The sequence below is a fragment of the Parasteatoda tepidariorum genome, chromosome 2 (assembly GCF_982258835.1).
Source record: "Parasteatoda tepidariorum strain Cologne lab strain chromosome 2, Ptep-v5.0, whole genome shotgun sequence".
NCBI classification, from domain to species: Eukaryota; Metazoa; Arthropoda; class Arachnida; order Araneae; family Theridiidae; genus Parasteatoda; species Parasteatoda tepidariorum.
In genome coordinates, this window is record NC_141756.1 from 72,611,641 (window position 1) to 72,755,819 (window position 144,179).

Sequence of the window (144,179 nt, forward strand, 5' to 3'; positions counted from 1 at the left end):
CTATCTCTTTTTAAACTAATTGACTTTTTTTTCTTCTTTTTCGTGCAAATTTAATGAAAATATATGCCTTAAAATATCCTTTTGCAATATTTTCCATTCTACTACGTCAATTTTTTTCAAGTACAATATTCTTCCATGACTTTTATTTTACTTGTTCCAAAATATCAGTAATTAAAATATAAAGAATGAAAAAGAATAACTACTAAAAACCAAAAATTGTGATCGCATTATTGTATTTAGAAGTCATCCGTTGGGATAATGGGTCAGCTAAAGCAATCCTTATTTCATAATTGAGGTATTGTGACAAGATTATTGACCAGAATACCATTTTTTATTGAAATGGAAATGCCACAGAGCTTCCTCGTACAGTTTACAATAGAACTAATTTCAGTCCAGCTTGGTTTATCAGTTTGTTTGTAAGGCTTTAAATACTCCCGTCTACGTTCTTTGGCTTCCACCTTTACTGCTTCGGTATGTTTAGGCTTCTGTTTTAATTTAGACGTCTGAAGGTATCTTCACCATTTAACGGCACATTGCATCCTTAATTGAAAGAGAATATAGCTCTGTCTCTTTATCTCGTGCAATGGAAAATGAATTTAATTTAAAATTATATTAAGTTAGTTTTTACTATTCTTTTGAAATTTTAATATCATTTATTTATATATTTCTATTTTAGAGCAATTAAGACGCCAGGAAGTAGACGCCTGTATTACGTCACATTGGATTAATGTATCATATGCAATAGATTTTTAAAGAACTTATTTGCGATATTGAGCAATTGGATCTCTAGGGTTACATCCTTCAAAATTTTTCATCATATGCTAAGTGCTTTTCCTAAATCACTCTTTAACTAGTACTAATTTATTCTTCATAAAACTGTACTTTATCGATTATTGTATAAAGGTTTGAGTTTTTATCTCTGTATCCAACGTTTGGCCATTACATTTCCATGTAAATTATTTTTCTTTCATTCATTTTTTAAAAATTCAAAACATACTTCAAATGAATGCCTTTTACGAATATTATTGTGATTATTAATATTATTCTATCAGAAAACAGGCTTTTTAAGGTAATTTCATATTGACAAAATCATGTGTATCATAATTATTTTAATAGTTTTCTATCATTCATAGAGGTACTTTCACTTCAGGTAAAAATAACAAAATTATTGCTGAGAAAACAGCGTTTATGTAATCATGAGTCATTTTTTTTAAAAGATCAAATATATTTCGCTTAATTAACATATCAACTCAAACTTTTATCCAATACACTACCCATGCTATTCATTTTCATTTTTCTAATTTATTATTATTAAAAACATACTTAAATTATAACATTTTACGTGCATTATTGGGATCATTGTTATTATCATATTAGAAAACAATTGCGAGGTAACTAAATATATTGTAAGGTAATTTTGTATTAAGGAAATGATATGTATTTCGATCAATAATTATTTTAACAGTTCTCAGTGATACTTTCACTTCAGATACACGTAACAAGAGTGTTGTTGCACAAATAAAATTGCGTAATTCACTATTTATTAGAGATCAGAAATATTTCGCCGAAAAGACAGATCATTTCGAAAAATATGGCATCTGTGGAAAAAACAAATTTCTGTGAAAAGATGTGAATTCTTGGTGCATATGTCATGTTGCATTTCTTTAACCCGCAATGGTGAAAAAACGTTTTCTATTTTTAAAATTGTAGTTTTCTTTAAACTGGCTTGTATGGTAAGATTTTTTTCTTGATGCTTAAGTTTCTCAGAATAAATTTGTCTGAAAAATCTGTCCCAAATAGATTTTGAGTTTCACTCAACTTTTAAAATACGCCATAAAATAAACTATCCCCAAAGGTATTGATACATGTTATTTACACGGCATTTTAGGAGTTTGTAATAGTAGAAATATAGAAATAAAATAATTTTGAAAATGCAATTTTTAAAAAATAATTTCTAATGTTAATTTTTAAATGTTTATTAATTAAGAAATACGTAGGAGGAATAAAAAACCTGCTTAGAATTTTATTATCAAAACGATCCCTGCAACGGTCCGTAGGGGCTTAGATGCTCTAGAAAGTTACGGATAGACAAGTTTGTGAGTCATGGCATAATTGTGGCAATGTAGTAAGCCTTGCACACAAGGAGCCTATTATTTCATGACAAGCTGGTACCTATCGATATGAAACTGAATAAGCTTCCAGTCGCAATCAAGGTTCAAGCACCAGTTGTTTACTATGACCGTTCAGTGACTAAAATCCCTTAACCACAGTGGTTCACAAATTTTTATTAAGCTGATACTAAATGTGAGAAAGCATTGAATTTTGTCCATATTTTAAAAGAATTTGGATTCCTTTCAACACACACTCACAAAAAACAAAATTATAATTTAAAGTATCATTACCATATGTCATGTTGCAAATATATTACTCGTTACATTATATTACTCGTTTTGGAGGAGATGGTCTTTTGAGAGTATAACCTAACTCCAATAGAGAGCAAAACGGAAACGACAAAAAAAGTAAAAGATCTTGTTAGTGTTGAAAAAAGTCATAAACGCCTTCCACCCTCTTTCTATTGCAATGGGGTAAGATCTGTAGTTATGAGAGCGAATGATTGAAAAGGTGTGACTGATCAAATGCAAACCACGTATGGAAAAATATAATATGTTGATTCACTAAGTGTGTTTGTTATACCCCGAATAATAATTTGAGGTTTAAATTCCCACAATAACAGCCTAATATCATTATTTATTCTAAGATGGTGGTTTTGTTTAATTGCAATTAATGCTTTTGTAAAATTGTATCTGTCAAAAATATACATATATAAGTAGTTTTTAAAATAAAATGTCTGCTATTGTTGTTCAATAAAAAGAGCTATGATTAACCTGAGTTGCATTTATTTACAAATATCATACACAATTTTAGGAAAAATATAATTAAAATAGTTTGAAATATAATTCCCATGTGATATTTTATTAATAAATCAAAACTTAAGATTCTCTCAATCTTTATTAGATTTTGTTTGACGTGATGACCAAAGGTTTAAGGTATTATCTGAAGGTCAGAAAATATTTATAATGAATTATGAAACATTGTTTTTAAGATCATAATTATAGGACTTAAAATTAAGATGAGTTTACTAGCAGTTTTTATGAGAAATCATTAAACTGAACGAAATATTTTTATCTTTAGTTTGACATCGACTGGAAATGTCATTGACATTATAATTAAATTCTTACTTTTATTATGCATTATGCATAGTTACTCAGTCATTTTTTTCGTAATTCTACTACAATTATTACCTTTTAATTTGCATAATTTAAGAAATTTTTTCTCACGCTGAAAACAGGCGTATTAATTGGTTAAATTTAAATTACAACAATGGAATAAGATAAAAAAAATATCGTAAATTCCTGCAGAATCTTTCATTAAAAATAAAGAAAATTGAAACAAATTGAAAAAATGTCCCTTTTAAAGGTTATCTTTTAAATTAAAGTTTTAAAATGTAATTACTATTTCTCACACGCATAACTCGCGATGTGGAGAAATTCTGAAACACGCCTGATGAATTATTAATCATGCTATTGCAGAATAAGTCGTGTCGTTTTCAATTCATGTCAAATGAGTAAGCGAACATATTTTTAATCGAAAATGTAAATGTGAATCTATTTACGCCTTTTTCGTATATATAAAAAAAAAAAAATAACTAGTTAAACTGCTATTAGAAAGTATTATACTATTTATTTTTATTGCACTATTTATTTTTATTTAGAGTTTTAAATTTACATGGAGCTGAAAGTTTATTCCATCTATCTGTTGTGTTTTTAGGGCTTTCATTAATAACATCAAATATTTCTTTGCTGGAGTAGTTAAGATAAAAATGTTCATGAAGCTGAATTTACAGATTTTAGTTCACCATTCGAAAGAAAGGAATACTCATTTTAAATACACCGTTATGAATTCATTTGAAAAAAATATTAAATAACAATTATTTAAATGTCATTTTACCAAATTCAACCAAAGTCACATGACCATATAAGATGGTATTCAAACCGTTAACTGTGGCAAAAAAACTCTTTATTCACTACTTTCACCTAATACAAACATAAAGAAGCACAATTTTATCACATCAACTAGGCTCACCTAATGAAGCCGCTTAGATCTTTGCATGTAAGAATCTATCTAGAGGGCTAATCTGTCAATCTCATTATGGTAAGAACAGGGTTTCAAACTCCGTTGTTGACACCACAATATTGCTTCCATCCCCTTCAGCACAAGAAGAATTACTAGTGTCCTGCACTCTCCAGTGTATGACCCTGGACTATTGGAATATGATACTCTCATTCACGAATTGATGACAACCCCACAAAGCTGTTTAACACAAAAACCCAGTATTTTCCTTCTCTTATGATAGATGAAACTACCAGATAAACTAATTAATCAACATATGCCTCTTTTCATTTAATAAAATACAACTCAACTACAATCTATCGCCAATGTTATCTAACAAAGCGCCTAGGTGCAATGTTCAGTTATATTTCTTTTTTTTTACGGTTTTGAAACAATGCTAGTAGTAAATGGTTATGAACCGCATAGTAGTGTATTAACAGTTTCTTAACCATAATATTTGTAACGGTTTCAAAACCGAAATAGTAAAAAACGTTCTTCACCGTAAACTTTACGGTTGACTGCATGGACAGACTGCAGCCGGATATTTTACCGTAATTTCAGCATGAAAATTCTAACAGTGTATTGCCCCTAAAGCTTTATAATAAGCGTGTTTGTGAATTGTGCTGGATTAAGTATGTAAATTAAAATTAGGTACGGGACATTTGGATTTGAGTTATTAATCTCAAGCTGTTCTTTTTATATAAATTCACAATTTTACTGTTTTACTGTTACAACGTTGCATACTATTTAAGCGGTAAATAAATTATACTTACCTTAATAAATTTTATGTTACTCTGTGTTTAATAAACATGATTGGAAATTGTGTCAAAAAGTTAAAATTATTGGAAAAAACATCTATTTTAAATTGTAAAAAAATATTCAAATTAAATATTTGCATTATTACCCTATAATTGCTTTTAAAAAAATTTCTGTCTGGTTTTTAAGTAAACTAAATTAAATATATATTTAAAAGACAAGTTTTTGAATGAAATTGTTATGATAACATTGTTATGTTAAAATTTTTTGCCCCAATGGAATGGAGATCGTAATTTGTGAAGCCAAATGGAGGAAAAGTATGGTCCAACTTTACAGAATATGGTAAGGCTGGGTCTATAGAAAAAGAAATAGCTCAATATCTTTTACCGAAGCGGTCTGGTAATGAGTTTTGTAAAATTAACAATAAAATATCGTTTTTATATGTCATACAATTTGGTAAATGCGGTAATATTTTACCATTATGCTATAGAGCATGGCATAAAAACCCTGACATTTATTTGGTTAAATTTATTTTTAGTATTCGTATTTTTTTACTCAATATGTAGTCATAAGAACTGTAAGTTTGAAAACCAGAATTTCCGATAAACTGTTACCATATTAACTATCAAATAAAAGGTTGCAATATATTTTAATTTTATTAATCAGAATTATTTTAATTTAAGACAAACATCATTACTATGCAGAGTTTACCGGAATTTTTTTCTCTATGTGCCTTTATTGAAAGTATTCACATTTTTTTGGCATTTAAACTCTAATTGGTTGCATCTGATTTTAAAAAAAAATTTAAGAAATTATAGAGTTTATTCTTGATTACGTTCTCCCGAATGAAATTAAGTCACGGAATGTTTTGCCTAAAAGTTACAAAGTCAGTTAATTAATGTGAATTTAAGCTCGCAGATGTATATTTTCTCGCAAACATGTTAGCTTTTTTCGAATTTCTTTTTTCCTCTTTCACTGAAGGAGTACAGGCTTTGCACCATTAAAAAAATATTTTTATCTACTTCTTACGCACCCATTACTCTAATTTTGCAAAAATAAAGTTACAAATTGCAGGATAAATTTATTTTATAAATAAATTTTGCAAGAAAATTTCACGAATTTGAAATAAAAAGGAGACATTTAAAAGTTGAGTGGCCATGCATCCATCTTAGAATTCTCATAAAGACTTTTTTAAGAGGGGCGAGAGAGTAAGAAAAAACAAAAGTAGAAAAAAATAGCCAAGAATAAATCAAACTTATATTCTTGTAACTCTAAAGACACGATTGCATTTAAACACAATAATAATATAATAATCATTTAATGTCATATCAGAAATATTTGAGGTATTTCTTTTTATTAAAATATAAAGTAGTTTATTAGCTATCAAATGGAATACTTTACTTATGGTATTCTTTGGAGAACTTCGTTACCCTGACCTTCTTTTAATGCAAGATGAAAATTGCAGAAAAAACATAGTTTTGAAGAATTGTTTTTATGAACTTTTTTCCATGCATTCACCCAAAAATGCGCAATTGTCTTTTACATTTAATAAATAATATAAAAGAAAATATAAAGTATCACTTTGTAATCACGATTTGTAATACACAGAAAATACTTTATATAATAGAATATAAAGTGTTTTTTTTAAATCCTTTAATTTAAATAACTCATTCTCAGAATTTAGGAAAATTGTGCATACTAATTCAATGTTACTAAATTGAGAATTTCTTTTGTATATTGTAAATATCGCAAGAAAGTTATTATATTTTATTTACATGTTATAGAATCTTTAAAATTTTCTTCTTCAAACCATGTTAGAGTAAACTACAATTTTTTTTAAAATATTTAATAAAACATAGCCTCGGCAACTTTGCTCACTATTTTATTGTGAGTATTTTTAAATTTAATAAAAAATCCTTTTGAAAATTTATTTCGAGGTTAATAATTTTTCTCACTGGCAGTTCAGCAAATTGGCAAAGTAGGGACAATTTCTTTCCTTATAACTATATTTCCCATCTATCAACATGGAAAAACCGATTTTTGTTATGAGGAGAAGACTGCAGGTTAAGATACGACTTTTTGCGTGCAGAACCGTCAGTGGGTTAAAGGAGAATTCGCATATTTGTACAGTAAGTATAGATAAATTATATTACTAAGCATATTTTTCTTGTTACATTACCTCAATAATTATTTTTTCTAGCCATTATTCAAAACCTAACTCCGTATACCTCCATTAAGTAGAAGAATTTGCCCTCGAAGTTACTGACCTGCAAAAAGAATCACCTAAAATGAACGATTTTAAAGCAGCTGATAGGTTAGTTTTTGCCCATCGACAAAATTACGGAGTAAAACCATAATATTAACATTTTTTCTTTTTTTTTGAATAACAAGTTTTTTTCCGTAATAATTACAACAAAAAATTCGTAATCAGACTTTTTTTAACAGTAACAATGAAAAAATTAGTAACAGTTAGTAACAGTAAATTTAGTATCGAATAACAGTGAAAATTATTATATGAATTTCTCGCACCAGTTGTGAATATTTTATGTATCCAGATTTTACATAGATCGGTCATCGAAGATTACAGATTCATAGGAAGCACGTGCTCTGTCCCCTGATCCACTGCTGTTCAAGTATTTTATTATGAAGAAATCGTGATAGTGAGAATTTTACTTCAATATTGCATCGTTTTGAAAATAAGGTTAAATCGTAACTTTATGTATGCGATGTTCATAAATATAAAGTAAATGCTGAAAAGTTAACAGCAAGCTGTTAAAATAATACTGCATATCACAAACTAGAATTTCTAATCACGTTTTTAATAAGATTTTTGATTAGAGTGAAAAATTGAGAAAATTCGTTTAATAACAAAACGAATTTATACCATTAAGCATACAAAGAAATTTAAAGAAAATGGTATTTTTTCAGCCTGTTAGTATTATACAAATTAGTTCAGCAGTAAAAAAATTATAAATTATAATTTTAGTAAATTTTTTTCTGTAAGCATTGTTATGACACCATATTAAATATTTCAAAGCGAGAAAAAACTATCAGTAAAATAATATTCTTTTCATTTCACAGCTAGCAGATTCTACTATAAAATGCACCTTGATTCTACCTTCAAACTTAATTTAAACACTTTTAATTTGAAAACAATTACGATCTCAGTTATTACGTGCGTCACTCAAGTCAGTAATGAAACCCCTTAAAAATTCAAATTTAAAATAATTATTTTTTTTGTAGTCAATTATTCCAAAAGAAGGATTTTATTTTATGCGCATTGCATAGTCGTGGGAATATTCTTTTAATTTCATTAAATTTAAATAAATATCTTTTTTTAAACTTTTTTAATGCCTAAGTCATTGTTCAGTAAGTCATTATTCATTTATTTTTTATATCTTTCCTTTAAAAAATAGTTGATATCTGAGTTACTTTAAGTATCTTACTAGTGCTATAATATAATAAGTATTTAAGTTAGTTATTGTTCATTTAAAAATGTTTCAATAACAAGAATTTTCTTTTATGGTCATAAAATACTTAAAAAATACTGTTATTAAAGATTTTTTCCATTTCACCATATCTAAATGAATCCATTATTTAAATTCTTGTAATATCTGAGTCCCAGCTTAATCTTCATATTTATTTCCACCTTCTCTTCTTGGAAAACATTTGCTACCTCAGTCATTTCGAACACCTTACTAAAGATTAATAATCACTCAACATTGTTTCGAAACTGATTACTGTCAACAAGAGTTAAAAGATAAATATTCTCCGCTTTCGCTGAAGGTGATCTTTGAACTTCAATTTTCATTAAGAGTTATGCGAGCAATATTCTTCAATATTTACTCAGATGAAGACTCAATTTTCTTTCCTTAATCTAAAGAGAATATGGCTCTGTCTCTATATCTCACGCAATGGAAAATTAATTTAATTTAAAATTATATTCCTTTCGTTTATTATTCTTTTGAAATTTTAATATTATTTATTTATATGTTTCCATTTCCTAGAGCAAATCTGTTTCAAGCATTTACCAAATATTGTTATATAAATTAATAATATAATTTCCAGTTTTATTTTAGTTATTTGAGTTAAGTTATTTTGAGAGAAATGATTAATGCAATGCTGTATTTTAAAATAAAGTCGCAAAGTGCGAAAATACAAATGATTATTCCAAATGAACATTAAAAAAACTTGGTGATATAAATAAAGGAATTTAATTCATTTGAATGCCATAAGCTTTATTTAATTGATGTCAAATGAGAAAAAAATTATATTTTCGTGTAAATAAATTGCACATATTTTTTTTTTCAAACATGAATTGCATATTATATTTTTATTATTTTATTAAGTAAATATATTCCTACTTTAAAAGCAGTAAATTGTCATCTATTTCTTAAATGTACCAGTGATTGAGAAAACTGTATAGTTAAATATATGGTTTTAAAAATACTAAGAAAAATAGTAGAAAAAGTATTTGCCTTATAAAAATGTTTCACACTAGCGTAATGCATAAAAAAATAGTTATAACCAATAAGAGATAGATTAAATAAGTACAATTATTATTGCCGAGACTCAATTTACTATTTGTCTTATGTTATTTGCATATAATACTGAAACGCATATCCCAAATGTGCTTTTGTTTTTAAATGGTTAATCTTGACTTTCTTCCAATTCAATACGGCTTTTATAACATAAATCATACACTAGAAAAACTTCTTATCAAAACAAAAGTATGCTATATAATACTAAGAAAGGTACGCTTAGGAGAAAATTCGTTGCAGTAGAATTAAGCATCATGCTCCTAAAATGCTATTATAGATGCTCTGACGTGAATTTTTCACATGGTTAGAGATCAAATCTTAAAGAATATAAATATTATTATATTGTATTGTTGCTATAGTTTAGGAAATAGTTTAGTTTAACTTCTACAAATCTCAAATATTCATGTCGATTCCACTAATGCGCGTAAGTAAGAAACAAAACGTTAATTATCTACCGATGTAGAGCTATGAAATACTTTCACAAAGACTCATATCTGTTGATTCATGCAATACCTTAGAGAGATGGTTATTTCAAATAATGCATCTTACAATCCATGTGAGAAAGGGAAGTTTCGATTACAAAATCATTCAAACATTCCCATTCATAAGCAAAATCTTAACTATTTGAATTATCTTCGTAACTATTAATGCATTAAAATACAGATTATTACAGCTATATGAAATGTAACTATTTAAAAACAAGAACACCGTAATAAAATTCCTTAGATGGAAATAGAAACCCCAGGTGAAATTACATATTATTGGTATTAAACTAGAAAGCATTTTAATGTCTATATGATTTTTAATTATTCCTTGTTTTGTGATACAAATGGTTACAGATTTAAAATGAGCACCTTCTGTATTATTGGTATTATAATAATGCATAATGCAACCCGAAAGTAGTATTAGTTCTTTATTTACGTCAGACAAAAGCTACGCATTGGATTATTGGTAATGGTCTGAAAAATGCACCAGAGAATGATCCGAAGACTTAAAATCACAATTTTGATCCTCTGTTTATGTAATGGCTTCCTAATTTGGGTAATCAGTGAGCGAAGTCAACAAATTAACTGTAAAACAGTTTAAGGACGATCGATACCATGCACTTTCGGTCCCTTTTTAGTTTCCAAAGCTTTCCCCCACTCGCTCACTGACCACTGCTAGTGTACTTGTGTCCGGTGATCTACTGGTCTACCGATTATCTACCGATTTGTGCCCTGAGGAAACTAATCGGTAATTAAAAAAAATCGTTCAACAGATCAAATAATCCATATAATATTCAAAGGAATACTAATGAAACTGGAAGCAGCAAAAGGTGCAAGATAGCCTTAATTCTTTATATTGAACCACATCATAAACAAGCGAGTCCATGTACTTGTCATTCGGCTGTGAATGAATAGATGAGTAGTTCCGTATTAAAAAAAATGCGTTCCAGACGATGATTGTTATTACTTTATTCACTTCAAACTTTATTCACTTCAAAAATATACAAATTGGAAATAACAGTCGACATGTTTCAAAGGCTGAAAAAACGAGTGAACATTTGCAAGTCTTCCCACACATAAATGAGAGGAAGCAAAAGTGATTTGAAATACTAAATGTAAAGTGGCTATGAAAAATGGAAAAATAAAGGTTAGAAGCAAAACCAGATAAACCACAGTAGTCGTGAGAGAGAAAACGATGGAAAATATAAACCACAGTGGTTAAGAGAGGCAAATCAGGGTAAAATGCATTTCCACAGGCTATAGAGATATGTTGAAGAACAAATGTCATTAACATGAAAATCGGTATGCACGTGAATAAAACGAGATTCTGTAGAATAATGATTTTTTGAATTCTTGATAACGGATGTATATATCAAGTTTCTTAAATCTAAATTTTAAAGCAAGCGTAGTTTATTCGATGTATCCAATTTCGAATTGACAATATGATAAACAAATTTAATTTTATCAACAGGCCTAAAAATGACTTTGAAAAAAGTATAACGGGAGAGAATTTTTACAACGAACTCTTGATCTATTCTAACAATAAACTCTTGATTGTAACTATAAAACCTTGTATGTCATAAAATCTGTCTAGACTTGAAAATGGGAGTCTGTTTCTGAGTGCTTTAAGTATACCGAATGTTACTTTCAATCTGTATAATTTTGAGGTGAAAGACGATTTTAATCAAGTAACTTACAACGTCAGTTTCTTGGGAATATATATTTCATTGACAATTGTTACGATTATCATAACAACCAAAACATTGATTTAGCTGAATATACGGTGGAGTTTCGCTTATTAGTTTGGGGTTTCCGTGGAAAAAATGTAAAAACAAGAATCGCAGTTTTGAGTAATCGTAAAAACTCAGCTAACTCTCAAAACATGATGATTCGTTGGCTATAAACTATAATAATAATAATTATTATTATATATATATATATAATAAACAAATAAATACAAGAAAACAGTAAGAAAGTTAAGAAAAACAATAAGTTTCATTTATTGCGCTTAAGCAGCAAGTAAACAGCACTCATTAGATAAGTTCAAAATGAAGAATAAAACAAAGAAAAATTATAGACATATGAAAAAAAGGGGGGGGGGAAATAATAAGTAAAAAAAATAACAAACAACATTTTATTAAAAAAAAATAAAAAAAAATGAAATGTTAATTAAAAAACCGGAAAAAAAGCCGAAAAAAACAGATATAATCTTTTCTTCAGCCCACACGATTATATCCGCAAAACAGAGTGCTTTCTGATATTGTATCAATAAAGCCAAAGCAAAATATATTAATACAATAGTGTGAGGAGCACTCAAAAAAATTTTTTATAAAATAACTACAAAAAAATATATCATAAAAAGTAAAAATGACATGTAAAAACAGATAATAAAATACAAAAGAAAAAACATTAAAAAGGGGGGACTTTTGCTACTCGCTTTATAGTCCCCCCTTTTTAATGTTTTTTCTTTTGTATTTTATTATCTGTTTTTACATGTTATTTTTACTTTTTATGATCTATTTTTTTGTAGTTATTTTATAAAAATTTTTTGAGTGCTCCTCACACTATTGTATTAATATATTTTGCTTTGGCTTTATTGATACAATGTCAGAAAGCACTCTGTTTTGCGGATATAATCGTGTGGGCTGAAGAAAAGATTATATCTTTTTTTTCCGGTTTTTTAATTAACATTTCATTTTTTTTTTAATAAAATGTTGTTTGTTATTTTTTTTACTTATTATTTCCCACCCCCTTATTTTCATATGTCTATAATCTTTCTTTGTTTTATTCTTCATTTTGAACTTATCTAATGAGTGCTGTTTACTTGCTGCTTAAGCGCAATAAATGAAACTTATTGTTTTTCTTAACTTTCTTAGTGTTTTCTTGTATATATATATATTATTTGGATTAGAGTTAAAAATAGAGCCCTTTTCAACTACCTCCACTTAGTCCTGATATAAATGGACAGAAAATGCTGGAGGTATATTATACACTGCATACGAAAACAGAAAGCTGTTCTATACAGTACTGCAACCAATAGAAGGTCTTAATACAGCATAGAAGAATATCAATGGAGAAGATATATAAAGTTTTTTTATGGTATAAATTGTGTATTCCAGTTGAGTAACTAACTGACTTTTAACAAATCCATAATTAAAGTTTTTATTTTATTGTATTTGAATAAATATTGTTATTTGTGCTTATACTTTTGTGGAGTGTAAAACTGGTAAACACTAGAATTTTTTTTTCTGCTTTAATTTTTTTAGGTACTGCTTTTAAGTTTTTCTCATTTTTTTCATTCAATTTAGTGCACTATCAGTAAAATTTCAAGAAAAAAAAATGGGCATTATTTCAGATCTTACAGAAAATGTTTAAGTGTGCTTTAATGTTTGTGGCAGAATGTATGAAGTTGGCTAATATGCAAAACGAAATAACCGTTCAACAAATGTACATTTGTTTTCTGATGTCGGAATGTATGAAACAGTGGACGAAAGTCATACATGTGATCTCTTGGTTTGATTACAAGTAAGTTATATTATTTTAATAATTGTATTTTTACCTCTTTTCAATACAACCACCTCTTTAATAAATGCATTTTTCGATAGTGACAGTTACTCGATACTAATGTCAAACTATATCTCTGTCATGCCGTTTTATTCAACATCACCTTTCATTTCAAAATCAGATCTGAGTCTTAATTTTATTTATTGGTAGAACATACATTTTCAGGCCTGTATTCTCCGTAAAGGCTTATGAACCTTTTTTAAGTAGAAGAACAGAGAGAGCAAAACAGAGAAGGATAGCACAGTCATAAATTCAGGGTAACAATGGGAAATTAAGCCTGTTATTTCCACGCGACGCACACTGTTTGGTTGGCGATACCGCTTGTCCAGACTGACCCCCTAGATCTGAGATGCTTTCCGGAAAAATATTGATTCAACATTGAAAAGGACTGATAGCAGTCACTGGGTGTCAAGCTCAAAAGTTAGACTAATTGTACGATATTGAGCTATTTCGAATTACAGAGCAAAAATGCACGGAGGAATCGACAGCATACTACGTACCGAAGCTATTGTGTACATGTTGAAAATGCAAGCTTCTGCATCATACCTTCAGAACAGACACCCTTCTTTTACTCGTGAAATTTAGAGCAATGGACGCTCACTTTTTTTAAAAATTTTACTGAAGTTAAGTTTTAACGGTCTTAGTTTGACTTTTTATCCTTGACAACTGATACATTTAAATGCTGATAAAATACAAGCAACTTACATCACCATCACCTGCATCGCAACCTAGATTGCCATTTTCTAAGAAACACAGGGGGGGTTGGCACGGTGCGTTCATATAAAAGCACGAAACACTCCATTTCGTCTGCAAAAATTATCTATCAATTGATTAATTATGTACAAAGGTTTAAAACAGCCCCTAATTTCGTTTGAAAGGAAAAACGCTTTTGTTTAATTATTTCCTTTTTAAAATAAAGATCTTACTTTTGAAACGATTCTCTTGTTTTAAAGAATTATTTTTTCAGTCTGCTCAAAAGTTCCCGTTATGAAATGTGTGCTTAAATTTCTAAACAGGTATAAATTTATTTTAAGATATACAGCGTCCCACGATGTAGAAAAACTAAATTCATTTATAATACTTATCCCTTTTTGGTTTTTCACATATTTTAGAGTGCATTTCTAGATTTGTCTTTTAAAGCCTTGTTTTACGTGACAATTTTTACTAAAAAAATTAAGAAAGTAATGAGATTACAAGACTGTTTTTTTTCTTGCAGAAAGATCACACATCGAGTGATATATTGCTACAAAATCTGGTCCTGAAAGCACCTTTTAGAGAAATTGAATCTGTTTTTGAAGGGACCATAAATTCCAAAATGGCACTGGTTTCTAAAATCGATGATGCAGAAGGGAGATGAGAGGCAGAATACAGAAAGACTCATAATAACTCATATTCTCCACCTCAGAGGACTTCATGGAAGGTATATTCATGCGATAAATTGCACTGCTCAGGAAGTATTTCTCTAGAATAGCTTAAGGACAGGATATGTGGGGAAATGAGGTCAGCTGGATGACATGTGATTATGTATAATAAAAGCGAGATTTAAAAGATTGGAACAAAATGAGCGTTAGATTCTGAATAGCTCTCTCCAGAAAGCGATAATGTATTCGGTTTAAATGTTGTACCACTTGTGCGGGAATGATAACTATGTTTCGAACAATTTTTGATATTTTTTCTTAACGAAGTACTTCATTAAAAATCACTAGTGAATATACTGATTTTTTATGTCAAATAGCATATCTCACTATTACCATCTTTATATGCATTTATAAATTACCTTATTATTAGAATGATTTCAAAGAAACTAATAAACATGCATAAAATATCCTAAGCGTTCATAGATCTCCTGAATTTCGAAAATTTTAAATTTTGGGTTCAATTTGGGTTAAATTTTACAAGCATTAGAATGCCGTGTAAAAAAATTCCAGATCAAATTATGGTCTAAAGTACCAATAGTTTGGTAGTATCATCCGAAAAAATCCATTTTAACTGAATTTATTTTTACCGTAAAATATTACACCATAATTTTAACAGTGCTATTTATTTAATTATATTAATAAATGGATTGTAGGGTAATAATAACAGTAAAAATTACAGTATATCACATTTTCAGTTCCGTAACATGTTCCTGTAAAAATAAATTTCGTGGTAAAAATACTGACATCCTGATTGCCTTTACTTTTTACCGTACTTTTATCTAGGAACTTTTACACTGTGATCATTCAAACTTTCTGATCATGTATTATATTTCAATGTGTCAAAACATTATGATTGTATCTATTATGTATTACTTATTTGTATAATCTACTTTTGCTAGTGCTTATTTATTGTAAATTGTCTATTTCATCATGTTTTTAGTTTCCTTACTTGCTTATATATTTACTTGGTTTGCATAATAGCAAATAAAAGTTAAATATTTGGCGCGTTTATTAATGATGATTTTCTTCGTATTTATGTTATTGTGTACTGTAAAAAATGTTTCTTAAATATGAGAAAAACTGTGTCAAAATTATCTCAAATCAAAAATAGCCGAATTTAAAAGCCTCTTGTATTCAAAATTGAAGCAACATATACTCATATTTTAGCAAAATGCAGTCTAAAAACATATGTGAAAGGAGGAACGTGTGAGAGAGATGTTCGTTGGCAGTCAGCATGATTACAACCAAGGACGATGTTCATTGTAGAATGTTCTAACCTCCTTAGTTGTACACTTCTGCCAAGGAAGATTTAGGAAGCTTTTTGTAGTGGCCGTCACCATGACACATTATGACATTATAATTTCCAATTTCAATGGTACATAGGGTTGCAATTTGAAAATGTAGTTCCAATAGCTTAGTCAAGAGATAGAAAATTTTGATTCCCTAGTTTGATTTTCGAGCTATATCTTAGAAAAATTTTAATCTAGCGAAATGTTTGTCATGACGTGACATTTTGGAGGCAATTATGTAAAGCATCCTGTAGGTATAGTTTCTTCAGGGAGAACGCCTTCGTTTCGATTCACTTTAATTTAAACATATGAACAAATTGGAAAAATTATCTCTCATAAGAATAACTACAGTTTGAAAAAAAGATAAAATTTTGAAGTAGAATATATTTATCATTTTTTAATTACTGCAATTATTTTATAAATCATCATTTTTACTGAAGAGTATATACTAAACATATGCTTAAATTCTAACATTAACTAAAAAAAATTATAGTATTAAATAGTATTTATTTATTGTTTCACAAGTTTTTTTTTTATTTATTTTTTTATTTAATAAATGACGCACGTCTTTTTACTGTTTATTAACCGAAGAAAGTCAAATTTTATTTCAAATACGCAACAGACTGAAGTATAAATCTTCATTTATTCATACTGAAAATAATGTTTTGATAGGATTATTTTTGATTTACTACTTTTCACAAACAAATATTCAAATCCGTTTTTTCTGACATTTTTTTAAAGACTGAAAAATTGGTGATCACAAAACATTTTCAGCAGTTTGTCATCTTATTTTCTACGTTTATCAGTCATCATCAAAGATGGCAGAAATATTTTAAAGAAAAATTTTGGAAAGCTTTTTTTTTGTTTCAAGTGCACTGAATCAAAAAATAATTTATCTCACAGAATAACTTTTGTTCTATAGACTTCATAAATTAAGAGACAATTTTATTTGTTCAAAGTGTTGCCCTAAATTGTTAAGGTGATTTTAATTATGCTTCATTAGATTAATAGTACAGTTGATTCTAACTATAACGTTATCGGGTGAAAGTTCTTGAGTTATGAAGTTTCAATGAAGAGGAATTCCTAGTTTATTCTAATTCCTAAATGATCCCTAAAGCCTCGAGCATTGTTTTAATTATAGTAATATTTTGCCTTTTTTTAATATAAATTAAAAATTTTAAAGTTACATGTAAAAATTTTACACTCTACAATTGTTGACGTATGCCTGTTTAGGCAGAGGGGTGCGATTGTTCTTCAATTCTACTCTACAATTAAAAATATTTATTAACATGCCTTTAAAAATATATCAGCTTGTTAATAAAATACATATTTTTCAAATGTGTAAATATTATTCTGTAGGACTTTCAGGAAAGAACTGACATGAGTTAATTTAAGCAGTTTTAATTTAAGTTTAACAGTTTGATATTTTTAGAGCCTCATATATCAAATTAAAAGCAAAAATAAATGTCTATAAGGCTACTGTACCTTCTTCTGTATCGTGCCGAATGCTGGAGTCCCCGGAAATCGAAAGAAGAAAAATTTGAAACTTTTCAAAATATATGCTAAAAAATAATACTTGGTGATAGTTAAAGTTTATATAATGTAGTTTAATATATAAATGGAACCTATAGTTGCAACCTATAGTTTAACAAATAAAGACCTTTTAACAAAAGCTAATATCCCATCTGTCAACAAAAAAAAAATTTTAAAACGAAGATGGAAATGGCTCGGTCATATTCTAAGAACATATAGAAAAAATCCTTAAAAATTTTTCAAGCTCATGGGCACCTGGTGGAAAGAGGAAAACATTGAGATCAAGACTAATCAGGCAAAGATGCATTAACGAAGATCTAAATAGAGAAGGAGTAATTGGATGGGAAGAAAAAAACTAGAGGCCCTATGGGCCAGTTTGGCACGAAGAGGATATGTAAGAAAGTAAAAATATTTAGTGAAATTTTCAAATTGCTCGAATTTAAATTCATATATATATATATATATATATATATATATATATATATATATATATATATATATATATATATATATATATATATATATTAATTAGAAAAATACTTAAAAATTATTAAAAGAAGTTCAATAAATGCGTAGAAATTCTCCAAAATGTATTAATTAAAAGAGTAAACAATACTTACGACAATTTCTAAAGCGACTTGTGATTAAGCGTAGTTTATCTCTTCATCCTTTTATTAAAGAAAATTAATGCCATCATAAACAAGATATGCTTCAGCTGTTCGAGTGATATTTCTCACAAAATGAGCTTATTAAAAATTGTTGAGTCAAAAAGTTTGATTTACTACATTTTTATGTCAGTTAAATAGAAAATGTAAAATTACTTATAGCAATTACTTTGAGTCATCGGGGAGTTTGGGAAAATACTAAAATGCATTTATATATTTATTAACAAAAAAGCTAACGATTTTATTTTAGAAGCAATCTTGAGGAATTGAAGGAAAAAAAAAAGAAAATTTTCTCTGTTTTAAATATTTGAGTGAAAGCCATAAAGTTAACATCTTCTTCTTTTTTTTGAATTTGTAATAATGAAAAGTTTAAATGTCTAGAGAATAAAGTAAAAAAACCTCATCTTTATGCATTGATATAGCTTGGAGAATGAAAGCATAACACACAGTAAGAAAAACAATTTATTCATTATTGTCAAAGCACAAACTTTATGCTTTAATTAATAAAATGCAGTTTTTTCTTGTGCTTCAAAAACAAAGAGTTTTTCTCTTTATTTCCTATTTTTCTCTATCTAAGTCTCCTAGGATAGTTTTTTTATGTATACATTCTTTAATTCTTTGCTTTTTCAATCTCATAAGAGTATAAAAAAATAGTTTTAATTCAAAAAAATTGCTGTCTTTGATAAATGTGAAGAAATTGTCTCGGGAAAAGGAAAAACAATCTCCTTTAGCTGATGTTTAGTAAATAAGCTTTTATGATTCTAAACAGGCGTTAGATATTAAATAATAATAAGTGAAAATATAAAAATTAAAATATCCGAATAAATGAATCGTTTTACATGTTATGTAATGCACGTGCTCTTTCTTTTCTGTCTTTAAAAGTGCAGCTGTTTACTAGTAACGGCATTTAGTGAAAAAAAAGTGTAAGAAATTTACTACTTTTTAGTTAAAAAAATAATAAAGCAAAATATTAAAACTAAAAAGTGTATAATTTTACCTCATGACAGAAACAATCGAGATTTTTTTTAATACAGGAGTGATTCATTTGCACACGCTTTTCTAGCCATAAAGGTAACCTGACTTCAATCGAAAGCGTCTAGATTACAATTTAGCAAGGTGTTCAAGGCGATACGTTTCGGTTAACACCTTGCTTACGGTGTATCATGTTTTACCATCACATGTGGTCCATTTGCTGTACCAGCCGTAAGTAAAAGGTTAATCTATTATTATTGAACTGTAAGAAGTTTTTTAGGTATCAGTGAAACGTATGATTTCATATTGTGTTGCCTTGTCAAGTCGCAATAATCATCATTATGAGACGCATTCGTCTTAAGTGAATGCACAAACGCCTCTCATCTGATTCATTATCTGTAATATCGATAACATTCGAAAGCAACCTGCAATGTACACATATCGATCACCTTATTTTTCATTCATAATGATCACCTTAACTTAGAGAGGAATGTACTTTGGAGGCGTTTCATTTAGCCACACAACTATTGCTAGTTTCGTGGGGCACTTTTACTGATCCAATTATAGCGCTTTTCTATACTTTTTGTAGAGCACCAGAGTGTGTTTTATTACCATCATGTAAGCCACACAATTTTTTTTTTTATTTTAAAGAAAAATACACATTAACAGTTAAAGATTATATTTAATATATTTATTTCCTTAACAAATGTACAAAAAGTCGTAGCATCAGAATTCAGTTTTTCAATTAACAAAGTATTTAAAACATGAACAAAAGGAACATGCTATACCTAAGTTTGGTCCTCATATACTTCGTGTTCATGAATACACATTGGTGCCGGCTAACAAAACTTGCTTTATTTGTAACGTGGTATTAGTCAGAATCTGATAGAAAAATATTTTTATTAGTAATTTCAACCTCCTTCCCTCTTTAATCAACTTCCTTCCTTACTTCCGTAAATACTTTATTTTATGATTGTGGTATTATAATTTAATTTGAATGCTTTATAATTTCACAGATTTTACATTTCAAGATTTGATAACTTTTTTGATGTTATTATTTTTTTTCTCACAAATACTGCAGTTTTGCAGACGTAGTATTTTTAAAAAAACGCAAAACTTACTTACTCATACGAAATCAAAAAAATACCTTTTCTGTAGCCGTCCTTTACCTAATTGAGGTTTAATACAGATCATTAAAAAATTTCTTTATTTTTACTCATAAGAAGATGCAAAAAGATTAAGTGCATATTCAATATTTGCTTTTTAATAATCTTTAAAAGACAACAATAATAATATATTAACAAAATCGTATAATCCCATAATTTATAAATATAAATACGTTAACAACTGAATGATACATTTTAGTAAGATATTAAAATTTTTTTTGATAAGATTAACAATAGTATATATTTATTAATATTCAATTTAAGTGAGAAATTTATATATATAAATTTTATTAATATTTAGCAACAACTTTCTTCAAAAAAGTTAATATTGTCAATATTTTCAACATTTTAATAGTTAATATTCAAAGTGGAGCAACTGAACCACTAATATTTACCATTTTCTTATTAAAATTCAAAGAAAATGGCTTTTTTTAAAATTATTATTCAAATAAATAAGTTTTTGGTCTTAATAAATCTTAAATAAATAATTTCAGGACTTTAACTAGATTTCTTGCTCTTTCATTTTACTTTTGTAATGCGTACTTCATCTGTATACATCTTTTTTAGAGATCTATAAATGTGTTAAATATATTTAAAATTTAACGATTTTGTGTCTTTAAATGAAACAGAGAAATAAAATTTAAATGAGCTAGTTTAATTAAAGTAGCTTATTCAATGTCTCAACTAAGCTTTCATATTAAAAATTCATTTAAAACTGCATGCCTTGTAGTCTAATTTAAATGCACTCTAAACTTAACAATTTTTAATTTTATGTATAAAAATACTTGTTTTTGTTTTTGTGCATAAATAAATATTTTTTTCGTTATAACTATATTAATTTACCTTAAACCCACAGCTTAAGTCAACGATGCTATAGATATTACGTAAAAATGAACAAAGATGGAGTGAGAAATTTTCTGTAACTTTACTCTACGATTTAAGAAAAAATATTATTTAATTTAAACAAACATGATTGACGTTTTTCTTTTACAGCCCTGGACTGAATCATTATCGTCATCTGAGTTTTGTACTTCATTGCATCTGAAGAAATCTGAAAAATGAAAAAAAGGAAAGATTTAGAAACTTAATAGGAAATACAACGAAATCACATTATTTGTAGCAAGCTACTATAGTACAAAATTAACAACACCTAAAAATTTATTATTTGAGCATGATTTAAATTAATTAAAATTTTTGATTGGACAATTTTGCTGCATTTGATGTTTTTAATTCTGCCTTCTGTACATTATCTTCACAGACTTTGATATCACTTTTATTACTTAAATATAGATTTAATAATACTTTACCACTGCCAGTATATAAAATACTAAGTATATGTATTTATTTACAAACATTTTATTTTAAGAAATATAATTTTCGATTAATTCTTTTTGCGAAATACTTTTTTTTAAATTTAAATACTATGACTTACCATTTGTTTACCAATAAAACATCTTTACACAATTTAATATCAACAAATTCAGTAAATCACCACCTAACAGTCTGCTTTTGAAGTGTTCTTAAATCATCCGGAGTTCTTAGCCTAAAAAGAAAAAGGTTAAAGCAAATTATAAACTGTGCAAAATACACAGGAACTTTGGTGAGCAAGATAATAGCACATAAAGAAACAATCCAGTTATCGAATGGTTTTGCAAAATAAAAGTGCTTAATGCAGAAATTCCATATATCAGGCAACGCTAACAAAAGTTTAATCAACTAGATTAATCAACTAGATTAATCAACTAGAAATATAATTCATTCTTCGTTTGATACTTGCAGAAAGCAACAGTTGTTGCAGTCTTTGGAATTTTTTTTCATACTTCGCACTGGATTTCGTTCGTATTCATATTAGCATAGATATATTTTTTGGGTAGTGCATGTATCATACATGCATACTGAGTCAATTTCTAATGCTAACGGAACAATGAACAAGCAATAAAAACATATACAAATATATAATGAAATAAGACGATGTTATCATAAATATAATATTACATGAAATTTACATCAAAACTTAGAAAACGAACTAGGAAATAACAAAATTAAATAAATAAATGTCAAAATAGTTCACAGTGAGTTTGATTACAAGGTTACTCCATTTTAACCCACTCAGAAATGAGAAAATTGCGCTTTCGCAGGACCGCATACCGAGAGTATACGTAGTAAAGACTGCGTATACACAATAATACGAGATGTAATACAGATGTATCGTACTGAGATTACGTCCGAGTGATCTTCGACCGCCCGAAACAGAAATGTTCATTTTTTATATAACATTGCAGATCGGGAAGAAAGAATCACGTGATTAAAAAAGGAGTTAAATCACACATATGTTTCATTATATGTGGGGGAGGTTTTGACCCATTTAAATCGTTCATCAAAACGTAACTTTCAGAAAATTATGTGTCTTAATGATATATAACTTCGTATTAAGTTATATTAACCTACCTCTGTATACTGGTCCAATGGTCTCCACGATCTGTTAAGTGCTCAAGCAATATTATGATCTTTTAAAGTTCAATCGTAGATACATTTCCTATATCATAAAGGAAAATAGAGTCATACAATAATATGATTAAGTGTACAAGCATTATATAATATAAAAATATAGTTTTTTTTCCTTCAAAAAAATATATTTGAGTCAAATGAATTACAGTGTATAATACCACTTATTATACTGCTGCATTTATATTTTTACTAATGCATTAAACAAGTAAATTGTGAGTTGTTATGTTTTCTGTGAAACGATAAAAAATTTCTTATTTTCTTTCTCTTTAAAGAAAAACAGTAATAGGAATTTTAAAATGCATTAACCAAATTAAAATCACTTAAAAAAGTTATCATTTTATTTCTAAGACTTTCAAAATGCTAATGAATATTTTTAATAGATATTTCTCTTGTGGGATTATTCATATGTTTTAAAAAATTTACCTGTGTACTTCACACTTTCTCGAATTTTTAAAATGCAAGTTTTAATTTTTTTAAAGCAATAGATAGAAATTTTCTCATTTTGTCAATTACTTATTGACAACGCAATGATTAGTAAAATGTATTAGTAACGTGGTAGAATAAAAGGTAAAGACAACAAAAACTTTATCATCATGTATTGAAATAAAATAAAGCAAATATTATTTAACCAATAGAAAAGGATATAAAATTTTTTTCGTAAAATTAATACAATTTTACATTTTTCCAATTGATATATAAGTGATTTCAATTTTTTTAGTAATTAGATAGTTTTAAGATTCAAAATAATGGACATTTTAAGTAACGTTTATGAGTTTTAACACGTTAAGTACCACACCAGTCATCAGCGACAGATACGGAGCTTTCCGCAGCTTTTTATTTAGGCCGTGTCAGCCATTAGTGACTGGACACTGTAAAATATATATAAATTTTAACTTCGAATAATTTAAACAATAACTGAAAATTCTATGAAACTTTACTTAATATTTATTATTTCAATCTGTTCGCTTTGCATTACTGTACTACAATTGAACTTCTAAGCACACGTGTGGCCAGACAAGGATTTCCAAAAGACGCGTGGTGCTCAATGTATAAAAAACGGGTCCAACTGAGTCCAAACACTCGAAAAAAGCTATTGAATAGTATATTTCATGTTCAATTGTTTACCAATGTAAAAACTTTTCTTACCATGGTTTCTTGGAAAAAGTTTATCTATTTTATCTCCGCTTCTCATTTGCTCAATGATTCACCCCCGCTATCCAATCAATACTTAGTATCCTACAATTTTAGAAACAGAAAAAAAAAACTATCAGAAAATTTAAAAAATAAGAAATTTTAAAGAGTAATTTTAAGCAAATATTTTCTAATTTGGTTTTATATGTATATAAGGTATTGAGTTGATTTTTTTAAAGAAGGAAGTAAGTTATTTTTTTAATAAAAGTTGAAAATCATTACTGGAAAAGAGAATATTTAAAATAAGGAAATAAAATTACATTAATTAATTCTTTCATTGAAAACCAAAAATAATCATCTTCAGTTATTTTCGATTCCATTAGGTAACTACACTGCTTTAAATGCTTTTATTAACCATTTTTGATAACTATTAGTCAAGTTCAAACTTAAGTTTTTTAAAGTTATTTGAATAACTTGCACCGGAAGTATTCAATTACTATCAGAATTAGTACATTTTAAAGACAAATAAAATTTTCTGATGTCCATTACAAAAAAGAGAACGTAATCATAACAATAATGATAATAATAAAATATCTAAATTGATGGTATTCAGGATATTTTAACAAATAAAAAATCGAATTATTTGATTACAAGAGTAATGGTGAGATCACTTGATTACCTGCGCAATGGTCGAATTATTTGATTGCAAGAGTAATGAGAGTGCTTGAAATATATTTCACAACATAAAATTTTTCTATAATGCACAGTAAAAAATTTTGAACTGTTAGAATTTGTCTTAACGCAGAAGAACGTCTTAACCTTTGAACACATATAGTTTTTGCATTAACGTGTTACCTATTATGCAAATCTCTGAACAGAATTTTCAGTAACTGGTAACAGTTAGTGAATATTTCGAGGACAAACAGCTGATAATCAAAATAATGTAATCTGATTATTTAATTTTTTCAGTTTAGTTAAACTTGTCGTTTATTACTTAATTTGCATGTCTTACCTCCTGTCAGAGATCTTATGGAAGTTTTCTCATGGTATACACTTAGGCAGGATTCAATTGATCCAGAAGGGGTGGAGTTGAATTTTGGACTGTCTGGACTTACAGAGTCAGGTGAATTTTCTTCATCAACTGCAATCTTAAAGAAATAAGAGTTGAATGTCAAGATTATATTTTTTTCCATTTTCATTATGCAAATGAAAGTAAAGATTTTAAAAAAAAGTCATAGTATTTAAATTTGAATATACATAGAAATGATCATATCCCTTAAAATATTAGGAATTACAATAGGATTAGGATATTGGAAATACAATACATTAAAATTAAATGTAGGAATTTAATACTGATTTAAAGTTAATTTTTGTATCGTATTTAAACAAAGGCTATTTTCACTGTAAAATAGTGATACTCAAATATCACGAAACTCTTTTGATTTTCGACTAAACCAATTCCTAATTTAATTTCCGGCCGGCTTGCGTCATTCTGTTTACAATCGTCTGGTCTTCATTTCAGTTAACAAGCTCCCACAACGCACTACGATGAGGTTTCTAGTTGAGAAAACATTTTCGCCATATGTTTGAGAGTTCGTGTATCTTTACAATTGATGTAATTTTGTGACGAAATGATACTAAAAATTAACGAATATCAGCTCAAGGATTGCTCTATATCGTCAAAAGGGAGAGTTTTATTCCTGAGAATGTTGAGCTGTAACGATGTTTTTCCAAAACAAATAAAATATTTGTTCAAAAATATATGAATATTTTAAAAATTGGTTGAAAAATAAAATCTATGTAATGCTTTGTTGAAAGTATTTACTTACTTTGGAAGCAGTTAAACAAGCACACTTTTCATTCCGTAATATATCTGGGCAGTTTCCACTTGAAGTATCCAAAGAATGTGGAATTTCTTCGACTATAGTTTCGTGAATATCAATATCTGAAATTTTAAAAATTAGTAGAGATGTAAGAAATGGGACAGTTCCTGAAACCTTATAAAAATGTATTTTAAAAATAATAAATGGAAACGACGTAAATATATCCTGTAAATATTTTTTAAAAGAAATAAAAAACATCCAATGTATCCCTTTTTACTTAGAAATTAACCTGCTAAAAATTTATTCTCCTAAATAACTGTTTTAGCTAATAATTAATTAATTTTAATTGATAAATTTTAGTTCTATTTGAAAGAATTCATAAAAAATTATTAAAATATTTATCGTAATGACTTTTTTTGCTATTAAATTAAGAGTGACACTATTTTACGGACAGAATGTTAAGCTTATTAATAAAATATTAACTTTCGTATTTGATGTAAATTCGAATTTGACGGCCATGAACAAAAATGATTTTTTGTTTGTTAATTAATTTAAATGATTTTAATAGACAAATGACTACATTTAAAATCTTTTTTTTAAAAAAACAAATTTATTTAATTTTTGATTTGTAATTTATACTAATAACAGTATTTTAGGGTTAGCAGTCTTTTATATGGTACATTGTATTCACTACTTTATGAGTATGCATGACAAATTTTGCTGTTGTAAATGCCTCAAATAAATTTTTTGCAAACAAGTTTAAAAATTTTTTTGACTAACAATCTTCTTTTTAAAGCAACATCAATAAGAATAATAATCTACTCTTTTTTTTAAGTATGAATTTGCTTATGTGAACTTAAAATTTTTCTCTAGAAATTACTTCTTTCAAATTTAAATGCATAAGTTGTTTGCTTAATTCAAAGACTTGCCCCGAATTCTGCAATCGCCATTCTCTCAATCTCAAATTTCGATAAAAAAATAATTTAATATTTCTCGTTCAAATCAATATTTTAATTATTAACAAATAAGTGAACTTTTGAAATTAAATTTTAAATTCTGAGTAAATATATTAATTTATTTACTACAAGTTTTTCTAAATAAATCAGATAAAAAGTTAACTATGCATATCTTCAAATTTTAAGAATTTTCAAAATTCTCAAAAATCTATTAAAGAAAAATAGATTATGTTGACTTTTTTTTAAAAAAAAATTACTGTTATATCAATACTTACCTATAGGTATTGAGTTTTTTCCACTTTCACCCAATTGTCTAGATTGCAATTTATCCAATTTATACGTGTCTTCAATAGTAAAAACAGAATGACCCTAAAATAAATTTCCAAAAATGGAATCTTATAAAAGCTCAAATTAGTATATACAATATGAATTTAACACTACGATATAAAATGTCACAACAGTAGTTTGTTATCATGGCAATTAAAATGCACCATAAATCAAATATATAGAATTCGTTGCCCAGAAATACCATATTTAAAGGGTTTACTGAGGATCGGGCGTTTAATGCAATTAATTTTAAGGTACAGAAATATATTTCGAGATAATAATATCTTATGAGTCATATAAACAACTATTAGAATTGATTTTGTAATGTAAATTGGATTGTCACGTTTTAAATAAATTGAATATTTTAATTTTATTTCTGTACGTTACTTAATGAAAATAAATTTACGGAAAATCCAAAATGAATTAAATAAATATAGGGAAATAAAAAATTCAAATTTATATTTATAGCTCTAAAAAGAATAACCTGAACCAAGTATAAATATCTCAATCTGGCAAACATCTAGAATGTATTGAAAAAATAATAATAAATTAATAAAGAATCGAACAACAGAATTTTCTATTTTTAATCAAATGTGCCTCAGAAGAATAAATTATATATATATATAAATAAAATAAAGAGATCTAAAATTAAAAATTAAGCTGGAAAATGAAATAGCTTACACACGTAAGTCTGAAGAATATGATAGTTTGAAAAGAGAATTTAAGAACTCTTTTTGCACCTTGTAGTTTTATACAAAAAATACTAATTAAGCTTAAAATTAAGTAATTATTCGAAATAATAATGCCATGAAAGATATATTTTATTTGTTAATTATTCGTATTTTGTTTCTAATCTGAATTAAGCTAATGAATTCTAATGCATGCATGCATTGGATTTAAAAAAAAACACGTTCAATCCACAGACACAAACACTTTCTAAAAAGGGTTAACTCGCATTAAAAGGGTTTACTGAGAATTGGTAACTAAACTTACAATCTAAGTTAAAGAAATATATTTGGTGATAGCAATACCTAATGAGTCACATAAACAACTGCTTGAGATGATTTTCAAATATAAAATGAATTATCGCATTCTGTTAAATAAATTTAATATTTTAATTTTTACCCCATAGATAAATTTACTGAATAAATTCACTGAAACTCCAAATTAAATTCCAATTAATATAGGCGAGTATGAAAATTTAAAAATTTATTTTTTGCATCTGATATTTTTTTATAAACTAACTCAACTGAAAAAGTTCTTATAAAAATTCCATTAAATAATTTTTTAATGCTTCACTTTTTCTTTTAACAAATATATGTATTTGTTAAAAGAAAAAGTGAAAGAAGATAATATGAATATACATTTATAAATGTATATTCATATTTTATAAATATGGTTGTTTTAATAGTAAAGATGATAACCTGAGTCTAATGTAGATATCTGCATTTGATAGACATTCTGAATGTATTAAAAGTTTAGTAAAAAAAAATCAAACAGAATTTTAAGCTTCCCATTTTTTCTTTAGATACTCCTCAGAAAGAGAAATACCAAGTTAAATTTTAGAACTCTTTATTTGTATAGACATATATGCTCAATTATTAATTAAGTGTGTTTAGGTGTTCTCCTAGATCCTGAAACACGGAAAATTTTACCATATTTTGGTAATTTTCCCATTCTTTTTTCTTAGTGTGTACTGTGCTGTTTTCTAGTCGTGTGGAAATCTTAGAAAAATAAAAAAAGCAACTTTCTACTATTTATTTTTATTTATGATGACGTCATTTATACTTTAATTTTGCTACTACTTCTACTTTTGTACTTTTTAATTATAGTTGTCGTTACATCTATTTATATTTTCAAAAACATTGATGAATAATGTATATTTGATACTTTTTATACAGCATATATTACAAAAAAATGCTTTACAAATAATTTGTAGAAAAAAAAATATTTGAATTTTCAGCCTGATTGTATAATCTAATCGGTTGATATTAATGTAATTAAAATGTAATATAATGACAAGCCTTATTTTCAAATTTTTCAATAGATTGATTTTTATATTGGCGTAGATATTAATATGTGTACGCATATTTTGCCGTTGTCTACTGTGAATTCCAAAAGAAAGCATCTATCTGAATATAATACTAAAAACAGTTTGATGTTAAATACAACCTTTGGAAAGAAGATCCGATAAATCATCAATATTATCCCAAGCACTTTAATGGTTGATATGAGTATATTGATATCATATTTCGGTATGAGCATATATAAATAAAAGATTAGATAACTATTATGAAAAGATGAAAAAAAAGCTTACATATATGAAAAAAACTCTCATATTCATATTACTGAAAATAATCTAAATAAGCTCAAAATAGTATTCCATATGCAGGAATAGCGTATTTTTGTCACGGAATCTCAAATTTTTCTTTCAGTTTAAAATAATCTAAGTGAAGCGAGGAGTGATGGATGGGATTTTAGCACATAATGTTCAGAAAGTAGGACCTTTATCTAAGATAACCGTTTCGAAAACTTTCAAACAGCTCTCTTTTCGGTTGAAAGATTTCAAGTGAAGCAGAAAAAGAATTATCACAAACTCTTATCATTATTCTTTCGATATGTGTTTCTGTTTCAAACATTTTTTTTCCTTTCTCATTTTCCCCTTATTTTTAAGTTTCGATCGGTTTGTATTTGTCAGAATCATATAAATGTATTGCAGAACGTTTTCAGTTCGATGTAGCTAGATGCGTTTAAAAAATATTTTTTTTTTTAAAAAATGTGAGGATTTAACACTGCAAATTTCCAAATGCTAGTTTTTTTATTTCCTGGATAACAGACATGAATGTAATAAATTAAGTAAGAAAATTTCAAAGTTTTAAGTAATTGTAAATGCATTACCAATTTAAAGATTATCTAGTAAAAGGTCCGAAGTACAGCAAAACTTGTCAACACGTTGTTTCAACTACAAAACTGTATCTGATACTGTACGAAAATATTAGATTTCATTGTTAGTAACAAACTCAAACAATAGTATATACTAAGTGGGGTGCACTTGTTGATATATTGAGGAAAAAAGTAAGGACTAATCTAACAGAATATGGTAAAATTTACCAATTTCTGACGTTATGGGAACACCAAAAAACTCGATAACGTTTACGGAAGGCCTTTATGAATGAGTTTGGCGAAAGTAACAATGAAATATTGTTTTATAATATGCGATAAAATTTGGAAAATGTGGTAAAAATTTATAACTTTACCAGTCACCTTAGGGCATGGCTTAAAAATCATTATATTTCTTTAAATTTATTTTTCAGTTTTGTATTTTTACTAAATGTGAGGTAATCAGAACTATAATTCTGAAAACTAAAAGTTCCGTTGAGCAGTTGCGAAATGAACGGAAAAACTACAGAATGAATAGTTTAAATACTGCATATTTCGGTTTCAGCTACCAGAATTACTGTTTTCATTCTCACCAGATATATCACTATCATACAACCCTTAATTTTACCAAATTTCTCTTTTTCTGTCCATAAAACTTTATTTACTGCAAAAAGTATGACGATGGTAATCAAAGCCAACATGTACCAAGTACTCAAAAATAGGCGCTTAAGTATAACAGGAAATGGATGAAGAAAACAAAAAAAAATATTTCAATCAGGAAACAAAATGAATTTTCTAAAGCCGTGTAGGCAGATAGTTAGATAGAAAATGAAAAATAAAGGGGAAAATATAAGACTAAAAAAACCGTTGTGGTCGAGAGAAGCAAATCAGAGAGAGGATAGGCTGTGAAAATCTAAAAAAAATATCAAATCCCATCACTATCAAAAAATATCATAAGAGTAAAAAAATCCCCTGGCAGCACAAAACATAAGGGAAGCCTTAGTTACGTTTTCTGTTATCAAAACTAATATGCACAAATTGTTTTTTTCAATCGAATCAAGGATAGCTTAAACCTTAGTCCATGATTTTGCATTCCCATGTATTTAACTCGTAATAAAATATAAATGGTGTCCCTGTGGTCTCTAACAGTGGTCTATGGTGTCTAACAGTGTCTTATAAATTGCCGTAATTAAGTTCATATAGTGAATCACCATACACTTACTGTAAAAATAAAGGGTTAGTTTCTTTATAGTTTTATATCTCCAACTATATTGAAGACGTGTTGTCAAATTTAATAATGCGTGTATTGACTATATATGTAGGATAGTAAGATATTTTCTTTTCAAATCATTACGCTTTCATTGAATGTAAGTATAGTATCCAATAATAAATTAATTAAAGTCAAAAAAAGGAGGCTAAATGTTAAGTATTATCTCGAAATATAGATCCAGATGAACGAGAAATAGGTAGAGACAAAATTTCACAAAATTGCTTACCTGAAAATCATGAAGTGGAATATGCTGTTTTTCTGAGCCACATAAAAGTACAGATTTAACATCACCAGTAAGCAACAGCTTGTTGCAGACATCATCAGTAGCAAATGTATTAACGTCAATATGACGTGTTTCTTGAGTTCCTGTTGGAATAAAAATTAGTATTTCACTTAAGTTCAATTAATTATAAATTAATTTGGTTTTAAATAATTTCAAGTATCTAAATAAATAAATAAAACATCAGTAGCGTATTATCATTTTGTTAATTTCATACCTCAATACATAATGAAAAATAAGAATAAAATTAAAAAATATCAAGTCAATCCAAAAGGTATTTATAACTCACACTTCTTCAATTTAAGCATCTTTAAACTTTTTACTTTCTAATTTTGTTTTTCTTTAGATATTGAAAAAAAATGGTGAATAAACTTTTTTTCCTATTATTACTCCGCTGAAAAATTTTTAACAAAGAAACAATTTATTTGGTTTACTTTAACTGGTGAAAAATACTCTACAAAACTAATTTCGATAATAATACGTAGAGATTTGCTTTGCCTTTTTCTTGTTAGAAAAATGTATTTTAAAGCAATTTTTGTATAGACTAATAAATTAAAACAATCCCCTGTAAGTTCTTATTTCGATGACTATTAGTTGACTTGTGAAGTTTATTTAACTAGCTATATGAAGTGTATAAAGTAAAACCAGAATAAATACAAAGAAAAAAAACGGATAAAGCTATTATTTTCTTTGACGAGCACTTGCGTTGAATGACTTTCAACTAACTAATTCATGGAGCCAATTCTTATGCATTAAATTTTTAAACTAAAACTAGATTTATACACCCCTACGTCCTGTGAATAAATTTGAGGCAAGCCCCAAAGTGAAAAATAAAACTGACTTAAGCAACTTACTTTGCGGCGTGGTTCTATTAGTCTTTTTTCGTAAACAACACATAAGCAAAGCGCAGCATATAAGTACTATCACTGCTCCTCCGATCGCTGCTATAATCCACCAAGATTTTACGATCGATGAATGACTTGGACTCTCTCTTGGGACCAAAGCTGGAGTATTAACATCAGGAAATACTCCTAAAATTGAGAGACATAAAAAGAGCTATTATTTGGATACGACCATTTTTACAACCTATTATTTGAAATAAATATTTTCTTGCTAAATTTTATACGTGAAAAAATAAATGAAAAGATAATTTTTTTGGTTAGGCTATTTATTACTTTGAGAAATTTGACATTATTTTTTATATTTTAATAAATGTAATATATATATATATATATATATATATATATATATATATATATATATATATATATATATATATATATATATATATATATATATATATATATATATATATATATATATATATATATATATATATATATATATATATATAATATATATATATATTTATGTATATATATATATATATATATATATTTATGTATATATATATATATATATATATATTTATGTATAGATATATATATAAGATGTTTATTGAATGATTTTCAAGCAGCCATGAAAAATTGGTCTTCTTGTCAGAATGAATGTGCGTTATAACTAATGTAGTTGCATCTGTTATTTCTGCTGTCCAAAAAACTATCAAGGACACATTTTTTTTTATTTTATAACCGACGTTGCACAGCCGACCCAATTTCATGGGTTTACGACTACTAATGTTCATCTACGTAGCCTTGTAATTTTAAATCCAGTCAAGAAGACAAGGGAACTCCTGGAGGGAATATTGGGAGAAATTTGCCTTCGTGGAGGACTTTTTGATAGAGCTAACCCGCATTTGCGTTACAATAGAGGAAGACCACTAGAACCTCCCACGGTTAGCCTGACTGCAAGGGGACTCTAACCCATGATCCGTCTACCACTGAGGATATTTCACGTCAGCACTGTGGTTGGTGCAAGTCGGATGAGTAATTCGTATCGTGTGGGATTCGAACCAGGTTCACCTCATTGGAAGGCGAACGCTCCATCCCCTGAGCCATTGCGACTGATCAAAGACTCATTGAGCGAAATCGTTCAACTCCTCACTCAGGGCGGTTTTCAGCTCTTGCATGGTGTGGAAAGGGTGTATTCGTTGTGAAACATATCTGCCAAGGGCGATCAAGGCATACTCTAAAGAATTTATATCCGAGGAGTTTACAGGACATTGCGAATGGTCAATATCTTTACTTTCTAGTGTGTCCTATACCTCTGTTCCCCTGTATGGCCACGCATTGTCGTCCATAAACAGAAAGTCTGGACCTACTACACCCCTTAAAAGACAAATGATAATGATCCAGAATAATCTCTCTGCAATACTGCTGTGATGTAATATTGCCTAGCTCGAAGATGTGGAGACGTTTTTCAGCCATTGTGCTTGATGTCTGCCCATTACGTTCATGAATCTATTGTTGTACACTGCATGTTCCCCCCTCTCTCTCTCCACACTAACTGTTGCCAAGAATCAGTATTCATAGTGAATCTGGATTCGTCGCAGAACTTCTCCCTGGACCTTTACTAGTAAACCCAATCAATACGTTCCTTACACCAACCTAATCTTTTTCGTGGATGGCGTGATTAGAGCTGGATGCATGCAAACCAACTTGTTTTGATCGCTGAAAGATGGTTCTAGGTGAAACATGCGTACCGGTAGTGGTTGCAACCGGTAGTAGTCTGCACTTATCTGTCTAGGAGTGACATTTCTGTTCCTCTTCGTTACTGGGAATACATATAGTTACTCTTCAGGTGTGGTAGTCTATAACAACCGCCGGTGCTCTCCCGCATAGCATCTCAACCTTCAGAGATGTTTTTTAATCGTGAGATGACAATTTTTTACTCTCCCGATAATGCGGCCACAGTAGGGACATTTTGACCTTTTGCAGTTGTCTAACTGCTTGTCCACGATTGTAAGAACTCAAATGATATCTTGTTAGCATTTTTCACTTAATTATTGCAACACCACACTGAATTATTCAGAAATAAGTTTAACAACCTATGGTAATATTTTGCTCAATTGCCAATTATTAGGAACTGAATGATTGAGTTTGTTCGGAATAAATTTTTTAAAAAAAATAATGCAGGTTAAAACGAAAAATAATGTGCGTCTAAACTTGATTTCCATTACTCAAGATAATACTACTGAAGGTGTTGATTTAAGACATTTTAGAATTATCATTCCCTTAAAATTTTTCAAACATGTTAGGAATTCATTTAAATGAATCATTAAAGCTTATTTTTAAAGTATGTTTTGAGATCACAATTTATTATTTAAAATTTTCAATCTAATTTCTTTTAAGTCATTTCCTTGATTTAAAGTGTATTTGATTTAGACTTGATTTAAAAACTTTATTATGCGAACATGAAAGGCTTCTTTCAATTTAATTATTCGAAAACGAGATTGCATAATGATAGAGGTTTCATTAGCGATTATATAAACTACTATTCAATCTTTCAAAATTATTTTGTATTGAAATGGTTTCAAGCTTTTAAAGGAAGAACGTTTGTAAAATCTAAATTGAAAAGAAATTTGTTTCCTGATTAAATTGACTGGTTTTAATCATCATTCAGTAAATTCTTTAAAAAAATTGCTTTTCAACTATAACACCAACGAATATTTTAGAGAAGATTGATTCAGTTTCATGAAGAATCCGATAATTTATTAATTGATTAAACATATGTAAAATGATGAATTGCTGAAATATTGATACTATGCTTTAGTTTCTTAAATAATACACTAATTGAAAAATGATTTTTCAAACTATTCAATTATGCCAGTTTTCACGTGAAATTTAATGAATTTTTAAACTTTACATCTGCCTTTGTTTCTCTGTTTTCAATTATAAACAAATAACCAATACAAAGTAAATTTTGCAGCAATTTATCCGAATGCTTTCAATTTAAAAGACAAGCAAATAATATCTTTATATTTCATTCAAAAACAGTTTATTTGTTCGTCAACTAATTGAATCAGGATTTTAATTCAAGCATACATATATTTTGAAAGAGCCTTGTGAATTATCCAAACATTATAAAAACGATGTTTTTTAAGCAAGAAACTTTGTTTAAATATTTATTTTATGGTGAATGATTTTTAACAATGGTTAACTGTTTTCTTCAAAAATTATGAATGTACTTGTAGTAAACAAATTAATTTTACATCAAAAAAAGCAATTAATATATTTTTTTTAAATTGATAACGTTTGAAAAATCTTAGCTTATTTTTTTTCTTGAAAAGCTTTATTATAAATTTATTATTCTTTTTTCTCCTACAAACTTTCCTATGAAAATAAATATATCGTCTACTTAACTTTTTTTTAAAATTGTTTCATCATATTATGGCATGGGAATCATTAAGTATTAATAAAAATTTCACTAAATTCACGTAACTCTGCGACTCATAAAACTTTTATGATAAATGGCATAACATAAAAGAAAGTATTTTTCAGTTAAGATGTAGTAATTTTAGTCAGATCGTATAATTCCAGAGAACACTATTTATTTACTTTCTTAAGAATGCAAGCAATAACTAAAATGCTGAATAAAATGCAATATTGCCAAATATTTAATTAATATATAGACAACATTTGAATAGTATTATACCGGAAGTTTCATAATCGCAACCATCTATTGAAATTTTTTTTAGAATTCTTTTTTCAATATAATGTGTAGTAAACACATTAGAGATAGAGATTGATAATCATTATTTGAAAAAAAAATTGGTACAAAAATCTTACGATTGCAGAAATATATTACGAATACGGAAAAAAATGCAGATTCGATGTTCATAGCAGAAGCTTAAGTGTTTTAGAAGCCATGGTGCCTAAAATATAGCAGAATGCTTCAACGTGGTATTTTACACTAAAAAACTAAAAGGAAATTGCAAAGAAATAATATTTATTCAGATGTAGTCGTCATTTAAGCTAGGTTCCGCACTTATTAGCAAGGAGAAAAATCTTGATGCTCTAGAAAATGTTCAAATGTACAGTCCGCAAAAAAAAAAACGAATCACCCTGAATAACTTTCGTTCTAATGATCGGATTTTCACGAACTAAGTGTCAATCTTAATGGTTCCTGGGGGTGACCTCAAATATGCTAATTAATTAGTGCTAACTATTAATTAAGTTACGAAATCAGACACAAAAACGTACTTTCTCTGAATAAACATGCATTTTTTTTTACATATTTGGATTTCTTATCTTCAAAATATAGGGGGTAGCCGCAATCTGGGAAATGTGGTCCCCATAGTTTGGTCAGGAGAGCGATTCAAAGTTCGTACCCCTTAATGTTAATTTCGCTTTTTGCGTTTTCAGTCATATTTTCAAAACTAATGAAGCAATTAAAAAAAAATTACACCCACTCATAAAACTCATTTACCCAAAGATAATTTCATGCAAAAAGTAATTTTTAATAATTATTTATTATTTTTTATTATTTAATTAAAGTGAGGATGAAAAAATATTGAATTATAAGGTATGAATTTTTTTAGACCATATTAATCTACATATTTTACAATTGAAAAATCTAAAGTTTCAACTGTTTTTATTTATTAGAAGCTGAGAAAAATTAAAATTAATTATTTTTAAAAAAATAATTTGGCGACAATAAAGAAATAACTAATTGGGGCGATTAATATTAAAATGTGATAAACTTGGGAGGAACTTGACTTCGCGCGCGTAGCGTAAAATTTCATTCATATTTTTTTCGCTAATAATCGTTTGCTAATCTTTTTATTTTTATTTCTTTCACACTATAAAATACGATGTTTCTTTTTTAGTCATTTAATAATTTATTTGCAATTTAGTAAAGAATTTTGAATAAAAAACACTTTATTCAACAAATGTCTAGTTTTAAAAAAGCGTGCTTCTGATAGAATACACCAGATTGTGCTTATTTAATGTGATTATTTTTTATTTTTTTTATTTTGTTTTTCAATAACTGATACAGTTTCAATACTATACATACGTATGCATAGATTTGGAATAATATATTTATCAATTTCTTGAATATATATTTTATAAATATTAATAAAAATACGTAGTCAACATTTTTAAACATCTCTCACAACATCGCAAATTTCTCAACATCTTATAGGGTAAACTAAACAATGAAGGAACACTTAAGCTTAGCTTGCCTTTAAAAAAAATTCATAAAAATTTCAAAATTTGTAATTTTAGCTAAATGATGGTTTCGACATGTTTGTTATTAAATGCAAATTATGTAAAAAAAAGTTAGATAACTTACATAATATTGTTTTAAGCTTTTGGTGGTTTAAATAATAAGAAGTAAGTTGACCAAGTGAAGGAACAGTTCTTACCAGTGAATAAACACTAAATTTTCCAGAGAATGAACACTTAATTTTGATACTGTTTGATGCTCGTTAGGAATCATAGGCCACACAAATGTCTAAAAACAAGATTTTTCTTGGAATTACGACATATAACCATAGTTAATGTGGAAAATTTTACTTTTTATTCAGTCATGGAATGGAAAGTAAAATATGTTTGAATACATAATTTAAAAAAAATGTTTTTCATTTTTTTCTCACAGTTTAATAGTCCGTTCTAAATTATGAATGTTTATCATTGTGTAATCTGATGATGTTTTTATTATTATTATAATTCGATCATTTTTTTGTTTAATCTTTTCCTCATATTTTTTAAGCTTTTTTTAAAATCTTTTTAAGTATTTTTTTTCTCTTCGTCATGAGTAATTTATTTCTTTTTCTTTTGATTTAACCTTCCTCTTTTTTCCACATTTTTGGCCAATGTAAATGTATCTTCGAAATTTCTTTTGATTTTCCAGTTCCATTTCCAGAATTCCTCATTGGATAATAAATGAGAAAAAGGAGTTTCGAAGTTTGAATAAAACCCATCTCTCATTGACTTATATCTAGTAGTTACTTATGAAACCAATCGTTTTTGCAACTAACAATGCCTCAAGAGGACTTATCTCAAAATCGGTTTCCAAGATACTTTCATTATTAATGTTAGTTGTCTCAGCTTCAGAGCCAAAATTTGATTATACAATTGTTCTTTTTGAAATAAATTCTTCAATATTGAGAAAAGCGCAGGCTATTGGATATTTGGGAGATTAAACTTTTCTGTCAATGTTCCTTTAAAAATTTGCAACATAACTTGTGAGATTTCCTTCTCAAGCTTCTGAAGAAATAGCGCATTGTTACTCTCGAAGCATGTGTTTTGTTGATAAGTTGTCTTGCTCATTAACTCTTGGTGTCTGTTTTGCATGCATTTGTTACAGTCAACGTTTTCTACATCGAATGAAAAAATATCGCATTTCATAAAAGCATTTTAACTTCATCAGTTGATGCCTCAAATCTTATTTAAAAATGGATGTAAAATTTTCTAGACATATTGTTTTACAATTCTTTTGTTTTCAAGATCTAGCGAGATTTCCAAGAATTACGTAGAAAACTAAACCAGAAAATTTGTTTTGAGGAACAAAACTTGCTCAGTTTCAAATTGATATGAGATTTATACCTATCCAGAAGAAGCAAAATTAGGAATTTGATTGCATTTTTAATTAGCCATGGGTAGAAACATTTGCAATATATTTGTAAAATGTTGCTGCGGTCATCGTTTCATTTCATGAATAGCTTTTTCCAATGAAATATGTAGCAGGGACTGATTCTGTAATATCTCTACGAATTCTTCTGTAAGGAAAAACTACCAATGGAGGTACTTTTTCTTTCCTAGGTACTTTAGAATATAAATCCTTATAATTTTTAAGGCCGCAGATTTTTCCCGTTTAAGGGCAGTATTCAACTCTTGTTTCATTCGCATTGTAAATGCAATCACTTTATAAAAGGATGCCAGGACTACTTCCCTCCTAAAGATTCTCTGAAGTTCTTAAAACCAGTATTTCGAATATTATTCTCTAAGGGAAGTTTTGCCTTTTGAAATTATCTTCGCATTGCACTGAGTTATCGGTGGATGCCACCTTAAAAAAACTTCACCCATTTTTCACCTAGATAATTGTCTTTAAATGGATTTTTCCTACCAGTTCCCGTTAGGACATTAAAGACGGCAATAGGATAATAATTTAGCTAATTATTGGCACAAAATCCTGCAAAGATTCCATTCAAGCTTTTATTATTATATTTAGTTGTTATATTTAGTTAATAAACATAGTTTATTAAGGAGTCTAAGGTATGATGTAATAACTAATCACTACATTTATAAAGATAAATAATAAATTAATTATTATTATAATTCTTTAAATAAATTTAGCAATTAAATTTGCATATTTAAATGAAATAGTTATAGGAACTATTCATACAACATTTAACTGAATTTTAAGAGTCCTCTATGTCGCTGAACTACTAATTATCCAAGTAAAATCATATTTCACACATACTATTCATTCACTGGGAAATCTATTCTCAGTGAAGGAACATGCCTGTTCCTTCACTGGTTAGAAGTTGTTTTTTTTTATTTTTAACATAATTTTGATTTATAATATGACAAAAGGTACAAAAAAATTAAAATTTTTCTTTTATTTTCATTAACTTGAAAAAATCCCAGTAAAGGAACACTTGTTTATACATTGGTTTTTCATCGTTCTGTAATCCAGTTAATAAACACCCCCTAATCTCAGTACTTGCTTATGTTATGATGCTTAAAATAAATAAAACGTAACTTCGATGACCATATTTTGAATTCTTTTTTTCACAATGAAAAGAAAAAGCATTATTATATGCAATTAATTGTAGTTTAAACGGATAACAACAAACACTGACGTTATAATTTTGTCAAAGAAACAAGGCGTTGAACAGATACTAACAAATTCAAAACTTTTTCCAGAGAAGACTCAAAGACCAGATAACTAAATGCATTGTTAAAGGACTTCCTATTGTTAGGTAGTAAGCTACTCTTACCAATCAATCTAAATTAAAACGTTTAAAATCTTATTTCTAAGAAATATCTATGAAATGCTCCTTCATTTGTTGGTTTACCCTATATCATCCTAATCTTAAAAGAAATTTCCGGAAGTGTATCGCAGAACTATTTTACCAACTATTTAATAAAATTTTAACATTTTAAAATTCTTATTCTTTTCCATTTTACGTTTATTATTTCTTCATTAATATACTAATAATTTATTTAGAACTTTAATTTAGATTTTCTTTAATTTAGGTTTCCTTTTCAAATTATAGTCAAGTTTTTTTTAAAGAATTATTGTCTGCTAGCTAAGAATAAAACCTTGTTAAGAAATTAAAAACATTCAGCTGTTTAAAATTATTTAATGCAAAACAGCTGATTATTTACTTAGCATACTATTTTTTTGAAAAAAGAATATAAATTATTGATTGTCTTCTTTTTTTTGTTTCTTGTGACTTCAACTTAGATTATCTAAAATAGTGTTGATGTTTTATAAGTCACTACAAAGTGGATAAAGATACCGAACATAAAAAGCTGTGGAATACGTAACCAATTTTTTTAGTGTCTTAAAATATCTCAGTATCTTAAATGTCGTCCTACTATCTTAGTTGTGAAATTAAATTTTTAATTATCTGACCACGTGTGATTCACTAATTATTTCATTATATCTTTTACTCTTTATGATACCAAGTAGATTTTTTTTCTGATAATATACTAAACTATTTTGTTTAATTTTTTACTTTAGCATGATTTCCAAGATATTATTGTAGTATAATTTGTTATCAGGAAAATGCCTTATTTTGTTAATCAGGAAATACTAAAAATTGAAATTTGTAAGGATTCCGAAGCTGTGCACACAATACACAATTTCCGACCTTATTTTAATAAAAAAAATTTTAAAAAAATCGTGGCAAGTAGGCTAACATACTTTTTACAGAAACTGTGAAAACTAATTTTTCTTATATTTCGTCAAAAGAGGAAAAGAATGATATTGCTCCAAGGGACCTACTCAATAATTTCGCTATTTCCAGAATGAAATCTGTTTGATCGAAACATATTATTCCTTGAAAATTACACGAGGGAAAAATTAACTTTTATTATTTATCTAAGCTTATTCCATTTATTTAATGATAGCGGTATTAAGGTTAAGGATATGCGTCGGAAGCTCCGTTTATTATTATACTATAAATGCATTAAATCATGTAGCTTGAATAATTTATTTTAAGTAAATTATTTAATAATTTTAAGCAAATAAGGGTGTAAAAATAAACTCGATCGAAATACTCCGAAAGTATACCCTGAAATATATGTAGAATAAACTTTGGAATCCATATATAAAAAATACCTTTTCAAACAACTTCGAGTAGGACGGAAACGCTAACTTGTTTAAAAAAGTTGTCCTTGTTACTATTTAATTTCGATTCCTGGTACTAGGGGACATTCCATTTTCACATTCGACTTTTGAAATTTCAATTGTAAACGGAATTTTTTTATGACCTTAAACTAAAATGTTAAGGCTTGCAGCAAAAAAAAAAAAAATTTTTTTTTTACTGCATTAATTTTTTTACAAAGTAGTGAATTATTATTTTTTCAATCTAAGAACCTGTGCCTATAACATATGTAGAACTTATTTTAATATCGAGTGAAATAATTTAATATGTTGTGTAACTAAATGGATAATCCCAAGAAACTGAATCGAAAATATAAAAACTTCATTGATTTAAAAAAAATAATAGATGATAATAAAAATAGACATGTTTTGAGCGTCCAATAATAAAAGTCACAAGTTATCCAAGCCTGACAAGTCTTGAGAATGGGCGATTATATTTGAAAACTCGAAACATGTCGACTTTTACTTCCCTCTTCATATGTTTTGAAGCCAGTTGAGTTTTTATCGTCAATTATACTGTTTTACATTTGGGTCTTGATCATTATTTTGATAAGGATTTTACGCTAGTTAAAGTAAACATATGCATTTTAATATTTTATCAGGATTCATATGGTCTTTAAAAATGTAAGAACATCAATATTGTAAAAGTTATATTTAACTTAAAAATTAACATTTTGACACCAGATATTTTGAGTTAATGAAATTAAATATTTTATCTCTTAAGTTTTTGTGCCCCCATTTCAGTATCTTAAGGATCTTACGAGCTCTGTTTAAAAAGAGATCATCAGATATATATAAGAAAGCAAAAATAACCATAGTAGCAGTATTTGGTGGTAAATGTAGCTTATCGTAATTGAAGAATATGCTGTGCGACATTTTATGGTGAATTTGCGAACGTATAAGTTTCAGAATGTATCGAAACATGGGATGCTATTTGCTAATCATCTTTATCCAAAGGAAACGATGTAACCTAAATATCTAGTAGAATGAAGCGATTTTTTAAGCAATGAATCCTACAATTTGCAACATATTATTTCAATATCTTATTCTTAAACATAACATATTTCAATCTTTTTACAATGCCACTAAACATTCAGCAATTCCTTGAGTTATAGAAAAAAGAAATATCGTAAATTATAGAAAGCCTTGTGAATGTGCATTAGAATTATTATACAATCTACATTTTATTTTTCAAGCACTTTTTTTTTCTTCAAATTTTCTTGCCTAGAAGACTCGATTAAAACTGTAAAAATGATTATCCCTAAAATTTTGTATATAGCTATAATAATTTATGCTCATTTTATTTTAGTATAAAATCCTCGAATAAATATAGTAAAAACAGTGTAATCTAAACAATATCAGATAAAAAGTTCATGTATTTAAATTCTAAAAACTATCATAAATAATTTATAAGTCGATTCAAATTTACTTTTCAAAGGAGATTAAAATAATATTTTTTTTGCTTTTTGGACAGAAATCCCCTAAAAAAATTGCTTATGGCCTGGAAACTTCGAGATATTTTCTATTAACAATAAACTAAGCCCCTCCGAGCAATCACTGAACATTATTTCAATTTTTTTACTATCAGAGTTTGGTTGCGTAGCAACCTAGTAAAATTAAGCACTCCTCTTTTGAATTAGTCAATGGGTTATCTTAAAATATTTATTTACGCAGGCGACTTTTTTTGGCGGTTTTCTGGACTATCGCCAAATATATAAACATTTATTGCGGCCCAATTTACCACCCAATTTTTTTAAAATTTTGTCTACCCCCACTAATTCAAGGGTCTAGATTCCAAATATGTAAAAAAAATTATATGTTTATTCAGAGAAAGTACGTTTTTGTGTCTGATTTCGTAACTTAATTAATAGTTAGCACTAATTAATTAACATATTTGAGGTCACCCCCAGGAACCATTAAGATTGACACTTAGTTCGTGAAAATCCGATCATTAGAACGAAAGTTATTCAGGGTGATTCGTTTTTTTTTTTGCGGACTGTACTTTCCAATTGCAATGGATTGATTTGATGATGTAGTTGAGCTAGGAAGGATTGTAAGATATTAAGTACGTAGGCAATTCCCAGTTGTAGCATACAGTATATAGCCATTTCCCGATTCCTTATTGAAAAATATAATGGATTATTCCTCCCCCATATAATTGTAAGTATTTAAAAAAATCATGGGAAGTAGATCCAGATATAAATAGGGAGGTCACAAAAATAGGCACGAAAACACAGAAATTATCCCAATTGGAAAATTTGTGTAAAACGCTGATAATACAGTGTTAATATTTGACGGTATTTATTTTAAACAATTTATAGTACTGCTATAAAAAAGAAAAAATATGCTTACAGATTACGGACAAATTGCTAAACTTAGCATGAAGAATATTAATTGTCTAACCGTTCTTTCATGAATCAAAATAAGAAGTCGTTCATTATTTTATTTCCTTATTTATGGATTCTGAAAATGTTTCGTGCTCCTGGAAATTTTGAAGTTTCGTAGACGTTTATAGCGTTTGCCTTTCACGTTTCTTTTAAAGTTAAAATAACTCATCACATTAAAAAAAATGAAACAAGCTATGGGATAGTGGTTCATCTCCCTTTGATTACTCGGTTTTAAATCAAAGCTAGAAATGTTGGAGTAAGAAAGGTATGAAGCTGGCAAAAATAAATGAAGGGGAAAAAAGGATCCCTTTGGAAATATACCGGGCTGAAGAGCTTTCTAAACTACACAGACCGTATACAAAGTCTTAAGTTTAAAATATAACACGATTAAAAATTGTTAAAATTAAAATGTTCGGCTTTTAAAACTTTCAATTTTATTTAAAAACGATGCGTATTTAAATATGTCAAAAACTGCTTTACTGGTACAAGCTCTTAAATTAAGATCACAACAGAATGTGATGTGAGTATTAGGCAAATATAAATAAATAGTCCATCGCCTGCCAGCCACTGTCTGAAACTCTGTCATAAATTCCAACAAAACACTCAGAGGAAGCACTTTACTCTTCTAGCATGTCAGTTTAGAAATGATAAATGAATTATGTAGTGAATGTTTCATTTATAATTACTCTGAAGTAATGAAAGGAGAGAACTATTGTGTTTGTATATATACTGTGTTAAGAAATATTAAATTGTGTATTTGCCTGCCTACGTTATTCAATATGAACATGCTACAAAGAATTACTAAGGAAGGTTGCGAATTTTTTACTCTCAAGCTCGCCATTGGCAACCGAATATTTGGGACTTGCAAGTAAGTTTTGTTAAAGAAAAATGCTTTGTTTCAAATCAAACTACCATATTTTTCTAGATTTGTGTCCTTTATTTGAAATGTGTTAAGAATTAGGAGTAATAGTTTCAGACTTTTAGATTGATATCAACTAAATGTGCAAAGGCGTGCATGGCAGAGAAACTGCAATCCTTGTCAACTGGTATGTTATGCAAGCTTGTTTTTTACCCCTTGCGTTGTCCTTCCTGGAAAAAATCCTGAATTACATATTGAGGAGATTAGGAATATTTTTCTATATCTAAGCACAAGTCTCTTTAACCTCCTTTCTGTCGCTTTCGTATCTCATATATTTGTGTCCATATGGTCGGCATAGCATGCCTTGTAGCGAAGAGAGAAATTGCATCACTGAAATCGAATTCGTCTCTACTTACACGTCTCTTTAAATCCTGCAATTATTTTTGTAATTCTGAACATTGCAACGAGATGTTGCAACTAGTTCCACTTTCTTCACAATTTTCAAAAGAGAGATTTCTCGCATTGAATTGAATTTCAAAATCATTTTGTCCTTTATGTAATTTTGCTTTTATTAATGTTACCGTTTCAGTTTTGTGATAAATGTAAGTTTTACGCTCTAATATCTAAGACTGATTGTAAAGCTCTTTTAACGGAAAGGTTGGGAAAGTATTTTTAAAATAACTTTTTACCGAATTTTAATAACTATTTCATGATGATAATTATCTTTTACACCTTAAAGAAAGAGAGTTAACAATTATATTATCACAGTGTACGTTTTTAAGATAAAACTTGGGTGCATTGCAGGGAAAATTGTAGATCTTAGGACGCATTTCCTCACCAATAGATCAAGCAAGAAACATCTTGCTGATAAAAATATTATGTATTTTCAAATTTAGGATAGAGCATGTATTAATTTCAGCAATAAAAAATGCTTTTTTTGGTTTGGGTCAGAAATTTTGAAAAAAATCCGACAGAGAAGGGGTTGAAGTACAAGTTCTTGTTGTGTTGCCAAAGTGGAGAAAACTTACGATTGCTTGACGAACATTAATTGAGATGCTAAGTAGGTGAAGGAATAAAGAAAGAAAGGAGAGCGAAGTTTCATTTCTGATAAACTGGAAACATGAACAGGGTCATAAGTATTGACTCTGTATAAGTATTGACCCGGAAAATTGAATATACACCCGGAAAGCTAGTTCAAATGTTATATTGGCTTTTCACCATGATTTACACTTGAAAGTTTTTAGTACGAAATGAATTAGAATTTGCGCAGTGCAGTGCTCGAAAAAACGGACCACCTTGAATAACTTTGTATCCTAATGATCTGATTTTCACGTTCTAGGACTCAATCCTAATGACTCGAAGGGTGACAATAAATATTTTAATTAGCAAGTGGGATGCTATTTTAAATTACGAAATCAAACACAAAAACGTACTTTCTCTGAATAAACATAACTTTTTTAAACCGGATTTCGATTTCTGACTACCAAAATATAGTGGGTGGCCATAGTCAGGAAAATATGGTCCCTATAGTTTAGTCAAGAGTTTCAAAGTTTGAATCCCTCAATGTTAATTTTACGTTTTGCCTATTTTGCTATATCTCGAAAACTTTTTACTCACAATTCTAAAATTCGTTTATCCAAAGATAAAGTCATTAAAAAAAATAAGAATTTTTAGTCAATATTTATGATATTTTATTATTTTATTTAAGAATAGACAAAAGAATAGACTTCGAATTGTAAGGTATAAAATTTCTGTCGTAATTTTAAAGAACGTAGTTTTGTATATGGGAAAGTACAAAGTGTCCGAGAAATCAGTTAAATGGTTCCTGAGAAGTTGAGTTTCAAAAAAATCAGACACTATTTTTTTTTTCATTTTCCTTTGTTGTTAATCACCAAAAGGTTTGGCTAGTAGTTAAGAACTGATATTTCATGCTCTTTACCAAGATTCAAATTCGCTAAGCAAATTAGAACATTTATATTAATTTACACAGTATTTTTAATTATTCTTAAACTCTTTAGCGAAATATCCGAGGAAAACGTTATGCTGTGATTTAGATACTTTAAGTGATGTAAATAACATTGTAATATCTCAAAATAGACTTGAATACTTTTTACCTTTAATATCTCTAAGTATGCTTAAATGTACCTAATAGGCTTTAATATACCTTTCACTACGTCTCATATCATAAAAAATAACCAGTTCGTGAACCAATAAAAATGGATTTTTGTGAAAAAAGTATGTATAACACACTTTTATAAGTAAAGTGTCATTTCTCATTCAAGCATATTGAAAATCATGTTAATGCTAAGCTTTTTAACTAAATATATTGGTAATAAATATACATTTTAAAATTTCTTAATTAGGCAAAAAGGATATTTATCTTATTTATACGTACCTTTTTCATTAAGAAAAATGTCAGCAGAGCTATAGCCAAGGTTATTTTTTGCGACGCATGAATATATTCCATAGTCGTCAACAACTATATTACTTATAGTTAGTAAGGATGTCCATTGATTGTCACTCATATGCGTTAAAGAAATTTCATATTTATTTATGTTTTCTTTCATAACAGTGTTGTTGAATGTCCACACAATGGTTACATTTGGATTTCCATCAACAACGCATTTGATTCGACCACTATTAATGTCCATCTCACCACCACTTTGCAAAATAACGGGTTTATCTAAAACAAAAATAATTTATTTAAGTCGATACAAAAAATATATAAAGCGCATACAATTTAAAGCAAACTCAGTATTTCAGAAAATTTGAAATTATTTTTATCAATATCACTTAGTTTAGATTTTATTTTATCTTAATAAAATACCCATTCATTTATAATGGTAGAACTTTATAATGTTACGTAGCTTCGTTTGCACATAGTTTGGGTCTGAATCAATCTAATTCCTGGAAAAAGTATCCAGGCAGATATTCACATTATTCACGTTATGGGACTAAATTCTAATGGAGCGAGGGGGTAACCTATATATTCTTATTCTAATTATATTAGTATAGACGATGAAATTAATTATTAATTAAATTAGTACATAGTTAATATTCTAATTATTTTTATTAATATTCTAATTATTCTTATTTTTATTCTAAATATTCTTATTATTATTCTAATTATTCTTATTAATATTCTAATTATTCTTATTTTTATTCTAAATATGCTTATTATTATTCTAATTATTCTTATTAATATTCTAATTATTCTTATTAATATTCTTATTAATATTCTAATTAATTACTATAGAGCTTCTAAATTCTAATTAATTAGCATAGACGATAATTTAATTTAAGAAAATCAGACCAAAAAACATACTTTCTTTGAACAAACATGCTTTTTTTCGACGGATTTGGATTTATAACCCTCAAATTATCTATATTATACTATATAGAGTAAAATTATATATAGTAGTTATATATAGTATTTAAATAAAATTATAAAGAGTAATAATATTTACTCCACGTTATTTTTTGAATTGAATATTTATAGGATAAATAAGTTTTAAAAATGTATGCAAGAACTTCTAGATGAGAAAAATTCCCGAGGTATCGCGAAATACGTAAATAATTATATTACCATTAAGGGGATCAAACTTCAGACCATTTCCTAATCAAACTATTGAGACCACATTTCTCAAACTGTGTCTAACCCCTATGTTTTAGGGGTCAATAATCTGAATTTCCCAAAAAACAGGTATGTTTATTCAGAGAAAACACATTTTGAGTCTAATTTTGTAATTTAAGATAACTTTTCTGCTTTAATTATCTAGCACATTTGAGGTCACCTCCTCGAACCATTAAGACTGAGTCCTAGAACCTGAAAATTTGTTTATTAGATCAAAATTTATTCAAGGTAATTTACGTAATTTAGTAAATTATCAATGTTTCAAAATTTATTCAAGGTCACGCGCTGTTTCTATAAACTATTCAATAAAACTGACATGTATTAGCACGAATAAAATATTTAATCACAAAAAAAGCAATTCTTTCGTATTATAGTGACAACTAAATTAAGTCTTTAAACCCATTTATATCTCTTCGCATGCTCCTTAGTTTAAGCCTCGAACCCTTTTATGTGCTTGATCGCAATTATTAAAACTAGGCTAAGATTCAATTTGTTTGATTTCACTCAAATAATGAAATAAAACATTAAAAATGCGAAAACTAAATACAGCTGTAAATATAAAATTGTTACTGAAAACCAATGTAGTGTTCATCAATATCTCATCTTAATCCACATTTTAATATTAATTGTGGCAACCCGCCACATATAATGACAATTAAATTTTTTTACGAAATTTATATAAAACCTACTGAATTATCTTTTAAGAAGATTTCAATTTTTATAGACCTTTAAGCTTTATTCAATTGAAAGCTGAGATTTTAACCCCAAATAAAATAAAATCATCTCGAAGCATTGTTTCTACCGATAAAAATATATCGAAAAATGATATCTAGATACAAAAGAAATATCCTCAACCACATTCTTTTAACTTTTTGACGTGAAAAAAAAAGTTTAAGGTTTGATTGACATTACAAACTAGATGCCTGCTGAAAGGATAAACAGCTTTCCGATTTTTTCTTAACCTCGACATCTATATTGAACCTCCACTTGTATGATTTTTATTTTATTTTCACTCGGGCCAAAATAAGAAAGGAAAAATAAAAGTAAAAGAAACTTACAGAGAACATTAAGCAGTACTGATAGAACGGAAGGAGCTGCTATGCCATTGTCCGCCCAGCATTCGACAGGGCCTCGGTGCTCCCTTGAGATATTGGCGATGTGAAGTATCGATTTAGTACTATCGTAGGTTGGCCGACTATTTCGGACCAATCCTTTTATCCTCCACTTTATCATATCCGTTTTGGCAGGATGAGCTGTTGCCTTGCATTCTAAAGTGACCTCGTTGCCTTCCAGTATCGGCCCTGAAGGAGATGTAATTTTCACAGACTCCACTGTGGCACCGTCTGGGGAAATAGAAGAACTACATTTTTACAATTTATAGGTTGGCCGTTACTGCTGTAAAAAGAAATTTTAAAGAAAAATTGAATTGATATTTCAGATACGTTGTTTCGTGAAAACTTAAACTACTGAAAATAGAAAGTTATATTTTATACATTTTATAAAGAATTTTATTATGGTGCAGTTGAGGCAATACTGCAAAAATTTTATAGATTTTAGTAGCAGCAAATTGTATTTTTTTCGATCATTGTGAAAAGAAACATTACATCTCAGATGTGAACAGAAAATCTTAAATTACAATATATTTTCTTAGTTATTTACGCAAAAATAGATTTTAATATAATTTTTTTGTAAGCCATTAAAATTCGTTAGACTAATATATAAATATTGTCTAAATTTAGGATGTGTTTTTTTACCTGTGTCATTATTGATATTTCAGATTCACTATTGTATTTTAAAGGCACATTTTCACATTTCTCTATCATAAAATAAATACATTTCCTAAATTCTTATTCTTTCGCAAATTAAAAAAACATATATGCATTTGTAGAAGATATTTTACTAAAAAGACTTCATAAAGTGAAGCAGGATATCTTTTTTTTCGGAAAATCGAAGCCCTGAATCTTAATAAAGTTTCTAAACCAAGTTAATTATTAAGTTAAGACTTATATAGTTAAGTATATAATCTGTCCTAACTGGGATTTTAAAAAAAATGGAACTTCATATATCAGCTTGAATAACTTTTCTTTAGTTAACTAATACAGTAATCTGGCGTACAATAAGCTGTTGATCCAACGGAGAAGAAGAAGACTCAAAAATTTAACTTGACATTAGTTAATTAACATTTTTTCAATATTTAATAATAATTGCTATTTCATGGTTGTTAAGTATTATAATGTTTATTATTTTATTAATACAATTATTCCATAAATTTAAATTCATAAGTTTATTACACACCACTCTACAAATGTGTGTAATAGCAAATCATTTTATTTACGAGGATATTACCTTCGAATTAATGAAACAGGAAGGAAATCATCGTTAGAAATTGGAGAAAAAAATATTTTCTGATTGTAAGAAATATCAAGCAGTAAAATGCATGAGGACTGAAAAGCACTCTACTAGTATTTCAGATACTTTCAAACTGAGAAATAAGGAAATAATTTACTGCCTATAGTAACAGAAAAACAATAAAAAAAAACAACTAAATTATTGTTGAGATATCAGTCACTCATGGTTTCCTCAATGTTAAATACCAATGTCTAAATACAGTACTTGAGGTAGGGTTATTTATTTTAAAATAGTACTAAAAAAGTTTCTTACACAAAACATTGATTGTTACAGTATTTCGGCTTTGTCCTTCATCATTTTCAGCTGCGCATTCATAAGAACCAGAGTCTCTTCTAGTAACATTCCTGATCTCTAAGATTGGCCCAATAACAAATATCCGGTGTGTCTTATCTCCGTTCTTTATTGCAACTCCTCGTTTACTCCAGATGTAAATTATATTTTCCGGATATGCTTTGGCTGTCATATTAACTGTTACTGAGCTCCCTTCTGACATGTCTATTGTGTGAGAAGTCTTTAGAAAAACAGGGGCATCTGAAAATAAAATTTATTGATTGGTATTTTATTGTTGAATTCATAAAATGAAGATCCAGGAGAGGGATGGTTAATGTCCCTTATCACCTAGATATAGTAAAGGATTTAGCATCATTTTTAGGGTTTTAACTTGAAAAGGCCATGGTATTAGTGCCACGTAATTTTGACTCTGGTTAGACGACGAGACCATTGCCTGAGCTGATATCACTCTCTCTAAACTTCTACGCCATTTAACGCACGTCTTTTAACCAAACTTCGAACTTGCACCTTGCTACGTATAAACACCGGTTATGTCGGCCCCCAGGATTGAACTCACAATCCCCAGCCCTCAAAATTAGGGGTATGGGTAAACACCTCTTAGAATAAGGATGGATTCAGCATGGATCAAATGAGTAGTCCGATGAGACGAAGTTAACAGCGCAGTGGATGAAAAGTAAGAAAGATGTCATTACGTTCGGGGTACTAAGCTGCGCAGTGGTTGAAAATACGAAATATGTCATTACGTTTGGACTGCTAAAGGATATTTATGGTAACCTGTGCAGAGGCCTACTCTTATCTCGGAGGTGTTGTATGGGTGCAGCCTTAACTGATTGCGTCATCGGGGAGCCATGGTTTAAGCCCCTGACAGGTGATTCTTAGCCTTTTTACTTCAGCACCTCCCATCTGCCATGTGTCACGTTGTGTTACACGTTATTGATTTGTGAAAACGCAAAAAGCAAATAGTGAGAAATTGACATGAAGCTTTTGTCCCCCTCAACCTTCAATTATTTTAAAAATCATTCCATCGAAATTAATTAATTAGCTGTTTAAATTAAATCAAGAATACTGAAATGTTGCAAACATATATCTCGATACATAAGTTTAATACCAAAATAAACAAGAATAAATCATAATCCTTGTTTGGTTTAATCTAACATGTCACGTATTGCATTTAGTTTCCTAGTTTCCAGAAAATTAAGGTAATTTATAATTACTGATATGAATTACATAAAATAACATATATTTTCAGAACGAAACGAATTTTGTTTTTAAAGAATATTAATTAGAAATGCTGAAAAATAGAGATACTAATGTAAATAAGGATGCATGACTTTCGATGGTTTGATAGAATTTACACTTAAAATATTTTATATTAATTTTGCATATTTTTGTGCTTTCAATTAAGATTTACAAATAAATACCTGGGAAAATCAAAAATGTTTTTAAGCAAAGTTATAAATCTCATTCGTTTATATACAGTATTTATTACTTACAATTAATTCATTTTTAATGATTGAAGATTTTTATAATTTTTATACGACAAAATGTTATTTCAAGTTAGCTAGCAAGCACCACAAACGAATTTTACTATATCAGTACAACTTACTTAAAAAATAGTTACGACAGCAGGAAAAAGAAGCTAGAAAAAAGTTAAAACAGCATAATTAGATTGCTTTTTTTAGTTGCATAGACTGATAAAGCTCTCTGATGGTCTCTTGCGGTATTTCCTGCCAAATTCGATCCAATTGTCGAACGAGAGCATCGACATTCCGTGCCAGATGCAATCGCCTTCCCATCATATCACAGACATGCTCGATGGGAGAGAGATCTGGTGATCTGGCAGGCCAAGGAAGAGTTTGACAAGCTTGAGAACAGTTCATAGCAACACGTGCCGTATGTGGTCTGGCATAGTCCTGCTGAAAAACCTGCCCAGAGCGCTGCAAAAGGAACGGTAGCAAAACAGGTCATAGGATGTCGTCGACGTACCGCTGTGCAGTAAGTGTACCTCTAATGATGACCAAAGGGGTCCGGCTGTCAAAATAAATGGCACCCCAAACCATAATGTCTTGTTGAGGGCTGGTGTGGCGTGCAATAGTGAAGGCAGGATCCCCCCTCTGACCTGTGCGTCTCCAAACACGTCTTCGATGATCGTCAGGACACAGTTGGAAGCGGGATTCGTCGCTAAAGACTATACGTCCCCAGTCGGCATCATTCCAGCCATATCTGTTCAAAACATTCATGCATACGAAATTTCAAAGCAATCGGATGATTGCTTCTTGGTGCGTCGATTTTTTTGTTATAGAGTGTATATATATACCGCTGGTTCAAAATTAAAACGACACTTCTACACTTACTTTTCATTCAAATAACATGAGAAGTGAGTGCAGAAGTGTCGTTTTAGTTTTGAACTAGCGATATATGTAGTAAAAAGTTTATTTTATTATTTTATACTCCTATTGTAAATAAGTTTGAGGTGATCTAAATTTGAACCAGTGTTATTTATTATGACAAATAATTTCTTATTTATCATTACTACAACTTTTATTATTGTTTTTATACGTTTGTTTACTATTAGTTCACGTGGTATTTTTACGAGGTACTTCAAAAATTTTAACTTTTCTTTTAAAAAAAACAGTACATTTTCATAAGTTTGTAAACGGAAGGTAACCATTACTTTGAAAGATCTTTGAAGAAACAAATGATTTAAAAATTTAGAACAAAAAGAGGGAATAAGTTAAGGAAATTTTTAAGCCAGTAAATCAATACGTTTGAAAATCTGTTATATTCATGAATAAGCAATTCAGTGTATTAAAAATAAACCATTATATAAATCATCCGATCAATAAAATGGTCAATTTCTTCTATATTTTTTTTATTAAAGGGTATGAACAGCCAACCCAATTTAGAGTTTACGACTGTCAATATTCAACTTTTTTGCCTTGTAATTTTGAACCTAATCAATAAGACAAGGGAACTCCTGAATAAGCATTCGGACAAATTAGCTTTCTTGAGGGACTTTTTGATGGAATTATCCCGCATTTGCGTTACATGGAGAAGAAAATGAAGTTCATCATTTTTTTTAAATTTTATAATCGTCATTAAACAGCCAACCCAATTTTTGACAACTAACCCAATAGGTTTACGACAACTAATGTTCAACTCCGTAGCCTTGAAGTCCAGAAGACAAGAGAGCTCTTGGATCAAGTGTTGGGAGAAATTTGCTTTCGTGGAGGTTTTTTGATGAAACTAGCTCGCATTTGCGTTACATTTCGAAGAAAACCACAAAAATAATACCTGAAGTTACCCTAACTGCAAGGGGACTCGAACCCATGATCCGTCTACCACGGAGGATATTTTACGTCAACTTTTACGGTTACGTCATATTTTACGGTCGGTGCAAGCCGGATGCGGAATTCGAATCAGGTTCACCTCATTAGAAGGCGAAAAGTGTATCTACTGAGACTTCACGCCACGATTTTCATTAATTATGATAATGATTAAAGGGTTAAATAATTAAAATTATATTTTCCATATTGGAGAATATTTTCATCATAACAAGATATAAACTCACGCCTTATCCGAAGAGTGATATTTTCTGTAACAGCAGATTTGAGTTGTTCAATTGTAGTAGAGCAAGACAATTGGGAATTATCATCACTTGCAGAAGCTATGAAAGATATTTTGCTTTTTGTAGAGAAGCCACCATAAGATGAGCTAGTAGTTTCTTCCACGTATTTCTCTAGTTGTTTTCCATTTTTTAACCAGGTAATTTTTGACTTTGGATTACTGCTTGCAGTGACACACGTAACTGTTACCTGAAAATAAACATAACACCAATAATGTGCCTGTATATTGCTTTTACTACAAAACAAATCCAGGATGTCAAATTTGAGCTTTGTTTTATTAAATTTTGTGATACAAGTCCTAAACAAAATGTTTTCTAAACTTATCAAAATTTCTGCTGAACATAACCCAATAGTGCTACTTAATATTTCAAACTAGATATTTTACCTTAATAAGTGAGTATCTTCTCTGCAACAAATACCCTAAATACTATTTCCATTTTTTAAAAAATGCAAGGTTAAGATGGTTTAATAATATATGGTTGATTCATTCTTAATGGTATATTAATGGTAATTTGAATAAGATACGATATAGAACTATCATTACATTAAGTTGGCTGGTCCATATTTGAATACGTAATTTGATGATGATCATTGCAAAATAACAAGAAAAAAATAGCAAAGAAGAATAGATTGAATAACTTCTGTTATAAATAAGCAATAAACAATCATATATACTTTTACTCTCGCAATCATCATTTGCAATCTTTGGGAAAACAGCTACAAAAACAAACTATTTCGGGCAAAAAGTGATTGTTTGGGGGATCTATATCCCAATTACCTAATTACGATTGTTCAAGCAAGCCTGATCTTTATCAGTAACTATAGCTCCCATTATCTAAAAGCAGGGGATGCTTCCGGGTAAGAGTAGAGCTCTCCATGCCAACTATAGTTAAAGTTGTTTACTGATAGTCAATAGCTCTGGTTCAATCTTCTATAAATAGCAAACTCTAACGATATGCCAAATTTGGATTTTTAAATTATTTTAAAATTTAAAACATAATTTCCTTAAAAAAGGGAGAAATCCAAAAAGGATTTTCTTTTTCATATTTGCCTTATATATATATATATATATATATATATATATATATATATATATATATATTTTGAAACTTCTAAAGGCAATATGAAATTAAGGAATTAAGTAGAATTTAAAAAGTTGAGACATTAAAATACAATTTAAACAAATTAAATTATACAAAAAAAGTAAATAAAATAATTATGGCCGTTTAGTTTCATTTATAATAATTTAAATTTTTTCTAGCTTAAAAATTCTTTTTAAAACATATGCTTAAATTTTTGCATCAATAATCACAAATACAATTTATACCCTCTTTATTGTTTTTAAAAACCTTGTCTAAGTATAAATTTTAACGAGTGTTATTTTTTTTTTTATGTTTCAGGAACTAGCTCGAATTTAATGATCGTCACTTGAGATAATCACGTTCTGAAATACAAAGAAGAAAGTTGGTCTTTTAAAATATTGTCATTTTGATGAAAAAAAAGAGCTCTGAAATATTTCGGTTCATTGAAATACTGTCATTCTTATCGATTATTAAACTAGAATAACTGTGATCTCTGAAAATAAATGGGCATTATAATTTCCAGTTCAGATTGCTAATTATGCTATGCATGCCAAGACAGAATAATTTAAAGTGGAAACTAATTTTCAGATGAAAAAAATATTTTAATCTTTTTAAAGAAGCTTGTTTAGCCGTGCATGAGGAAAGTTCAATTTAATCCGTATTATCCACGATTTATGTTTTTTTGTAACTGTATTATGAATAATATGTCTGCAATTTTAATGATCGTAATTCATTTTCGCTAGTTTGAATTCGGAAAACAATTTTTTTCAAACATTTTTTTTCTGTTAGTTTGTTATGATTTTTTTCTTCATAATAGCTATTTTAATTTTAGAGTTTCTTTTAAATTAAAAAGAAGAGAACTTTGTAAAAATAAATTCTTTAACTGATACTATTTCCACATATTTTTACTTGTTTAAAAAATGAAGTTTATAATTTAAATGACAATTAATAACCGAAATCATCTATTTGTTTACATTTAAAATATAAATTTAGTCTAACATTTTAATTTATAAGACATTTTCAGCAACACTACAATTTTGTTTTTCCGAAAATCGAACTCTATTGCAAATAAAGCATGAATTTATTCATGCGAATTTGCATGAATTAATTCATACGATTTATATTTTTATTCCATCTTAAAATAAAAGTAATAAACAACCATATAAAGAAAGAGTAAATGAAAATTTAAGAGTAAATTAAAATTCAAAATTTTATTACACAATTTATGCAGTTTTATTGTTTTGCTAATAAATTAATATTGTAACTTTAATAACTTAGTATTAACAAAATATCTTATGGACCTTATTAAATTACTTATAAATCAAATAACTGGGGAAAAAACTATGAAAAAACACGTACATTTTCAGATATTCGCAAAAGTTTTGTTCCCTTGGTATTTAATGAATTAAAATTTTAACATGTAATAATGGATATATTATGTGTACACTACACATGTTAAAAGCAAATTTCTTAATAAATTATTTTAGGAAACTTGAGAAGAAAAACATTTATATTATCTAAATATTAAGTTCGAGGATCAAAAAATTAAGGCATAATATTTTCTTCTTTAGAAAATTTAATGTCGCAATTTGGATTATTCTCTTAATTTAATTGTTTGAATTCTTTTTTTAAATTTGATTTTGCTCTCTATCTACTTGGCAGTATTTTTTTAAAGGTATAACAGTCACATTAAAAATGCATCTTAAAGCATCTTAATGTTGATACAATGATACAATGGTTAAAATTTAAAGGAAACGTAGATCAATTCAACTCATACCTAATGTTTCGTGAAATTTTCAGGTTATTATGTTTTAAATTCTAGTTCAATGTATAGCTAATTTTTATGAATTTGTAAATTTCATGTTAAATGCTGCATTTGTTAGAAAGATAGATAATATGAAACAGTTTACAAATATTCTTTATTTGAGAATAGCTGTCTCAAAGTTGGAAAGACTCTTGGTTTTTCCAATAACCATTCCTGAAACCAAAATTAAAAATTTTTATTTTATACTCCAAAAGTAATTTTATATAACTAAACCGCTATGAGGTTACGATTAGATCAATTTATCGAAATCGACATAGCTTTATAAAGCTAATATTGCGTACAATTGATAGTGTTTCCAACATTATTTTATAACATTATATTATACTTAAAACTCTTTTATGATCCCGCAAATTGAATAAACTTAAAATGCAGCCATGAGATACTCACATTTTCTCCTGTTCTAGGATCTACTGGATGTACTTGTATGGTCACATTAACGGGAGAAACTAAAAAAGCAAAATAAATATATAAAAAAAGATAATATCAGCATTTTTGATAATATCAGCATCTTCTAATCTTTCCCCCTAATCAAAAGATGTTTACCATCTTTTACTTGCTTTATCTATCTTGATTTAATAATTTAACAGCACAAGCCGATAGACTTTCTAATTCATGATTTAATAACTTATTTTAAAATATCTTTCTAGAATCAATCCCGAAAATTCCTATATTTTTTATTCTATTTTAGCTTGAAGTTTTTTAATTTCTGTTAAGAAAATAAACTGCATTGACGTCAAACACCATATAGCAAACATAATTACATGGAGTATTTACCCTATATCTTGTAGACGTGGCCCCGCATATAATGTACAATCTAAATGCACCTTTAAACTTCGATTAAAAAAATGAATAGTTTGTGCAAAATCAAGGTCTTAAACACTATATCCTCACTCATATTAGCTAGACTTCGAACCATAGTTTCTCTGATAAAATCCCACAACAGCACTCTTCAGCCACATATTTAGATTTCTTGGAAGCAATTCTTATTTTAAAAATTTCTAATAATTAAGAAGCTAATGATCTTTCTAGAATCTTATTCCTTTCCTAATGTTTGGAAATTTACTATCTACTAAAACTTGCAAGTTACTAAAACTTGCAATGGATTTAAAATCCTTCAACACATATCTACAGTCACTTACTTAGATTTCTTAAATTTTTTTCTGATTTTAAAAAAAAATCTTATAATATAGGAGTTAATGCTCTTTCTAGAATCTTATTCTCCTAATATTTGGAAATTTATTTTCGCTTAGTTTCTAAAACTTGCAATGCATGTGGTTCTCACTTTATTACCATCACACACGTTTTTCATCTCCCTTCTAATGCTTGATTTTATTTTTGTGCGAGCTTGTATATCCTTCAGAATAGGTCAATTTGGTCAAATTAGTTTTCTCCTTTGTTATAACAGCCTCATTGCGTTTCTCTTTTTTCTCTCCATGTTCTTTCAGGTTTCAGATTTCCTTACTGAATACGAACTAAAATAAGGTTTTGTTTGCTACCACGTGTGCACTTTAGAGCTGTATAGCTTAATTCATGAGATATTTTTATATTATAAAACTGCCCCGGAAGTTTATTTGAATCTCATTTCTGATCCTTTTTAGAATGATTAATTATCATTAAAAGCTCCAACCAGCGCAAGAGATACTAATTGCAATATATCATAGAGAATGGATTTGAAAAATAAATCATAAAGTAATTATTATTCGACGAAATTGTAAAAAAAACAATATTGATCAATAGGCGCTGAAATTACGAATATCTCATATCGTAACGTTTTGTGACTTGAGGTGACAAGCTTTTAAGATTAACTCTTTTTGACATGTCATATTACTTGGCTAAACTATACGCTTGACTTGGCCAGCTGTACTTGACTTTTGACTAAAGTATAAAGAAAAGAAAAGGACTAAAGTTTTGTCTTTGAACTTATAATTCAAAATTATTATGAAAAAAAATTATGATACTTAAAAAATATTTACTTTATGTTAACTTTAGCTATATTTATCTACAACCTTTGATCGTTTATTTCAAAATACCAAATAATGTTTGGTTACTAGACAAAAACAAAATGCATTCATTTCAATCTGAACTTTATATCGACAAATTGATTTCATTTTTATAAATATTGTTTTATGAATAAAGAAAGAAAATAATTTTCCTTTTCACAAAATTATATTAGCTTTAAAATTATTTTAAGGAAATAAATACTTAACAAAAACAAAAGTAACCTATAATTTAGAGCAATCTTTTTTAAATATGGTAGTATTTTTCAATAGCTTTTGAACTTAAAGGCTTCCTTACTGCTCCCGTTAATAATCTCCATGAATACTATTTTTTTATTCCATTTCTATGCTATTTTTTTATAATTGAGACCGTAACTTTCTAAAAATAATAAAATTATTTTTCTCTTTCATATTTTCAAACTTTATATTTGTTCTTATTACTTTTTTATTTGGTCTGAAATTGCAGTTTTAAAACATTCTACGAGCTGAGAATACCTACAGATAAAATCCAACGAAATTGATGCGGGTTAAAAAAGTTTCGAGGTTAATACCGAAGAAGTATAAAGAAGAATCATCTTCACTTACAAAGAACTGAAGTTCGAACAAAGGCGGAAAGAGGTTCTCTCAAAGCAGAGTTGTTGGCTTCGCAACGATAGAAAGCTCCATTGTCACTCAGTTGAGCTCTAATGAGAAGCTCACTTGACGCAAACGACCCGAAAGTGATTACAGGGGTGCTGATCTAAAAGAAAAAAAAATAAAATAAAACAACGCAAACCTATATATTGTTCATTGAAAATAATGTTTCTGGAAAGAATTAAAACGCTTACGCAGTACTGGTCAAGTGTAATTTTTTTTTCAATCATACTTAGTGACTGCCATTATATGCTGTTAGAAAATTCTCAAAACAAATTACTAAATTGCAATTTATTTAATTGATATTTTACCATATTCCTACAAGGAAGCCAAATAACCATAAATAAAACGACATCCACACTGTTAACTGTAGAAAAAACCGTTTATTAACTGTTTTCACTTAATACGGTTGAACAACCGGAAATTTTTCGCACCAACTAGGCTCACCACTCAATTTCTTGAAGATGAGTACATATTATAGCAGAGAGGATTAATCTGTCAATATCATGACAGACAGAACGGGGCTAGAGTCCCAACGTTGACACCATAATATCCCCTTCAATACACGAAGAATTTCCAGTGCTATGAACTCCCCAATTTGTGATCCTGAATTATTTGAGTACTATATTCTCATACACGTATAGATGGCAGAACTATAAATCTACTAGACTATTTTTACTGTCCAGTTACCAAATTACTTTTTTATGATTATAAACCATGCTAGTTGTAAATTGTTAAAAAACACCTTATTGTTTTGTATTGACGGTTTTTTAACCATACTAGTTGTAATCGGTTTCAAGACCATGCAGGAAAAAAAATGTTCTTCACCGTAAACTTAACGGTTGATTGTATGGATACACTATTGCAGGTTATTTTAACATAATTTTAGAATGAAAATTCTAGCTAGATTAAATTCTGATATTTGATAGATTTACAGGTTTGTTAAGTAATATTAAATGCTATTAAATCGGCTAAAATAATTACTCAAAATATTCTTAAAACTTTTGTTTTTTTTCACAAAATATTCTCAGGTATATCACAGAATAAAAGAGAGAATGAATTCAAGATATTCAAGATTAAAAAAAAAGAATGAATTTATAAATTTATATGACTCCTAACAAATACATTTATAGTAGTACTGGGTAATAATTAATTGTTAATAGCGATTGATAAATAAACAGCTAACACTTTTCTACCTTGATAATAAATAGAATGAAATATAAAGAAATGTCTTTTCCATTTTTCAGCACTTCAACTCTCATAAATTGTCAGGAGACATGACGCAAAAAATCAAGAATTAAGTTCACATTTTGTCAAAATTCAAGCTCTAAATATTCTTGGTAACTGAAACTTACTTGGTGCTTTGCAAAATACATTAAATCTACAAAAAAAATGTTAAAATCATGTCTACAGCTTCATAGTTAATTTTTTGGAAGATATATTTCTTACATTTAGATAAATTCTGTCAAATTCATTTATTGAAGCATTAGATAAAGGCAAATAAATCAATTTCTATCAAAAACGTTAGTTTCACAGCTATTATAATAGCCTTACCATCTTAAAATTCAATGGTTAGTAATAAGTTTCGCTAAATTAAGCTCATTTCAATGGCAAAAGCTTACTAAAATATTATATTACTATATTATTTGATTAAAAACTTCATTCTCTTCAAAAATATATTAATATCATAAAATCTAAAGATAATTAATTTTTGAAGCGAATGAAGAATTTATACAGATAATGGGTTACAGTTTTAGCCTTTTAGGGTTAATTATTTAATATTAAAATATATAAAGAAGATATAAACGAGTTCTCATTAATTTAGATAGACTCTCAAATGTTCTGAAACACGAAAAAAAATTATTGTTTAATAAGAAGTGTCTAATTTTTCTATGAGTTATTCAATAATCCCCCGCTTCATGCATTACCCACTGATGTAAAATTAACAAAATAAAGCTTTCTAACAGAGATTCTTTAACAAAAATTAATGATATTTTTTTAATTAAAGGTAAAACAATGGTTTGATTTGGTTGTATACACTACTGGCTTACTGGCGACACTCTGGCAATTCATCCATAAGGATCATTCGAAGACATTAAAAGTGCATAATATAATTACATTGACGCAATTTTTATTGGAGGGCACCCAGATTAAATATCAATTAATTTCGTCTCCGCACCATGCTCCTTATCCACTAAACTGTGCATTTAATTTTTGGTACTTTATAAGTGTCACTCGAGGGAATTCTGAACTATCAAGAAGCGACAATATTAAGTGCAGTCCAATCAGAAGGTCTAGTCTTAAGAAATTTGAATCGAGTCCTAGCTTATGTCTGAGTAGACAAAGACTTAATTCACATCACCTATAATGCGATAGAGATAAATTGGCGAGATTTTAGATTTTAATTTCTCTAAAAATCACACTTAAAGACTTTACAACAATAAAACATTTCACTTACTTCTCGATCTCCTTTAAACCATCTGATTGTTGCTGCAGGATTTCCTCCTTCTGATGTACAGTTTAATTTCAGTATATCCCCTACTTTAAGGGATGTATTTGTATCATAGCCTAATATTATTGGAGGTTTTGGAGGATCTGAGGAAAAAAAGGAAAATGCAGTGCGTCGCATGCCCTTAATATGTATATATATATGTATTTTTCTAGCTTTTAAAAATTTCCTTAATTCCTAATTTCTTAATCATTCTAAATTTAGTTTTAACAAAATCAAATCAATTATTTAATTTTTATTACATATTATGAACTTATTCTACTTTAATGAGGAAGAAACAAACATGCTATAAGATATAAAGATATAAAATTCGGAAAAACTACTTATCAATAGTTAGAATGTGGGATGATAAAATCATAAAAACCAGTTTGATTGCATGCTGGAACTTACGTTTTTAAAAAAACCATTATTCAACTTTTTTTAAGACATTTTAGTAAGTTTAGATGCTTTCATTTCAGTAGATAATATTTAAATCCTCACCTTAAAATTAATTTCCTACCCCTTAAGTGCTTCTTCTTCGATAATTATACTAAAATCAAAGTTGATATTTAAGAAATATAAATTTTTGTCAATAAAAAGTAGAAAAAATAAGCACTTTCTATTTAATCTTTTTTTTAATTTTTAAATGAAACTTAAGGATAAATTTTACTTCTTTACCATTGTAAAGAAAATTTATTTCGATGTTCAATGAATCGCAATACTTAATAATTTTGTTAGCTGAGATGATTTGACATTTTTTTAAGATATAATTTTATTTGAAAAAGAGAAAAGTTACTTTTACCATTTATTTGATTTTTGGACGGGACATGTAACGGACATGTTGACGGGACAAAAACAGGATAATTTAAGGATTTGAAGAGCATGTATGATTAAGCATTGATATGGCTGAATTTTGCCGACACTGCCTTTAGTTTCTTTCTTCAAACCATTCGTGACTGAGTGTTAGTTGGTCTAAAAAATAGTTTTCAAGAAATTTAGAAGAAAAAATGTCGGTGTGTTAAATCTCTTGATTGGAGTGGCAAGTTCTGACCCCCAAAACCCAAGATTACACAATAAAAATATGAAGTAGTAAAATTGTTCTTACAAACAACATCCAAATTTTAAAGAAAATGAACTTACAAAGCAAAAATTACTTCAAATTAAAATGTTTTGATTACATTTGGACACTTTTCTAAGTTAGTGTTTGTAGAATAATTTGATTTAGAATGATTGAAAAATTATATACACAGAAGCAATATTCCATATTATATTAGCTAATATAAACTTATATATTCATGTTTAGAGATTTATTCATTAAAAATTGTAAACTCATGTAATTAATTCATGTAAATTTATTTATAAAGTACTCACACACAACGAGCAGTTTATGCGTTGCAGATGCTGTCCCAAACACGTGTGGATTCTTTGCAAAGCAAGAAAATATTTTTGTATCCGGTTCCTAGCATGAAAGAAAATGTTCTATGAATAAAATCGATTTGAGAAATAGAGGAAGATGATGCAGGGGAAAGGAGACAGGAGAAAATACTCTCTCTAACGGAAAGAACATTTTTTTGGTTGTAAGAAATATAAAGAATTCCATAATATACTGAGAAAAATTCTGTGACATTTAATATAAGGCACTCCAAATGATGGGTCAAAGGTTATCAACTTTGGAAAAAAAACTGCTATTTTTATTTGTTTTTTAAATATAATTATTGTTTTTTAATTATCTATTTTTAGTAATTGTAATAAACTAAGTGTGAAAATATTTTTTACTGGTCTATTTTCTAAACAGATGCAAAAGATGTTTTTAACTCGTGCACTGAGAAAAAAAATCACCAGATCTAGCGGATTATGGTAAAACTTCACCATGTTTCTGAACCTATGGAAGCACAAAAATGCTTGATAAATTTTACCGAAGTGCTTTGGTACTGATTTTAATAAAATAAGCCATTGCATATAGTTTTATAATATGTGGTAAAATTTGGTAAGTTTATCATGATACCTTAGAGCATGGGGAAAACCATTGATCAATTTAAATTTTCCTTTCAGTTTTGCATTTTTTTATTAAATGTGTGGCAATAAGAACTATAGTTTTGAAAACCGGAATTTTCCGTTAAACTGTTACCATATGAATCGAAACTTTACTGAACTAAATTTAATTTTCAGTTTTGTATTTTTTACTAAATGTTTAAATAATGGTAATCTGTCAAATGTTTACTAAATGTAATGCGAACTATAATTTTCAGAACCGGAATTTCTGGTAAACCATTATCATATGAAAGGTAAAATTATCAAATAAATGGTTTAAATATCGTACATTTTGGTTTTACAAAACTAGAAATATATTTTTTTTACAAGAAATGTCATTACCATTCAGCACTGTATTTTATTATCCAGATTTATTTTCTCTGTGGGGTCTTTAAAAATAATGATTATTTTGTTTCAGAAATGAGCACAGGATTGTATTTGAATCCGCTATGAATTTTATTCAGAATTTTATTATATTGACATGGGATTTTAAATTTTTTTTAAACAATGCAACAACAAAAGTAATTTATAATTTTCTACAAAATGAGTTTTGTAATAATAAAATACATTAATTAGTATCAGGTTCATAAAATTTAAAAATATGTAAACATAGAAAAGCATAGGCTAATTTACAGCGTTTTACGCAACTCTCACATTTTAACTAAAATTCAATAACAAAGTTTAAGTGAAACAAAACAAAAACACGAGAAATGCATTTTCTTAAAGCCAAATCGTAAATTACAGTTGGTTCTTTAAATACAAAGCATTTAGTTTCCTAACAAATGAAGCTTCCTAAATTGCTTTCGTTTCTGTACATGGGATGGAAGTAAGTGATAGCTCCGCATATTACCCTAAGTTCGCAAAACTAAAACCCATTAAAGTAGTCAACAAGGAATTTGCAGAGAATTTCTTCTAAAACTAAGCGGAATTTGCGGAATTCCCAGTTAGCTATCAATCGCTGTCTTTTACACTTGTAATTGTTGCCGGAGGATTCATTTTGTTAAACTGGTACAGTAAGGTTAGTTACCGGACTTACACATTATTTTCGATTTTTGGAAATTGTGTTCCTTACTTTGAAAGAGCAAACACACTTCGTGTTAAAATATTTGTTCCAAAAGAAAAAAAAAATACGTAACACAGCAAAACGCTCCATGAATGCTAAAATGTTATGGTTTGAGTCTATGATTTTTCTTGCATTTGGGATATATTATAACTAAAATTATTAATCTCATGGCTTGATGATGGCTTGATGATCTTACTCTGATATGAGTATATTTTTATCAGATTACCTGGTTTAGCTATTCAAATTTACTGGTTCAGATCAATTAAAATCAATCATTTTGTAGTAATTCTTACTCTACAAAAAGTATTCCTACTCTACAAAAAGTTACTACTACTCTACAAAAGTTATTCCCACTCTACAAAAAGCATGGTCAAATCTACCAGAAACCATAAAATTTATTCTGTTTCGAGCTCTGTAGGAACATTAAAAAGTACGGTAAGTATTAAAAGTATTTTAAGTATTTTTATCAAAGCAATTTGATAATGGTTCATAGCAAAATTAACAGCAAAAGATTGTTTTATAATATGTGATAAATAATTGATAAACGATATAAAATTTGTTAGTTTTATCATGATTACTTAGATCATCGCATAAAAACCATTTAATCAGCTAAATTTACATTTCAGTTTTACATTTCTTCTTATAATTGTGTAGCAATAAGAACTATAATTTTGAAAAATAGAAGTTCCGGTACATCCTTACCATTTGAACGAAAAAATTACTAATTGAAGGATTTAAATATCATATATTTTGGCTTTTAAAAATAGAATTGTGTTTTTCCTTACCAGAAATATCATTACCAATCGGTACAATATTTTTACCAGAATTTTTGTATCCGTGTATGAATCTTTTGATCTATTTTTATTAAATTAAATCAGCGCAGTAGAATACGTGACAATTGTTCTAATTATATGGCGTGATTAAGTTTAGAGAAATGGATCGAATTGAATAAAATTTCTTGATTTAATTTGGTCTAACCTCGAATCGTTCTAAAATTTCGAAACAGATAAGTCGAATTCTGTTTTTTTCAAATTATTTTTAACGAACTACTGATAAACGTTAATTAATAGCAATATGCTTATCCGCAAGAAATCTATGATCTAAATGAGCCAGAAGCGAACAATTCTACATAATTAATTAAAAAAAGATAACAAAAAATGCTGAATTTAATAAATTAATTTAATAAATATTTTCATTTTATTAATTTAATTTAAATTTAATAAATTTATAATTTATTTAAATCAAATATATATATAGGCTTCTTCACGTTTAATAATATATAATTGTTCATTCAAAAACAGACTATGAATTACACTGAAGAGCCAAAAAAACTGGTATACCTGTCTAATATCGTGTAGGGCACCCGCGAGAGCGCAGAAGTGCCGCAACACGACGTGGCATGGATTCGATCCATGTGTGAAGTAGTGCTGGAGATAATTGACACCATGAATCCTGCAGGGCTGTTCATAAACCAGTGGGAGTAAGAGGGGGTGGGGATATCTTCTGAACATCACGTTGCAAGGCATCCCAAATATGTTCAATAATGTTCATGTCTGGGAGTGGATCCAAGAGCACTCTTCTGAATTTAGACACTTCCGCTGGCCACCAAAATCCCCAGACATGAACATTATTGAACATATTTGGGATGTCTTGCAACGTGATGTTCAGAAGATATCCCCTCCTCCTTTTACTCCCACTGGTGCATGGACATCCCTGCGGGATTCATGGTGTCAATTATCTCCAGCACTACTTCACACATTGGTCGAATCCATGCCACGTCGTGTTGCGGCACTTCTGCGTGCTCGCGGGGGCCCTGCACGATATTAGGCAGGTATACCAGTTTTTTTGGCTCGTCAGTGTATAAGTGATTTATGAAGTTAGTCTAGTCAATAGTAAACTAGTAAAAACAACTAGTAAATGAGTGAATATTCATTTGTAAAAAACTTTGCAAGTAAATGTGCATGTTATTTATAAAAAAGAAAAAATAATGTCAGTTAAATAAAAATGGCATTTTCTGATAAGCAGTTAGAAATTGTCTGTTCTCCATAAAGGTCTTTTTTTTTTCATCTTATCATTTAGAACAAATATCAATACTGGTAAATGTGTCCAAATCAAGTATTATTTGAGTTTTAATGTAGTGTTTATTGCTTTCTGTACAGACTTCAATTTAATTCTATTGATTTATTTTCGGTTACTAAATTTTGTATAAAATGACATGATGCAGATTTTGTCTGTTGTTGTTTTCCTCAATGAAAAACTTTCTCTTTTCTACTATTATAATTTGTTTTCAAAAGTAAGGCGAGATCATTGAAAAAAAGTAGTTCTTTAATGGCCGCTTTTTAAAAGCAACTTTATAATTAACCTCTTTTTTTACTTCTCCACTTTTTTTTTTATCGGTGGTTACTCAAGTAAATTTGATATCAGTGTTAATGTGATTGACCTGGATAATGATTTGATACATTTTCTCAATAATTTTTTCATTAACTACTTACCTAAAGGGCGTGCAATATTTATTTCAACTTTGAACAGGATTCTAAAAGCTAATATGAAGAACGAGAATAACAGAGCACTTTTAAATTTACTAGTATCAAACTTAAAAATAATTTTGTTTACATTTCTTTAATAAGCATAATTTAAGTTATTCTGAAGCGTAAACTAAAGAATTTACCTGCCTGGACAGAGTGAATGTTAAGTTGCTAGTTGTAATCCATCCGTCATCAGTCCGTGTGACGCTTTCAACACCGGCATTAACTTCTTTTCCGTCAATCGTCCACGTTAAGTCAGATTTTGGATTGCTAACATCAGTTATGCAACTTAAAGTTATTGCGCTTCCACGTGGTGCTTCAAAAGGACCACGGATCCACATTTTGTTTGAAAGATCTATTGGAAAGGAAAATTTTTTCTCGCAATTTTTTCTACACGGATAAATGAAGTGAAAAAATCATATTTAAAATGAGATAATCAATAGGAAGTACAACACACAGCTAAAAAAACACTGAAAAAACAGCTGCAAATTTTAAGGCGGTCTCCTTTTTGCAGCATTCAGAACTTTTGTATCATAAAGAATTTTATTAATATTTTGCTTAATAAATACCAATAAAAGCAACCGTAACGCCATTAACGTCTTTGCGCAGATTACGTAATTGTGATATTTTTTAATGTAAGAATTTATTTAAAAATTATAAATAACTGTAAATTGAAGAAATACCGTTGTGGTTGAAGAAATACCGAGGTAGTGATTTTGATTTGAAAGATTTTCCTCCATCAAGGAAGCCCACCCAGATTGTTGATGACAAAAGAAATCGATTCAGTCTAAGCCAGGTTACACAACGTCAGAGATTTCAGAAACATTAAGGATCAGTCAAAAAAGTTTTGGGTCCATTAAGAAAAACACGGATGCATAAGCGAGCGCAAAATTTCGCTTCTTCATGAATTCAAAAAAGTTCATTTGACGGCACGATAAAGCATTTCTTATATTCTCATGAAACGTTAAAAAAATTATGGTTCTTTTTAACAAATAATAACTGGTCAATGGGGTGTACGAACAGTTTTTGCCTTTAGGCGAAGACTCGCCATCAATGACTTCAAAGCCAGAACTTCATAAGGAAAAGATTATGTTCTCAGTGAGGTGGGATTGAATGGCTGTGGTGATTTTTTAGCACCAACTTAGGAATAGAGCTATCTACTAAAATGTTTTCTGTCGGCAATTGAACAGCTTGAACGAAGCTATCAGCCCTAAAAGTCATGAATTCGTCAATCATAAAGGAGTAGTATTCAATCACAAAGCAAAACCACAAACAACTTTGGCGACGCATGTTATTGGATCTTGGATGGGTTGTGTTACTATACACGTAAACTTACACCGTTATACTTCCACTTGTTTCGGTATTATCAAAACTCCTTCGTGGAATAACGTTACATTGAGATGAGGTTTCAATCAACACATTGTACTACACCGTTTTTTCGCAAATAAAGGTATGTTCTTCAACGAGCGAGGAATTATGAAGCTCACAGTACGATAGCATAAGTTCGTCGAACAACAACATTATACATTATTGCCTTAGTATTTAACCTTTAATTAAATATATGACTTAGAAAAATATAGAAGGAAAAATGCAATATAGCCTACATAGCCTGTTTCAGTTATTGTAATTTTAAATTATTCAAGATTTTAATTTCTTTTTTTTTTCAAGCTTCTAAGAATCCGGTTTTTTTTCTGGCAGGTTATCAATTTATTTATTTTTTATACTGTCTAGTACATAAAAAAAGCAATTTGTAAAAAAAAAAGTTTTGGTATAGTGCTATTCAAATAAAAAAATTTAAATGCCCACATACTTACAATAAACGCTTAACTTGACAGACGTAATTAAAGGTTCTTTTGTGGCAGCATTTGTTGCATGGCAGTAATATGATACTGTGTTGTCTGCAGCACTTACGATGAATGTAAGGTTATTGGTAGTGACGTCTTCCCCCAAAATGTGTAAGTACGTTGCATCTATCTGAACATTAGCACGGTACCAAATTACTTGTGGAGGAGGATTGCCACCCTCTGTAATGCATACTACTGTTATTGACTCCCCAGCATTCACTATGGTTCCTTCTGTGTACCCTTCTATTCTTGGAAACGCTGGTGAGTCTAAAAGTAGGAAAAACAGAAAAACAAAAATTTAATTAATTTCTTTTACATTATTTAAATATAAATTTAGTAAATGTATTTTAGTAAATGTACTGAATTATAGGTTAAGTTAAGAAACTGCCAAACATTTTTAATGTTTTTTATCTAGCATATATGAACAAATAGTTTCAAATAGTTAGGGTACAAAATGTTATTAGTTTTTATGGTTTTCAAAAAGAAATTTGGTGTATGATACTTTTCTGTTGGATTGTTAACAGTTCTGAAGGCCCTCCAAATTTAGATAGATTTTGCTAATAAGAATTGCAAGATTTAACCTAATAGATCATAATACATAGTTTGAACAGAAATTGTTTATTTCACGTTCTTCATGTAATGAGAAAGTACTACGTGGTATAGGAAATTTGTCCAAAGAATCAACATCTGGAAGGATCACATTATTATTAGGCTTTAATGTAATAAAATACACAAAGCGCACTTTTTGTCAATGATAGCATTGGCGTTTATTTAATGCTAAAAATGTTAAAAATGTACCGAGTCACATATTCTAAAAAGATTTCGTTAGTCCTAAAATCCCATCATATGACTCATTGCTAATAATCTAGATTAAAGTTTTGAAAAGTTTAAAGGTACATATTTAAGGAAATAAATATATTTATGTAAATATTGAAAAATATAATTATATTTCTATTAAAAATAATTAGATTTTTTTTTAAATTCTCATAATTAGATATTTTTAGAGCAAATATTTTTGTTACATTTGTGAGGGTAAGTATATTTTGTAAATGCATTACATAATTAAATTTACACATTATTTTCTCTAATAAAATTTAAATTGCAGATTTTAAGTATGTGATGTGTAAAGTACATTTTTTTAAAAAAAATATTTTTCATTATGCAAACTATTTTCAAAACCTTTCAAAAATAAAAATAAAAAATCGTACATTTTGTACTCTAATGCATCGAAAGATAATTAAGAAAAGTGAGGAAAGTTTACACACTCTGTAATCTTAAGAAAAGATTATACCTTTAAAAAATCTAAAGGATGGACACACTCTAGATTCAAATAATTATTTTTTTCCTTTTGAATGTTAATTACTTTGAAAAGAAGCAGTGAGGCACTTACGTAAGACACTTAAAGTAACATCCGTTCTCATTCTGTGATCAAGAGCTTTGTGAAGGGCTTCGCATGCAAATTTTGCTCCATTATCTTGCTTCAGAGGATGTATTGTTAAATAGCTTGTTGCCGTATATCTTGTTTTTCCTTTTCTTTCTTCATAATGGACGGATTCTAAGAATTGAGTGCAAAAACTTAGCATTTCATAAAAACTACTATTTTTTGCTCATGGTAAAATATTTGTTTGTTAATTTAAAGGAATATTTTGAAGTTCACTATAAATATGTCTTAAAATTTTTATACCTCAAAGTAGAAAATATTCAATTGGTTATAACCTATAATCTGCTGAAAATTTAGATCATAATTAGAGCATACAGAGTGATTAGAAGATGCAGACTAATCCTTCTTAGGCTTTTTGGCACCATAAATCAGGTTCACAATAGATTGATCTTAAGACACTGTTCCCTGTAAATCACCGAGGTCTAGCCGCCCAGGCTGTTTTCAAAGATTGGGTTGGTTACTTAGTTGATCAGGACCGTGAAAGGACCGATAGTGTGCGGTATCAGTCCCCGCTAAACTGTTATGCTGCAAAGTCCAGACCATAGGAAATAGAGTGCGTGCAGTCAAATGAGGAGACTGGCATCCGGCTCACTTCGATCACAGCGCTGACGTAAAATATACTCAGTGGTAGAAGGATAGCGAGTTGGAGTCCCCTTGCTGTCGGGCTAACGATGGGAAGTTTTTCTATCCATGTGACGCAAATGCGTTTTAATTCCCTCAAAAATTCTTATACGTAGTGTAATTTATCCGAATATTTGATCCAGGATTTCTCTTCTCTTCAGGATTGGGTTCAAAATTTCAAGGCTACGGAGTTGAAAATTGATAGTTGTTAACTCAAAATTGGGTCGATTGCTCAACGACGGTTGTAAAATAAAATTTAAAATAGCCCATAAGGAGATCTGGAGCGAAGTAAATAAAATACTACAACATCTTTTATCTAGATGCAATTTATACTGCTGCAACAAATTTGAAACATGTTTTTGCTTAACTGTAACTTATTTCTCAAAACGTAAACCTCAATTTATTGCACTTAAAATTTCAACCTATTTTTCGATTAATGCAAATATTTTTTAAACCGCAAATTTTCTAAAATACTTAAATTAATAAAAAAATACTGCTGAATACTTTTTGATTAATCCAGTATATATATTTGCTGCGTAATGCATGCATAGCGAGATGTGGTTTCCTATGCTTTAAAAATATACTATTGTTTTTTGTTCTAAATTTTTTATTGTAATAAGTGTAAATACAACTAAGCATAAATTTAATAAAGTCAGTTAGCTAACATATTATATTTGTTTTAAGTTTTAGAACAATGATTAACATCAAATGTTCCATGAAGAAAACTTTAAAAAATATTAAAATCTTCTCGCAACAGGGCAGCCTTGACCAAATGGGTCATAGATAACAGCACCACTATTTTGGTTCAATGTTTTTAGAATTTTTCGACGAATTACAGTGCACTAAATCGAAATACAGTGCACAAATTACAGTGCACTAATCTTTATTTAGAGAAAGTACGTTTTTGTGTCCTATTTTGCAACTTTAAAAATTGTCTACACTGATTAATTAGCATATTTAAAGTCACTCTCTCTAGCCATTAATATTGAGTCCTAGAACGTGAAGATCCGATAATTAGATTAATTCAGGGAGGTCAGTTTTTTCTTTTTTTAGTGCACTGTATATTATAATTGTATAGAATTATGCTCCCATAACTTTTCTATTTAATTGGTTTGTTGATTGCTAATAAATTTATTTACTAATTGAAGCGGGATAGGCTTTAAAAGTAAGACTTAAGTCAGATAAACCCAATGTTATACAAGAACAGCTTGGTAAAATAAAGCAAAATATAGTTTTAACGACGAACAAGCATAACACTCATTAAATTTCTTCAGATTTTATCTTAGACAAAAAAAAGTTTTCTTATCAATGTTAACTTAAGATCAATTATATAGTTTTCAAAACCAATGTATATTGTGTTTTGTTGTTTACAAAAATTGATGAATTTACAAAAGAAAAATATTCAAATTTTGCAAGTTAAGATTCAAATTTCCTTGATCATTTAGTAAATATCCAACTAGTATATGCGCATATGAAGTTACTGCATCAATGATCAAAGTAATCACAAAATAGTGTTATCATGTTCTATACTGTGTAGCTCAGTTACCTTAATAATAACAACGATAGCCTAGAATTTTTCTCCGTATAAATAATTTACCGTGTCTAAGGGCACAAGGCATTTAACATAATCAAGCGTAGAACGTTTGACGATACGACTGCCATTTAGGGACTACATGTGATCATGTCAGTGTATTTATTGATTATTATGTATGTGCTATTATGCTGCATAAGACAACGCAGAAATTTATTTATAGGCCAAATAAATCTCAATAGACGAGTATATTAAAATCTGCATCACAAAATAACGAGTGCATTCGGTTTATTTATTGATTAATAAATAAACTATGCTATGATTAAAAAAAATCAGCTCATAGTTGGAATTCTTACACTATGCCTAAAAGAATGGTGCAAATAATTATTACATACATGTTTTAAGTAATTTGCATTTTTTAACTTTTTTTAAAAATGTTTTTAGTCTTAATGGTTTAAAATAAGACAAAACAAACGGAATAAAGTTAAAAGAAACTCTAAATTTCTGCTTCTAACCATATTTAAAATATCAATTCTTCAAAAAATAACTCAATTTTAACAGTTATAAAATCTTACTAATAAAACTCATATTAGGAATTATACCAACTACTAACATACAATAAGTCCCTTTAGTTATTTAAAACAATAAGTTAAAAATTTAAAAGAGTTTTTTTACATTGCATTTTTTTCAACTAATTTAGAAAAAGTAGAATTTTCTTAGAAGTCTTAGAAGACACTTGATAATGCGAATTTCATAAATAAAAGGAAAATGGATAAAAGGATTTACTTAATAAGCTGAAAAGTTCCAATTTCCAACCAAATATAAATTATTAATTCTAAAAAATATACCTTTACAAATTTTAAAAGCTATGACTTCGTGACATTCATTTTCAATAGCATTATTGCATACATTCTAAACAGTCTTCCTAGTCATTCTTAAGATTAATTCCCCGTAATATTTAAACTTCATAAAACAAATTTAGTTTTGGAAAAATTTTGGTTTTTTTGTAGGAAATTTTTTTTAGTATTTTTACAAAGATTTAATGAGAGGAATTTTTCAAATTATAAAAAAAAAAGTGAAAATGCAAAAAATAACTCAATTTTTAGAAACAATGAACTTAGATCAATTATCCATAATAGTTAAGCCAACTTGAACTATACCTTATATACAAATATATCTAAAAAAATCAATAATATAGATAAAAAAACTATGAACTAAGATTATTTATTTTAAATAGTATTATTGCAAACATTCTGAACATCCTGTCGATATTAAGAACGATTAAGATGATTAGTTTTGCCTCAAAAAACAAATTTGGTTTTGCAGACAAATCGCATTTTTTTTCTTCTCAATATTGGGAATGTTTGTTAGCAATTATAAGGAATTTATTAAACCAATTTTTCAAATGATTAAGAAAAGTGAAAACATAAATAATAACGCAATTTTTAGAAACAAAAAACCTGATCAAATATTTTTAATAGTAAAGCCAGCTTGAACTATACCTTATACATAAATATAAGAAAAATAACTTACCTTTAGGCACTTCTTTATTGTCTTTGTACCACTTTAAGAGAGCAGCTGGTTTACTTCCCACTGCTTGGCAGATAAGGCGAACCGATGTATTTTCGTTTACCTCCATCGTGGAGGATTGTCCCAAACCATTAACAGAAATATAATCTGGTGGTACTAAAGAAAACAAAAATCATCTTTGTGAATGTGTTTTTTCTCTCTTTATTTTAAATTCAATATCATGTTTCATTCCATTCTAAATGTATTTTATGAAAGACATTGGCGTGGTTGAAAAACTTATTTATTTAAAAATGTTATTTGCTTTTTTAAGGGGTGTAATATTTTAGACAGTTTGTTTTATCCCTCTGCTGGCTAAATTTACTTCTTTTAGATTATATTTTTTTCGATATTTCTTTTCAATTTTTTCTGAAAAATATCAAAGAAATTTTAGTTATCAGCTACTCGAATTTCATTTACTTTTACTATATTTTACTGTTCAGTATTATTTATTTTTTTGAAAATACACAAGTTATACACTGATAGAAATGGCTACTCAACTATCGCGAAACTTTATTCGTTTTTGAAAAAACCATATCCTAGTATATGCTTAGAGCAAAATTTTCGTCAATGTGACAAAATAACTGTCATCGTTTCTTTGAGGAAAATAATTTTGTTCTAAATTAAAGAAATATTTCGTTATTCTCCCCCCCCCTAAAAAAAGGAAAATTATGCTAGGTGCAAACTTTTCTAATAATCAGATTTGAAATGAGGAAACATTTTCGTCATATAGTTAAGAATTCGAGTTTTATCACAAATCGTGAAATTTCCTGACGAAATAATTCTAAAAATTAATAATGTGCAGCTCAAGGATTGCTAAATCGACAGCAGTGAGAGATTTACTTCTGTGAGTGTATCAGATTGCATTACAAAATACTTATGAAATGCAATGGGTAAATTCTCTTCAGCCATTCAGTTGTATTTTTCTGTTTCTTGGTTATTCGTTAATATTATGCTTTTAATCGTTTATTCGTACAAAGTAATAAAATTGAATAAATAGCAATAATCAGGAATATTGTCTAGTTATAAATATTTATTAGAAATATTTATTAAGAATTTTAAGAAGAATATTTGAAATAAATATTTATTTTTGTAATCAATAAATCATTTAAACTTTTTTAAAAAACACAACAAATTTTTGCGGTTGGGTATGAACTCTGTAAGAAAATTTTAAATTGCCTTCACAGGCAGACTGCAAACGGTTAAAAATTGTTGTGTTATATGTGATGGTCTGTCTTAATGTGAAAAGTAGGCATGGGCATTGTTGATAAATATATAAAATATTTATTATTTCATTTAATAATGATCAAAAAATTTTGTATTGTAAGGTATACAAATTTTTGCATTATTTTAAAGAATATTATTTTACATGGCAAAATGTAAGCAAAATTGGTCGAATAGTTCCTGAGAAATCGGATTTTGAGTATCTAACTTTTTTGAAATTCAATTTCTCAGGAACTATTCCACAGAATTTGCTCAAATTTTATATTTTTTCTTCTAAAATTACAATCTTTAAAATGAGGCAAAAATTTTTATAACTTACGATTCAAAATTTTTTTCTGCCAACATTAAATAAAAGAGTAAAAAATAATAAATATTTACTAAAACTATTTTTTCCTTCGAATTATCTTTGGATAAACGGATTTTATTCTTGTGTGTAAAACTTTTTTAATTCACTTAAAAAGTTTTCGATGAATAGCGAAATACGCAAAAAGTGAACCAAATTCATTAAACCAAATCAAATTCACTCTACCAAACCATTGACACAATATCTTAACAATGCCGGCCAGGTGGCCGAGCGGTTAGCGTGCCTGACTGCGAAGCCATAGGCTGCGGGTTCGAATCCCGCTCTGGGCATGGATGTTTCTCTCTCTCTTTGTGCTGTCTTCTGTTGTATGTGTGTATGATGTGTGATAGTGGCCCACCTTATAAACGGGTTGTGGCAATGTGGCGTGGGCAATGTTGCTCGCCTCCGTGACTTTGGTTCACAGGTGCCCACTGGGTAACGCGAAATGAGCAACAATTCTGGCATAGTATAGGCAAAGATTCAAATTCAGTGCCAGCCATTGAAAAAAAAAATCTTAAAAATTGCTGCCAAGCCCTGCATTTCTCGGGGCAGAAATCCGAATATGACAAAAAAAGGAATGTTTATTCAGAGAAAGTACGTTTTTGTGTCTGATTTTGTAACTTAAAATATTTTCTGCACTTCTTAATTAACATATTTAGAGTCACTCTCTCGAGCCATTAATTTGGAGTCCAAGAATGTGAAGATCCGATCATTAGATTAAGTCAGGGTAGCCCGTTTTTTTTTCTTTTGTGTGTGCACTGTTTATTATATATATATAAAAAAACTTGAATTGATGGGGAAATAACAAGCGAAGGAGTAAAAATTAAGTTAAAGAATAACAAATTATGCAGCGTCTGAAAGAGACACATCATCCAAACTATACAAGCATAAAAATAACTGAATGCACATTTAAAATTTGTTTCACTTACTAAGAATTCTTAATTTAGCTGCAGATCTAATTGGTGTGTTGTTCAAAGCTGGTCCGACCTTTTAAAGGAAAAAAAAATGTTACAGGTGATAAGATAAAATGATATTAAGAACAGCAGTACACTTTATTAGTTTAAAATATTGCGTAATGTTCAATGAGAATCAAAAATCTACAAATTTTCTCCGAATAAAAATTATCTACAATTTTGCAGTACATATTTAGAATCCTACATCTACATAAAATGTGCTTAAGGTTTAAAAAATTTTTATTATTACCCTTGTAAACTTTGCTGCTTATAAATAAATGTTTTTTGCTTCCATTGTTCTACATCCTGAAATTTTTGGAACTTTTATACAACCATATTAGAAATATGAATTTAAAAGGAGTTTGCCATCCTTTAAATATTTATAACTAAAATAGCAACATGTTAAGAACTTCTTTTTTAAAAGGCGGTATTGCGTTGGAGGCAGAAAGTGATTCGTGAATACAAATTGTCACACATTAATGACGGACTACTTATAAAAAAAAATTTATAGTTGACTGAGCTATGAATCAGTTTTTCCTGATGCCAAAATTAATGCTTGAGGGTTAAGATAAAAAAGTAATGAAAATTGCTGTAAAATATCTGTAATAAAATGTTTAGTGAATACTCGTTTTTTTTCCTGTTTAAAGAAGTCAACAAACAAAAGAATGAAATTTTTTCTGCTTTTCAATTTAACTTACCACTTCTTGTGTCAACCTATCGTATTTTGAGCGAAAATGATTGTTAAAGGGAATCGATAGGGCATAAACCAATAATACTAAAACTGACTTTTGCAAAGTACCCTTTTTCATTATCTAAACAACATACTTCAGGGTTTTTTTTTTTTGGTAAAAAATTTTTGTATACAAGCTTACACTGCGATAACTGTTAATGTATATATTTGACAGAAATTGTTTAAAAAATGTATGAACTGAAAACTTTTAATTTATTTTTAAAATCTTAGTCAAACAGTGCTCCTGTTAACACTAAAACAGTGTCACAGTAGTTCATCTTTTTTTTCGATAATTACTAAAAATTATAGATCATAAATAATAGATCTTATAGAATCAAACGAATAACTAAAACAAATTTTAACATTTAAGCTCTACTAATTTTATAATTATTAGTAGTAGTAGTATTTACGTAATGATTTAAGATCACTTACTTGACACTGAAATTCACCTTCATCTTGGAATCTGACATTTTTTATCTGCAAATTATATACACCTTCATCTTCATTTACTTCCATGTAATATCTGGGATATCCTGGAATTTTTGGATCAAAACCTATTATAAGAAAATAAATAAGTAAATAAGGTTATTATTTTTATAAAAAAACTCTTTTTTTTTAAATATTTTTTAAAAATAATATTAATGCAATGCTAAATGTTGAGTGGAATACTGTAGCTGATAACACTTAATCTATACATAATAATAAACGCGGCTGTGTGTGTGTGTGTGTCTGTAATCACAATATATCGCTCCAGAAGCCTCGCCCAGGCACGAAACTCGGCACATAATTGTGTTTTGACATAATAAAGAAGTATTTTTTTTCTTTTTCAAAAATTTGGATTAGTTTTTTAGTTATCAGTCATTTTGTAAGAAAATCTATGCTTTTTCTTCTTCAAAGAGCCATATTCAGAAAACTATTAAAAAATGCATATACTTTTCTCCACTCTTATAAACGTATGCTAATGCGAACCTTACAATTGAAATATTAATTTTCGACAACTTAAACTAATGATATACGAAGGAATTAATAATTTAATTGTAAGGTTCGCATTAGTTTAAGTGGATAAAAGTTTAAATTTTGGATTAAAAATGTGGCAACATATTCGATACGTAAATAGAACGCGTCGCTTTGATTTATTTGTTGCTGTGCATAATTGTTATAATAAGTTTTTTTTCTTCTTTCCACGCTCTATTTTTTTTTCTTAAGCGAAGACGATAATTTTTGTAGTGATATAGAAATAGAAATTGATACCATAAAAATTATATAGAAATAGAAATTGATACCATAAAACATTAATTCGTTTTCATATTCTTTTCATGTATTTAGCATTTTAGTTTTTTTCTTCTTAAGCGTTGTAGCTATATAAAATAGGAGTTTAATTATTTTTGAAGGAACGATCACACTTACCTTGGATCTCTTTGGTTTTTCTATTCTTTATTTTAACAGTTTTTATTAAATGTAATTAGTTATTTTCAGAAAAGTTTCAGTTTGCAGGTAAGCACTTAGATTTTAATATTGAAGTTTCATGATTTGCTTTCATAGTAATTAACGTTCTAAAGTATTCGTTGACTTCTTAAAAACCCGATTACTGACATGGCAGAACCGCCTTCCAAAAAACTTTGTATTTTGTCAAAGAAAAAGATATTAAGAGATTCTCAAAGAAGGGCCCAAGAAACGTCTGTGGAACGTGAAAGACGGATGGAACATGACCAAATTTTGACAAGCAATTCTAGAGCCCAAGAAGTATCAGAGAAACGTCAAAGAAGATTAGAAGAGAATCGTCTCTCAACTAGCAGTGCTAGGGCCCGAGAAACACCTGAGGAACGTCAAAGAAGATTGGAAGAGAATCGTGTCTCAATTAGCAATGCTAGGGTCCGAGAAATATCAGAGAAACGTCAAAGAAGATTGGAAGAGGATCGTGTCTCTACTAGCAGTGCTAGGGCCCAAGGATATGAAGACAAAATTGCAGGGCAAGACCACTTTAATTGTCCACTAATCTTCAGATTTCCTGCTATGTTTTAAAAAACTTTATTTGTGAAAACCTTTAGAGTGGCGGACAGCTGGCCGCCTTAGGCGGCTAGTTATTAATAAATGTTCAATTATAAATGATCAATTAAAATCATTGCTTTTTTGCAAAGTTCTAAACCGACATTTGTTGTTCTGATTTCACTTAAGTAAACCTTTTTCTCGATATAAAATACTACAAACTATTGCAATGTTCTAAATCTTAAAAACCCTAAATTATGTGTTGATTAGACTAATTGTTAGCACGATCTGTCTAATATATTCATTCTTTTACCGAGTGACGGAATTGTAAGTTCTTGTAATTTAATCAATTTATTTTTAATGGAGTATTTCTCATTATTTGTAGTTTAACCTTTTTTCAAATAAAAATTTCAGAATTATAGGAAGGTTTTTGACGTTTGTTTTTTGAATATTTATTACTGCAGTAAAAGTTATTGGCAATTTTTATTGTAAAAGTTTTTATTACTTGATCGATTTGTATAAATTTTATAGTATTATCTAAAATGTTCGAAGTTTCATGAAAGCTTTGTACATAAAGTGATGTTGAACTTTATTTCTTTTCCGGACACACCGAGAATATCATCTTCTATTTAATGACAAAGAAATATCTCCTCAATTCAGAGAAGAAAAGAAGGAAATAATGACAATATATATTCGACTCTAAAAGAAAATCACGAATTCCATCTAAGTGTAAAAAGCTTTTGTATTCGTGATTGCTATTAAAATGGATCACTGCGACAATTTCTGAACTAGAATTTCGTCTCAGAAACTCCACAGTGCACTCCAACCTACTTTTATTCGCAATTGAATTCTCTCTTTTTACGAACCAGATTTGATTCTTCCGGAATAAAACCGTGAGAAGTTTCAAACAGTTCGTGGACGTAAGAGAAGATTTAAATGTAGAGAATTCTTGAGATTAGTTTGAAAAACCTTGTACTTCAGAAAGAATCTTAAGCTTAGGTATGCTGCAGAATACGAGGTTCACAATGAATTGGAAAGTGAAATTTGCAAACTTCGCGACTTGAAGAAAGAAAGCTAATAAAGCTTACTTCCCAGGGAAGAAAAATAGAATTAGGCGCTTTAAAAGAGCGAGGAAAATGTGTTTAAAAGGATTCGCGTGTTTATTTTCGTGTGTGATCCATTCCTTTAAGATTTCCTTTTATTGCTCACTTCCGTGCAGTTCCAGTTCCAAATGAAAATTTAAAAAGATTCCTAATGCTATCCAGTAGAAAACAGGGTACATCATATACTTCGTAAAATGAAACAAATTTGTTTTTGTTGAACTTAACATTTGCTGTGTGAAAATAAAGCTTTTTTTCAATGAAAACTTTGCACATCGCACCATTTTTTTTATTGCAGTTAAATCGTCACATTCAATTTAGATCTAAAAATAAGCGTGTGATGTTATCACAATACCTTCCACTTACAACAGTTTCTTAAATTACCTTTCTGGTGATGCCTTGCGCCTAACTTTTTTAAACTGTAATCGTTAATTTTACTGAGCTCAAATATCCGAATCGACTAGTAACTGATCTTGCTTTTCAAGGTATTATTTTCCTTCTACGCATGTTCCGAAAGTAGAATTTCATGTCTTATATATTTAGCTTTCCTTATATTTTCTTTATATCTTCGATATCCTAATTTGCATTTATGTAGGCTAAATTATTAATTTATCGGAAAAGGTAATTTTATATATATTTAGGAATAGTTTTAATGATAGTGCGTGCAGTAAAGTGAACACGTTCCCCCTGTTGACGATTCCCTTATCATGATGGTGCCTCTGAACATTCCAGTGCGTGGTAAAAAAATATGTCGACACTGCCTAAATACAAAAATAGTGATTTAGAAAGAGTTTCTCTTTGTTCTGCTTTTGCTATCCGCATTCATCTTCTCACAAACAGGGTACATCTCAGCATAGAAGAAGCAAACAACTAAGGCTCCTATACTATCAGAGCTGACCTATCAAGCAATAATGGAGCAAACAAGTTCGCAAGTTAACGTTATGTTAGTATTGTGCTTATGTTAGCTTTTTGCTCCAAAAATAGATGATAAGTCGGCCTGCCAATGACCCTGGTGAAAATTATGATACTCTCCCTCTTCTTCCTTGGGGATTCACTGTCCTTTAAGCAGCTACTGAAATACTACAAGCCGTTTCAAATAAAATTTATTGTATTTTATTATCTCGTTGTTTATTTTTATACAATATGAGATAATTAAATTTGATTTGGTAGGTTCGTTATTCTTTTGAGTGTGGTTTTTTGGTTTACATAACCCTTAAACTAATCTTCTATCTGCGACCTTTCGAAGCTTATTTTTCACCAGATGGATTTGTTGACTATTTAGTCAAGTTTTTTCTTCCAGTAGAATACTATTTCTTTTTTTTCCCGTTTCAGGTTTTAATCCAGAACGTTATTGCATAGTGAAATCGGGTTCTAGTCATGTACTTATTTTCTCTATTCATGCCTAGTTTTTCACTAAAAGTTTTCAGGTTAGCGAATGCGTATTGGAATTATAAGGTATAATGGTTTTATTTTGAGAAACCTTGTAACTTTTGTAATTCTCCCGAAATTTTATGAAAACGTTTTAATGAATATGTTAGTATACGTATGTTTCACAGAGTTTGTTCTTTTTCGTCTATTTGAATCTTTTTCGATTTTTTGCTCTTTATTTTTGAAATAATTAGATTGCTAATGTTTAGTTAAGAAAAAAAGAATTTAGTTAAGACTAAAATTCTTAAGCCAATGTTATCCAATAGTGTTCTAGTCAGCTGACATAAAGTGAGTTTAAAATGATGAATAAATTTAAATTATAAATATCCTTTTATCTTCACTTGAAACATAAATACTGAATGAGCTAATCAATTTTAAATGTATGCTTTATAATGTTTTTCTCTTTTACCATTATTTAAGAGTAAATTAATATAACTTGAAATAAGTTAATTTCTAAATCCAAATAAATTTTATAATTGATATTTTTTATTTAATAAAATTATTTATAGCTTCAATATCATTCAAGGAAATTGTACAAAATGTAAAATCTAAACAAATATTTTTTTGTCTAAAATCAAATGTAATCTTATTAAAACATTGTAATTTTGAACAATACCATTATGATATTTATTGCAAAAATTGAAGAAGTGCCTGAAGTGCATAGTTATTAAAAACTTTAATATATATAGTAAAAAAATAAAAATAATTTGAAATACCTTGCAAGTTTAAAATATATTCAAGTTATATTTCGATAAAAATAAGTGTTTATATGAAAAAATATATAAAAGCAGCAAAGACGAATTAAAAAATACATGTAACAGAAGATTACATGTAACAGATATACATAACAATTCAGTTTAAAAGTTTTAATTCAATTAAGTAGTTTAAAAAAAACATTCTTAACTAAAACTATTTTAAAAGGATATGACAAACCATCACAAAAAATAAGATACCTTGAAAAGAAAAAAAATAATATTTTATTTTATTTTATATCATATTTTAAAGTGTGGTGCATTGTAGAATCATCCAAACTCAAAATAATATCGCATTTAACGTAATGATTTTACAAAACATTTCAAGAAGAAATAAGAACGCCAAACAAAACTTGTATATTGACGAAATTTGGTGTGGTTGTATGGCATAATTGAAGATTATAATGAAATAGGGATCATGATCATAATAAAATATTTATTCAGTAACAGTAGTAAAGCTCGAGATACAAAATTAAAGAATATTTTATACAAAATATATTTTAAGCGACATAATAAATTTTGAAATAATAATAATATCAGTTAGGTCAGACCATGAGGGATATAAATTCTCCATGACCAGCCCAATCAAAAGCCAAATTCAAAAGTGAGGGTATTATTCCCAACAGATAGTTAGCAGTTAGGAGCATGGGATGAAATCCCTGGTAGATGATTTACCGAAAGATAACATAGTCAAAAAAAAAGCCAAATTCCAGTAATCAATATTAAATTTGAAAAATAATTTGGCGAAAGCTAATCGCCAAAAAGACTGTGAGAATTAATATAACCCTGTAACTGAAACATTTTTGTTGTAAGAAATAAAGAATAAAGATTTTGAAATAGCATTTTGGTTTAGATTTAATTGCAACTGTAAATTAATGAGTTTAACATTTGTATAGATAAAAATTCAATAATTTTCCTAATTTATTTAAAATTCGATTAGAAATAATTGAAATTATTTTGTGAAATTAGGGTTTTTTTTCTTTTAAAAGCTATGAAATATGTAACGCATATTATGACATCACATAACGTGTTATACTTTTAAAAGAAAGCCTTCTAATGACGTTTGAGTTTATGAACAGTTTTGATCTAACAGATTGCCTCACGGCTTTCTATTTCCCAATTTAACACAATCTGTTGCTTTCAAATTTTGAATTTGAAACTACCACGAAGGCAATATTTTACAGAAGACATGCTTAGATTTTAAATAACTTACAGAAAATCTTTGTTAATTTTGTCAAGAAGGAAAGAACTGCTATATAAGAAATTGAATAATGCCATTTAAATTTCGTATTTAAAACCGGACTCAAGAAATTTTTTTGCTTGTCAAAAGAAATGAGCATCACAAATAAAAAACAAAAACCACTTCTTACAAAGAAAAATCAGACTCTCTACGCATAAATGGACAAAACGAAGAGCAGTGAAGTAAAATTTGAAAAAAAGTTAGAATAAAAAGTTTTGTAGAACAAAGAAGCATGGATTACCCATCATTAATAATAATTTCTCATTACTAATGGTTGATCAGATGATTGAGATAAACAAATAATGATAGATATGCTTGGTATGAATTAAAAAATTATGGTTTACCTATCATTAATGATAATTTCCTAATAATAATGACTTATCAAATCATGGAGGTGAAAACAATAATGCAAGATATGTATTGTACATTTTTTTAAATTAAAGTCCATCAATTTATTTAATTATTGTTACTTTTTGAAATGAATCATTTAATTATTTTAATGATTAATTTAAAAGTTCTGACTCTATCTCACATTCATGCATTTTTCTATATTTCTTATAATGTGTACAGTAAAAAAAAGATTACGTTTGATTTTTTAGTTTTTTAGCAAAATAATTCTATATAATGTTCATCTCTATAAAAAATATTTATCTTATCTTTTGCACAACATTTCAACCTGTAAACTCGTATTTATGTTTTTGCTATTCTTTGTATTAATAATTTTAATTATAAAGAATATTTTACTCTTTAAACTATTTTTCTTACTCTTTATGAATAAAATTAATACACTGTTCTTCTGTCTGTAGAAAATATTCTAACGATCAACTTTCATAGCAATGAGAAGAATTCGAATTGTATCTCATATTCATAATATTTCCTATCTTTCTCACAATCTGCACAATAAAAAATGATTGCTTTTGATTTTTCAAATGTTTGCTGCGAGTAAATTTTTAAACATTTGAATTCATGATGTTGTTTATTTCTGAAAAAAAAAACATATTTTTTTCTTATCTTTTGTAAAGCAATGAGATGTTTTCTCCGACAAAGACGGAGGAATAAGACTAGATTATTTATTGCTTCTCTCTATCAGTCACTGACTTCAATCTGGGAATTTCGTATAAAACACGCAAAACAGCAACAGCAACTGAAATGAACATAAATAATTTATGAACGAAATAAAGCATTATGTTTCCTGCGAAGGACCCCCATCTCGGGCAAATAGTTTTCTTTGGAAAAAGATTCCTATGCAACTCTCACAGAAATAAATGAAAATTCTGGAAAAAAATATTCCGATAAAATTTAGATTAGAAAACATTACGTGATCTTATGCGCTGGAGTAACATTTGCATTCCAACGCTGGGAATATTTTAAATTGCGGATGTTCCTTTGCAAACTGGCAAAAAGCCAGAGTGTCTAGTAAATGTTAAACCGCACTATTTTTGATCGATCTTTTTCTCGCTTTTGAGTTTACTTTGCATTATAAACATAGTCTGGAAATGCTTTATATTCACTTAAAAAACCTTAAGTATTATTTAACAAATGATTCAGAATAATTCAGCGTACTTGAGAAGAAAAAAATAAATAATTAAATCTGACAATTAAAAATTCATACTTAGAAAAATCTCATGGGACAAGCATTACTATATCAATTATTTTCTCACTTCTTATCTTATATACTGCTAGGTGAATACCCTTTCTTTGTCCGGGGTGAATAAAATAAAGAAGAGAATCAATAAATCAGTACTGAGAAACAACGCAATCGTGCTAAAAACTGAAAGGCATATACCAACACAATTAAAGATCTTCAAAGAAGAGCCTGGTGAATGTCCTTTTTAGGGGAATTAATGAATTAAAGAAAATAACATAAAGTATTTGCCACAATATGTGTACCTTTAATGTAACAGAACCGTTTTTGTTTCACATTTATCTTAATATAATTCTTCCATATTAGTTTTTAATATGCTTGAATGTTGATAATATGTTACGATTTTTATTTTAAATTAGGTATTGGTAAACGAAATAAAGCAACGAATTATTAGTCCCACCATCTAATAATTTTGCAATAAAAGATTCGGATAAAACTTCTTTTTTCGTTCTGAAAATGTCACTTACCAGGCTTTTCCACTAAGTTTTTCAATTAATACAGCTAACATGATGTCATTTTTTTTATTTTATATTATATGATGTAATCTTCGGTGGTTTTACTTATTAAAGTAGGCAAAGCTCGTTGCTTGTAATTTATACCATTGGAATAAAAAAAAAATTTTGTTTAGCATAACTTGGCCTGACGCTATTTCTTGCGGCCTATTCATGATAGTTAAAATTTAAAATTATTAAATACTTTCTCAGGTATCTATCATATATCCCTTTCGAGAGGCCGTAAGACACTTAATTCCAAAGTATCGGCATCAAAACTGCTTAGTATTGGGGCAGTTTTGATAATCATCAAATATATCAATATAATATTTAATACATATATTAGTATATTTGGTACTTATTACATAACCCTTCAACATTTGTGTTTATACATATTTGCCAGTGGCAGGAAATAAAAGCTGAATTTTAAAAAAAAATAATAGAATAGAACTTCATAAGAATTTTGGAACATGACCATTTCGCTATCTGACCTTTAATTTACTGTTAAAATATTTTTAAGTAGAGTGGAAAAAATTTCTTTAAATTCTAGTTCATAAAATTTTAATTTTGGAACTATGGAAAACCCGTTGTTGAATTCTTATCAAATCCAATTCGCCAATTGCCATAATACCAGTTGTACATTTTACCATCAATGGTACTCATGAAATAAACGTCGATTGTGAATATCGACTTTTTACAATTTTCTTAAATGAATTTCCTCCTAATCGTTTCTTCGTGAGCTTGGCTTTTTAGCACATAACTCATTTTTGATTAATTAACGTTATCAATATTAATTGAACATTAGTGTCAAGAATAATGTGCAGATTTTTTAGGGTTACCCAAAACGCGAATAAGTATCTTTTCTCCTTATCTTTGCTTTTAGTTCAAGAATTTTTTTTTTTATTTCAATTAATAAATATTACCAACATTAATTAAGCATCATTGTCGTCAATGATAGTATGATGGCTTCTTCTATACAAATAAATACCTTTACTCCATTATTTTTCCTCTCTAGTACAGAGATTATTTGTTTTAAATTTCAATCTGCATATATTCATCATCTTCATCATAGTTGATCAGACAGCCCAATGTGGGCCAATGCCTTCCTCTGAAGATTTCTCCATACAGACTTCCGATTTATCTTTGATCTCCTATTATTTTCATTAATTGCAAGAAAATCAGACTAAACCGAGTCATCCCATCTCAACCGCGACCTTCACCGTTTTCTTGTTCCAGTGGGGATAGAAAGCAGTATCCTTTTTATTGTATTGTCATTTTTTTATTGTATTGTCATGTTTTCATCGTAGTGTCCTGTTTTTATTGTATTATCTTAATTATTTAATAATCTTTAGCGTTGATTTTTCATGTTTCTCCAAAACGAATTAGTATTACTTTCCCATTAACTTTGCTTTTGAATATATAAATATTTTTTCTATTTCATTACAATAAGTTTTAAATAAGTATTTTTTTAGAAACACGTTTAAAAGAATTAATATAAATAAAAAAAGCGCGAGGTATCAGACAAAGAATAAATATTTGGTGACGTAGACCACGCGTGCTACCAAGTAATGTTCAATGAGTTTATCCGATATAGCGAATCCGCGATCGCAAAGCTCGAGTACGCTTTTAACGGGAGCCTGAAAATATCGGGTATTAATCCCATCATAACCTTTGGCAATAACTGACGCCATTTTCTTATCAGCAAATAAGAAGCAAAATTTCCCTAAGGAAGAGGTAGAAGAACTTGAAAAAACTAACCAAAGTATACAAAACAATGAAGCTGAACACGCCAAGAATTTGAAGAGCAATTTCTCAATAATTTTTATCTTTTTATTACCAGCAACAGAACTTCCCGATTGCATCATCACTTGCTGTTACAGATGTGTATATTACGGTCACATAATTTTTTCTGTCTTCAATTCATTACAAATTAAAGTGAAGTCAACATTGCTTTTGTCATTCCAATGAATAAATGTGAATTCAGAACGTACACAGAACTGTATAATAGTTATAGAATATTCTTCTTCCTTATAGAATAGTATATATTTCTGTATCTACATAATTCGAAAAACAACAATAAAGAATCATCCGAGCTACTTGAAATAGTTTCATTTATGTTGATTATTAATAAATTTTTATCGTTTTCTTGGTAAGTATTCTTCAGTTTTGAAAGAATAATTTCAACTAGAATTCAGTTACTCTGTTTTTAAGCTACATATTCAAATTCATATCGAGATCTTACAATTATAAAATCTTGCTGTTTGGTATGTTATCTAAAAGTAATGAAGGGATAATCTATGTATGCATTATTTGAAAATAAAATTTTCAAACGAAGAACATTTTATTTGGAATTCTGCGGATTTATAAAACAGGTGAGTATTATGATTTTTATCAAAAAAAATTTGCTGATAAATAATTTTTTTTTTCTTATTTGATGATAGTTCTCTACAGAATGGTTTTTTACGTATTAAGAACTATAAGAATAAAAAAAACGAAACAATAAGGTTTTTATTTCAATATGAAGAACTTTTGAAATCATTTTTTATTCTAAAAATTCTTCATTTTACGTTTTTTAGTTAATAATTTTTTAATAATAATTGCTGTCATAATACTTTTTTGGAAAAATTAATTGGTTTAACATTATGTGTTAATGTATACTTCTTGCGTACTCTAATGTTTGAAGTAATAGTACTCAGAAAAGTACGGAATAAAACTTCGGTAATTACGTATTAATAACACCGCAGCTACAGATTTGGCGGTTTTTAAGTGCCACTAATCTACGCTTAAAATTTTTGCGACAACGTTTTATTTATAATCAAAGTAGTCGATTGGATTTCTGTGGAAAATGGACTGATATAGAGTTTAGCATAGATTTAAAACAAACTCTATTCTCTTTCACCTACCTGGTGCTGTCGCCATATGAACTCTAATAAATAAGTTTCGAAATGAAATAACATTTCCAAAATGTACGTTTACTAAGATAAAGTTTCATGTGATGGGAATTGGTAAAATTTCGTTTTTTCGGTAAAATATTTCGCTCCGGAAAAAATAAAATCAGCAAATCCCAAAAATCCCAAAGACACTTTTCGTAGCACTAAAAATGGCGTCAAAAGGAATTTTTTTTTTTGTTTTTGTTTCGAAAGCATTCCTTATTTTACGTTTTTTAGTTTCTAAATAAATAATCTTTTTTTAAACTTAAAAGTTTTTGATAAGAATTGTTTTCTAAAAACTCTGTTTACAAAATTAAATTATATAAAATTATGAGGCTTCATGTCCTACTTTTTGTTCATTTATTTTTTTAATATAAATGATTCTTACAACTATGGATTGTAAAGTTTAAATGGGCCTTTCATGCTATATCATTAAATTTAGTAAAACTATTTCTCAGGCATTAAGTTTTAACTCCTATAAGAATATACATATTTTTTTCTGTTTATTTACAAATATTATTCAGATGAGTTTTTGATGTTCCTTCTCTAAAAAAAGAGATACCATTTTGTTTTCGTTTGCATAAGAAAGAATATCAAACATTTTTCTTTTTTAAATTTAGTAAGCCACAATAAAGTAGGAACGTTACAATGCTACGCGCTACATTAAAGACGTCTGTAGAGTATCTGAATGATTGCTCGTATAGAAATCGCAGGTATTCGTCTCATACAACAACGCCCCCTATAGTTCGTTGCGATCGCGAATATAAAATACTTAAATATTTAAATACGTACATTAAACTATTTTTTGATCAACTAGAGCTATAAGCTAATAATTATGAATGATGTTATCTTTAAAAGATGTGAAAATTTGAATCATTAAACTTTAAACAATGACTAACACCTAACCAATCGGAAAATTCCTTTTCTTTTTTCACTCATCCAGCTTAAACAGTTCATCGTAAAATGTTCTAATATCGAGAGAGACTTTCCTTGAGCTTTAACTATCTCCAGCTGTTTCCCGGATTTCCGTCGGAAACTTTAGGAGTCTATAAAAGGCACACACATCCCCAGACATTTATTTTTCTATATATAGATAAAAATTCTTAGTTTATTTTAACACCAAAATTTGTAGCTACTATGTTTCATCAAAAAATGTAGCAGGGAAACATCCCGGGTGCGTAGATGTAGTTAAATATCACAGATAGTGCCTTGATGCAGTGAAACGCCACATATAATGCTTTGGCGTAGTGAAACACCACATATAACACCTAGATATAGTTAAACACCTGGAATATTCCTTTTTACTTCTTTTGGTATAAAGTGTTTGTCCCCCAATTTCACTATCAAGTAACATTAAAATTTACAATAAGAAGAAGATATGATATGCATACGAGAGAGTATAATACTTTTTACGATAGTTTCGAAATACACACTAATAATTAAAACAAAAAAGTGGATTGTAAATCAAACATACGCATAGCACATAAAGACTATTAAGAAAGTTTCGAATTTGAATAAGACTTAACAAGGCAAAAGCGAATAGAAAATAATTATTATGAAATTATTTATTACAATCAGAATTATAATTATCCATATTACACAATTAAAAATATGCTTCCGTTTTATAAAAGCTATTTCATGTTTTTGTTGCAAAACGGCATTCAGAAGAACAGAAAGCTCATGTTATTTCGTACTCGATTATAAAAAACATATTGATGATATTCAAACTATGCCAAAATTGGTTATTTAAAAAGGCAAAATCAGTTGAATTCATTTTATATTCTCTTGACTAATGACAACATTTAATCTAAATCTTTACAGATTCATTTACAAGGTCAGTAAAGTCGAATTTACTCTTTGTTTTTATGATTAATCCTACCATTCTACTGTTAAGTTCAAGACTCGTTTAGAATCCTGAAATAATACGAATACATTCTCTGTTCTCATGATTAAAGCTAACATTTTATCAGATTATTTTCATTATAAAATACATTTACAAAGTTGTGAAAGTTGAACTATGCATTTTTACTAACATTTATACCTGTTCTTTTCTAGATATGCTAACATTTTACTGGGTTATTTCATTTGCAAAGTCAAAGTCAAGTTGAACATAATATCTGTGCTCATGAATAATACTCCCAATCGTTGGGATAATTCAAATTCTCATTTACAATGATAAAGTAACATGATTAATGCTAATACAGTCAATTCGCTATAACTCGAAGTATGATAACTCGAATATTACTATAACTCGATTTTTTTATGAGGTCCCGACCCGTTTATCTTCAATTTCATGTTAATTATTCTCGATTACTCGAGTTTTACTTCCTTTAACTCGATTTTTTTTGGATCTTTTAAAGCAAGAAAAAAAACTTACGAACTGATATCTTGCTCCTTCCTTTGCAACACACACACACAATGTCATTCGCTCTCTTCGTGGAGAAGCTAAAGCTGTCCCTCTTGAAGTGTGTGAACAGTGGTTAAATTAAACGTTACCAAATTTACTTCAAGGATACAGTTAAAATGATGTTTTCAATATTGATGAAATCAGTTTATTTTTTAAATGTCTTCCAAATAAGACTATGATGTTTAAGGATGAAAACTGCTCAGGGGGTAAAATGAGCAAGAAACGTTTGACTGTCCTAGTTGGAGGAAATGCGTCTGGGACAGAAAAATTGCCCTTACTTGTTATCGGAAAATACCGAAATCACCGATATTTCAAGAATGCAAAAACGTATCCCTTGGATTACAAGTCTAACAAAAAGTTTTGGATGACATCAGTTTTATTTGAAGACTATGTAAGAAAGTTGGATCGGAAATTCTTCGCTAAAAAAAGAAAAGTGATACTCTTTATGGATAAATGTACAGCGCATAGTGATCTACCTAATTTGAAAGCAGTAAATTTTCAGTTTCTCCCGCCAAACACAGCAGCAAAGTTGCAGCCGATGGACCAGGGTATCATAAAGTGCTTCAAACAGTCTTATCGTAAATGGTTTGTCAGAAAAATGATCTTAAATATTGTAAACATTTAGAAAGTTTGTAATTAATAAGCATTAATTAAATAATCCGACAATATTTTGAAAGTCCAAAACCGAAACTAACGGTAAGTCGAACTTCCGATATGTCGAAGTTTTTCGTCAGTCCTATCAGATTCGAGTTATCGCGAATTCACTGTATTTACTTGGGTTATTTCAAAATTGTCTTATAATGTCAAAATGAAAAAAAAAACTTCACTTTCTTTTTGCTAATGCGAAAAGTCAACTAGGTTATTTCATATTTATTGTAGTTTAATAGACTGTTTGTTCCTCTGATTAATGCCATTGTTTTGAGTTATACAAATGGCTTTTTATCTAAAAGAAACCTATCTTTACTCCAATAAGCAGCTATAGCTCTATAACCAATATGCAATTGTAATATGTAATTGGGTAATTTAAAGATTAATTTAGAATGTCAAAATAATATATATACATACTCTGTTCTCTTGATTAATACTACAAATTAACTGTATTATTTCAAGGTTTTTCAGTATGCCAAAGGAAAACGCTTCATAGCCTTCCTACTAATGCCAACATTTAACTGGGATGCTCCAAAATTTATTTACTACGCCAAAATCAGTAGAATACACTCTTTTTCTCTTGACTAATGCTAACTTTATTGATTTATACAAATGGTTACTTACCTAAAAGAAACCCATCTTTACTCCATTGAACAGCACCCGCTCTATTGCCAATATGGCACCTAAACTCTACTTCATCTCCTTCTTTGCTTTCTTGATCTGTTGGCCGAACACGGAAGTATTGATTTTCGCAGAAGTAAACTAAAAGAAGGAAAAAAAAGAATGGAAATATAAGAGAAACTCTGAAGTTATAAATAGCTGTAGCAAACAGTTATGTTTATAGCCTGAAAAAGTTTTTTAATGGAATTTTGAAATGAAATATTCTAGATACCTCTAAGATCGATGATAGGATTGGAATGTCGAATTTCAAGTTATAGTTATGCAAATAAATAAATAATTCAAGTACTCTTATTGATTACTGGTAAATAATAATTAGATATTATAAAGAAAAGTAGTCGAAAAGCATAATTTTGCTGAACAAGCAAATTATTATTATTTCAAGAACTTGGATTTTAAAAACTATTAACTTAATGTGCAGTTTTTTCTCATTAAAATATAGAAATAAAGCTACTTCAAGGTTATTAGGTAAAAAGCAAGGGACTGGCTTTTAACATGAAACTAAAAATCTGGCTTTCCAACATAAAGCTTCATCCGAAAAAGATAATGAAGTATTTTTACTTGAAACGATATGATTAAACAATGAGATTATTACTGATTTGCTCAGGACTATCATTGATGTACATATATATAAAGTGACATGTACATTTTTTAAAAATTATTTTTCATGGATCTGATTATAAGAACAAAAAACTGTTAAAAATTAACTTAATAGTCATAAAAAAGTAACAGTTAAAACTCTAAAGATGAAAAAATAATTGAGATATTATAACAATAACTTGCTTTCAATCCAATAATTGTTTTAAATGTTGGTAATACGCATTTGTTTTCTTCTTTTGTTGTTTAAAACGATTTTAATTAAAAGATAATGAAAATGCTCTAATTGTAATAAAAAAAGTCAATAATCAATTGATAGACCACGTAAAAATTTACACAATTTTTATAGTTTCTGTCGGGGCGTATAGTCATCCTGTGCATAGTAGGGCCATCGGGCAGAAATCAAGATATTGATTTTAACGAAGTTTGACTGAAATGAATTATTTTTCAAAGCCATTTTGTAAAATATTGTCTTTAGCTTTTTTGCACTCTATTTGAGCCCAACTAAATGGAAAATAGTATTTATTTCACCTGAGAAATTAAGAAAAAGAGCTCTGAATTTGCCATTTAGTATTAAGGACTCTTTACACACTACAAGCTAATTAAAGGTGCAAGTAAACTCAAAACTTTTATTACTACTTCAACTTGAAAGTAAAACTATAAGAAATTTGTGTAAACAAGAGCAGATATATTTAATAATACAAATTTTAAGTTTCAAGCAATAACATGTTTAAAAGTTTTACATAGATTTCGGCTTTATTTTGAAAATTAGTACTTTTTTTAAAATTGTGTATATCTGAAAAGGAAAATAATATTTTTAAATAAAAATGTTGTTATAAACGAAAAGTAAAACAAGCACTATATACATACTGATTTAGAAGTGTTAATCCAATTCATAGTTTTTAAGAAATGCTCAGTAAGAATTAAATTTCAATTATTTTCCAAATTTGAAGTTATCAAATTGCGAGAGATAATTTTGCAATGATATATTTTTCAATGCGTCAAATTATTGCTTTACGAAGAAAAAGAAAACTGGTAAAGCTACCGTACTATGTTAATGACATTTTTAAGGAAAAAAAAGCACAAATTCTGGTTAATGAACCCAAAATATACGGTATTCAAACCATTCAAGTGCAATTTTTCTGAATAGTTTACTGGAAATTCTGGGTCTTTAAATTACAGCTCTTATTACCACACTGTTCAGTTTTGTATGCGAGCAACGCCCTCTGTGTAAGAAACGAGAACTAGTGTGTGTATTATCAACCTCGAAAAAGGCAAGTGTGTGAATACAATGTGCAAATAAAATAACAGTCCGCTGCGTTAATATGTGTTTTGTGTCTCATGTTAAGAGAAATAATACACACATATAGTAAAAAATACGAAACTGAACTGTTAATTTTAACGGCTATGCAGTTTATTTGCCATTCTTTAAGGTACCATTATAAAATTACTAAATGTTACCAGATCAATCAAATTTGATCAGGCAGTATAATTTATATTTTATTGTTAATTTTACCAAAATCATTATTAAAGTACTCCAACTCTTCCAATAAAGTTCTCATAGAGATAGAATATGGTAAAATTTATCGTATTTTAGTAGTTTATCTTTATCTTTTATATTATAATCTTTTTATACCAAATACAAGCTAAGACAGCAACAACAATTTGCTTAGAAGCATTAAGAGCGTAAAGGATCTGTAGAATTTAATTTAAATTTAAGAATAAATCCATTCTCCGAAAATGAATGAATCGATTGAAGCAAAAAAAAATTAAATCGAAAATAAAAGTTTTTTTCCGTAAAACGTTTAACTAAAAATAAATAATCATTAAAAACAATTTAAACTTTTTAAGATCTTTTTTTTATATATATATTTCTGAATCAATAATTGGATAAAAACAAACAACACAAAAAAACTTCAAAAGAAAAACCATTATCTAAGAGATAAATGGTCTTAGTTGTTGACAATTAGCAGAAGTTCGGGGACTAACAATCAAAGAAGAGACTTTAGACAATTCTGCTGAAGCCTTTAAGATAAATTTTGTCGCGATCAATATCCTTCAGAGAGCAAGCTAAAGATTTCCAAATGGTTTTGACTTATCCCCAATCCTTAGAGAAAAGTAGAAAAGCAATCCTGGAGATATTTGCTGAAGTAATCACAACTCACTTCTTATTCGGTGTTCATTCAATGGAAATATTAGAGAGGGAAAAAAAGCATTTATTTTAAGTCAGATATATTAAAGCATGTACACGTTATTAGAAATCTACACTATAAAAATATTACAAAAGATTGTTTTTATACTAGGTGTACACTCGATCGAAATAGTACATTTTTTGTACATTAAAATACCGTGCTATTTTTAAAATCTTTCTTCTTCTTCTCATTATTATTATCACTCGTGTTTATTTTATAAAAATAAATTTCATTGAAGAACGAAAAAAAAAATTCAGATACATTTTGATGTCGTGCATCGAGAAAAAGTATGGTCAAAACTATGAGAATATGGTATAATTTACCGTATTTCTGGTTCAATGGGACCACCTATAATCCAGCTAATTTATACCGAAAAGCCTTAGTATTGATTACGGTAAAATTATCCATAAAATATGATTTCATGCAATGGAATTTGTTAAATGTGGTAAAATTTGTTAATTTTATTATGATACTTTTGAGCTTGGGGTAAAAACAATTTATTCGGATAAATTTACTTCTTAGTTTTAAATTTTTTACTAAATGTGTGGTAATAAGAACTATAATTTTGAACAACAGAATTTCCTGTAAACCGGTATCATATGATCAGAAAAATAAAAATGCAGCGTATTTTGGTTTTTAAAAACCAAAATTATGTTTTTTTTAATCAGAAATGTCACAAATACAGTGCGATAATTTTATTAGATTTCTTTTCTCAGAATTTTACCAGATTTCTTTTCTCAGAATTTTACCAGATTTCTTTTCTCAGAATTTTACCAGATTTGAATTATTTCAAAAACAAAAAAAAACATTATAATATTTTTTTCATGTTTTTGGGCTCAATAGTAGCCCCACCAAAATTTTTTAGAGCAAGAAGAGCAATTTCAAAAAACGGTATAAAAGTTTTAAGTAGATAAATGGAAAAAAAAAGCATAATTTTTTTTAAACTTTAAGACTGTTAGTGAACTGAAATGTTCCTATCTATACATTACTTAAGAATTACATTGCAATCTATTCATCAATAACCTGTATAGCAATATTAATATATCATTATGAATCAGATTTTGATTTTTTACTACGCTTAACGCTTTTTTTAAGCTAATTTCAAACATGTTTAGTGATGGCAAAAATAGTTAATGGCCATTGAATTTGATTAAAAATAAAAAATCAGTTTCTTGCTATTCAGCTACTTGCTAAGTTCAATTTCAAGGTCACGCTTAATATACACTGAAAAAAAAATTTAGTTAAATTACCAGAATATATGATATGATTAAATATACTGTGTGTTTGGTTCCATGAGAACCCCAAAAAGCTCGATAATTTTACCGAAGCATATTGTTAATGATTTTGATAAAATAAACTATAAAGTATGGTTTTAAAACCTGTAAGTTAATGATGCAAAATTTTGTTAATTTATCATGATGTCGTAGACCATGAAATAAAAACCATATAGTAGATTAAATTTAGTTTTCAGTTTTGTAGCTAAATGCGTAGTAATAAGAACTATATTTTATGAAAACCAGAAGTACCAGAAAACGGTTACCATATACATGAGAACATTTCTAAACGAATGGTTGTAAATACCTTATATTTTAGTTTTATTGACTAGAATTAAAGTTCCTTTTATCAGATTTAGAGTTTTTTTTAACAGAAATGTCATTACCATACAGTGCGGTACAACATGTTTTCTCCGAATACACCATGTGTTTGTTGATTTGGTGCTACCTTTAGTATGTGTTCAAAGAAATATATGTCTTTGTTGTCCACTGTTAGCACGATATTTTGACCGTTGAAATAAAAAAAATATCAATATGTCAAAAATTTATAAATCATCATTGACCTGAAATTTAAAATTAAGGGTGAAATGGTTCTAATTGGTTGAGGAGACGCGTAATAAAACATCAATAATATTATTGACGTCAATGATAATTTATTTTGGTAATCGTTACAAATAAAAATAAAAATAATAAACTTACGTATGTAGAAAATAAAATTGAAATATTTTACTATGAAATTCGCTTAAAAGAGCCTCCCGATTATTAATACTTAATTTCGGTAATATATAGCAATGTCATCATGAAAATTGGTGCAATATTAATAATTACATAGTCTTATAGAGGTACAAAATATTTTATGAGTACATTTCATGGCGATTACAACGCCTGTAGTCTTTTTTAAGAAAATAAGCCCTAGTCTATCCTCAAAAGAAAAAATGAATTTAAACGACGTAAGCACATAATATTAGTTCCGCAACATGTGGAATCAATTTCTTTTGACAAATTCCCTAAGATATATAAATGAGTAGTACAATCACTAATTTCATCAATCAGTTTTAACTAAGAGCGTTGAAAACACTAAATTTTAAAATTTCTCATCACATATCCCCTCTGAGAGAAAAAACAAGTTTTCTAAAATTACACTGCTACATGGAAATGACATTTCTGGTAAAAAAAGACAATATATCTGTTAATAAAACTAAGTTATACAATATTTAAAAAAAACTTTCATTGTTAATTTTTACCGTTTGTATGGTTACGATTTAATTAAAATACTGACTTTCAAAATTATAGTCCTTATTATCAAACATTTAGTAAAAGTTATAAGACTTCAAAAATAAATTTAACCATCATATTTATGGCAGGGCTTAAGGTATCATGATAAAATCATCACACTTTGCTACATGTACCAAATTGTATCACATATTATATCATTAAATCCCATGGCTTATTTTATCAAAATCATTACCAACGCTCTTTGGAAAAAATTACCAATTTGGTGTTGCCATAGAGCCTGAAAAACGGTAAACATTGCCGCATTCTTGTTTGTTGTTTTGGGTACACTTTTGTTTCAGTGCAGCATTATTGGGCGAAATAACTATAACATAAATTTTTTATTGCTTAATTCCTTTTTGGTTATAGTTAATCTGTAAAAATTCAAAATTTTGGTTATTAAGTAATCTATTATAACATTTTATTTCTTTCACTATAATAATTAATAAATAATTTTAGTATCCGCATTTTACTGATGAAAAAAACATATTAAACACGAATTTCAATTAAATTGATTCTTTCAGTTAATTTCATTAATGACTGAATTAATTATTTCATAATTAATCAATCAATTAATTTTATTAATATGCCATTGTTATTGTTGACTGATGTCAATATATGAAAACTGACTGCAACACATATTGACATTTTTAATGTTTTCTCATTTCCTTTTGGCAAAAGGATGCAACAATCACCTTAGAATGGCTCCATATATTATCCTGACACACAAAGGAAAGTTATTTATTTAGTGTCTAATTCATAAATGTATTTTCTCAATCAAATACAGGCAATAAAATTAGTCAACATAGAATTTTATTTAAAAAGAAACTTTATGATTTTACAATGTTTTATATTTCACTCGCAGACGTTCGAAAACCTACAGTAATTTTGACAGTCTTTGAAAACCGTTTTGAAAAAAAAAAATTCTTATCCCACCTAGTTAACGTCTACAGTCATTCTTGACGCTTGGTAAACTTCACTGCAATTCTCAAAACAGTAAAGGTTATAAAAAAAGCAGGATTTCAAATAAAAACTTTAACTTGTTCATTTATTTTTATAGCAATCAATTAAATAGTATGTGCCAAATAGGGCAAATGGTCCTCGGTTTTTCTGGTACATATACTAATTTTTTGTCGAAATTTCCTCTGATTTTTTAAAATCTTTCTGAAGTTTGTTTATTGAGCTGCCAATGCCTTCCTTCAAGAAGTTGTAGGTTATGGTTTAGTTAACCTTAACCTTAGAATATTAGACTCAGGTTAGAATAAGTCTTAGAAAAGACAGAATATCGTAGAATCATCGAAGCATTGATAGAAAAATTTCCGGGAAAGTCAGCTCTCCATTTGTACATACATATATTCAACCATATCTTAATTATCCCAAATCAGCCGAGGTTTAAGGCAGTTGCTCTATTTAGACTTGTAACGGGCCATGACTGTCTGGCCGAACACCTTCTTAGTATAAACATTTTTGACTGTACTAAATGCTCTCTTTTTCCCTTGTTTTTCTTGTTATTTTATCCTTTTTGTTCTTTTAAATTGACCTGCCGATGGAAGTTTTATATATATATATATATATATATATATATATATATATATATATATATATATATATATATATATATATATATATATATATATATATATATATATATATATAAAAGATAGATATAATTATCAAAAATACTACTACATCTTTCATTCTGTTGTCTAAGCTATCCCGCTAAGAACTTCGCCCTTTTAAAATAAAATATTTTTGTTAAGTGAATAATGAGAGTCTGGAAATTATTGAAAGCTCTCTTATTCACAAAAATTTCAGTTGTTAAAAAATGGAAATTAATATTATAGATTTCAGCAATTATTCTCTAAATAGATTTTCTTTGATCAGCATCAGCAAAAAAAGGAGAATGATTTTTTCCCAATATTCGAAATCGATTATTATAGGTGCTCGCCTCTTTGGAATTTGGGTCACTTATTATGAGATGAATAAGTTCGTTACTGGATTTCCTACAATCCTTTTTAACCCAGACTTGATCGTATTTTCATGTTTTGTCCAGATTCATTAGGGCGTGCTACGTTAAAGGATAATCAATGAAAGCTTTCTATTGATCTGTGTACACCATTCAAAAAGAGAGCCCTAATGTATTCCGATAAGTAAATATGTCATTAAACCAAGTTTTACCGTACAAACAGTATTTTGAAAACATGAGTTTAAGTTCTAGTGAAAGTCATTTTAGAAACTTTTGTAAAAGTGGCCAAATTAAAGAGTTTTCCTTGTTGGAAAAAAAGTCATTTTAATCATTACGTAGTAAAACTAATTCCTTAATGAAGATTCTAATGATGATTTTCTTAAAGGAGAAAAAAAAACAATAGACAATGGATTATTTTTTTTGATCATTTCAATGCAGAATAAACTAACTTTAGAATAAATGACAGTTATTTTAACCAACAGGAGAATGAAAACTTTAAAAAAAAAGTTAGTTAACTAACTAAACTTAATAAATCCATGATTTGAGACACAGCAGTTAAGAAACAATTTTTTTTTTAAATTTCTTTACTAATCTATGCGAAATGAACTAACTTGATAATAAATTACTATTATTTTAACTAAAATGAAAATAAAAACTTTAAATAAGGTTAGCTTACTACTTAACTTCATAGATCCATGATTCACATCTTTTAATTACAGTGAAAACTGTAATTTCAAAAGAAAAATTTAATCCCTCATTAAACTAATTTTACAAACTGCTGTAAATCACTAGTTCATATTTTTCATATTATTTAAAGTTTTTTTAAGAATAAAGCTTGTTAGTTGTTATATTGAAAAAGAATGAAAAGAAGTAACAGTATTGTTAATTTTCAAATTTAAAAGAAAACATAATAAAATTATATGAGTAGAAAACATGCAGCAGTGACTATAAAAGAATGGCAACGACATCTTAATCTAAATGTATGCAGACATCGATTGAATTTAAGAGAAATAATACTTTAAGTTAAAATCTATCTATATTGTAAGAAATTAAATGTTAAATAACAAGACATAGCGTTACAAGTTGCTAATTTTTCGAGAAAAAAATTCTATGTGAAAAGTTAAAAAGAAAGAAAGCTTAGCTTATTTCCTTTTATTTAAAATTCTGTATATGAAACAGAATTTGAAAATAAAAAATCTTTAAAAAATATTCATTTAAATACTAAGTTGTTTAGATTTGAAATTAATTTTATACAATGTTACTAAAAATGGAATAAATATCAATGTGGTTAAAAGTGTAATCACGAACATAAAAAATATATATATATATATATATATATATATATATATATATTTACGATGTTTATTCAATTTAGCTTTTTTCTATTAAAAGCAATTTACATATGTTTAAAATTTCGCCTTTTTGATTTATTTTGCGTTTTGGAAATAAAGAAAAGACTCAGAGGAAAAATGATCTATACATACTGTAAAAATCGTCATATAGTTTAATTCTCATATTTATAGTTTTAAAGAACATAATTTTGATCAATATTATAGTCTTACAGAATATAATTGCATATAACATTATAGTTTTAAAGAATAAAATTATAAAAAAAAAATATTTTTTAATGAATGTCGTAATTTGTAATTCACATTACAGTGAAAAAATACATTTATTTAAATAAAATATTAAACACTCAGTATTTTCAATTCTGATCAATTAGGAAAAGTTACTTAAGTTAAAATTCTAATTGTACGATATATATTCAAAAAACAATTTCAGTTCATTAGACTTTCTTGAAATAGTTTAGGTCATAATAAATCTGCAAGACTTTATGCTGAACAATTTATTCACAACGCAATTTGTAATATCGTTTTTCACTTAGAAAAATAAATCGACATAACATACAAATTAATGGCAAGCAGTTATTTAATTTATGAGTTAAAGACATTTCTTGTTAGCTGAATGAAATATAATTCCCAAATAATAAAATTTTATCTTACTTTTACCTCAGGTAAAAATATATCAGAATAAAATATTTGGTGACATATTAAAATTAATTACTTTATTTCTTTTTCCCCTTAAGCCATTTCACCTTAAGTTGACTAAGCATATTCTCAATTAAATAAAAGAAGAAATATGTATCTAGATGGAAATTTGCTGAATCTAGGTTTTTGTTTAGAATTTCCTTTAAAATATTTTGAAATGGAATATAATTTCCTTTCATTTAATTATTATATGGTATTTTCATTGACAAATATCTTTGAAGCGTCTAAGTATAAATATTTTAATTGATTAAGACATTATAAATTGCACCAAAATAATAATAAATTTAAATCAAATGATTCTAAATGAGAAAAAAAATAAAAAATAATACTTATATATAAAAAGAAATCTTGGAGTTATTTTCTCTTGGAATTAAGTTAATCATTTATAGGGCCATAATTTTCTATCAATGATATATATTAGTATTTTTGGAACTAATATTGATTGATCAAAAGGAAATTCATTTAGCTTATTACATAAAATCAATTTGATTTTTATGACCATTTAGTTTTCGGTCTAAAGCTGGATGAGGATACTTCTAATTTAACTGTTAAGAATGGACCATGACTGTGTGTTTATAAATAACTAAATTTTGTAATGTGTCTTTATAAATAAAAATTAACTCAATGAGAAATTATTAAATAAATTAACGCATCGCGGAATGAAAGAGTTTCCCATCGTTAGTTTCTCTTTTGGACGAAACACTGGCCCTAACTGTTACCTACATTTAGCTAAACAAAACTCTTTTCAATGGAATTTCTTTATATTTTCTAAATTTATCAATACATGGCCGCATAATTAAGTGGGGGGAGATAATGAATATGAATTGAAATATAATTAATACGGCTTCTTAAAGTCTTCAAGAAATTAGATGAGAAATATTTAACATTTGAAAAAAAAACGTTATATATTTTTTCTTATGGTACCTTGATCACAACAATATTGAGAAAAGAAAAAGTCTTAATCGAAAATGAGTAGGACCCTATTTTTTAACTGGAAACAAAAAACAAAATAAAATAAATTATATTCAAAACAAGAAAAATGATATAGTAGGTAATTTACTTTATTGAAAAAAAAACATGAATAGTTTGTTTCAGAATGTCACAGTCAGCGTCATAGCTTTCAACGTACGGAAGGAAAAGAAACGAGGGAATTATTTCATAGTAAAATCAGGTAATATTAAATAAAATTGAATATTTGATGAAAGGAAAAATAAATCGATGCGAAAATATAACTTTTTGCAACTAAGATAGGAAAAAAGTTCATGGATTTTTTGTTTATTTCATTTTGAAGTTATTAAATTTTAAAGTTTGTTTTTCAGCTTTTACTCAACGAAATTTATTTAACTCGTCTCACAAAGGATAACGCAAATGTTTTAGCCCATTCTGGAAGATAATATGGCCAAATAATTTGCTTTCAACTAATATATATTTTTAAAAATTTCATTTAAGATTATTTTAGTTAGAGAATTCAGTATTAATGTGATTGTAAGTAATCGAATTGTAAGTAATTGTTGTAATATAATCTTGCTAATAATTGTAAAGCCCTTTGATTAATTGTTGTTTCCTTGAGTTCCAAGAAAAATAATATTTTTTTGACAAAATGTTCATTTCTTCATTTGAAAAAAATAATGAAATACAGTGCTATAAAATATTATATCAAATTTTCATAATAAATATTCGAAGAAAAATGCTTGAAGTTTATGAATTTGCAGGTCATAATAAAAAGCATCAGTCCACATCGATATCTTAACTTTCGTTTATTTATTATCGATATGTTTCGGTGATTGGAGAGATCTGAAGAAAACCGCACAAACAATTCATACTGTTGGCGAGTGGAATAAAACAAAATAAATAAATAAAATATTTGAATATAATACTTTATTAACACATTAATTAAAATAATCTTAAAAGCATGAATGAAGAAATTTCTTTCTATTCCCATTACAATGAACGTAGACATGAACTTTGAATAGTACGCGATGTACTTCCAAATACAATGCACACTCTATCAAATTTTTATAAGATAAATTTTAAAACAATTCTCCACTCGGAGATTTAAAGCAAATGAATATTTTACGTGAAAACTGCTTGAAGAAAGGAACTAAGCCCTCGCTCTTAATTGATGCCCCGAAACGGACAAAAATAAACTCAGATAATGAGGCCTTAATGCTTAGTTGAGATTCTGCGATAAATTCGGGCTGTTTATTCTCTACTATAAAGCGGGGAAATCTGAGAAATTAAATTTAAGATATTAGCATTTGCTGTGTGAGTAACATCTGTGAATTAGGCTTCTCTTTCAAACTCTCTTGTTTCTCACTAAATTAATGAGTTTAATGTGAAAATAATCGCCGATTTACTGCATATGGTTGCGCATAGTAATCGGTTCTGGGGCTAAACAATCAATGCATTGAGTTCTTTGATACAGAGGTTTAATGAATTTTCAGTAACTTGGAATTATTCATGACACTTCTCGATTTCATTTGCATAGAAACTTCATTTGGAAAGAGCTTGTGGAAGAATTTGATTATTGAGGGCAAAAAAAGTATTTTTGCTTTATTTCAAAATTAATGCAGTTGTCAGTAAAATCTGATTGAGTTACCTCAATTCCTTTGAAGTGCGGATCTGCTGGTTGAATCTGTAACCGAATTACATTATTTCGTATTTTTTGATAATTTTAGATTTAATTATAAGTTCCGGAAAGTCATGTAAAGTTAATTTACATTAAATGCTACTTAAGTCCAAATGACATTCTGATATTACCGATTTGACTTGCTGAAATAGGCATAACATATTTCCGATCATTTAAAAATTAAATTTATGCTTCATCGAATACTTTTTCATGAAAACTTTGAACTTTAATCAGTGCATTTTTCAACTTACCGTATGTGTTCAGTGATTGCATATGTCCGTCTGAATGGAAACTCTATCTTTTGCATGAGAATCAAACGTCGCAAGTTTGAGTATTAAATTAATTCATTTGCCAAAATCGAAAACTACGTATCTACGAATTGAATATCTAAAATTGTTGATCAGAAAAAATATAAAATTGAATCAAACAAATCAATTAAAATACAGAAGATTGACAGAAATGACGCTGCCATGCTTTTCAGTTTTCGGCTTTTCCATTTTTGTTCTTTTTTATCCAGTGTTTTGTCCAGTGTTTAGATGATAGTTGGAGTAGTCCCAATTTCCTGTTATTTATGCTAATTGGATGCGAAATACGGATTCATGTCCTTTTAGATAATTTATTTTTTATATATATATAATACACAAATAAAGACTCTTTTAAGGATCCCATAACTTTTTTAAAAATTCAGGGATTTTTTCTCGAGAAATGTATTTTGTAAAGTATATTTGGGTATTGTTTAATTTTCACACATTTACTCATACAAAACGTCATATATATTTTATAGAACGGTCTTTTAATATCTAAAAGTTTATATCTCCATTTATACTTTCAAATATGTTTCGGTGATGCAAGATTTAAAACATTGCATGATAACAAATAATGCATTATGGAGAAATTTTCATTCATACTAATTTTCAATATCAAATGAAATATTTGACATAAACTAACAGACCTGACATTTAAGACCAAAATCACAGGACTGAAAACCAGAATCGAGCAAATTTTGAAATATGGAATGCCTGTTTGCGCTACCAACTCGCCCAAGTAAGATACTAATAGTGTTCTCCAAAGAACAGAAAGAGTTATTATATTTGACGCGCTTAAAGGATTAGTTTTTAGTGATGCGTAAATTCCATAAGAACTACAAATCTTAAAAAAAATGCTCTGGGAATACAAAATAATACACATAAAATAGCAACAAAGCTTATCGACTCAAGATAGAGAATAATTGTATTAAAATAATGTAATATAAGGAAGTGTGAAGAGAAAAAAAAAATTTCTTGCCAAAACTGGCTAAATATTTTAAATATTTTGAATGTATAAAACATATTTGATAGATTTTTTGACAGTAATGATATTCATTTCCTTTAAAATTAATTTAGGAATTATAAGGAGAGAAAAAATGCGTACTTGAAAAAAAATACCATCAAGTCCAAAAAATTTATTTAGTGTAAAAATCATAACAAAAGTTTTTTTTTTTTTTTTTTGCAGAATATAATTTATTTTAGTCCCATATATATTCTTAACTACATCCTCTCCTTGACCAATACTTCCCCGAATCCTTTAATGAATATTTTCTCTGTATTCCTTCTAGCATCAGTTGTCTTACTTATATATAGCAAAAAACTTGTAGAAAGGAGATTCTATAAAATTGGATGATAATAATCAGCTAAAGTTTTATTAAAACTGGCAGGTTTTTAGCTTAGATTTTACTCTTTTAAAAGCAAATATAAAATATGAAAGCTAATTTAAAGATTTTTAGACGAATAGTGAAATATCTCATACTGCCGTGTCTTTCTGAATTAGTTTGTCTTTAAAAGTTTTCGGTTTAATCATCGTTTTAATTTCTTCTACATGAAAAATTGTGATTCATTTCCGTATGGCAATGCCAGTATTTTTTAACAATTTTTATTTATTTTAGCGAATTTCAATTTGTGCTTCATTTTTAGATGCCATTACTTATATTTCCCTCTAAACTTCAAAAAATACCTCCTAAAGGTTGGAAACCACTATTATTCAGGAAACCACTGTTCTGCACAAGATTAAAAAATATGAGTTAGCAAATATTGTTCATCCTAATCGTATGTGGAATTGACAACTACTTTACACCAAAGTGATGTAGTGAAGCACCGTAACACACTATTTACTTTACCAATGTTCTTCTACCCTATTTTAAGTATAAAAGAACATTTCTTTACAGTATTTTAAGTGAAAAGGAACATTGATGTAGACTTTCTTTTACACTATTTTGTATAAAGTAGCCGCTGCCAATTTTGTTACTCCGAAATTTATAGTAACAGTAAAAAAAGATACGGATAAGAGTTTGTAAAATTATTTTATAATACAATACGAAGTAAGGTTCATTAATTTAAAATACATCTATACATTAATTCTTAAAATAAAATTAGTTTGTAAATCAAGCAAACGCGTAGCATGTAGAGAATCTTAGGACGAATTCGAACCAGGCTTAACGGAAGAGAAGCGGATAGAAATTGTCGATTATAAAATAAGTTAAAATAGATTTAGAAATTAAAGATTTAGAAATTAAAATATAACAATCATTATTGCACATTTAAAAATATACATACATATATTTCATCCATACATTTTAATGAATGCATTGAAAATTACAACGTATTAACTCTAATTCATTTCAGATTGAAAATATACTGCCTGCGAAATTTTACTTGGATTGATACTATTCAAAGAACGCCAACATTGGTGTTTTTGAATGGGAACATAATTCTCGTACGGTGAGAGAGAGTGACATTAATTACTTGTAAATTATACTATTTTAAGTCGTATAAAAACTCTCAGTTTGTTGTTTACCCGAAATAAAATGTTTATTTTTTTCTCTTTTTCTTAGAGTTGAGCACGAATTATTTTCAAGTTGATCAACATCACATTCAGAGAGATATTACACCTCAGTTTTAAAAGTGTAGATACAATAACGATACAATAGATACAGTACAATAGATACAATATTATAGTAGATACAATAAAAACGGCAAAAAAATTGTGTTTTTTCCTATCCCTTAATTTTGGCATTTTAATTTCCTGAACACTATGGATTCTAAACACTTCGAGTTTCTAAAGTATAAGTTCTCAAAAATAGCAATATCGATTTATACTATATTTATATTTGAGATAAACTCTGTATAGTTGTTTTTTTAAATAATCAAAGCGTATTTTGATACAAATATATTTCTTGAAGACCTAAGGCATGGAAATTTAAAACGATCAACTTTGCGCACCTTCTACACTGTAAGACAATTTAATGTAACCCAAAAACTGGTGGCAATTTTTCTTTCACCAAAGTGACGCAATAAACACAATGCTCTTAGTTCCTGGTGCAAAGAGTGTTCTTTCACTCTTTTGGGCATGAAGTAGTTGCCTTTATTTCTTTAATTCAGTAGACATAAAATTTATAATCACAATAATATATGCTTCGCACAAGCGCTAGTAAAGTTAGTTCAGAATACAAAATAAAGTAAGAACAGTTAGTTAAAGATGAAAGTGAAAAACAGTGAAAAAGTAAACAGAAAAAGAAAATTGCACTGTAAGACATTTTAGCCTATCTTATCAAAAATGGTATTAATATTTTTTATCTTTTTGCTGCAAAAATGAAAGCTTGATTTGGTGTTAAGTTTTCCTTCACACACTTTTTGTGATTTTCAGGACCATAGTGTCTCAATTGGAAAAATCATTTTTCGTTGTTGTTGATGATTGTACTAGAGGTGTTATTTTTTGGGGTATTTCCTGAATATTTAAATTTACATAATTAATATTTTTTTTCGTAGGGTGTTTTTATGTAGAGTATTTTTCATGTATTTTTTTTTCACTAACTTTGCTTGTTTTTGTCCGTAGATCTTGAAACTTGCTTCCTTTGTAAAAGATAAATTTTATAATTTTATGAAAATGAGGTCACCTATATTGCGTTTACCTTCTTTTACTTTAATACCAAAACAATACGTGTTTTAGAAACTAAAAAAAGATCATAAAGTAAACATTTGGCAGCGCGATCCACAGCTATTAAAATTAACTGAAATATTTTTGTGATGCTTGTGGGATTTTACAGAAACACAAATATAAATTTATTATTTTTTTTAAGAAGCGGATATTTATACACTTGAGGAAATAAATAAAATGTCCCTATGGCATTAGAAAAGTTCTTGTATATAAATAATGTTACATTTACGGATTATCATTGATTGATTAAGATTATTTGTGCTTTTGAGAAATCAAATATAATTCGTATTAAGAGAAAATATATTCTGCACTAAAACTATTTTCGGATTGTGAAATTGATTCTTTACAGCATATTTTAAGAGGTTTGAATAGTTATAGATATTCATACAGAGCTTTGCTGGTAATTACTCGTACATTTCTACGTATTATTTTGCATAGATGTTTTAAAAATAATATTTATTATAATAATATGAGTAATTTTTTGTACTTTAACTACTAAATAATTTTAATTGAACTCGTGAGCATTTTATCACTATTTAGTATTAAGAACTATATATTTTTCAAGACTCACTGTAGATATTTTATCCTCCTCTAATTTAGAAGATAGTTAGATCTTTCTTTTTTAATTTTACGTATGCGTTGTTCTTCTTCGACAATGCTGAATATACTATCGATTGTATACGCTAAATATTCGACTAATTTTGTAGTGTGTATGTTTTTTTCAGAAACATGAAAATAATTCTTGTAACCATATACATGTAATATTCCTACTGATATTTAATAGCAAAACTTAGTATAAATTCTAATTTTAAATATTCTAAGTGTTACAATAATATATGCATCACTCTTATTTATCATAAAAACTTGTCTCATTTACAAAAAGATTGTTTCGTTGCAACATTACTTTTGTATTTATAATATCGTCTGAATCAATTTAATATTTACGATTATTTACTTAAAAATATAAGTTTTTCTATTGTTTCCATTATTTAGTTACAAACATATAGATAATATACAAAAATTGGAGAAAATTTTTTTAAATGAATAGCGTTTTCTGAATCTTTCTTTTTTACAATCAAGCATTTAAATTATAAAAAAATGAGAAATAAAAATAATAATTTTTAAAATATATTTACATTAAACTTACTATGAAGAACAGAAGCAGAAGAAAATAATATTAAGCAAAACATAACTAATGAATGGAAAACAAATTTAAAAAATACACTTCAAGTATTAATGTTTAGTAATTTGTTAAGGCAATTTCATGTACCTAACCATTTGCATTCTGAATATTGAAAAGTTTTGCAATGAATCGAACGTTAAATTTATATATATATGTATATAAATGTATCTGAAGGTAAAAGAATAATAATAATTAAAATAACAACTCAACTAAAGCAATATTCCTTACCTTTTAAATGAATGCTTAGCACCAGTATATAGAACAACATTTTTCCAATCATCATGAAACTATTTGCTTCACCTTATTTTTATAAGTTCAAATATTTGTTTTTAGTGTTCAAAGTAGCTTACTTATTCAAAAAAAAATTCAATGTTTTTCTTTCCAAAAATGTCCATTAATGTTCTTGTAAAATACTGTTTATGTTATAATATTTTTGGCGAATATTAACAGATTTATATGTTCATATAATTATAATATTTTCAGGAAACATAAAAAAATGCACGCATTTGCCTACTAATGCGCATAAAGGCACTGAATGACCTCTCAATTACTAAACTTAATGAGAGGAGTAATATTGGCAATCTCTTAGATGCAAAGCTTTCTCTAATACTGTAGATGAGGACGAAAAGAGCCGGTTGTGCGTGCTCAAAGATCTCCCACTTCATGGTCATGTGATCGGATGGGGATGCGCAGTATACTCTTGCTGTTCTTTTTTGGTGTAGTGAGATCCATCGGACGGCTTCACTTACTTTTTGCCCTCGAATCCTTCATGTGCTTCAATCTTTGATTTAAAAACTAAAGGGTACGTGAAATTCCGATTCGTCAGGACATGCCCTATTTTTTAAGCATTAATATTTTTAATGCGTTATTTAAAACATATATTTTATATCTTGTAACATTTTTGCGAATAGTTGGAATAAAAAGAAATTACACTTATATACATTAGTGATTGAAGAAGTTACACTTTAATACTATTTAGGCACTTATGAAATAAATATTACTGAAATATGCTACATTTTTAGTTATGTTTAATTCATTAAAACTCAATCAGTCAACCTTCACAGCCTTATGGGGTTCAGAGTAATTTTTACGGAATGCCAGACAAAATACCTTTTTTATCCACTATAATATCACTACTGATTTTCTGACAAGTTTTATCTGATTTTAAATTCATCCTACATATGTGATGGAAATGTACAAGGATTGGTGTATTAACTTCCCTGGCTTAAAACTTAGCACATATACATTTTTCTATTGTTTCTGCTATAACTTTTTACGACGGAAATCTAGTTGACCGTAAACAGTATTCGCCATCTGAGCAGAAATAGTCTTTACCAAAAGGTTATAATGAAAAAAATTAGCAAAATTAAAAAAAAACAGCTTTTTAATGTATCAAAACAATTAAATGGCTATTATAAAGCTGTTTTTTTGAATAATGACCGTTTAAAATAAATTCTTGGCCGAATTAATATTTTTAAAAAAGAATTAATACATCAGATATTAATCTAAACAGAATTAATGAAAAAAATATTAATTATATTTGCGTAGAACATAACATATTGGAAATAAAATGTTCTCAAAATTAGAATTAAAGTGGTTTTATGTTATATGCTCCAGTTGATCAACATTTTTGTACCTGACGCTCTGAATTTTGAAGCTCTGCACTTAACGTTCTTTTGAAAATACATTATCATGGACGTAAATGCTTTCTAAGTTGGTAATATACAAATTAAAAATGCATTTTAATTTATTATGAACTAGAGGAGTCATAGTTGATACTTTTGTAGAAAAGAAACCTTTTTTTATTGCTTTGTATTCAGATTTTGCAAAAAAATTTAAAATTTAATAATATAAAAAAGAGGATCAAGTTCATTGTTTGCACATGAAAAACATACAAAAAATACTTTCGTACGTAAGTAAAGTTTTTATTTGAAATGCTTCAAAATTTTTTTGTAAAAAAGAGAAGATAATTTCTAGCAAAAAAAAGAAGATAATTTCGAGCATTTTACGTACATTTTATAGCAAGTAGTACAGATTTTGAACTAACCAAACTAAAAGAATGAATTAATTAAACTCAAAAAATTATTAATGCATCATGTTAATGAAATAACTTTGAAATATCATGAAAAGTTGAAGGATATGTAAGTTGTTTCATCTGGAATTTTTTTTATGTTTCAAATTTGATGCTCAATTAGAAACTAATTATATATATATATATATATATATATATATATATATATATATATATATATATATATATATATATATATATATATATATATATATATATAGTACAAATTCTGTTCAGGTTACATTTCTTTGCGTAGTGATATTTCTAAGTAAAGAAAAATTATCATCGGATAAAAATTATTCTTCATAATGTATATATACCATTAAAAAATAAAATTGCAATTGAAAATGAGTTTGAGATTAAACAAAAAAAACTTACCGATATGGAGCAAAAATGCCTTAAAAATAGATATATTAGTCTATCAATTCACAAAAACCGCAATGAAGAAAAACAGATATGCAAACTTTCCCCTAAAAAAATCAATGTTAGTCATTTTTTCCCAATTATTTAAATCTTACTTTTTAAGGTTTTAAACGAATATTTGCTTATGTTACTTCTGATTAAATGAAATAAGTTTTAAAATTGAATGGGTAATAAATGAATAAGTAATTAGATAAAAAAAAGTTTTAAAAACTTTAAAGTTTGCTTTTTTCATTTAAGAATGAAGACTCTTTTGAAAGAAATAGTCACAGAAAATCTGTTCGTAAGAGTTGCAAGAATTACTGAAGCCCATTATAGAAACATGTCTCGAAAAGGGTTTTCTGACTCAAACAAATCTACGTGGCAAACAAAGCAGAATTACGATGTCTTTGTCTGGTCGGAACAAATTGCGTGTCAGATTTCACAAAAGGAAAACAGCGATGTTTGCATTTCATACATATATCATTTGTATTCAGTACACTTTAATTTGCATTATATTTATTCAAGAATGTGTGTTATTTTGGTTGAGAGAGACGTTTCTAAATGTATTCTGTTCAAATAGGTTGCTCAACATTTCTCATTTTCAACGACGCGGACAGAAAAAATATTTTTTGGGGTGTTCTCTTTGTTGAACTATTTATCAAACAACGAAATAATCAAATCACATTGTGAGAATTCTGTAATTATTTATTTAAAATTAATTGAAAATTCCATCCTAGACAATGCATGGATTTTTGGAAATAATAAAATCTTAATGAAATATCACATGGATATTTCTAAAATGTTTCAAACCTTCTAAGAATCTTTCATATTTTTATGTATCATCGAACTTTTGTTTTAATGAGGTGATTTTAGATTTATAACATTTTAATATAATATGAAATCTTTGAAATATATTAGTTTAGTTGCAAACTCAAGCTCTTTTCAGAGAGGATAATTGAAAGCGTTAACTGTTTTGAACAGGAATTCTTCAGTATAAATGTTGATAATTCCATTGACAGTGTTCTTTTTCTAAATCAAATCACAACAGAATAAAGCTGCAATTATTTCTTTTGAATGATATGGCAATTATAAATGAATCATTGTGTGCAGATGCAAATTATGTCCCACTCAATGTGGAATGAACAGTGAATGATTCAGATATACTTCTTGAAACCCTATAATAATTCTCGTACTTTCAAAATTTATTTTAATCATGTTTTAGAAGTAAAGCATAGCCTTATAATCTGAAGCATGTTAATTTCAGTTTGAAATTCTTTAATTACCATAGCAGTATTTTGGAAAATTCTTATAAGTAATGTTATAAATAACGAAACCGATCTATAGAACAAATAGTGAGTAAGTTTCAAAACCGTAATGTATATTCTAAATAAAAATTTATGGATGATGCACTCAAAGTGCCGGTACTTTATAATGTAATTTCATCCGGAATTTTGCTACAGTGCATGCTGTTTTGAAGATAACGAGCTATATTATATCCGAAACATCAAAAAGATGCTCAATGCAGGGTTCAAAGGTATACTTTTCGTCTCTGAAAATCTATTATAGTTTTATACGAACTATAAAAGATGCTTCAGGTATGTAAATTTGGAAATATAACATTTTATAGTAATTTCAAAATTTTTTCAATATGGATCCAGATTCAATTTTTTTTTCGATATAGTAATAAATTACAAAGAATTGACTGAAAGAAATTTAAATTAATCGTAAAAAAATGTGCCTATCCATATAATAATGAAAGTAAGTCGTATTTGCTTTTTCAAAAGATAGGTAGAAATGTGATATAGTTTTACAAACGACTTAAACTACAGAGAAATTCAATTAAAGAACAACGTCTGTGTTATACAGTAAGAAAAGTAATCTTTGCGTTCAATAAAAAGGATTTGGTTTTTGTTTTGGCTCTTTTTTGTTTGTATTTATTCTAAACATCTGATTATGTCAGAATATCAACCTATGATTACGTCTATTCTTAAATTTCGTTTTTTATCATAAAAATAGGTTTTACATTGCGTTTAAACAATTCTAAACCTTTTTTCTCTGTTGAATGATACTGTTGAACCACGACATTTTTTGAAAGATAAGTACTGGTAGCTATGGTCCACCGTACTCCAAGTTAAAATTCTAGATGTGTACTGCATCTTAGCGAAAACTGAAGGCACATAAACCCCTTCTAATTTCCGTATGTGTATGTAATTTCTGCTCTTAAATCTGAAAAGCTTACATAATGTACGATAAATTCCAAATTAATTTCATGTGCTTTTTGATTTTAATTTCCCGGTTTAATATTCAATGTGTGTCATAACACAAATCTGTTGAAATAAATAAATATTTCAGCAAAAGAAATCATTATTCCGATACGAAGTTTTATCCAACCTGGTTGGGTTTTATCCTACTTCTAAAAAATAATTAATTTACTTTTAAAAATACAGGTTTTTTACATTAAATATTTTTGGTGAAGATAAACAAACTATCTTACAAATAAAAATGCAAGAAATTTTGCTCATAAAGTAAGCAATTTTATTTACGGGAAAAAAAAACTTTAGATTTTCTTTGATACTTTACTATTTATAAGAAGCTATTAATTAAGCTATTAAAACACTGAAAATTTATTCAATTAATATGAGACTTAAATTAATTTAATTACTTACTTAAGTAAAACGGCATTTAATATAAAATTTTGTAGCTTAAATTAGCCATTTTACTTCTCATAAATTAAGCACTACTTTTTTTTTATAAATCGATAACATCAAAACATGTTACAGAATTGCTTTGCAGATTAATTTTAATGATAAACAGCTTGTTCATTGTATTTGTTTTAAGCCCTAATTTGTGTAATCTTATAATGCAAAATATTAATCGAATTGAAGATTGTGCTAATTTTCATCAATCTATTTAGTTGTGTTTTGTTTTCTATTTTAAAGCCCTTAGATTTAACTTTTCTTTTCAGTTGCTCTACAAAGTTATTTAAGAATTATACTTATTCATTAATACTTACTCATACATCAGAAAATATGTTTTAATTTCTGACTTTCTGCTTTCCAACCAATTTCATAGAAGGTTAAAAAATGTCTTGCTTAGTTATTTCAACGTTGTAACAAAATTTATTGAGCACTACATCTTATTTCTAACTTTAAACACAAGTTTTAGTATATATGTATACGTATCCTTATACTTTTTGCAAAAAAATTTTAATGTGCAAGTGCCTAATATAATGGTAAAATTCCGCTAAATGCGACAACCCTGTTGTAGGCGAAATAGATAGTGAGCCAAATTTAAAAAAAACACAATATCTAACTCTTTTGAATATTTTACAAAGAAAACAGTGAGAACTGAAGCTTTCAGAAACATTTTTCAAAAAATGTGTTTCCTTTAGTTTTGAAGTAATTGAAACTTTATTGAGTTATTGAAGTGAATTATTTTTGGAATATTTAGTGAGTTTTTCCTCGTTATGTTTTATATATTTTATTTTTCTCCGTGAAATTATTAGTAGATAACCATAAAACTCTTTTCAATATTTTGTGAAGAAAACAGTGAGAAAAGCAGAAGCCTTCTATTGGCTGTAATGTGAGCTTGAATAGTGTTTGAAAAAAATTCTCTTTCATAATTTTTCAGTCATTGAAGACTTATTGAAGGAAATTATTTCTAGCCAAATGTTAATAAATTATTTGTTATATTTCTTAAATTGTTTGTTGATGAGAATCAAATATTAATTATTTAATGCACTCATCATGTCATGGTAATACTTAAAATATTAGCACTTGATATTTCAGTTTTGAGATTTGTTAACGCATTAACGCTTTGTGAAAACTTCATGGTGCTTACGGAACTTTCAAATTTCATCGATTCTTAAAAATTTAAACCAGTTTTACTCATATTAAATACAAAAACTATGAATTTCGCAATCATTTGTGTGTTTTCTTAATTTTTAAAAATAATGTTTTAAATTATAAGCTCTTAACTTAAAACCCCTGAAATTTTTAATTTAAAGTACCCAAATAATGTTTTCTGAATTGCCACGAATACTAATATTAATTTTAAAAATGTCTAAATGTCTAATATTATTTTTTTTAAAAATTTACAAATTCACAATGTAAACAATTCAAATTTCAACAAATCACTTAATAGATTCAATTACCAATTCATTATCATAATCGCCTTTGTATTGGCAATCTTTATATTTTACTATAAAAACTTTAATTTATATTAAATACAATTTGTACTTTATGTAGCGAAGTAGTTAAAAGTATTATCTATTTTATAATTTCAAACTTTCTTTATATATTTTGAATTGTATATAAAGAACAACATATACAGAAAATTGATACGAAAATCGAATAAACAATTCTTGTTCCCTTTGAATGGTTCAAAATGTATTTCCTGATGGGAATTTAAGACATTCCTCTTTTTTGCGAACAGTGTTAGACGCAGCTGTTAAAATATTGAGCGAAAATACACTTTTTGTATCAAGTACGGAAACTCACGTTTTCTTAAGAAATAATATTTCTTTCAATTGAAGAAATATATAAAAAGATGTAAGGAAACGTCAATGTTAAAAGATTTTTCTATGCTTAATGTCTTTTGGTATAAGCTGTATTTTTTTATGTAATGGAGACACGTCACTCAAAACTCCTGATTACTCTTTTATGAGACTATAAAGTACAAATTGATGTATATTTATGCGTAACAAATAAAAGAAAAACATGCTTTTTACTAAATAATTTGAGAAGCATTAAAAATTTAAGTACTTTAACTCTCCAATAAAGCAAAATTCTTTTACAAAACAAACATGTTTTATGAATTAGTCTATAACTTTGTATAATAAATGAGGTGCCTGAATATGTTTAATCATTGTCTAAAACTAGTATAGTTATTTTATCCAGAGGTGTCTATTATATTTTTTGAATAAAAACTACTCGACGTATTTAAAAAAAATCAACAGAAATTGAGATTATAGAATCTGCATTTAAACTTCTAATTGCAAATATCTAATTTTATCAGAAAAATGTTAATATACCATAATAACACAAAACAATACAATGTTTGTAACATGCGAGGATTGACATAAAATTCTTTAAATTTCTCTTGAATTATAATTTTTCTAGGCTTTTAAATACGAAAGATATTTATACATAAATTATATTTATACAAAGAAGAATACTTTGTGAAGAATTTAATTACCAGTGAAACTTTTATTAAAGTCTACGCATGTCTATAAATTAGTTTCAGAAATACTTTTTGTGAGTGTCTTTTCCATAGATTATTAATCTTTAAATGGGAATGAAGCTTTTAACTTACAACAAATCATTACATTTTTGATATCAATATTCTCTTATTCTTAGAAGCAAGTACACTGTACTTATTTTACGGGGTAAGTACAGAATTTCGTTGCTAACAAAATCTCGCACTTCTAAAATGTTATTTATGCTTTGCTTAACGAGAAAACACAAGAGTAATATTTTGTGAACATCAACAAACATTTTCTCGTCAAAAATTTTGTTTTCCCAGGCGTTTTCAATTTTGACTTTATGAATTGTAAATCATAAGTATACAAAAGTTTTAGCCTAATAAACATACGGACTCTTTCAATAAGTCCTTAGCAACTGCAGAGTATCTCCTAGAGGTAAACCTCCTTGTATTAAGTATTAGGAAAAAATGGTTCGTGCATTATTTCCAGCATTTATTGAGACATTTTAATAACTGCTTCTTAGCTGGAGACATATACATCTATAGCGTAAGAATACGTCATCAAAGCACATAAGTGATTGTTAGCTTTGCAGAGCGTTGTTAGTAAGAAATTTTGAGTTATCAATAACAGTTGACTAAAGTAAAGCTCTTTCTCAACTACCAGTTTCCCGTGCAGTGAAGTGCAATGAATGTTTTTACTTACTTTCTTTCCTTTATGACTAGTGACATTTCGTGATTTTTTTGGCCAAGTATTAGCCACAAATATTTAAAAAACTTTCAAACGTATGGTATTTATAACTAAGAATATCTTTCTGTGAGAAATTTGCTTTGTTAACGTTTTTTTTTTTTAGATACAATCATTTGACATTTGATTATATATAAACTAAATAGAATATATATATTTTGCAAAATATAATTTTTAAGCAATGAGGTAGAGACATAATTATTAAAGCTAACACTATATAAAGCTGAAGATCAAAGCTAAAGAGAGTAATTTTTTATTTCGGTCCTGACTTTTAGCACTTGGAGTATTGAGCTTAAAACATTTTTTTAAGTTCCTAAGATTAAATTTTATTGAACCCATCAGTATCCATAGTGTCAAACTAAAAAAGCTGATTAAAATGCGTACTTTATTTAACGCTGAAAATTAATATTTATTAGAAAGAGCAAACAACACTACTTTACTTTTAAATTCCCACAAAGACTCAAATGGGAACAAAAAAATCTGAAGCAATAATGTACAAAACAAGTCATTTTAGTGATGTATTTTCCTATCATAAATTAACATCGGAAATTCTTGCATTTGTTTTATTCCTGAGAATATGTAGTATCATTTTTTTAATTTAAAGCATAAAGCACAGCAACTTTGTTTCACAACAAGTCTTGTGAAATCAGAATTAATTTGAAGAAAGATGTAATGGCACAGTGGGGTGAAAGCACCGGGCTGTTACTGAGGAGTTCAATTCCCTTTAGTGACATGAAGCCTGTTTAGCTTCAGATTGATTGGTACCAGTTTACCTGAGAAGTAAGAGTAGTTAGTGACCATTACTGGCCACGTTGCCCCTCGTGTCAGTAGTCTAAGATTGTGGAACGTTAACCTTCAAAATGCGTTATTTCACAAAGTCTGTTGCGGGAATTCTTTACTTTTGCTAAACTTATAAGGCAGACAAAAATTTAGAAAATGATTTTTTATGTAAAAAATATCAAAAATAATTTGGCATAAATTTTTGATGCAAAACTATTATAAAATCTGAAAGGACCGAAAATATTAAGGAAACATTCATAGGTATGAAGAGGTAGACATAGAGGACATTTGTTTTGCAAAATTTTATAATTATTTGAGGATTAAAAGCTAAAGAAAAGGGATGTGGAAGAATGAAATTATTCCCTCGATGCTGACATAAGTCCGCTTCTCGCAGAGAGAGGCAGAGGGCTCACCCGTTGATGTAACAAGCAAGTGGGCTCTTGAAAGAATGTGCTAAAGCATCTGAAATTCGTTAACGGGTGTAGACCCAGTAAAGTGGTAACCAATTAAATTTAAAGAGGGGAGAGTTTGAATATCAAATGAAGGAGATTGGTTAAGTAAGACCCCGTAAAAAAATTTATGAAAAAAAGACGAGTATAGAGGGGTAACTATCCCCACAGGAAGTGCAATGACAGTGTGACTAGCTAAGAAGGACGAGCGGAAAGTTAATTCTTTACGAAAAGAAAAGTAAAATTTTGTCAGACAAGACATTTAAAAAAAATAATCTAAGTTTAAATTGAAAAAACAAAACCCTAAATTAAGAAAACTACTTGAAAAATTTCACATAAATTTAAACTGTTATATATAAAAAAAGAAATAAAAGTTAAAAAATTAAAGGATTAGATTTAAATACAGGAGTCAATTGTCATATTACGCAAAGAGTACATGTTACAATAATACTAATCACACATAAGAACTCTGAGAATTAAAAGTTCAAATATTGATGCCATTACTTTAAAATTTCCAGCAAATAGACGAAAGTAGACAGAAATTATGGAAATAATATAATAATATATAAGATATAACATGCATTTAAAATATATAACATGCATTTAAACTGAAAAATAACTGTAAAATGTCCACCAAGTGTTAGAATGACCACAAATAAGAATTCTGAGGATTAAATGTGCATTAATCAATACCATTATGTTAAAATAAGCAAATACCTTTAAAAACAAGAAACATCTACAACATGCTTAGAAATCAAACTTTAAAAAAGAGGAAATTTACAGAAGAAAAATTAGAAGATATGAAACATTTTAATCAATAAAAATACCAGTATATCTCCTTTAAATGTGGATTTTTTTCCAACAAAATGGCATTCCTAGCTGAAGCCTTCTTTCAAGAAGGAATTTCTTTTGGGAAATGTAGTTAGAAAGAAACGATATTTTGTAGATACTACCTTCAGAAACTACGCTTCAGTAATCGAAGCTGTTGATCATGTTGTTGTTAAAAGAGCATGACCGTTACCTTCACGTAAGACAACTTTTGTAATGAAGTTCCGAAAAAAAAAACTATATTTTTTCCCTCTTTTTACACTATTTCAGTTCTTTTTTTTTGAATGAAAAAAAAGTGCTTTGAGATTGATTACATTTCTAGAATTACTTTTTTTATTCCTTAAGTACACGGAAAGAAAAAAAAATCGTTAAGAATCCACCCTCCCTTTTTTGTAGTTTTCTAAAATGCTATGTTTTATCCCAATTATTAAAAAGGGTATGTCTTTTTATTTTTTGAGTTATTCGAATTTTTTTTTCTTTAAGTTTAAAAGCAATTACTTAGAACGTTCGAAAAATTATTTCTCGAATCTTTGAAGTGTATTTAATAATAGTATCGTACATATTTTCTGAAGTAACCTACATTTTCGCAATTCATAAACTTGATTAAGCAATACTATGGTTATTTGTAACGAACACATATTATAACTGGCGTTGAACAGCTGACCCAATTCTAAATTTTCAGCTGTCAATATTCAATTCCATAGACTTCCATAGACAATAGACATTCCATAGACAATATTCAATTCCATGGAACGCAAGAATTCAAGGGAAGTCTTGGATAACATTCGGGAAATTTGAGTTTATCCTTTATCGAGGACTTTTTGATGGAACTAACCCACATTTGCGGTACATGTGGAGAAAAACTACAAAAACTTGCAACGGTTAGCCCAATGGCAAAGATTCTAACCTATGATCCATTTATCACAGAAGATATTGCACGTTTGCATTGTGATCGGTGAGAGCCGGAAACATATTTCGTATCAATTAGCCACCACTGGTTTTCGAACCTGTTGTCACCACATTGAAAGGTAAGCCCTTTATCCACTGAGTAATTCTGGTAATTTTATCATGAAATCTTAGATCTTGTCATAAACACAATTTATTCAGTTAGTTACATAAACTTTTCACTTTTTCTTTTTTTTTAGTAAAATATGTGTCAAAATAAATCTAATTTAGGAAACCAGAATTTACGGTGATCCCATGCTTTACGAATTTAAAAATTCTCAAATGAATGGTTTAAAAACCATATATTTAAGTTCTATTAGCAGAATAATTGCTTTTTTACTATAAATGTCATTACCATACTATAATTTAACCAATTTTTTTCCGTGTATCATTGAGCCGGTCACTTCGAGGAGCTAATCTGTTATTTTGTAGTTATTAGCACTAAGTACTTTTTGTTGAATGTCAAATACAAAAGTCACCATTTTGACCATGGGTAATTCAAATACATTTTCTGTACAAGTAAATACCATTCTTATACTTTTCTGCGAATTTTCAATGTGAAGAAATCATGTTTAACAGGGAGACGTTAATACCATTTTATAATATTTTAAACTGTGTTTCATATTATGAATATTTACAATAATTGTGTTCATTATTATAGAGGTTAAGAATGTTTTACATATTGATTGCTAGGACCAGCACCGTTGCAATGAAAAAGGTAGGGACACAGCCATCGAAATTCCATCAAAGATAACATTTTGCATTTCAGATAAGGAATGGCACTGTATCTGATTCTTTAAATCAAAACTTCAACTATTCAGCTTCTGCTTATTTCTAACTGGGAAAATAAAAGTGACCAGTTATCACCATTGGCCCCTAGCACTCATATTAATTATTCTAATACATACATAAAATTTAGAAACTATGAGGATTAAGCTTGGACATTCGTAGAAGGATTATTATGGAAGAGAATAATTTTAAAATGTACGAAACATAGGGATAATAAATAATTGCCAAAAATAAGTACCCCAACCATAGGAACTTTCATCTAATGCCTAATCGAGGTAGCTGGATTTGCATAGTATTATGATTTCGGATACCAATATCCAACTACTAATATACTAGCCTAGTTAATTATCTAATCGTTAATTTAATATTTAATTAGTATTCTTGATAGTATATCAAACAACTGAAACAATCAATAGTTACTAACAAAAACCCATTAATTGAAGTTATTTAACAAAAAACACTTTTAATTTTCAGCAACTTTCAAAGAGCAATTGACCAAGAAGTTCAAAAATATCTGAAAGTATAAACTTTATATCAGAAGCTCTTAACTCTTTCCCTCTGAATTTTGAAATTTTGCAAATAGTTTTTCTGCATTTGAATCTTCCTCGTTTACTCTTGGTTTACCTGATCTCGCATGTTTTTTAACTTATTACGTAACATAGCGTCTTCTTAACATTTAATATATAACCGCTGCCCAAACTCCATTCTAACAGGCCTTCTAATGCGTTATGTTATTGTTTCCTTGTACCTAAGACCTAATAAAAGTGACTGCGATGCAAATTTAAACAATGTCACTGCTCTACGTTAGTCAAGTCTTTTGAAACTGTTAACTAGTTTAAAAAACCCTATAAATTCATAAACACAAAGCTGAAAAAATGGAGCACGCCTAGCTAGTTTCCTTGAATAGTTTCTGATAAATTAAATTTCTCAAGAGCTATCTGACCAATTTTGCAATAGGGAATTAAATTTGTTAAAACGTTGCGAAAATTTGTATACCTTACAGCACAAGATTTTTTTTTACGACTAGACAAGTGACGAAAAATGCGTTCACAAGAATAAAAAATAATAAATATGTGCTGGATATTATCTTTCGTATGCAATTATCCTTTGATAAACGAATTTTATAATTGTGTACATTTTTTTTATTCACTTCAAAAGTTCTCAACATATAACGAAATACGTAAAATGTAATATTATTGGATCCAAACTTTGGACAGCTCTCCTAACCAAACTACTGGGACTTAATTTCTTCCCTGATTAGGGTTACAATCCAAAATATGTGATTGGAACTTAAAAGATCGTCTACACTAATTAACATTGAGTCCTAGTACATACATCTTCTTTCCGTATTATCAGACAAAGCTAAAACTATCTTCGTCTGTAAGTCTATTAAATATTTTCCCAAGTTAATCATTTATATGAAATGAAGTTAAAATTACTACTCGTTATTACTTTTCTTGCCCAAAGTTTTAGTTTTGTATGAAGGTATCCTTGCTGTTTTGAGCTATTGGAAACATGAGAAGGTACGCAGAAAGTTAAATTCGTATTATTAGCTCCAAATTTGGATATCTCTCCTAGCGAAACTACTGGAACATTATTTCCCAGATTCCAGCTACCTTTCAAATTTTGAAGGTATGAAATCCAAATTCGTTGAAAAAAAAAGCGTTTATTCAATGATACGCCACTTTTGTGTATGGTTTCGTAACTTAATCGCCTTTGCTAATTAAGCGAAGCGCATACTTGAGGACACGCAAACAAACTATTAGGATTGTAGTACGTGAAGATCAGTCCATTAAAATTATTTCTGGTGTTCCGTTCTTTTTTTAAGTGTGTTTTTAAGAGAAAACAAAATATTGCACTTGTTAATCGTGAAGGTCTTGTTTTGGCTTTTTTATTTAATATACCATAAAAAAAATCATTAGCGCAACGTACTATTTTGTTACTACTTTGCTATCGAACCAAACGTATTCAGAGTTTGCTTCCTCCCATCGTCATCTGACAAATTTAAAACTATTTTTAGTCTATAAGATTTCTACACCATGTCTATAAATACTTTCTCAAGTTAATCATTTATATGAAATGAAGTTAAAATAAGTACGCGCTATTCTTCTTCTTTACCGAAACTTGTAGCTTTGTCTGAGGGTAGCCTTGCCACTTTGAGTAATTGGAAACATGAGAAGGTACTTCCGCACTTAAGTATTCCAGTGGCGCAAGGAAAAGAATTCGTGATATACGACTTTTATAACTGGTTTCTAGTTCTGGAGCGGGTGACTTAAATTTTTCCAGCTTTCTAATGGTAATACCGTCGTCTCTGGCTCCAAGACAATTTCTCTTCTTACTGTTAACTGTCTTTTAGAATCTTTTTAATGAAAAGATTTCGTAATGAGAATCCCCTATTTTCACGCCGCCGAAAGAAATTAGATGAAGTATTGTTGTCACTTTCTGTACCATAAATCACAAAACAAGCCGCAAAAAAGCTCTCTAGGAAATAGTTCCAGAGCTTTAGCTCCTTAAATATACACGATAGTATGTTTTGGGAGAAAATAGATGGCACTGCATTGTAATTTAGTCATGTCACTCTTACTTAACTCAACTGTATTACTTATTTTGCAATCATTTGTTTTTGAGTTATTTAAGTAACTAAAAATGAACTTTTAAAAATTCATCCGTAAGAAAAGTTCAATTTTACGTAAAGCAACCCTTGTGTCATTATTTGGTGTTAATATTACATAGAGATTTAAGCAAACTTTTTGATTTTACGTGACAAGGGAAATAAATATTATTGATATAATGCTGGTGCATATTTTATAAGAATTAATTTGCTTTCTACTTATACTGAAAAAAAGTGTGTTATGGGAGTGCCAAAAAGCAAGTTCATTTTTACCGTACAGCTTTGGTATTGATTTTGGAGAAATGAATCATGAAATATAGTGTTATTATATCAGATAAAATTTGGTATATGTGGCAAAATTCGGTAGTGTTATCATTATACCCTAGAGCATGGAATAAAAACCTTTTATTCGGTAAAATTTACATTTCAGTTTTGTGTATTTTACTGAATGTTTGGTATTACGAACAAAAAGTTTGAAAACCAGCTCTTCCGGTAAGCCGTTACCATATAAACAGAAAAAACTGCCATGGTTTATAAATACATTCGTTTCGTTACCAGAATTATGGTTGTTTTTACCAGAAATACTATTACCATACTGCACGGTAATTTTGCAAGAGTTTTTTTCTATATGCACATACATTATATTTCTTAAACATTTTGATGGTTGTTTAGCTATATATTTTGGAACACATTAAACCATAATATCTAACTAGCTTCCTGAGCCAATTATATGACATCAAGTTAAGCCATATTTCTTGGCAAATAATTTCCTATTCTATTTTATTACATGATAAAATGACTCACATCAAAAACAACATCGTGAAACTTATAACAATATTAACGTTATGGTATATTTGCGCAAAATAATGTGTCAATTAACCCAGTTCATCTGATTTTTCAGAGCTTGTAAAAAAGATTTATAGAAAAAAGAAACTCATTAAATCATTATTTATCTGATCCTTATTTGTATTAAATTTACATTAACGTTAGTGCTATAACATGAAAAAATAATGTGAAAAATGTAGAAATCTAATTATTAAATCACAATAACGTTTATTTCTGTATTAAGTGAAAAACTGTACTTGAGTTTTGATACTTTTTCGTTTTATCGAAAGAAAGGAAAAATATTCAATAAAAAGAAAAATTTTCGAGCGAGTTATTTTAGTAATTTAGTAATTAATATCTTAGATATTCTATGATATTTACAATTTGACTTTATTCCAAAAAATATGTCTCAAGTAAAGAACTTTTAGAATAAATTGAATTTCTGGAAAAAAAAGCGCTGAATCAATAACATAAACAGAAGCTCAGAAGTCAATAAAAAAATTCAATTCACCGGTCAGTTGGCATTAAAAAAACACCGTTGTTATAAACTAAAAAGAAATGCTACTGTAATTTAAGGAATTTCCTGTAATGAAGTTTCCATTCCTTTCCTAACTACAATCTCCTTTTTCTTTGAAAGTAAAAGAGAGAAAAAAATATCTGAAAGATTGATTACTCTTCTTGAAGAATTTTTTTACATTCTAAATACGTGAGTTAGTAAAGAACTCCTTTTTGTAGTAGAAACAAAAATTTTTAGTCGCGCAAGTACTTTCTAAAGAAATTTGAAATTGCAATTATTTTATGTTCTCCCGAGAGAAAATATAACTCGAATTTGTTATAATATTATTGTTATACATTTCACAAATACTGACGTTGTTACGATATTTGAAGTAAAACAGTCACTTTAAGTTCGTATTACAATTGTAGAAACGTCAGCCCGCAAGTCATATTTGTTAACATTTATGATTATTATTATGCATTTCATAATGGAAAGACGTTGTTGCAATTTACGCATAAAAAGATTAATTTTAAGTCCCCATTACTATCTCAGAAAAATCAGATTAATCTTGAACCATAATGAGGCAAAAATAAGCTACAACTCCAATATAGAACAAAAATTAGTGACATATAAGCTCAAGAAAAAATTTCCAAATTCATCGCAAAAATGCAAAGGATACTAATATTAATATTTAAAACTTAAAATAAGTTTTGATATATTTTTGTTAATTAAAACATCAATTATTAATAATAATAAATATTATCGTGTAATGAGGTTTTCGTAGTGCGAAAATATGGTTCTCAAATTTTCAACTTAGTAAGGTTTCCGCTTCTACAATATAATCATTATTTCACAATATAGGAATTATCAAAAATGTATGGACTGATTTTTATGCCCTTATATGATTATATGATTTTTATGCCACTTTAATAGAGATGAGAATTATTATTTTTCGTTTGTAGATAGCAGATTATTTTAAAACTATATTGAAAATTTATGAAAAAGTAATTTTGATAAATTAATTTGGTAAAAAATATTCATAAGGTTATTTGATAAACTTTTTATATCAGTTAAAAAGAAGACAATGTTGAGCATCATTTTTAATTCAAATATTTTCTTTCCTAATTTTGTTGCTCACTTTTTGAGTAAGCTCTTTAAGTAACTAATGTTCGTCTTTTTTACTAAAATCATCTGGTCACATGTCATAGAAAATCTTTTTTCCCCAAAAGAACCACTAATATGATCAATTTTGGGTATCCGTTGTTTAATCTAGCGTGATATATACGCCATGGGAATTGTGAGAATCCTATGAGAATTGTTCTGATTTAAAAAAAGGACTGTTTTCACATTAAGCAAATGATTTTTATTCTTTTAAAAAATCAAGAAATGGAAGACAGAAGAAAATATTCAATTAGTTAAAAAATATTCTCCTTTTTCTTGCTTCACGTTATATTAAAAAAATATGGTTTTAATGGTTTAATCACCATTAAAAAATACAACCGGATTAAAACATGTCAATGAGTCCCAAAGTTTAATAAGTACGCTTATACAGAAGTTAAAATAAATAAATTAAAATTATAATTAATTATAAAAGAACTGAAATACAATTATATTTCTGACGCTATCTATCTATGAGGCAAAGTGACAAATTTCAAAAATAATAACAATAATAAAAACTTACAAAAACGTAATAAAGCAAGCAAATACCTAAGCATTAAAATAAGGTTTTAAGCATTAATTTACATCACCTGAAAAGAGTCCCTTGATCAGTTGGAGTCCAAAGTCATTTTCGGTTGCCCTCTTCGTTCTCTCTAAAGTCTATAGAATTAAAAATATTTAAAATCCTCACAAAGACACTGTTTCTAAAGGAATATAATTGTATGAACTTTAATAACATTAAAAAAATTATCTCTCAACTTAAATTGCGCTAATTAAAAATAGCGAATATTGCTTCATTTAAACACACGATTTAAAAAAAAAGAAAACTGAGAGCTGCATTAAGATATCTAGCGTGTAATCCAAAAAGAAATTCAAACTATGCCCTAAATGATCTGAAGAAATCGAATTCTCAAGAGCGTCGAAATAATGACAGATGACCTGACCTATTTTCTGTGCTGTTTTACAGATTTTGATCTTTCACTTTCATAGAAAAACTTTATTTTGTCTGAGTATTTGCAATAAAATCAATTTAAACAACCATTTGTCAAATGATGACTCTCCTGACACCATTGACAAATTACTTCTACAACATTCGATTAGATCCTTTATACACAGAAAATGCGTTAAGTTTATCCAATAGATCTTCTATTATTTCTTTGCCATATAAAAAAAGCTCAATAGCTGATTTCTATTTTGTCATGTAGTTATAAGAAGTGAAGAAAGAATTGAATGTCAAAAAAATATCAAATTTTACCACTAATTTTTAAAATAGATTTTTACTTTTTGAAGTAATTTAGCCATAATTATTTTATTAATTGTATTTGGACATATATACTGTTAAATAGCTTGGCCTTGTTTGATTTATAATGCCACTCAAATTTTCTGTAATCTTAAAATGGCGTAAAATTGAATTCATATTATTGATTAAGTTACTGATATTTTGGTGCAACATTAAACCGATTTTTCTAAAAATGCATGTTTTTTTTTCAAGGATGGAAACTTAAAATCATATGCATTTTATAATACATTGTAAAAAGACAATCAAAATGATTTTTAGAATAATTAAAATCATTTCTATGCTTTTTAACGAAACAAATCCAACTATTTCTACATTAAGTGTGGCAATTGTATTTCTAAGAAATTCGCAAATAAGCATAATATATATTATGTATGCTTCTTTCCAAATAAACAATATTTTTTTAACGTACAGCTTAAGTAAAAGTCATAAAAAAAAGGTAAAACTTATAAAGATATTATATATTCAAAGATAGTTGGGAAAATTACAATAATATTAATCGTAAATTGTAGAGATATTAATAAATAATAATTCCTACCCTCCAACTACTACGATACTCTGAAGTTGGGGAAAATATTTATTCTATTGCTAGCTATCACAATGTATCAAGATTTTAATGTATTTAAGTTAAAAGAATTTTATCTACTAGTACACATGAATACTTAAAAAGCAGATAAATTCTATTTCAGATTGACATATTGCTGTATTATTATGTTTATAGAAAAAAAGTCGTTATTTGCTTCAAAGATTTCTGCTTTAGTTAATTACCACTGGGTAAAAATATTTCTTAAAAACTTTAAGTGTTAGAAGAGCTTAGCAAATGAAATTTCTTTACTTCCCCATTTTTTATCTTCCTTTTTTAGGTATAATTAGATTCAATTCATTTAAAATCACAATATGGGTTAGTATTTAATTCAGAAATTTATGAACGCACGATATGCAAGTTAAGCAGATTAAGTTTCACCAATACACACCATGCATTTTCATCATCTTCGTTGAAACTAAACATTACTATAGAAAAATCCTTAAAGCATACTTTCAAAACACGAATTTTCTTTTTTTTTAATCTTCACAAAAATTTTATGAATCTAAAATACATTGCTTAATCTGATTCTAGTAATATTATAATTTTAAAAGTCTTATCTTATTAAAATGTATTGAAATTTATTCATTAACTTATAAACACTTATTCATAATTCAAACAAGCTTTCGAGTTTTCCATAATTTGAGAAAGCAATTTAGAAACTACATTGGCTAGAGAGCACTTGATTGAAAAGACCTTATCTGGCAAATACATTTCCTAATCGCTTAAAGGCAGTATTCTCTGCGGATATGATTATAATGACTAAAGATCTTGTATAGAAGCGTTTGATTTGATTACAGTAACATCTGCGTTGATATGTATTTACTATCATAAGAGTAATTTAAATTTGAAAATGATGAATTTGTTATTGAAGGATCATTAAATAATTAAACTAGAGAAGTTGCTCCATATTTTTAATTATTTCAGTTTAACCAATTTAGTTAAAGTTTTGGATTTTATGATTAAGTACATCATTGTGAATAGTTTATTTTTTATTTAGCTTATTGATTTATGATTAAAAAGTCTAAAGATCTCATATGGAAGCCTTTGAGTAGATTACTGTAATTTCTGCGTTGGTGTAATTTACTAAAATAAGAGCAGTTTAAAGTTGAAAATGTAAAGTACGGAGGCCATTAATATGAGGCTGGAGAGTGTTGCACTATACTTTTAATTTAATCTAATTTGGTTAAAGTTGTGGATTTCATTCCAAACCGTTCATTGCAAAACATCTATTTTAACTTATTTCTAATATTTTTTAATGTTTACAATCAAAATTAATTCTATATTCAGTAACACTATACGATGTAATTAAGTTGATGTGTAATTTACTATTTTTTAATACAGCTGTATTTTCTACAAAGTATTACTATATTCATTGAGAAATTCGGTCATATTTTTTCTTTAGTGTCAATGATATCTTTAAGAAAATTTCTCTCTAATTCTACAGTATCAACAACAGGTTGTTTATTACATCATCATAAAATCAGACTCTTACATCATCCTTTATTACTGGACATTCATACGACAATTCAAAATATTCCCCAAAGTCTCAAATGGATTTAAAGTTAATGAGCTTTCAATGCAAAATAAGCCACTCTCCTCAACATGAAACTTTTGAATATTTTTTTTAACCATTTTTAGCACAATGCTTTAAATCAAGCTGATAAGAACCCCTCGAACAGATTTTTACGAACAGAAATTTTTCTCGAACAGAAATTATTCTACGACATAATTTTTAGATTTATTTTCTTGAATCAACATGATTTCAATGGGACCTAAGCTTTCATAAATATTTTCGAAGAAAAAGTCCTAAAACATCTCATTATATGGAATTTTATATTTTTAATTATATTTATAAAAAGAAGCATCGTATTCCAACTATTTTGCAACTAGAATTTTTTTAAAACGTCTGAGAAGCTTTGAACATCAAAAACATTATGCGATTATGATTTTTGAAACACGCTATATATATACATATAGCGTGTTTATAGCGTTTTATTTATTATTTTTTTTAAAGAATTGCTGTCAATATTGTAATTCTTCTAGGTAATCAATCAAGCATTTGAAAAATTATGCTTGCGTGAGCGAGTGCTTGTAAATATAAATGACATGCTGGCTGATTAAACTTATTTGGCCATTCGAAAATGGTCTGTTAAAATGGTCATTCGAGAGACAAGCATGTGAATTCTAATGTACAGTTCCTGGTCAAATTATTAGACGCACTATGAGATTATATGTAAAATCTTGATTATCAGGTGATACTATACAACTTTATTGTTTTTATGTGGCTGAAACTGGTCTGCCCTTATTCACTTTTGTGTATCAATTGGTTGTAATGCAATACGTTGAAAATAAATACAAATGGGAAATATATAAAAAATCTCCTGTATAAAAACTCATTACATGTATGTTTAAATATAAAAGTATTGCATATAAACTCTTGCGAAACATGTAATTATTAAAAAAACTGCAGTGCGTCTAATAATTTTGTCAAATTATTATAATATACTAATATAATACCTGATATAATAAATATTCTATATTTATATAGCATATCGTCTATTATATAATATATAATAACTTATTCAGTCGTCGAGTTTATATTATATATCGTCCAATTTAACCAATCGATACACGAACGTAAAAAAGTAAATCCGGTTTCAGTCGCGTAAAAACTATAAAGATGTATAGTATCACCTGATAATGAAGATTTTATATAGAATCTTATATTGCGTCTAATAATTTGGCCAGAGACTGTAGATTAAAAAGTTGTTCAAGAAATGGATAAACTGCGACTTGTTCTTAACAGTGTCTTTTCCAGACATGAAGGAATCAGATAAACATCGAATATCTTGCTTATCCGTCATATGACATCATGTATAATCCAACTTAATCCTCCTCTACTACATCCATCAACATCCCTCTTCGATGACAATAGCATGATTAATGAGGAGTTTTGTGCTCTAGTTGGAATTTTACGTATCCTAATTAAACATTATGTCTAAACTGTAGTCATCAAAACAGCTCGTTTGATGTGCAAATATGTTCACTTAAAAAAAACATATATATTGTATTTATTCCGTAAATTGAAAGACTGGTGTTTAGTTTGTCTGTTTGTAAATGATGGAAATTTTTTTTGAACAAACTGGAAGACAAATTTTGTATGGTTGAGATTAAGAATTCCCTCTACTACTGGAATTTTACGTATCCTAAATAAACTTTGTCTAAACTGTAGTCATCGAAACAGATCGTTTGATGTGCAAATATGTTCTCTTAAAAAAAGCATATATATTATATTTATTCCGTAAAGTGAAAGACTTGTGTTTAGTTTGTCTGTTTGTAAGTGATGGAAATTTTTTTGAACAAACTGGAAGACAAATTTTGTATGGATGAGTTTAAGAATTCCCTCTACTACTGGAATTTTACATATCCTAATTAAACATTAATGTCTAAACTGTAGTCATCAAAACAGCTCGTTTGATGTGCAAATATGTTCACTTAATAAAAAGCATATATATTATATTTATTCCGTAAATTAAAAGACTGGTGTTTAGTTTGTCTGTGTGTAAGTGATGGAAATTATTTCTGAACAAAATAGAAGACAAATTTTGTATGGATGAGTTTAAGAATTTCCTCTACTACTGGAATTTTACGTATCCTAATTAAACATTAATGTCTAAACTGTAGTCATCAAAACAGCTCATTTGATGTGCAAATATGTTCACTTAAAAAAAAGCATATATATTGTATTTATTCCGTAAATTAAAATACTGGTGTTTAGTTTGTCTGCGTGTAAATGATGGAAATTATTTTTGAACAAACTAGAAGACAAATTTTGTATGGATGAGTTTAAGAATTTCCTCTACTACTGGAATTTTACGTATCCTAATTAAACATTAATGTCTAAACTGTAGTCATCAAAACAGCTTGTTTGATGTGCAAATATGTTCACTTAAAAAAAAGCATATATATTATGTTTATTCCGTAAATTAAAAGACTGGTGTTTAGTTTGTCTGTGTGTAAATGATGGAAATTATTTTTGAACAAACTAGAAGACAAATTTCGTATGGTTGAGTTTAAGAATTTGATTAAATTGATTTGATTATGTCCACCTAATAAAGCTATTTAGTTCCTTGTAGCTTGGTACATATTACAGCCATCAAGGCTAATCTGTCAATCTCATAACTGATTGGACAGGGGTTTGAGTCCCCGCTTTGACGCCACCATATTTCCTGCATTCTCTGCAACACATAAAACGTCTCCAGTGCCCTGCAATTATTCACGCATAGACGGAAGACGCATAAATCTGTTTAGCACAAAAAATGTTTAGTATTTTCATGCTAGTTGAAAATGGTCAAAAAACTGCATAGTTTTGTATTAATTATTTTACTAGTTGTAAATGGCTTCGAAACCGTAGAAAAAACTTTTTTACTGTAAAACTAACGGTTAATTAGATGGACATACTGCTGTCAGTCATTTTAACGTAATTCAGGAATAAAAATTCTAACAGTGCATTTTAAAATATATAAATTAGTTACTTTGAGTAAGATAATATGATTAACTTACTGGTCCGCTGTAAAGAAAAACTCTAAAATTATAGTAAATCACGGTCTAAACGGGCAAAACTTGCTTTGCATTTATCAAAGTATACCATTTTCTTTCCTCTAATAATCTGTATAGCAATTTATATGATGAATTAGTTCAATTGCACTTGATTGAGTAGGTTAATCATTGGAGGATATTTCACAATTGCTTCCAGGCAGAATTCTCAAATGCTCTGATTGTAATAATCAAAGGTCTAGTCTTCGTACATTATACTTGATCACGGCATCATATATGTTAGTTCATAACTATTATCAAGGGATAGTTGAAATATATAATTCTTGAATTTCTGAAGATGTGATTAAACTATATAATATTTACTTAAGGATTCAGTGTTTAATTGCATTATTATATTTATCTAATAAGGATGTGATCTATGTTTTGCATTGAAGACTCGTAAATAATAATCAAAAATCATTTTAGTAATATTTTTGAAGAAATTAATTGGAGCTTATGAGAATAACTTTTGCGTTGTGAGCATTATGTTTTACTGATGAAGTATTAAATTATTAATTTGTATTATGTATTCGCAAAAAATTTAATACAATAGATTGATTTTAAAGTAATTTAAATTTTTTAGTTTAAAAACAATAAAAATACATAATTGAATAATAGTGCCGTAAAACTTTAAAACGTACGGAAGTTTTGACATTGTCGCAATGAATTTCTTAATTACAAAATCAAATTCAAATTAATTTATTTATGTGATATAGTTTTGAATGCCTTTATATCTGCTCAATTAAAAGTCCAAAGGGTACATTAATTACTTTCTTTGTTTCACTTTAGTATTGAACTGAATCTTTTCGCTTGGACAAATACAATGTTGAAAAAAATTTTAACACAAACACTTTTTCAGAAAATTGGATATAAATTTTTAAACTTAAATATTTTTTTTAATTTTGATATTTTTTAACCTTAGATAGCTAATAGGAGTAACAACAAATACTTTTTATTACAATAATATGTAAATTACATATTTTATGGAGGGATGATCAGAATATCATTTCAACAAAATTGTTATAATGTAGCTTAAGACGATTGGTAATTCAACTCTAGCCCCATTTCCCTTAGCGCTGTTAAGCTACAAATGAATTTAATTAAAAAATTATTACAGGAGCTCTTGGAAAATGATGCACTACGATATGGCTTATATTTGATATATTATAAACTATATATTTGATTTATGATACAAATAGCAAATGGTCTTAAAATTATTGACTAATTGAAATTAATGAAAAACGAAGGAAATATTGTGCTTTATAATAATAATTGTAGAAATATGATTACGTTGTATAATGATTGCCTTCCCTTTAGATATTTACGTCACACTAGAGCTTCCCAATGGGCTGTTGGTGACGGTTAGGGAAACGTCCCTCAGGATGATATATTTCATCACAATTTCGATCCTTGGAGAACGGATTACATTTTCTTCAGGAAACTTGCCAATTTATCCCCACTAAGTTTCAAAATTAATTGCTATGTTTGTTAACATTAAAGATATGTATATCAACATTGTAGATAATAACCAACTATAATCAATTGTGAAAATCCTACATATGTTTTGAAAAGTGCGCCAAAACTGGTGTTTTCGAAAGCGAAATTATTTAATTTTTGATGGGAAAGTGTGTAAGAGATTGGTATGTAATCAGTGAAACAGCGCACCACAGATATTTTAGTGCATATCATACCTCAAAAATTTTCAAAAACATGACAGCACAAAAAATTAAATATCTTTTAGATACTTCTCCTGATGTGATAAAAAAAAACATTTTAATTAGGATATATTGATATATTTCTTTTTTTAAGGAACTGTACCCCTTGTTCGCTAAAGCTCCCAAATCCCCGGTCAGCTTACTCTGTTGCTTCACTTTTTTTAATTCGAAAATTGGTTTAATAACATAGTCTTATTATTAATTTAAAAGTTTATTTCAATAATATAAAGGGATACCCCATCTGGTACTTATCACTCATCAATTCTCAAAAGTGATTGAGCTGTTTTTTAATCGCTTTAAATATTATTGTAGGCTAACCAGACCGTTTTGGGAAAAATGGCAGATAAAGCAGAAAACAGAGCCAAACATTGCATTGGATTGAGTTCATTCTTTAGAAAACGCAGCTCAACAATTTCTCCAAGCAAATTACAATTCATCTAGTAAATCTACTCCAAACAAATTAAAAATTTGAATCAAGTAATTTTAAGTTATGACCGAAGTACGTTCAACTAGAATATTTTTGCTGAACGGTAACGGTGGAAATTGCATTTTTTCTTTTTAACTTAGAGAAAAACATACAGCTTTTAATTTAATTCATTCCCTTTCTTATTCATTCCCTCATTGCAAGAAAAAGTATAAACAGTGAAAAATTTATTACACATAAATAAACACTTTTAATGCGAAATATTTTTACATGCAATAAAACATTGCAAAAAAAATTTAAAATTCACCTTTTTTTACTAATTTTAAGTTGAGTAGAGGCTATTTTTGTAGACATATTATTTTATTAGAACTAAAAAAAGTCTCTAATATTATATAATATATCATACTAAAATCGGATCTGCAGTACGAATCGCCACCTTTAAAAAATCCTTCTGGATCTCGGGCCAGAGGAAGACCTCCAACTAGATGGCTAGATGACACTACTAAAGATCTCAAAGTAATAAAGATTAACAACTGAAAAAAAGTCACCATGGATAGGAGGCGTTGGAGGCTTAGCTTGGTTGAGGCAGTCAAGGCCTGTAATGGGCTGTCGTGCTGAAGAAGAAGAAGAAAAAAATCAGATTTATACTTACTGAATGATTACTGAATTATCCCAACACATCGAAATATGTTTTCTTCGCAGAGTTAAATATTTTAAAATCAATGACTTTTTAATTTCTTTCTTATTATAAACACATTCATTTATATTGAAACAAGAAATTTATTGCAATTTTTTGAAAAATATCTTTTTAAACAAAAATAAGAGATTAGGTAACTGTAATTTGCAACTATTTTAATTTTCAAGCGAGTTAGTTTTTGTTTGAATACAAAAACAAAAGTTGTATAATCTTCTCGAGATTTGTTTCTCATTATTTCTATTACCGGTAGAACAAGGAAAAAATATTCCAAATTTTTAATTTTTGCTGTCCACGATTACTAAACTTAGTAGACGGAAATGTTATTCACGATAAATTAAGCAAGTAATTATGGTTTTTTAAACATGTGTTCGAAACAATAATAAACGAAAATATATTTCATTTCTTTTATGAAAAAGTTACTGAAGAAAACCGTAGAAATTCAGCTTCGATAAATAAAAAACGTTATTAACCGTAAAGTACCTAGCTTTATCCTGCGAATACATATTTTCCAAACAAAGCTTATTTACTTTCAAATGAAACATTACTTCTTAACGAGTATCATTCTTCGCAAACAAAAGCTATATTTGTTATGCATAACTTTTTTCAGAGAAAATTTCTTTTATTTTTCTCATATTTTTCTTTTGACTCATTACGGTTTTCTGGAAATACAATTTATCATTAAAACATTAAAACAAAGCATATTTATAATAGCATGAAAAAAAGCTTTTGTTTGGGAAAGTAAACGAAATTTCTTTATTTTGCGGAGTAATTATTGTGTCTGATATTCGTTAATTAAAAAGAAACAATGCTGCTTTGACAAAGATGTATAGTACGAATATCCCGAAATACAAACCATGAAGTAGTAGATTTTTTTTTCCTTTAAGGAAAAAATTTTGCTTTGTTTGGAGTAATTAAAATACTACCAGATAAATTATAGACATATATTTCCTTTAAGAACTCTAAAACTTTTGACAAATCAACAATATTTTCTTTTCTTTATTACTAAATTATTTAAATTAAATTTACATTAAAAAGCTTAGTGATATTTTTCTGTCTTCAACTGCTCTGCTTTTTTTAATAAAAAAAACAAGAGCCTTTAAAATTTTAAAATAAATACACTGAGTGAAAATGTATGGTCAAACTACCAGAATATGGTAAAATTTACAATGCTTCTGGCTCAATGTAAGCACAAAAAAATTCTGCAATGATCTTGATAATATTAGCAATAAAATGTAGAAATATATGATACAATCTGGTGAATATGGTATAATTTAGTAATTTTTTTTTGATACCGTAGAGAATGCGTTATTCCGATAAATTTGCTTTCCCGTTTTGTATCTTTAATTAAATGTGTGAAAATACGAACTATAATTTTGAATATAATAGCTACTATAATAGCATGAAAAAAGAACGAACTATAATAGCATGAAAAAAGCTTTTGTTTGGGAAAGTAAGTGAAATTTCTTTATTTTGTGGAGTAATTATTGTGTCTGATATTTTAATTAAAAAGAAACAATGCTGCTTTGACAAAGATGTATAGTACGAATATTCCGAAATACAAACCATGAAGTAGTAGATTTTTTTTCTTTTAAGGAAAAAAGTTTGCTTTGTTTGGAGTAATTAAAATACTACCAGATAAACTATGAACATATATTTCCTTTAAGAACTCTGAAACTTTTGACAAATCAACAAAATTTTTTTCTTTAGAAATAAATTATTCAAATTAAATATATGTTAAAAAGCTTAGTGATATTTATCTGTCTTCAACTGCTTTGCTTTTTTTAATAAAACGTCAAAAAACAAGAATTTTTAAAATTTAAAAATAAATACACTCAGTGGAAAGGTATGGCCAAACTATCAGAATATTGTAAAATTTACCGTGCTTCTGACTCACAGTAAACACTATAAAATACGGTAATGATTTTGGTAATATTAGCAATAAAATGTACGAATATATGATACAATCTGGTGAATATGGTAAAATTTGGTAATTTTTTCATAATACCGTAGAAAATGTGTTATTCCGCTAAATTTACTATCTTATTTTGTACGTTTTACTAAATGTGTGAAAATATCAACTATAATGTTGAACACCAGCATTCCTATATAAACGGAAAATTTACATAAGGTTCAAATATCGAATATTTTTACTATTATTACCAAAAGTGTGACTTCTTTTACCACAAATATCATTACCATACAGTACTTAAATTTAACTACAATTCTTTCCTTCATGAATATAGATCAAATGTAGATAGTTCATTTTGAAAAACGTTATTATAATATTTATTATAGCGGAGAATCTATGAAAACAGTTGTTACAATTGTATATTGCAAAATGAGTAACAAGGCATTTTAAAGCATTAACTGCTTTTTTAGCAATAAATTGCAAATAAATTAATTTTTTAGCATATAAATTGAATAAAGCATATTAATAAACTAACTGCATACCGATTTTTGCCAAATTTATTCCTGCTTGGTTAAAAATGTTTTCTGAGAGTAAATGGGTTTATATAATCATATTTGAAAAGAATTTTAGGAGAAAAAATAAGTCAGTGAGAAAATGAATAAGCTAAGCTTAGAAAACTTGATTTTATATGTTTGCATGGGTGGGCTTAAACTAAATTCAAACATCCGGAATCAAAATTAATTTCTTCAACGAGTCTTTGTAAGAAATAAAATATGCATCTAAATTAAGTTACAACAAAACGACAAAAATTTGATGGATATTTTTAAATACATTATTTCTTAAATATATTTATTTAAAATATGCATTTCAAAGTTTTAATAAATATACCCTCTTAAATAACTATCATAACAGTAACTATTTAAAAATATCTTTATCGAATATGCTAATTGATGTTTTTGAAAGCTATAAATCGTCATTTCATTAATTTGAGCTATATATTTTTAAAAAAATAATAAAAATGTTACTCACGCTATTTTAATAACAGCATGAAGAAAAATTTTGGTAAAATTACCTTACTTTATGGTAATGCCATTTTTGCTGAGAAACGTATTTCTGGTTATAAATTCATTTAGTAATTATTTTGCTCTTATATTAACGGTTTAGCGAACATTTTCCAAATTATAGTTCCTATTATCACACGTTTAGTAAATGTAGCCGAATGAAAGGTTTTTATGCCATGCTCTTAGATATCAAATAAAATTACCAAATTCTACCATATTTACCAAATTTTTCCACATATTATTGAAAAAAAATCATTGTTATTTTTACCAAAATCATTACCAAATCATGTCGGTAAAAATTATCCAACTTTTAGGTGTTCTCATAGAGACAGAAGTACGGTAAGATGGTAAGATTTACCATGTTCAAGCAGTTTTAATCTTAGTATTTCTTTCTTAGTGTTGAGTTATGTTTATTTGTTAGAAAAGTTGTTTTTCGTATTATTGCTTAAGTAATTTTGTACTATACGCTTTGCATTTCTTTGAATATAAAGAAGCACCCAGAGAGGCATTATTAGATCGAATTATTAATAGTATTTAATAACCTGAAAACGCTTGTTTTTATTAATGAAACTTTAATCAAAGCCTTAATCTACTTTTATCATTATTTACTTCAGTTATTATTTACTAAACGGCATTGTTTCCTAAAATAATTTACTTAAAGCATTGTTTAAGTTTTTGAAATAATTAAAAAAGCTGAAAATTTGTTTTTATTATTTATGTAAAAGAAATTTATCTGCATTGTAGTTTGAATTACAATCATTAATTTTCAAGTATAGTCATTCATATTTAACGCAATTATTTATTAAAAATCATTGTAACAAAGTGATACTATATTAATCAATAACAGAATAAAATTAAATGTTTGTGAGGATATGTGCATAAAAGCACCTATTTTCCTATTTTGGTGAGTTTTATTATTTTCAAACCCATTTTTGCTTAACAAAATTAACCATTAACAAAGTTAAATATCAACTACATTTGAAGTTTAATTAATTACGATTACAGAAATAATCCATTTATTAATTTAATGCATTTAATTAAGACTGTCATAAATTAATATTATACTTTATAAATAACACTACTTTAAACTAATGCCTGTAGTTGCGATTAAAATATTTTAAATATAATTATTGATAATTTAATTCGCATATATTTTCTCAATATATTATATCCGTTTTCCATATTTCCTTAATAGTTATTTGTTAGATACATAAAGCTGATTAGAAATTTCCTTACAACAATGTCGCGATCCCTTAACAATGCCTCTTCGTTCCTATTATCTTAGACGTAGTAAAGCTCGAGTTTCGGTTAAAGTAATTGCATGCTCCTAATATGATATCCTATTATGATCATATATCTTACAGCATTGACCAAACTCAAGCTTTAATTTCGGGGTATTGCTTAACGCGATTCATTTCCGCTAATATAGCGCATGGAAAACCCCTTAGCCAGACAATACGTTAATGTTTACCCAATGTCTGAAGCGTCTATTTTTTGCATTCAATACGTTATTTTGATGAATTAATATATTATCTACTACATCTTATTTAATAAAGATATAAAGAATTTTCCACAATAGTCGCTCTTAATATATATTTGTAGAAAAATTGTCTAAAATGAGTTTTGTATCAGGCATTGAAAATTCTTACTTAAGCGAGGAAGAAACAATGACGCTATCAAAATGCGTCAAATCAAGAATGAAAAAAGCGGAATGTTAAATATGATTGACTGATAGCACCAAGAGGCTTCTCTAATAATCGTTTTCAAAATGTTTTTTTTTTCTTCTTCCAGCAATCAAGCAGGTTTTTGATGAATTTACTCCCTCCTTCCTGGATGACGATTAGCAGCAGTTTTTTCTTCAGTTATTTCTTTATGAGTTATGAACTTTTTTTAAAATTAGTGTTTCACTTCTTTTTTGACAAGGATTCAAAATATGAATTCAAGAGTCATTATAGCGAACACTATGCACAGCGTATATCTTATTTCAGGTGATATTTGAAAAGGCAAATCAGCTAAACAAGCAAATAAATTACCAGAAAAATAAGTAATTCATCTTAAAAATACATATTAAAAAAGGTTTTTACATATTACTCATTGTTAATTTAACATGATAGCACATTTTAAGCATAAAGCAATTGGACATATATAGTAAGTGAATAAACACAGTAATTATGTGAGCACAGTAAAGTAATAAACAATATAGAATAATAAAAAAAAATTAAAGATTATTTAAAACAATGATGTTAATGTGACTGAGTAATGACGTAACTATATGAAGTAAGTAGTATAAGGTACTATTCATTCATTAATTAAAACCATCTTCAAGGACCAATTTGTTACTAATTTTAAATATTCGAATGTTCGAAAATGTTTTGGAGAGTCATGAGAGCTAATATTTGGAAAAAAAGCTGTCCTTCTTCAGTCCTTGATATTTTTCACATTCCAGTAGTAAATATTCCAGAGATTCTAGAACATTACTATAAAGGAACGTAGTAAATTATTATAAATATACATATAAATATACTTATATATACTTATAAATATACTTATATATACTTATACTATTGCAATAAAGGTAAAACCATGTACGTAGACGATAAAGGTTCTCTCCTACAAAAATAATTCATAAAGTCCTATTGACCATAGCAACCATGATGAATCAAATATAGATATGTAGAAAAGGCAGCATAATGACGATTCTATTAAATAATTAAACAACAGGTAACAGTTTAAGTACATGACTGTCCTTTGATTCATCTTCTTCCCAATGGCACTCTGATTTCTCTTTCCTTACAGACAAGTCGATTCTGTACGCAAATGTTGCTTGGTTAGCAACTCAAAAATATCGATCTCGTTTTTATCAAGAATATTTGACCAATCTTTCAGTTTTTTACTAACACTCGTGCTCATCATACAGTATGCAAAATGAAAAAACTGACCTCCCTGAATTATTTTTGATCTAATGATCGAATCTTCAGATTCTAGGATTTAATTATAATGATTTCAAGGGACGTCGTCAAATATGCAAATTAATTAGTGCAAATGATATTTTAGGTTACGAAATCAGAAACAAAAACGC

The 144,179-nt window shown here is 28.0% G+C and overlaps 1 protein-coding gene across 1 annotated transcript; it reads right to left on the bottom strand.

The window, feature by feature from the left end:
- Positions 1–21,087: 21,087 nt before the first annotated feature.
- Positions 21,088–112,187, bottom strand: LOC107453570 (synaptogenesis protein syg-2). Its single transcript, XM_087157519.1, has 25 exons — positions 111,743–112,187; positions 94,331–94,468; positions 79,512–79,633; positions 78,326–78,383; positions 75,797–75,949; positions 72,061–72,225; positions 70,641–70,937; positions 68,970–69,181; positions 64,579–64,666; positions 63,178–63,314; positions 60,672–60,825; positions 58,477–58,535; positions 55,128–55,371; positions 51,518–51,796; positions 49,915–50,199; positions 47,618–47,905; positions 32,589–32,765; positions 31,681–31,820; positions 27,253–27,346; positions 26,028–26,143; positions 25,211–25,346; positions 24,214–24,303; positions 23,008–23,095; positions 21,992–22,102; positions 21,088–21,610 (listed from the first exon to the last, which is right to left on the bottom strand). Exons 1-22 carry the CDS (start codon positions 111,795–111,797, stop codon positions 24,296–24,298), a joined length of 3,405 nt encoding a protein of 1,134 aa, XP_087013645.1. The 5' UTR covers positions 111,798–112,187; the 3' UTR covers positions 21,088–21,610; positions 21,992–22,102; positions 23,008–23,095; positions 24,214–24,295.
- Positions 112,188–144,179: the final 31,992 nt, after the last annotated feature.

Excerpts from the sequence above, each read along its gene's own strand:
- LOC107453570 (XM_087157519.1), bottom strand. The coding sequence starts at position 111,797 with ATGATGATTGGAAAAATGTTGTTCTATATACTGGTGCTAAGCATTCAT. Across the intron at positions 51,797-55,127 it reads TATCACTCTTCGGATAAGGC|ATGCCCCTGTTTTTCTAAAG; the intron begins GTGAGTTTATAT and ends TTTTATTTTCAG. Across the intron at positions 26,144-27,252 it reads AAAAAACTCAATACCTATAG|ATATTGATATTCACGAAACT; the intron begins GTAAGTATTGAT and ends TTAAAATTTCAG.